Raw genomic sequence first — 144179 nt, 5'->3', positions numbered from 1 at the left:
TCAAGGTAGTGTTGCTGGGTGCAACAAGGTTACTTAATGTGCGGTTTCTGTGGAATATCGTTCTAGGTCAGGGAGGAATATGCTTAGACAAAACTGGGTCCCCTTCCAGGATGAACCAGTACTTGGTGAGGAGCTCCTTAATCAACCCATAGGATTGATTGAAAGTTGTAACGAAAGTTTTGGCTCTCAGAAATGCATCTTGGACCAATTTTCTAGAGTACCCTTTCTCCTGAAACCGCTGTTTCAAAACTTTTGCCTCCTCAATAAAATCAGTATCCTCTGTGCAATTTTTTCGTATTCGCCAACATTGCCCGTATGGGATGTTCAGCAGTGGTTATCTACTGAAGTGGATTCAGAACAGCCCATACGGGCAATAAATGGGGCCCGGTGGGCAGAGGGGGCCTGCATCGGGCTCCATCTCATCTGCTCACCATGCCCCTACCAACAGGCTAAACCGGGCCCTTAGCAGCGCTGCGGCAGTTTAATGCTATTGACTAGGGGGCTGCTCGTCAATAGTTAACAGCTGCCAGCCAGAGGGTGGCAGCTGACGTCAGCCGCAGCGCGCACGTCGCCGGTGTCTGACGTCATTGTCAGTCGCCTGCAAGTGTGCGCTTCAGCTGCATGCAGGGAGCTTCGCTGCAGGAGCGTGGCCAGGTAAGAAGAATATTTATTTATTTTTTTTTTTGAGAGTGGCGATCCGGGGGGCCAGGGGCAGACAGACACGGGGGCAGAATGCGAGACGCGGGGCAGGATGAAAGACATGTGGGCATGACTGGAGACAGATGGGGCAGTGTCATGGGGCAGGATGGATATGATGGAGCAGGATGGGGAGATCATGTGGGGCAGAATGGATACTCATGAGGGCAGGATGGGAGAACATATGGCTGAAGCCAGGAATGAGACACACGGGGGCCAGGATGGGGAATATTATTACCATAGGAGCTAATTAAGGGATATTATTACTACAGTGATGTATTTGGTTTTTTGAGTATACGGTTTTAAATGGGGGGGGGTTTCATGTGGTGTAATGTAGAAGTTGGGAAAAATTAAGTAATGTGTTCTGCAAGCGGAGCTCGAGAACTTGTTTCCTGCAGAGACAAGCCCTGGCTGGTAGAGGTGATGGCGGTCTGTGCTGGATGAAAGATGAAAAACAAAGATGAAGGACTTCACCTAGAGACGTCACTGGTGAGTCAGTGTGTTACCTATACACTGACACTATACACTGAATACAGAGCTCCTGTGTATAATGTCACCAGTGATCACTGCATTACCTATACATTATATACAGAGCTCCTGTGAAGAATATCACCAGTGATCACTGTATTACCTGTACACAGACACTGCATACTAAGTACAGACCTCCTATGTATAATGGCACTTATGGTGATATTAGTATTGTGTTTTTTTTTTTTTGTTTTTTTTTTTATTACTGATCAGTATTGTAGTATTCAGTCACTATGTGGTGGTAATATGTGGTCTGGACATGGTGTTGTGGTATTTGTCCCTTGTATGTGCTATTTGGTCACTTTGTGGTGGTAATATGTGGTCTGGTCATGGTGCGGTGGTATTTGTTCCTTTTATGTGTTATTATTCGATCACTGTGGTGGTAATATGTGGTCTTTACATGGTGTTGCGGTATTTGTTCCTTGTATGTGATATTATTGGTCATTTTAAAAATTGAAAAATAAATAAAATTATACCTAAATTGTATTGCATATTTTAACAAATATTTAATAGGTTACAGTAGAGTAGGGCCCGGTCAAAAGTGTCTATAGTGGCGGCTTAAAAAAAAAAATCTTTTGGCCAAAACAAAAGCTGCCGGCTCTATGTGTGATCTGGTGATGGGAATTGTTAATGTGTGATAGGCAAGAAGTGGAGTTTCACTCAGCAAATATTTTTCTGGAATAATCTGGTTCAGGTATATAATGACACCGTCGCATGACCGGGGGGCCCACAGAGTGAACAGCCCAGGGCCCTGGCTACCCTTAATCCACCCCTGGATGCATGCTAGATTGAACAAGCAGCAACAGAATATCCGAAATTGCTTTGTCCTGCACAGCCTTTCTAAACATTTTTAACTGTGCATCAAAAAAATCCCAAAACTTTGAAACCAACGATTATTGACTAAATACCTGATACCGTGGCTGATCGCCTCAGTCTTATCAATAGAGAAAGCTTTTGGATATTCAAGCTTAGTACGCTTACCCGTGAAGGTCTGAATTTAACGATTGATAAAGTGACCTGATTTTTTTTTTTTTTTTTTTTAAATCTATTAGTTTCATCTATGTGCTCTTGGTCTTTTTAATTTTGTCTAACATTTTGTATCTGTTTATTTTATTGCTTTTAGCATATTTTATATATTTAAAACATGGTTACTTTATGTTTTTTTATCTTACGTTTTTTTTTTTTCCTCTCTCCTTTTTGATTATAATATATGATGTAATCTTCACATGTGACTATGATTATATCACGTGACTTGACTGTTGTGAATGGCTGCTTCCCGTTTAAATACCCCATCCCTTTTTGTCATTAATAAACATCCACCTGATGAAGACGGATCCTCCGTAAAAACGCGTCGTGGTTTAACCCCATCTCTCGTCTGTGTCTCTTCCCTGCACTCCTCAGACCGTTTATCATTCTGTCAAGGTTTGAGCAATGGCTGTCTCCACTCAACCTGGAGCCAGGGAAGGCCATGTGCAATAACGGTGCAAACCTGGTGGCGGACTTACGCCGGGGCAACCTCAAACACATGCCTTGCTTCCTCAACCTGATGGTGCAGCAATTCTTCTGCCACTGTCCTAGCCTGGATGTGGTGATGCAGAAACCACTGTTGCTGTGTATGCAGCACCCCAGGGTCCTGGTCGTTGCAGTAATGTCATTTTCCTCTAGGGGAGAGTGATATTACGTTTGGAGGCAAAGAAGGACAACTGAATCCATGTAACACAAACATGCAACACTTTTCACACTCCAGGCCACCATGGGGAGCTCTGCTCTTATTTATTAGGTCACTCCTGACATTGGTAAAACTGGTTGCCTGGAGAGAAAGTTAGTTAGTTGCTGGCTGAGCTTCGCTCAGGTAGTTGGTCCCTGGCAGGGGTGGGATCCTGTCAGAGATCAAGACTGAAGGACACGGAGCTGTGCATGCCCTGAGAGCTGCAGCTTCTAGAAAGAGACACTGAAGGAGAACTGTATTGCAGAGGGTGAGAGAAGTCATAGCAAAGGAGTGGATACCAGGAGGGGTTCAGCCCTACACAGGCTGCCTCCTTCTGAGGCGCAGGTTCCCAGTAGCCGGAACACCGAGGGAGCAACGATCCTTTATGCCTTGCTCCAGAGACCGACAGGACAGCTAATTTCACATTACCTGTTCGCCCCTACACCCAGGAGGCAAGGTGGCACCCCTTAGAGGCTGGGGCATGATAGAGTCCCTTTAAAACGCCTCAAGGCACTGATCATACGGGTTTGTCCTATCCATCTGGGGGACAGAGAGAGACACACACCACATCTACAACATCTGTGAGGACCTTATGAGAAGCTTAGCAGTAAGGGAAACAACACCACGGCACTAGAGGAAGGCTACTGATTTCTACCTGGACAAGGGGACTCTGGAATTGCTTCCAAACTGGCCGGACTCTGTCTGCCCTGTGATCTGGTGCTCTGGACTGTGGATGCTGAAGTCTTCAGTAAAGGTAAAGAGACTGCAACCTTGTGTCCTCGTTCTTCCCTGCACCTCTCACCATCCACACACTGGGATGCCCTGGGGACATACTTCACCTGTGGGAAGGTATACCATCTAGCTGCCATAAAATCACACCAGCGGACCCCTTAGCAGCGTCGGTCACCCTGACCGAATACCACAGGTGGCGTCACGAACATTTCCTCTTTAAAGACCTTTCCCTTTTACACGGACGTCCCAGGGCCACAGACCGGGTCAGCCACCGTGACATCCCCCCTGTAAACCAAAGGACCCGGTACCGAGTACCCCGTTGCCCTTGGGGGTGCTCCATGTGCTCACTTCCAGTTTTCCGCTTGAGTTGATATAGGGCTCTTTCGGCCTACTGTTTGATATGAGATGTGACTACACCGTGGAATTTGACTCTGCACATATTGCCGCAGTGCCAAGACCTGGTGGAGTATGACATTTTGCATAGCCTGACACAATGCAGTATGTACGTGGCGCAATTCACACTTGCGGAGTGGACACAGATTAAGAACTTCTGCACGTTTTCAAAATGGCTACCAAGATGGTTAGCGCTGACTATGCTGTCATCAGCATCACTATTACTGTCATCTACATGCTGGAGCACACTTTGAATAGTCTGCGAGAGGAGGTGGAAGGGTTAACAATATCTAAAAGTTCCGTTATGTCATCCCGGAGGAAGGAGATTCCCTCTGTTGTCTGTAGTTGCCAGGAGGGGATGGAGGAAGAAAGCTTGAGTGTTATCCCACCACCACCACCACACTATGGTCTTTGACCTCATGAAAGAGACTGATCCATAACTGCCTTCTTGCAGTACTATCTGCAACATGATTGTTGCCCGTATTGTTAATATTCGAAGTAGTGCTGACTACTGGGCTGCCTGTCTGTTTGATCCACCATACAAAAGTAAGTTTTGCCAGTTGCTCCACCCCTCCAGAAAGGGACATGCCCATGCTGCAGTATCAAAACATGCTTGAAGACAATCTTGACAGTGGTTTTCCCCAAGACAGCAGTGAGGCACACAGTGGGTATCCCGTGTTCCCAGGGTTGGAAGCCTAAGGCCGGCGTCACACTAGAGAGTTTTACGGACGTATGCGAGGCACAAAAACAATGCAGCTCCTATTTTGCATATATTACGCATCCGTATTTTACTGGCATAGAAAATAGAATTATTCTTACCGTTAATTCGGTTTCTAGGAGCCTTCCACGACAGCCCAGGAGGTTGTCTCCATACCCTAATGGGGGACAGGAAGCACAAGAGGTTAAAAACCCCTCCCACCTCCCATTAACCAGTGACTTACAACTGAACCCATAGCACCGGTTACCTATTAGGTTCTCAGAAAAATATCCAAGAATGTCGGGAGGGAATTAACGCTGTCGTGGAAGGCTCCTAGAAACCAAACGGTAAGAATAATTCTATTTTCTCTAGTTGCCTGCCACGACAGCCCAGGAGGAATGCCAACCAATTCTGTATTTAGGGAGGGACCACAGCCTGGAGAACTTTCCAGCCAAAGACTAGATCACGGTTGGACCAGAAGTCCAATCTATAATGTTTAGTGAATGTGTGTAGAGAAGACCATGTTGCAGCCCTGCAAATCTGCTCCGTGGATGCACCAGCCCTTTCAGCCCAGGAGACGGAAGTAGATCTGGTGGAATGAGCCTTTAGGCCTGTAGGTACCGCGACATTCTGAGCTAGATGCGCTTCAATTATGGCCTGTTTTATCCAGTTGGCAATGGTACTCTTCACTACCTTCTTGCCTTCGTTTCGCCCAGATAAATGAACGAAGAGATTTTGGTCAATTCTGAAACATTTAGTTTGTTCTAAATAGTGTAAAACTATACGACGTACATCCAAAGTATGGAATCTATGGTTTTCCGGATTTGTAGGATTGTGACAGAACGATGGAAGGACTATATCCTTTGATCGGTGAAACTCTGACACCACCTTTGGAAGAAAACATGGATCAGGTCGGAACACAATGGAATCGTCCCTTATGCTGAGATAAGTTTCCCTGATTGAAAGAGCTTGTATTTCCCCTACTCGTCTTGCAGTAGATATGGCAACCAAGAAGGCAGCTTTGCAAGATAGCAGCTGTGAGGAGCAGGAGGATAGCGGCTCAAATGGAGGAGCTGTAAGGCCCTTTAGGACTATGTTTAAGTCCCATGATGGCACAAAAATTTGTTGTTTTGGATGATGTCTTGATGCTGAGACCATAAACCTTTTTATCCAACGATGACCCGCCAGGTCTTGGTTAAAGACAGTAGTGAAGTATATCGTGGCACAGCTGTGTCGGTGCTCAAGATAGGTTGCCCACACCAGTAACATATATACAGTAAATAACTTGGCACTCAACTTGTGTATAGTGGTGATTTTAAAGAAATTGATATTTATTACTTGAATAGCAGTCCAGCATAAACGTTTCGGTCAAAACAATAAGAACTCAAGGCCGATACTTGAAATTTTAATGTACTCGGTTTTAACCCCAATTCCAGCCCTTTTTGTAAAAAGTCTAATATTTGTGAGATATTAGGGTGGAAGGGGTCAGGATTATAAGGGTGACACCACGAGGAGAACCTTTTCCAAATTTTGCTATATATAGCGTTAGTGACAGGTTTTCTGGACTTTTGTAAAGTGGAGATCACCGATTCTGAAAGACCTTTAGCTCTTAGTACCTGGGCTTCAATAGCCAGGCTGCCAGTTTGAATTTTTGGGGGTTCGGATGATAAAAGGGACCCTGAAAGAAATCCTCTGACGTTTGTAGAAAGACTGGACCATCCACTTGTAATTCCCTGATGAGGTGGTGCCAGCTCCTCTTCGACCATGCCGGAGCTACCAGGATAGTCATGACTTGATCGTCTCAGATCTTCCAAAGGGTCTTTGCAAGCAATGGTATTAGAGGAAATACGTACGCTAGCCGGAACTTCCATGTATGGGCAAAAGCGTCTACTCCCTGAGATTTGTCTCTGGGGTTTAGAGAAAAATAGGTCTCGACCTGTGCATTCTGACTTGAAGCTAACAGATCTATGTTGGGAAGGCCCCACCTGTTCGTCAACATCCTGAAAACGTCCGTCTTCAGGCTCCATTCTCCTGGTTGTAAGTCGTGACGACTTAGGAGATCTGATTGAACATTTACTGACCCTTTGAGGTGTATTGCTGATAATGAGAGATGTTTCTCTGCCCAGCAAAAAATTCTGCTTGATACAACTCTCAGGTAGTTGAATTTTGGACTCCCTTGGTGTTTGAGATGCGCTACAGTCGTTATATTGTCCGAGTACACTCTGACATGTTGACCTACGATTAGACTGTTGGCGGCTAGAAGGGCCTTTTCCACTGCCATCAATTCTCTGAGGTTGGAAGAACTGGAGCTTTCTTTCTGATTCCAGTGACCCTGAAATGGGACTTGCGACACAACAGCACCCCAGCCTTTTCGACTGGCATCTGTTGTTACTGTCACCAGTGGATTTTGTATCCAGTCCACACCTTTGAGAAGGTTTGTTTGGATCACCCACCAGGTTAAGGAGGGTTTTACCTTCCCTGGATTGTATACTCTTCTGTTTAGGAAGTTTGGATTTCCATTCCAGTTTTCCAGAATGTGTGCCTGCAGAACTCTGGAATGGCCTGAGCCCACTGGACTGACTGTATGCAGGCCGTCATCGACCCCAGAAGAGATATCGCTGTCCGCAGAGTAGGGGACCTTTGTTTTTTGAAGTCTAGGACTTTGGATGTCAAGTTCTTCCGGTGATCTTCTGGTAGGAAAGATTTTTGATTTTCCAAGTCCAACAGGACCCCCAAATATTTTATCACTTTTGATGGCAAAAGATGAGACTTCTTTAGATTGGGTATCCAACCCAAGAGTTGTAGGATGTTCAGAGTTCTGGCAACCCTCTGATTGAGAATTTCGGCGGAAGGACCAATGATTAGAAGGTCGTCCAGGTAAGGTACTATGGCGACGTCTTGGTTTCTGATATGAGATACAGCTTCCGCCATGTCTCTGGAGAAAAACCTTTGGGGCTGAGGAGATCCCGAAGGGAAGAACATTGTATTGGAAATGTAGAATCTTGTGATTCAACTGAACCGCAAATCTCAGATACTTCCTGTGACAAGGATGTATCGGGATATGAAAATAGGCATCCTTGAGATCTATTGTTGCCATACATGAATGAGGAGCTATAAGAGGGATGGCTGATTTTATTGACTCCATTTTGAATTTGCAGTAAGTGATGTATTGATTGAGAGCTTTTAAATTTATTATTATCAGAGCTTGTCCGGAAGGCTTTTTTTTTTTTTACCATGAATATACGGGAATAATGCCCCTTTCCCTGTTCGTTTACTGGGACCATAGAAATTGCTCTTGAGGTCATCAGATCTTGTAATCCTGACATCATCTCAATTTTTGAGTCTCCTGAGATGATGGGGAGGTGACTCTTAGGATCCTGGGAGGAGGCGCCTCGAACTCTATAAGAAGACCCTGCTGGATAACATTTACGACCCAAGGGCTGTTGGAGATATTCCGCCAACTGTGAACAAAGTTCAAAAGCCTCCCCCCCACCGGATCAGAGTCCTTGTTTTTCTTGCTGTGGTTGCTGGGGAATAAGGATATTTTGGGGCTTCCCCTTGGCATAGCTCCATCTACCAGATTTCCCTTTACCCTTAACCTGGGAGGGCTGAGACTGGGAGGCCCGAAAAAAACACTTCCTGGGAGGTCTCTGTTCAGGAAGAGTCTTTTTCCTGTCTGTGGCTTTTTCCAGGATGTCATCTAATGAAGGCCCGAACACATAGTCACCTTTAAAGGGAATGGAACACAAGTTTATTTTTGAAGTGACATCTCCACTCCACATCTTTAGCCAGAGAGCTCTTCTGGCCGAATTTGTCTGGACTAAAGATCTGGCGGCTACACGGAAGGATTCCATGGAGGCATCTGCAAGAAATCCAGTTGCTCTATGTAAAATAGGCAAGGAGTCCAACACCTCATCACTTGGAGTACCCTGAGAGATGTGGTTCTCTAATTCTTCCATCCAGTGGGAGAGAGACCTGGCTACACAGGTGGATGCAATATTGAACCTGAGAGCCGAGGTGGAAGTTTCCCAGGATTTTTTGAGTAGGCTTTCAATCTTCCTATCTAAGGGGTCCTTTAATTGGGAGGAGTCCTCGAAAGGCAGGGTGGTCTTTTTTGCCACCTTAGCCACCTGAACATCTATTTTTGGGATGTTCCATTTAATTGAATCCTCATCCAGAGGAAATCTGTGTTTAAAGTCTGACGGGGTGGTAAGCCGTTTCTCTGGAAGTTCCCACTCATTATTGATCATATCAATGATACTCCTATGTACGGGGAAGCCAAGTTGTTTATCAGTATGTATGCCAAATAACTCATCCTGTATTGTCTGAGGAACGGGTTCCTCTTTAAGACCCATAGTATTCCGCACCGCGGACACCAATTCTTCAATATGTTCAGATGAAAAAAGGTATTTCCTGATTTCGGAAGTTTTAGGAGGTAGAACATCCTTCCATTTTACTGAGGATGATGCATAAGAGCCATCAGAATATGAGTCAGAATATTCCTGGATCTTCCTTTTCTTGGAAAGCGAAGGACCAGGTGAGGGTGGTGGTGGAGGCGGGGGAGGGGCAAACGTGGCTAAAGACGTTTGAACCTCGTGCCTGACTAAGGAACGTATCTCTTCTATTAGTGAAGGATGTTTGGTCCGGATTATTTTGTCCGTACAGGGTTGGCACAATTTTTTTCTCCCATTTTAAGGGCAGTTTTTCATTACATACAGCACATTTGCGCTTAGTGGTGGATTTATGGACAGGCTTATCTCCCTGAAACGAGAGAGGGAGCAGTATGAGAAGGTATACTTTAAAAACCACCCCTAAATGGGACCCATCCCTGCCACACTTACCGGGGCTTGGGGAGCGCTGGGCACTGCAGCTGCACGGCAAGACGTATCCATGCTGAGCAGGCTTACCTGAGACGTCTTCTGCAGCTTATATAGAAAATAAATGCTGCTCCAGCACCTGACAATTAGCCGTCCCCTCCACCTCCGCAGTCCCAGGCAGGCGTGCAAGGATGCAGCGTGCCTCACATGCCGTTCAGAGGTCCGGAATCCTGGAAGTAACAGCACTCCTGTACAGGAGTGCCCGACCTGGAAGTGAAGCGCCACGTGACTTCCGGGTCACCAAACAGCGCGCACAGGAGGGGGAGACGCCGGATAGCTCAGGTAGGCCTCCAGCAGGGGATCACTGGTCCGCTTTACCCCCGCAAGGGGATGCAGTAGGACCAGGATAGCGGTCCCAGAATCCAGAGGAGACGGGAGCCTAAAAAGGAGGAGGAAGCCCAGGGGCCCGACCACCAGTGCCCGGCACAAGAATAAGGTAGCACTGCCAGAGCCGGTCATGCAGCGTACCAGGAACCTCTCCATGCCCCATGGGGAACAGGAAAGACACTGGTTAATGGGAGGTGGGAGGGGTTTTTAACCTCTTGTGCTCCCTGTCCCCCATTAGGGTATGGAGACAACCTCCTGGGCTGTCATGGAAGGCAACTAGAGAAAAATCGCAGCATGCTGCGTTTGTCAGTGTATTGCGCAAAAAATCCCGGAAGTCTGCCGCACGCCTCCACGGAGTCCCCTGCATCATGGCCAATATTATTTATGTCAATATCCTGCTGGTCCTGGTGCAAGAGAGGCCCGAAATGTGGGATCAGAGAGATGCCCATTACTCCAACCGGGCCTGAAAAGAGGCGGCATGGAGGAGCATATGTGGGATCCTTTTCCCATAATATGAGCAGCGGCCACGTGAGGTCCAGAGGCAGATAAGTAAGTACACTCATGTTCCTCTATGAATAATATTGCAAACTGCATTACCTACATAAATTCCTAGGAATTTAGGACCTGAGAATTACGTCACGGCTTGTGATTGGTCGCGTGGCGATCACATGAGCGGCACGTGACCAATCAGAAGCCGTGACATCATGGAAGGTGCTGAACGTGCTCATTTTAAACAAAGAAGGCTGCCGGTTACCAGCGGTGATGTCCAGGGGCCTCCGGACAGGTGAGTATATCAATATTTTTTATTTTAATTCTTTATTTTGCACATTCATATGGATCCCAGGGCCTGAAGGAGAGTTTCCTCTCCTTCAGACCCTGGGAACCATACACTGGTAACTTCCGATTCCGATTCCCGATACCACAAAAGTATCGGATCTCGGTATCGGAATTCCGATACAGCAAATATCGGCCGATACTCGATACTTGTGGTATCGGAATGCTCAACACTAGTTATGTCATGTTTTCTGAAAAAAAAAATAAAATAAAATATGATATTAATATGGTGATAAAAACCAAAAAGGGCTTTTGCTATAATAAAAAAAATATATATAGCCAAAAAAGGGAATTAGACCTACCGGTAATTCGGTTTCCAGGTAGTCCCTCAGGACAGCACCATGGAGGACGTCCTTCCTTGACCTATAGCGGGACAGGATCACAGAGAGGTTAAAAGGACCCTCCCACCTCCACCCTCCAGAGTTTTTTCGAAGTACCACAGAAGGATGGAAATAAATAGTCTAAACATGCCCTTACAAACATGTCTGTAATAACCATTTAACGGCTTCATCTTAATTTCGAGCCATGGTGACCCAAAGGACGAACGATCTGCCGGTAGATTAATCCCGTACAAGCCTAAAAAGAGAAACATAAGGGAGGGAACTAAGGGTGCTGTCCTGAGGGACTACCTGGAAACCGAATTACCGGTAGGTCTAATTCCCTTTTCAGTACGAATGTGGTAAATGAAATAAGCATCAGAAAAAGAGAGGGAAATTCACCCATTGTACTCCAATACCGATAATGAACCAAGCAAGTTATTTATTGTGATAGATACTTATAGACATCGCAGCCCCAGAATAGGGTTAGAAAACCTTATTGCCCAGCAAAATATGGTGAAAGTCACAGCCACCACACAATGAGGACTGTACCGACTAGAGTTGAGCGACTTTCATTTTTTTAAGATCGAGTCGGGTTTTGTGAAACCCGATTTTGTCCAGAGTCGAGTCGAGTGCAGTCGGCCGATTATCGCTAAAAGTCGGGGATCGACCGAAACACGAAACCCAATGCAAGTCAATGGGGAAGCATAGTCGGCAGTGAGTGGAGGCCAGGAAAACACCTACAGTGCCCATTTTAATGCCAAAAACATCCATTCTTGTTTCTGAAGCTTGTCAATCTTAATTAACTTTATAATAATAGTTGGGCATAGGGAATTGGGGGTCATTTGGCAAAAGTTGTGGGGGGAGTAGGGCCGGCTCAAGTTTTTCGTGGGCCCAGGAAATGCGGACTACGTCACGGCGGTGTTGCAGGGAAAGGTAAGTATTTCAACGTTGCAAGTGCTGTGATCCTGAGCAAGCAGGGGGGGCCCACTCGTTCGCATTGGCACTGGCACAGGGCCCCTCAAAGTACAGCGATGTGTGTTTGCATGGCGGGGGCGCCTCCCACCAGCAGCGACACTTTTGCGTACTCTGAGGGGCCCTGTGCCAGTGACGTCGCCAACGAGTATGCCCCCCCACCTGATGAAGGAACCTGCACTTTCATCTGCACCTTCCTCTCTGTCCCTGTGTAAGGTGGTATAACATGCGGGAAGGGGAACCTTACTTTCAGCAGGGTCAGATTCTGGCTGTGTAGAGTATAAGGGGAATGTAGTGGTCTAGGTCAATGTACCAGCAGACTCATCTAGCAGTGGCTGGGCAATGGGCAGGATGAGGAGGAAACAGATATAGGGCCAAAGAATAAAGTAGGCTAAATGCAGTTCAAAATTGGTAACAGGACTAAACAGGCGGCATTGCTTTGTTCAGTGGAGTAGCAAACCCAAGAGCAGCAGACACTGTTTCAAGGGCCTAACCACACTAGTAGGCCAAATGCAGTTTAATATCTGATAGTATAGGGCGAAAGCCAGAATGTGGAAGCTCAGCTTTGTTCAGTTGAGGACAACACCAGGCAGGGGCAGACAGACACCTTTAGCAGGCCGGAACAGCCAATTTTAAAAAAAAACAGCAGTTAGTAAGAGGCAGAAGGTAGAAGCTCAGCTTTATTCAGTTGAGGACAACACCAGGCAGGGGCAGACAGACACCTTTAGTAGGCCGGAACAGCCAATTGCATTTTTAAAAATGGTAATTTGGAACTGAAGGTAGAAGCTCAGCTTTATTCAGTTGAGGACAACACCAGGCAGGGGCAGACAGACACCTTTAGTAGGCCGGAACAGCCAATGGCATTTTTAAAAATGGTAATTTGGAACAGAAGGTAGAAGCTCAGCTTTATTCAGTTGAGGACAACACCAGGCAGGGGCAGACATTCACCTTTAGTAGGCCGGAACAGCCAATTTTTAAAAAAAACAGCAGTTAGTAAGAGGCAGAAGGTAGAAGCTCAGCTTTATTCAGTTGAGGACAACACCAGGCAGGGGCAGACAGACACCTTTAGTAGGCCGGAACAGCCAATTGCATTTTTAAAAATGGTAATTTGGAACTGAAGGTTGAAGCTCAGCTTTATTCAGTTGAGGACAATACCAGGCAGGGGCAGACAGACACCTTTAGTAGGCCGGAACAGCCAATGGCATTTTTAAAAATGGTAATTTGGAACTGAAGGTTGAAGCTCAGCTTTATTCAGTTGAGGACAACACCTGGCAGGGGCAGACAGACACCTTTAGTAGGCCGGAACAGCCAATTTTTTAAAAAAACAGCAGTTAGTAAGAGGCAGAAGGTAGAAGCTCAGCTTTATTCAGTTGAGGACAACACCAGGCAGGGGCAGACAGACACCTTTAGTAGGCCGGAACAGCCAATGGCATTTTTAAAAATGGTAATTTGGAACTGAAGGTTGAAGCTCAGCTTTATTCAGTTGAGGACAACACCAGGCAGGGGCAGACAGACACCTTTAGTAGGCCGGAACAGCCAATTTTTTTTAAAAAACAGCAGTTAGTAAGAGGCAGAAGGTAGAAGCTCAGCTTTATTCAGTTGAGGACAACACCAGGCAGGGGCAGACAGACACCTTTAGTAGGCCGGAACAGCCAATTGCATTTTTAAAAATGGTAATTTGGAACTGAAGGTAGAAGCTCAGCTTTATTCAGTTGAGGACAACACCAGGCAGGGGCAGACATTCACCTTTAGTAGGCCGGAACAGCCAATTTTTTAAAAAAACAGCAGTTAGTAAGAGGCAGAAGGTAGAAGCTCAGCTTTATTCAGTTGAGGACAACACCAGGCAGGGGCAGACAGACACCTTTAGTAGGCCGGAACAGCCAATTGCATTTTTAAAAATGGTAATTTGGAACTGAAGGTTGAAGCTCAGCTTTATTCAGTTGAGGACAACACCAGGCAGGGGCAGACAGACACCTTTAGTAGGCCGGAACAGCCAATGGCATTTTTAAAAATGGTAATTTGGAACTGAAGGTTGAAGCTCAGCTTTATTCAGTTGAGGACAACACCAGGCAGGGGCAGACAGACACCTTTAGTAGGCCGGAACAGCCAATTGCATTTTTAAAAATGGTAATTTGGAACTGAAGGTTGAAGCTCAGCTTTATTCAGTTGAGGACAACACCAGGCAGGGGCAGACAGACACCTTTAGTAGGCCGGAACAGCCAATTGCATTTTTAAAAATGGTAATTTGGAACTGAAGGTTGAAGCTCAGCTTTATTCAGTTGAGGACAACACCAGGCAGGGGCAGACAGACACCTTTAGTAGGCCGGAACAGCCAATTTTTTTAAAAAAACAGCAGTTAGTAAGAGGCAGAAGGTAGAAGCTCAGCTTTATTCAGTTGAGGACAACACCAGGCAGGGGCAGACAGACACCTTTAGTAGGCCGGAACAGCCAATTGCATTTTTAAAAATGGTAATTTGGAACTGAAGGTTGAAGCTCAGCTTTATTCAGTTGAGGACAACACCAGGCAGGGGCAGACAGACACCTTTAGTAGGCCGGAACAGCCAATGGCATTTTTAAAAATGGTAATTTGGAACTGAAGGTTGAAGCTCAGCTTTATTCAGTTGAGGACAACACCTGGCAGGGGCAGACAGACACCTTTAGTAGGCCGGAACAGCCAATTTTTTAAAAAAACAGCAGTTAGTAAGAGGCAGAAGGTAGAAGCTCAGCTTTATTCAGTTGAGGACAACACCAGGCAGGGGCAGACAGACACCTTTAGTAGGCCGGAACAGCCAATTGCATTTTTAAAAATGGTAATTTGGAACTGAAGGTTGAAGCTCAGCTTTATTCAGTTGAGGACAACACCAGGCAGGGGCAGACAGACACCTTTAGTAGGCCGGAACAGCCAATTTTATAAAAAAAAAGCAGTTAATAAGAGGCAGAAGGTAGAAGCTCAGCTTTATTCAGTTGCAGCTTCTTGGCAATAATATAAAGAAGACGCGACAGGACAACACTCGGTGGATGCCATATCTGTGTTTTCAATGGAAAAAAACCTTTCAGTTAACTACTTGCAGGAGCAAGTTTTTGTAGCTGGTGGCCAATTTTTGTACTGTACCAGTTTTTTGTTGTATGTGTTTTTGTTTTTAATGTTAAAATGTCTGCATTTGATATCTCTCCAGTATTTTCTTTTTTATAAGCAAAATACTGCAGTTTTACATCGGTTACATGGATACACAGGCAGCTTGGTGGTGAGTGGAGGAGTATTTAAAGTAGGGACCGCAGACAGGCTATCAAAGGCCTAAAATAACAAACAATAGGCTCATGGCAGCTTTACAGCGGTTACATGGATACACAGGCAGCTTGGTGGTGAGTGGAGGAGTATTTAAAGTAGGGACCGCAGACAGGCTATCAAAGGCCTAAAATAAACAATAGGCTCATGGCAGCTTTACAGCGGTTACATGGATACACAGGCAGCTTGGTGGTGAGTGGAGGAGTATTTAAAGTAGGGACCGCAGACAGGCTATCAAAGGCCTAAAATAACAAACAATAGGCTCATGGCAGTTTTACAGCGGTTACATGGATACACAGGCAGCTTGGTGGTGAGTGGAGGAGTATTTAAAGTAGGGACCGCAGACAGGCTATCAAAGGCCTAAAATAACAAACAATAGGCTCATGGCAGCTTTACAGCGGTTACATGGATACACAGGCAGCTTGGTGGTGAGTGGAGGAGTATTTAAAGTAGGGACCGCAGACAGGCTATCAAAGGCCTAAAATAACAAACAATAGGCTCATGGCAGCTTTACAGCGGTTACATGGATACACAGGCAGCTTGGTGGTGAGTGGAGGAGTATTTAAAGTAGGGACCGCAGACAGGCTATCAAAGGCCTAAAATAACAAACAATAGGCTCATGGCAGCTTTACAGCGGTTACATGGATACACAGGCAGCTTGGTGGTGAGTGGAGGAGTATTTAAAGTAGGGACCGCAGACAGGCTATCAAAGGCCTAAAATAACAAACAATAGGCTCATGGCAGCTTTACAGCGGTTACATGGATACACAGGCAGCTTGGTGGTGAGTGGAGGAGTATTTAAAGTAGGGACCGCAGACAGGCTATCAAAGGCCTAAAATAACAAACAATAGGCTCATGGCAGTTTTACAGCGGTTACATGGATACACAGGCAGCTTGGTGGTGAGTGGAGGAGTATTTAAAGTAGGGACCGCAGACAGGCTATCAAAGGCCTAAAATAACAAACAATAGGCTCATGGCAGCTTTACAGCGGTTACATGGATACACAGGCAGCTTGGTGGTGAGTGGAGGAGTATTTAAAGTAGGGACCGCAGACAGGCTATCAAAGGCCTAAAATAACAAACAATAGGCTCATGGCAGTTTTACAGCGGTTACATGGATACACAGGCAGCTTGGTGGTGAGTGGAGGAGTATTTAAAGTAGGGACCGCAGACAGGCTATCAAAGGCCTAAAATAACAAACAATAGGCTCATGGCAGTTTTACAGCGGTTACATGGATACACGGGCAGGCAGCTGGTGATGAGTGGAGGAGTATTTAAAGTAGGGACCGCAGACAGGCTATCAAAGGCCTAAAATAACAAACAATAGGCTCATGGCAGCTTTACAGCGGTTACATGGATACACAGGCAGCTTGGTGGTGAGTGGAGGAGTAGTGCAAGGAGTGTCTGTCCCAGTACTCCCAAAATATAAATAGATGTTAATGTCTCGCAAAACAACCAAAACAAAAAAAAAGGTGGCATACTTAGGTACAGGGGTGGGCTCATCTACTGAGTTTCTGACATAGTAATTTGGCAGTAATTATTTAATGGTGCCAATATAGGACACAGACACAGACTACTTTAAGTTGCATCATAGATGTCTACAAATTTGTATTGTCAGTGCCAGACATTGAATGATGTCAGCGAATAGACTAAAGATTGGTGGAGCTGTGCGACATAATTTTGCACGTGGTAGAGCACATTTTGAGCTGGGGTAGGGGGGAACTCTCTTGAGGCTGGCGGGACCGCCCCAGGGCCCCTCATGTTACAACGGTGTGTCTGACGTTGGGTGCGCACCACCACCGCCAGAGACACTACATTGTACTATGAGGGACCCAGTAGCAATGCCGTCAACCAAAAGCGAGCACACCCACCTCTTCAGACAAACAGCAGTCTCACGGGTGCTTGCGCCAAGTCGCGATACCACGGCCCCGTGTGGGGAGTTTTGCCATTTAGGGAGGTGTAAACATGTCGTATGCTGTACAATCAGCTGCAGCAAATTAGACATTAGAAAAGTAATTCACAGGCAAGAGCTTTTCATAGGAAAGCTAGGTGTCGGCCGGGCAAGGTGGGGCAAAAGATTTCGAAATCCAGTTGTGGTTCATTTTAATGAATGTTAGATCGTCAACATTTTGGGTAGCCAGACGAGTCCTTTTTTCAGTTAATATTGAACCTGCAGCACTGAATACTCTTTCTGATAGGACACTTGCTGCCGGGCAAGCAAGCTCCTGCAATGCATATTCTGCCAATTCTGGCCAGGTGTCTAATTTGGAGGCCCAGTAATCAAATGGGAATGACGGTTGAGGGAGAACATCGATAAGGGATGAAAAATAGTTAGTAACCATACTGGACAAATGTTGTCTCCTGTCACTTTCAATTGATGCAGCAGTACCTGTCCTGTCTGCGGTCATAGCAAAATCACTCCACAACCTGGTCAGAAAACCCCTCTGTCCAACGCCACTTCTGATGTGTGCACCCCTAACACTCCTAGTCTGCTGCCCCCTGGAGCTCGTGTGAGAACGATCACGTGCGCTGTGTGCTGGGAATGCCTGAAGCAAACGGTCAACAAGAGTTGATTGTTTGGTTGCTAATATTAGTTCCAAGTTCTCATGTGGCATAATATTTTGCAATTTGCCTTTATAGCGTGGATCAAGGAGGCAGGCCAACCAGTAATCGTCATCGTTCATCATTTTCGTAATGCGTGTGTCCCTTTTTAGGATACGTAAGGCATAATCCGCCATGTGGGCCAAAGTTCCAGTTGTCAAATCTCCGGTTGTGATTGGTTGAGGGGCAGTTGCAGGCAAATCTACGTCACTTGTGTCCCTCAAAAAACCAGAACCCGGCCGTGACACGCAACCAATTTCCTGTGCCCCCGGGAAAGGTTCGGCATTAAAAATATATTCATCCCCATCATCCTCCTCGTCCTCCACCTCCTCTTCGCCCGCTACCTCGTCCTGTACACTGCCCTGACCAGACAATGGCTGACTGTCATCAAGGCTTTCCTCTTCCTCTGGTGCAGACGCCTGCTCCTTTATGTGCGTCAAACTTTGCATCAGCAGACGCATTAGGGGGATGCTCATGCTTATTACGGCGTTGTCTGCACTAACCAGCCGTGTGCATTCCTCAAAACACTGAAGGACTTGACACATGTCTTGTATCTTAGACCACTGCACACCTGACAACTCCATGTCTGCCATCCTACTGCCTGCCCGTGTATCCTCCCACAAATAAATAACAGCACGCCTCTGTTCGCACAGTCTCTGAAGCATGTGCAGTGTTGAGTTCCACCTTGTTGCAACGTCTATGATTAGGCGATGCTGGGGAAGGTTCAAAGACCGCTGATAGGTCTGCATACGGCTGGCGGGTACAGGCGAACGTCGGATATGTGAGCAAAGTGCACGCACTTTGAGGAGCAGGTCGGAGAACCCAGGATAAGTTTTCAATAAGCACTGCACCACCAGGTTTAAGGTGTGAGCCAGGCAAGGAATGTGTTTCAGTTGGGAAAGGGAGATGGCAGCCATGAAATTCCTTCCGTTATCACTCACTACCTTGCCTGCCTCAAGATCTACTGTGCCCAGCCACGACTGCGTTTCTTGTTGCAAGAACTCGGATAGAACTTCCGCGGTGTGTCTGTTGTCGCCCAAACACTTCATAGCCAATACAGCCTGCTGACGCTTGGCAGTAGCTGGCCCATAATGGGACAACTGGTGTGCAACAGTGTCATCTGCCGATGGAGTGGTTGGCAGACTGCGTTCTGTGGAAGAGCTGTAGCTTCTGCAGGAGGACGAGGAGGAGGAGGAGGAGGAGGGGGTGCGAACGCCTACAGCCAACTGTTTCCTAGACCGTGGGCTAGGCACAACTGTCCCTAAATTGATGTCGCCTGTGGACCCTGCATCCACCACATTCACCCAGTGTGCCGTGATGGACACATAACGTCCCTGGCCATGCCTACTGGTCCATGCATCTGTAGTCAGGTGCACCTTTGTACTCACAGATTGCCTGAGTGCATGGACGATGCGCTGTTTAACATGCTGGTGCAGGGCTGGGATGGCTTTTCTGGAAAAAAAGTGTCGACTGGGTAGCTCGTATCGTGGTTCAGCGTACTCCATCAGGGCTTTGAAAGCTTCGCTTTCAACTAACCGGTAGGGCATCATCTCTAACGAGATTAGTCTAGCTATGTGGGCGTTAAAACCCTGTGTACGCGGATGCGAGGATAAGTACTTCCTTTTTCTAACCAGAGTCTCATGTAGGGTGAGCTGGACTGGAGAGCTGGAGATCGTGGAACTTTCGGGTGTGCCGGTGTACATGGCAGACTGAGAGACGGTTGGAGACGGTATTGTTTCCGCCGGTGCCCTAGATGCAATATTTCCTCCTACAAAACTGGTGGTTCCCTGACCCTGACTGCTTTTGGCTGGCAAAGAAACCTGCACAGATACTGCCGGTGGTGCGGAAAATGGTGGCCTTACAGTGACGGAAGGGATGTTGCGTTGCTGACTAGCTTCATTGGCCGAGGGTGCTACAACCTTAAGGGACGTTTGGTAGTTAGTCCAGGCTTGAAAATGCATGGTGGTTAAGTGTCTATGCATGCAACTAGTATTTAGACTTTTCAGATTCTGACCTCTGCTTAAGCTAGTTGAACATTTTTGACAGATGACTTTGCGCTGATCAGTTGGATGTTGTTTAAAAAAATGCCAGACTGCACTCTTCCTAGACTCGGATCCCTTTTCAGGGATTGCAGACTGAGCTTTAACCGGATGGCCACGCTGTCCTCCAACAGGTTTTGGCTTTGACACGCGTTTTGGGCCAGATACGGGCCCGGCAGATGGAACCTGTTGCGATGTTGATGCCTGCTGCGGCCCCTCCTCCACCTCCGCTTCTGAACTACTGCCGCCTGCACCCTGTTCCCCCAATGGCTGCCAATCGGGGTCAATAACTGGGTCATCTATTACCTCCTCTTCGAGCTCGTGTGCAACTTCGTCTGTGTCACTGTGTCGGTCGGTGGTATAGCGTTCGTGGCGGGGCAACATAGTCTCATCAGGGTCTGATTGTGGATCTGTACCCTGAGAGGGCAATGTGGTGGTCTGAGTCAAAGGAGCAGCATAGTACTCTGGCTGTGGCTGTGCATCAGTGCACTCCATGTCAGAATCTACTTGTAATGGGCATGGCCTGTTAAATATTTCACTTTCTAAGCCAGGGACGGTATGTGTAAAGAGCTCCATGGAGTGACCTGTTGTGTCGCCTGCTGCATCCTTCTCTCTTGTTGTAGTTTTTGCTGAGGAGGACAAGGAAGCGACTTGTCCCTGACCGTGAACATCCACAAGCGATGCGCTGCTTTTACATTTACCAGTTTCGGAAGAGGAGGCAAAAGAGCTAGAGGCTGAGTCTGCAATGTAAGCCAAAACTTGCTGTTGCTGCTCCGCCTTTAAAAGCGGTTTTCCTACTCCCAGAAAAGAGAGCGTTCGAGGCCTTGTGTAGCCTGACGACGAAACTGGCTCCACAGCTCCAGACTTAGGTGGAATATTTTTATCCCCACGACCACCTGATGCTCCACTACCACTACCATCATTACCAGCTGACAATGAACGCCCACGACGACCTCTTGCACCAGACTTCCTCATTGTTTTAAAATCTTAACCAAAGTAACTTTATTTGTTGCTGTCAAACAACTTACACGGTGAGCTATAACTTCAGTATGATTTCAATATCCCTTAACAGGTTGGTGAGACCACAAGGAAAATCAGGCACAATGTTACACACTCTGTTTTCTGTGGCACAAAATCACAGAGATGACACACACGCAGGACTGTCACTCAAGCACTAATGTCAATATTAATCTCCCACCTAATTTATTTATTTTTTTTTCTCAGGGAGACTTTAGAAACCAAATAATATTAAAAAAAAAAAAAAAAAAAAAAGGCTTTCTATGGCCCACAATTAGAGAGAGAGGTGGCACACCCAGGAGTCAAGACTGGCGCACAAGCTGAAAGGGCAATATTACTCTCCCACTGTTTTTTTAAGTTTTTTTTCTTTTATTTTCAGGGAGACTTTAGAAACCAAATAATATTAAAAAAACCAAAAAAATAAATAGGCTTTCTATGGCCCACTGAATGAGAGGGAGAGAGGTGGCACACCCAGGAGTCAAGACTGGCACACAAGCTGAAAGGGCAATATTACTCTCCCACTGTTTTTTTATGTTTTTTTTTTTTTCAGGGAGACTTTAGAAACCAAATAATATTAAAAAAACAAAAAAAATAAATAGGCTTTCTATGGCCCACTGAATGAGAGATGGCACACACAGGGATGGCACTGTAGCAGAAATGCCAATCTTAATCTCCCACAAAAAAAAAAAAAAAAAAAAAAACAGGGACTGTCCTACAATTACTATCTCCCTGCAGTAATCTAAGCCAGGTATGGCAGGCAGCAATAGGAGTGGACTGATGCACAAATTAAATAAAAAGTGTGGACAAACAAAAAAGATAGCTGTGCAGAAAGGAACAAGAGGATATGTGCTTTGAAAAAAGCAGTTGGTTTCCACAGTGGCGTACACACAGCAATACAGCTATCACGGAGCCTTCTAGGGCAGCCCAATGAGCTACAGCGCTGAGGAAAAAAAAAAAAAAAAAATAGCTTCCACTGTTCCTGCACACCGAAGGTGGTGTTGGACAGTGGAAATCGCTACAGCACAAGCGGTTTGGTGGTTAGTGGACCCTGCCTAACGCTATCCCTGCTTCTGACGAAGCGGCAGCAACCTCTCCCTAAGCTCAGATCAGCAGCAGTAAGATGGCGGTCGGCGGGAACGCCCCTTTATAGCCCCTGTGACGCCGCAGACAGCAAGCCAATCACTGCAATGCCCTTCTCTAAGATGGTGGGGACCAGGATCTATGTCATCACGCTGCCCACACTCTGCGTTCACCTTCATTGGCTGAGAAATGGCGCTTTTCGCGTCATTGAAACGCGACTTTGGCGCGAAAGTCGCGTACCGCATGGCCGACAAGCACAGGGGTCGGATCGGGTTTCATGAGACGCCGACTTAGCCAAAAGTCGGCGACTTTTGAAAATGATCGACCCGTTTCGCTCAACCCTAGTACCGACCAATAATAAGCTGCATGTGCTTATAACAGGACTGTTCCTTCATCGGACATTCTGGGCTCAGGTTAAGCCTTGGTTACAGACCAGTTTACCGTACTACAAGGAGACCTGCAGGACAGAGGTCCTGGACTGCGGAAAGATCAAACCAATAATAGTTAGTACATGGATAATGGCAGAGCATTGGGATGTACGCACATTACTCATTCAGGAGATCACGTCTATTCCAAATCCTTAGATGTCTAACCCCAAGTAAGGGTTGGATATTATTGAAACTAAGGAATACGCCATCCGGCAGGTAATATCTCCTGCCATTACCAATGTCGGGCTTCTCATTAGAAGCGCTGAAAGAGAAACGTGGATTATCACTCCTGTTTTACTGATGTTAGACACATGGAGTCTGGACTCCGAATCGATGAAGGTGGTGTTGCTAGTAAAAATCTTCCGACACTTGAAATTATTCTAAACTGCATTTATACATTAGTCATTAGTCCAGACATAAGTATGTCAACTTATTTGTCCATATATTCATATTACGCACATACATATCCCAAGAGGCAATCTTCTCAGGGATCTTTATACACTCAGACTGCCATTGTGGGAGTAACCATATTCCATGGCTAGAGAAAAGTCGTAGTTACTCACCGATAACGGTGTTTCTCAGAGCCCATGACAGCACTACCAGAGAGAGGGAATCCGTCCTTCAGGGACAGGAAAACCTACAGGATAAAAGGGCGGTACCTCTCTCCTGCCTCAGTTTAGTTTACAGAGCATCAGAGGTCCTCCAGGTTAGTGACAACAAGAAATACACATTTTTAGCAAAATACTTATGAAGATTACACCGTGTCTAAATCAAACACACACTTCGTATAATAAAGTGCTCACCGCACACGTGATAAGGGGGGGGGAATAAGCAGGTGCTGTCATGGGCTCTGAGAAACACCGTTATCGGTGAGTAACTACGACTTTCTCAGTCACCCATGACAGCACTACCAGAGAGAATTGCAGAGATTATTGCTTTAGGGAGGGACCACAGCCTGCAAGACCCTTCTTCCGAAGGTTAAGTCCGACGAAGAGGCTAAGTCTAAGCGATAGTGCCTAAAGAAGGTTGAAGGTGTTGACCAGGTGGCCGCTTTACAGATTTTATCTATTGGTACCTCCGACCTTTCGGCCCAGGAGGTCGCCATAGCCCTTGTAGAGTGTGCCTTGAGTCCTTCAGGAACTGCGTTTCCCGTGGACGAGTATGCCAAGGCTATCGCATCAGTAACCCAACGAGCTATAGTGGCTTTGGAGGCTTTGAGTCCTTTCCTAGGTCCCTGAAAGCAGACAAAAAGACAGCCTTCCTTCCTACACTGACGGGAGGATTCTAGGTAGTGTATTAGACACCTTCTCACGTCTAAGGTGTGGAATTTTTCCTCTTTTTGATTTTTCGGGTTTGGACAGAAGGAAGGAAGGATTATTTCCTGGGATCTGTGGAAATTGGAAGGAACTTTGGGTAGATAAGCAGGGTCTGTTCTCAATACTACCCTATCCTCCATGATTTGTGTGAAGGGAGGGTTCGCAGATAGAGCCTGAAGGTCACTAATCCTACGGGCAGATGTTAGTGCTGTAAGAAGGGCCGTTTTGAGGGATAAGATTTTAAGTGGTATCGAATCTATGGGTTCAAACGGGGGTTCTGTCAGAGCTGATAGTACTAAGTTTAAGTCCCAAGATGGAGGGTTTCTGATTTTTATTGGCCTAGACCGTACAGCGGCTTTAATTAATCTTGCTATCCATGGGTTAGTGGCAATACTATCATTGTGTAACGCCCCTAAGGCTGCTACTTGCACCTTTAAGGTGCTCACCGATAGGCTTGGATATGGGCCTTTCTGTAGGAACTCTAATATTTTGACCACTGGAACCCCATCTTGTAGTTTTACCCCGGAGGTGGACAGAAACTTTTTCCAAGTTTTACCATAGATTTTAGTTGTTATTGTCTTCCTACTTTTTAATAGCGTGGAGACTAAATTATCTGAGAATCCCCTTGCCCTTAGCAGTGACCTTTCAAGTTCCACGCTGTCAAGTGTAGATTTGCCGACTGAGGGTGGAACACCGGCCCCTGTGATAAGAGGTCCGGAAGATCCGGAAGGACCCAGGGATCTGTGACCGATAGGATTCTCAGCCAGGAAAACCAGGTCCTTTTGGGCCAGAAGGGGGGTATTAGAATAATTCTCGCCCCGTCCTGTCTTATCTTCCGTAGGACTGCTGGTATAAGTATATAAGGGGGAAAGGCATATGTCAGACCGTGAGTCCAGGGAATCGAGAATGCATCCAGTGCTCGGGGGTTCCCTCTGTGGTTTAGAGAACAAAACTGTTTTACTTTTCTGTTCTCTATACTGGCGAAGAGGTCTATTACTGGTACCCCCCAGATTTTTGTGATCTGATCGAAGACCCTTTGGTTCAGAGCCCATTCCCCCTGTTTCAGCTGGGTACGGCTTAGGAGGTCTGCCTTTTTGTTCACTACGCCTCTTATGTGTAGCGCCGAGAGGGATAGGAAGTGATGTTCGGCTAAGGTGAAGATCTGGGAAGTAGTTTCCATCAGGGCTTGGGATCTGGTCCCCCCCTGGTGGTTCAGGTAGGCCACTACTACTTGATTGTCCGAGAAAACCCGGACATGTTGTCCCCGTAGTTTGGGAAGAAAAACTGACAGAGCATGGCTCACTGCGCAAAGTTCTTTTTGATTTGAGGATACCTGGTATTCTCAATCTGTCCAGACCCCCTGAGTAACACTGTTTCCCAGGTGAGCTCCCCACCCCATGGGACTGGCATCCGTGGTAACTACTCGATGTACATCTATCACCCACGGAACCCCCTTTGATAGATTGTTGGAATCTAGCCACCAGTCTAGGGAACGAATAGTGTCCGAACTTAGAGTCATGCGACCTTCCAGGCGTCCGCTCAGTGTAACCTGATTTTTCAGGACATCCCACTGGAGGTCTCTCGTGTGGATCTGAGCCCACTGTACTGCCGGGAGACAAGCAGAAAGGGACCCCAGCAGTGGCATCGCTCCTCTTAAGGTCATATGAGGGTTTGAGCGAGCTCCGGACACAATGCTTAAGATTTTTTGTTTTTTCTGGTCTGGAAGGCGACATTCCTGTAAAACTGAGTCCAGAGTTAGGCCCAGAAACTCTTGCACCATGGTCGGTTCTAGTTTTGACTTCTGGAGATTTAGGAGCCAACCTAATTCTGTTAGAGTTTTTATCACTCTGCTGCACTGTTGGCGACAATGTTGGGCTGAGTTGCTGACAATCAGGAAGTCGTCTAGGTATGGTATTATAATAACATTTTCCTCCCTTATGTGGGCCATCATTTCTGCTACCACCTTGGTAAAAACACGGGGCGCTACCGAAATGCCAAACGGGAGGGCCTTGTACTGGTATTCTTTCACTACTCCCTCCATGACTACTGCTAGTCTGAGGTATTTCTGTGAGTTTTTGTGGATGGGGACGTGATAGTACGCGTCGCTGAGATCCAACACTACCATGAAACAATTTGGAAACAGGTTTTTTATTGTAGATCTTATCGATTCCATTTTGAATGTTTGATTCTTTACGTAACCGTTTAATCTCCGTAGATTTATTATTGTGCGGAAGGAACCGTCCGGCTTTGGAATCAGAAACAGTGGGGAAAAGAATCCTTTCCCTCTTTCCAGTAATGGAACTTCTCGGATCACATCTTTGGTTATGAGTTTTGAGATTTCTAGTTCCAAGGCCTGTTGTTGTCGCCATGAAGGTTTCAATGGAGTGACCACATAGTGTTGGGGAGGAAGGGTGGTAAAGTTTATTTGAAGTCCCATTTTTATTAGGTTTAAAATCCAAGTTCTGGAAGAGATTTTTTCCCAGGCCGGAAGGTATTGAGACAGTCTCCCTCCCACCCTGGGGGAGGTGTCACTTAGGGGTTTTTTTATTTCTGGGGGAGTTGCCAAAGAGGAAGCCCCTATCTCTATTTCTCCCCTCGTCCCACCTGTTCTGTTCTCTAGGGGGGCGTCTGCGGAAAAATTTCCTGTTCCGAAAGGGCCGCCTAACGTATGGTGCGGTCAGGTTAGGGAATCCCTTCTTATCCCCTGCTTTTTGTAAAATGTCATCTAGGGTTTCCCCAAACAGAAATTTTCCCTCACATGGGATTGAACAAAGTTTTTGTTTTGTCTGTAGATCGCCTGGCCAGTTTTTCAGCCACAGCGTTCTACGAGCTGCATTGGACAGGGCTGCCGATTTTGAAGTCAGTTTGATAGAGTCCGCCGAAGAGTCAGCCAAGAAGGCTGCCGCCTCCCTAATCATGGGAATTGATTCGATGACTTTTTGTCGGGATACTCCATCCCTTAACTGTTTCTCCAGATTGTCTATCCAAATCATTAGAGATCTGGAAGTACATGCGGCCACTATGGCGGGTCTTAAACATCCCCCTGCTGACTCCCAGGCCCCTTTTAGGAAGGTGTCGGCTCTTTTATCAAGGGGGTCTTTTAGCGTACCCATGTCCTCAAAGGGCAGCGCAAATTTCTTTGACGCTTTAGCTACTGCCACGTCAAGTTTAGGGGCTTTGTCCCATGCTGTAGAATCATCTTCCGCAAAAGGATATTTCCTTTTAAGGGAGGGTACAGATGAGTTTTTTCTTTCTGGCTTCTCCCACTCCTTTTTAATCAGGGCCTGCACGTTTTCGTTAAGTGGGAAAACTCTGCGTTTTTTCTGGCCCAGGCCGCCAAACATAATGTCCTGTACCGTTTTGTCAGGACGTGGGTCTAAGACCCCCATTGTAGATCTTACAGTCTTTACAAGGGCATCTACTTCATCTAAGGGGAAGCAGTGGCGGCCTCCACTCTCCGAGTCTGAGGAGGAGAAGGAACCTTCCTTGTCTGACACATCCTCATCAGAGCTAGAAGGATCGGAGTGAGAAAGGGGGACAGGTGTTCTCTCCTTAACCCCCTCCCCTTTAAGGGATTTAAACGCTGTTTCTACCTCTGATCTTATTACTGAAAGTAATTCAGAGGCAAAACTAGGGGTTTTCTCACAAAGGACTTGTCCTATACAGGAACCGCATAATTTTTTTATCCCAGTTCTGTAACAGGGGTTCTCCACATAAGGGACAGTCTCTATGTTTAGTTTTCTCCGTTTTTTTTCTTGCCTAAAAAATAAACGGAAAAGGGGACCCTAATTACTTGGTGAACTTTCACGAAGATCACTCACCCATCTTGCGCAGCTACAAGTACCAGTTCTGGAGGAGGCACGGGATCTTGTATGAGACCCGAAGTAGAAGGTGTCGGCTGGCTGGACATATTGGAGGCTTTACTCTGCGGCGTGGAATGGCTCCTGGAGCGGGTACTTCGGGTGCCTGCAGAGGTCCTTCTCTTTGTCTCGCCCGCCTTGCGCTGGTGGTGACGCTGCTGTTGCTGCGGCGGTGGCTGTAAGGGCTGCGCCGGCTGGAGCTGCTGATCGCTGTCCGCCATACTGGGACTGCATGCAGCAAAGGGCGCTCTCACAGCGGTGTTTTAAATAGCCCGCCGATCACCCCTCCTCCAGGCTGCGTTGCAGGGAAGCGCTGGTCCCCAGTGCGCATGCGCGCTCCCCGGGACCCGGAAGTAGACAGCATTTATATCCGGTGCGGCGGCCATCTTGGTGCTCTCACACACCAGGCCGTCGCTCCGGACCAGGCCTCTCTGCAGAGGCACGCCGGGTCCCTGAAGCCCCTACCCCAATCCGGGGAGGCAGCCGCGCTCCCCCCGCACGCTCTGCAGCCCCATCGGACCCAGAAGTGGCGGCATCGGACACCGAGCCAGCGGTGACAGGGGCCTCCCCGCCGTCATACCTCCACTGGTCGGCTACCGATCCTGAGGGTTCCCCTGTCAGGGACAGGAAACAAAACTGAGGCAGGAGAGAGCTACCGCCCTTTTATCCTGTAGGTTTTCCTGTCCCTGAAGGGCGGATTCCCTCTCTCTGGTAGTGCTGTCATGGGCGACTGAGAAAGGTAGGTTTCTTCCTCTTCAGAGAGGGAGATTATCTACTGTGAGGCAGTGAAACTATGGGGTCTTAACAGTTAGAGCCCTGGATACAGTTTAATTTATCTTAGGAGCTGCGACTGCTGTAAGAGCCGCGAGTATGGGATCCTCTGCCACACAACACAGTACTGCTGCTTCACCACAAGGTACAGAAGGCAGTGCTGATGTCCCTGGTAAACATAACGCAACAGACTTATGGGACAAGAATCTGTCTGATTGCCGAATGTGGAGTTTGGGAAGGATTAATAATAACAACAATAAACTTTATTTATATAGCGTCAACATAATCCACAGCGCTTTACAGTTTGACAGTTTCAAACACAACAGTCATAAGTAACAACCATATAATAATTAAAGCAAAATAAAAAGACCCTGCTTGTGAGAGCTCACAATCTACAATGAGGTGGGGAAGATACAATGTACAAGTGTGTATTAACAATGTTGTATTTACAATGATGGCCCAGCTATCTTCAGGGGGTGGGGGATAGATGGAGATAGTGAATGGGCTACACACACACACACACACAAACATAAAATGACTGATTAGGGAACGTGATAGGCCACTCTGAACAAATATTTGAGGGAGCGCCTAAAACTATGCAAATTGTAGATGGTCAAAGGGCAAAGCATTCCAAGGAGTAAGGAATCCTTCCTTTCAACTAGTGGGATTTTTCCACTCCCAGGGCAGTAGTATGTCCTTTTATAGGATTATAGGATGTACCAAAATGACGTACGTCATCTTTTAAAGCTAATTATGTAATAGACTTGCCTTTAGCACTCAAGGTAGAACCTACCTGAGAGATCTATTCCAAACAGAAGAAATGCAAATTTTACTAAGCCAATCCAAGCATATCTGTTTGCTTGACTAAGCCCTGTTGTAAAGAATGAAGTAACAAAAGCTGGATCTGGGTCCAAAACACAAGGACTCTATATCCAGAGTTGAGGCCCAAGACAAAAATGTGAAGTGGTAGGCCGATGATACAATGTGCGGCCATACAAGGCACCAGACAGAAGGTCTAACCCAGTGGTTCACCGCCAGAGGCGAAAAAAACACCACGCCCGACACACTAATGATACCCCCTGAGGCACAGGGCACTGAAACCCTATGATGCAATATGATGCATATAGGAACTATGAAGCAATATAATGCAATATGATGTCCAAAGGCACTATTAAGTAATCTGATTCAATACGATGCAATATGATGCAAAATCACTATGAAGCATATAGCAACTATGAAGAAATATGATGCACAAAGGCAATCTGAAGCACTATGATGCATACAGGAACAATGAAGCAATATGATGCATATAGGAATAATGAAGCAGTATGATGCATGAAGTAACTATGAAGCGCTATGGTGCATATAGGAACAATGAAGCACTGATGCATATAGGGACTATGAAGCAATATGATGCAATATGATGCATGAAGTAACTATGAAGCACTCTGGTGCATATAGGAACAATGAAGCACTATGATGCATATAGGAACTATGAAACAATATGCTGTAATATAATGCACAAAGGCAATATGAAGCGCTATGATGCGTATAGGAACCATGAAGCAATATGCTGTAATATAATGCACAGAGGCAATATGAAGCGCTATGATGCTTATAGGAACCATGAAGCAATATGTTGTAATATAATGCACAAAGGCAATATTAAGCGTTATGATGCATATCGGAACCATAAAGCAATATGCTGTAATATAATGCACAAAGGTAATATGAAGCGCTATGATGCATATGGGAACCATGAAGCAATATGCTGTAATATAATGCACAAAGGCAATATGAAGCGCTATGATGCGTATAGGAACCATGAAGCAATATGCTGTAATATAATGCACAGAGGCAATTTGAAGAGCTATGATGCGTATAGGAACCATGAAGCAATATGCAGTAATATAATGCACAGAGTCAATATGAAGCGCTATGATGCGTATAAGAACCATGAAGCAATATGATACACAAAGGCAATATGAGCACTATGATGCATATAGGAACCGCGATGCAATATGATGCAGAAAGGCAATATGAAGCACTGATGCATAAAGGAACCATGAAGCAATATGATGCCGTATGAAGCCACAGAGGCACTCAATATGTTGCATAGATGTACTATGATGCAGTATCATGCACAGAGACACTCCATATGATGCATAAAAGCAGTATGATGCCAAGAGATGCACAGAGAGACTAGGCCATGCTTGAAGGTGCCAAACAAGAGACCAGACTTAAGGTACCTTCACACTGAACAACTTAACAACGATATCGCTAGCGATCCGTGACGTTGCAGTGTCCTGGATAGCGATATCGTTGTGTTTGACACGCAGCAGCGATCAGGATCCTGCGGTGACATCGTTGGTCGGAGCTAGAAGGCCAGCACCTTATTTCATCGCTGGATCTCCCGCAGACACCGCTGAGTTGGCGTGTGTGACGCGGATTCAGTGATGTCTTCACTGGTAACCAGGGTAAACATCGGGTTACTAAGCGCAGGGCCGCGCTTAGTAACCCGATATTTACCCTGGTTACCAGTGTAAATGTAAAAAAAAAAAGCCAAACACTACATACTTACATTCCAGTGTCTGTCGCGTCCCCCGGCGTTCTGCTTCCCTGCACTGTGTCAGCGCCGGCCGGCCGTAAAGCACAGCGGTGACATCACCGCTCTGCTTTAGGGCCGGCGCTTACAGTGCAGGGAAGCAGAACGCCGGGGGACGCGACAGACACTGGAATGTAAGTATGTAGTGTTTTTTTTTTTTTTTTTTTACACTTACACTGGTAACCAGGGTAAACATCGGGTTACTAAGCGCGGCCCTGCGCTTAGTAACCTGATGTTTACCCTGGTTACCCAGGGACTTCGGCATCATTGGTCGCTGGAGAGCTGTCTGTGTGACAGCTCTCCAGCGACCACACAGCGACGCTGCAGCGATCGGCATCGTTGTCTAGATCGCTGCAGCGTTGCTAAATGTGACGGTACCTTAACACTTTTAAGCAAAAGAGCAATCTATCAGAGTTCCAGATAAATCTCCACTCTGAACAGTACATCTCATTTGTCAGACAGACTCCACCCGAAGGAGCTAATTAATGAGCCGCAGCTGGAGGGCAGTCTTCATGGAGATAATGTGCTGAATAGTGTTGAGCGATACCGTCCGATACTTGAAAGTATCGGTATCGGAAAGTATCGGCCGATACCGGCAAAGTATCGGATCTAATCCGATACCGATACCCGATACCAATACAAGTCAATGGGACTCATGTATCGGACGGTATTCCTGATGGTTCCCAGGGTCTGAAGGAGAGGAAACTCTCCTTCAGGCCCTGGGAACCATATTAATGTGTAAAATAAAGAATTAAAATAAAAAATATTGCTATACTCACCTCTCCGACGCAGCCTGCACCTTACCGAGGGAACCGGCAGCGTTGTTTGCTTAAAATTCGCGCTTTAACTTCCTTACGCGAAGTCCCGGCTTGTGATTGGTCGCGCGCCGCCCATGTGGCCGGGACGCAACCAATCACAGCAAGCCGTGACGTAATTTCAGGTCCTTCAGGATTTTAAAATTACGTTCCGGCGTTGTGATTGGTTGCGTCGTGGTCACATGGGCGACGCGACCAATCACAAGCCGTGACGTCACGGGAGGCTGGACACGCGCGCATTTTAAAATGCGCAAATGGGTTCCAGGTACAGCTTTGGCACAAAGGCATGAGACTAGAGTCAGCCCAGAGGCCCAGGCCATCAATGCAACATTTAAACCATGCACTCACCTGTGCTGGCTCCATACCTGCTAGAAGTCGGGGAGCTGGTAATGCCGAGAGCCTACCGTGGAAGGAAGCGGCGTCCCTTCAGGAATGCCGCATTACAGTCAATGATCTCTTCACCTGTGCCCCCTTCTGTGTTCCATCGTGGAACGCACGCCAATCCTATGTGCCGGCGCTCCTCTCTGACGTCACCGGAAGCGCAACGGCCTTCTCCACCACACGACTTTCGGACGTAGTGGTGTTTTGCCGGTCGGCGTCCGAGCCGAGAGCCCCCCACCGGGAGGAAGCGGCTCTACCCAGGAGCCCATCCGCTCGACTGGTCTCTGGGGCTGAGGGACTCTCCACCGGGGAGTTTCCACCCTGGGCTACTTGACAGGGGGAAGGATTGGACCTGCCGCACGATCCCCCTAAGCCCATTGCACAGGCTGACTGTTGGCTGAGGAACCTCTCAAAGAGGAGTCGGCCACGGTCCAACTGACCAGGAAAATGGAAGGTTGAGACTCCCAATCTCCGAGTCCATCTGGTACAGCACTGATAGCTGAGGGACCTCTACCCAGTGAGGTGTCGGCCACGGACCACTTGACAGGGGGAAGAGAATACAAGGCTATCTTCGCTCTAGGAGCAACCTCTCATACAACCGTCCCCTGTAGGGACAGGAAAAACACTGAAGGGTGGAGGTGGGAGGGTCCTATTAACCTCTCTGTGATCCTGTCCCGCTATAGGTCAAGGAAGGACGTCCTCTATTGTGCTTTCCTGAGGGACGTAATGGAAAGTCAATTTGAGTTTGTTGGACAAATCATTACAACATCATACTCAATTACTCGGTTGATAAACATCTGTTACATAAGTCAATGAAACACACAGTTAAGTAATTAAAGTAATTTATGCATTTTTTCAAAAATTATATAGATATGTATGAAAAAATAGAATTCTTCTTACAGTTAATTCGGTTTCTAGGAACCTTCCACGACGGCATATGGAGGTTGTCTCTTTGCCCTAATGGGGAACAGGAAACACAGAGGTTAAAAGGACCTCCCACCTCCCACTCGCCAGTGACTTACAACTGAGACCATAGCACCGGTTTATCTTCTGAATCCCAGAAATAATCGAGGAATATATAGAGGGTGGGAATTAGCGCCGTCGTGGAAGGTTCCTAGAAACCGAATTAACGGTAAGAATAATTCTATTTTCTCTAGTCCCCTTCCACGACGGCATATGGAGGAATACCAACTAATTTGGCACTAGGGAGGGACAACGGCCTGAAGAACCTTGCGGCCGAAGACTAAATCCTTATTGGATAATACATCCAATCTATAATGTTTGGAGAAGGTACGGAGTGAGGACCACGTAGCTGCCCTGCAGATCTGCTCCGGAGATGCGCCTGCTCTTTCTGCCCAGGAAACCGACGTAGATCTGGTTGAGTGGGCCTTGATCCCTACCGGAGGTAGTTTATTTTGAGCAAGGTAGGATTCTGTTATGGCTTTTTTAATCCATGTAGCAATGGTATTTTTGGCTACCTTCTTCCCCTTATTTTGCCCCGACGTATGGACAAAAAGGTTATGATCAATTCTGAAATCTAGGGTTTGATCCAAGTAATGAAGCAGGATACGTCGAACATCCAGAGTGTTAAATTTCCTTTCCTCTGAGTTTGCAGGATTATTGCAAAAGGTAGGTAGAACGATTTCTTGAGAACGATGAAATTCAGAGACCACTTTTGGAAGGAAAGAAGGATCCAGACGGAGTACTATCGAGTCTTCTCTAACCAGTAAATAAGGTTCTCTTATTGATAAGGCCTGTAATTCACCCACTCTTCTGGCTGAAGTTATAGCTACCAAAAAAACAGTTTTGTAAGCAAGATTTTGTGGGGAGCAGGAAGACAGAGGTTCAAAGGGTGGACCTGTAAGACCTTGAAGTACAATGTTAAGATCCCATGGAGGAACTATGATTTGTTGCCTAGGGTTTATTCTGATTGCTGAGGTCATGAACCTTTTGATCCAGCGATGGCCTGCTAGATCTTGATCGAAAATAGAACTGAGCGCAGAAACCTGGACCTTCAGAGTACTGGGTTTCAGACCAATCTCCAAGCCTTTCTGCAAGAAATCTAATATCCTAGGTATATCCAGCCTGAGAGGGTCTAGAAGGTTAGGTAGACAAAAAGATGAAAACTTTTTCCAGATTTTATTGTAAATGGCGTTTGTTACTGGCTTCCTGGATTTTTGTAAGGTGGCTATGACAGGGATTGATAACCCTTTCGCTTTCAATACCTGGGCTTCAGAAACCACGCCGCTAAATTCCATTTCTGAGGGTCTGAGTGGAGAACTGGCCCCTGAGAGAGGAGATTGTCTTTTATCGGTAACATTACCGGCCCGTCCACTTGTAGTTGGATGATCAAGTTGAACCAACTTCTTTTGGGCCAAAATGGAGCAACCAGAATAGTTGGGGTCCCTTCTATCCGTATTTTCCGTAGCACCTTTGCAAGGATCGGGATTGGTGGAAATGCGTAGGCCAGATGAAAATGCCAATCTTGCACTAGAGCATCCACTGCTCTGGGATTGTCTGTTGGATTCAGGGAGAAATATGTTTCGACTTTTGCATTTTGGTGAGAGGCAAAGAGGTCGACTTCCGGGAGACCCCACCTGTTTACTAGAAGATTGAATGTTTGATGATCCAGACTCCATTCGCCCGGGTGGATATCTCGCCGGTTCAGATAATCTGCCTGAATATTGGCCGTACCTTTCAGGTGAGTTGCCGTCAGGGACAGTAAGTGATTTTCAGCCCAAGCAAAAATTCGAGCAGAGACCTTCTTTAGGCTAGCGAATTTTGTATTGCCCTGGTGTTTGATATGAGCCACCGTGGTCATGTTGTCTGAGTGTATCAGAACATGTTGCCCAAAAATCTGACGATTTGCCGCTAAGAGAGCTTCTTCCACCGCTTTGAGTTCCCGGAAATTCGACGATCTCCCTCTGATTGCCTGGTCCCAAAGACCCTGATAAGGAACATGATTTATCATGGCTCCCCAGCCTCTCTTGCTGGCATCCGTTTTGATTGTAGTTATTGGGAGCTGAACCCAACTCACACCCCTGAGAAGATTTTTGGATCTCATCCACCATGTTAAGGATGCTTTCACCCGACCTGGAGTGCGAACCCTTTTGGTCAGTGAGCTGGGACGACCATCCCAATTGTCTAAGACATGGGTTTGAAGAATTCTTGAGTGGGCTTGAGCCCAAGCCACCGACTGAATGCAGGCTGCCATAGAGCCTAATGGCGAAATTCCCTCTCGGAGTGTAGAAGATCTTATCTCCTTGTATTTCCTGATCTTTACTGCTAACGGTAGTCTGTGATCGTCTGGAAGAAAGGACATTTGTTTCGCCGAGTCCAGAACCACTCCTAAAAACTTCCTGGTTTTTGAGGGTTGAAGCTGAGATTTCTTCATATTCGGAATCCAACCTAGAGACTTCAATATCTCTAATGTAGCTGACACATGGGATATCAGGGTTGTCTCGGTGGGAGCTACTATCAGCAGATCGTCCAGATAGGGCACTATACAGACCCCTTGTCTCCAGATAAATGACACCGCCTCTGCCATTACTTTGGAGAACACCCTCGGGGCTGATGAAATGCCGAAGGGAAGGACTCCAAACTGATAGTGCTCCACTTGGTGACTTCCCTGTATCGCAAACCTGAGATATTTTCTGTGTCTCGGGTGGATAGGGATGTGAAAATATGTATCCTTTAGATCTATAGTTGCCATAAAGGAGTGTTGATTTATTAAAGGGATGGCTGATTTTACAGACTCCATCTTGAATCTTCGATATTTCACATACTGATTCAGACCCTTTAAATTTATAATACGGACTTCCCCTGATGGTTTGGGTACCAGGAATAATGTCCCAGACCCTGTTCTGACTGTGGAACTGGGGAGATCACGTTTGACCTTAGGAGATCTCTGAGACCCAATGTTAACAAATTGTGATGTCTTGTTGGAAGGGTAGTAATTTTTAGACCCTGAGGGGGGGGGGGGGGAATTAACTCGATCAAAAGGCCCTGTTTGATAACATTGAGGACCCAGTGGGAACTGGTGATGTTTCCCCACTGATCCACATATTTTGAGAGTCTTCCCCCCACCGGGTCGGAGTCATTGTTTATTGGGATGACTGCTGCTGCTGTTGTTGAGGGACAAAAATATTTTTCCCAAGAATATAGTCTAAGGCTGGACCAAACACAGTCTCCTTTAAAGGGAATGGCGCACAATTTAGCCTTAGAGGTGATATCGCCACTCCATAGTTTGAGCCAGAGGGCCCTTCTGGCAGAGTTGGAGAGTACTAGAGATCTGGCAGCAATCCTAACGGATTCCAGGGAAGCGTCCGCCAGAAACCCAGTAGCTCTATGCAGTATAGGGAGGGAATCCAACATTTCACCTCTAGGGGTACCCTGGGATATGTGAGATTCTAATTTTTCTAGCCAGCAGGAGAGGGCCCTCACTACACAGGTAGAGGCGATATTAGCCTTCAGGACAGACGTAGAAGTTTCCCAAGACTTCTTTAGGAGACTCTCAATCTTCCTGTCCATAGGATCTTTCAATTGCGAAGAGTCCTCAAAGGGGAGAGCCGTTCTTTTGGCAACTCTGGCCACCTGCACATCAACTTTGGGAATGTCAAGTTTGACAAAATCACCTTCTAGAGGAAATCTAGGTTTCATCTCTGAAGACATGCTAAGGCGTTTTTCAGGGAGTTCCCATTCCTGCTCAATCATGTTAACAACATTAGCGTGAACGGGAAACCCTGATTTTTTCTCCGATCTGAGCCCACCAAACATATGATCCTGTATGGACTGTGGTACAGGTTCCTCTTCAAGTCCCATTGTGTTACGTACAGCAGAGACTAGGTCCTCAATATACTCTGAGGAAAAGAGGTATTTCCTGACCTCAGCCTTAGGGGATGCTGGATCTTCCCAGCCAACAGATGAAGTTTGAGAGTGGTCTGAATCAGAATCAGATTCAACGACCTGGAACTTCCTTTTCTTAGCTGGGGAATGTGGTGGCGGAGGTGGGGGTGGAGGTGTGAAAGCTGCCAAGGAAGATTGTACCTCCTGTTTAACAAGAGAGCGAATTTCATCTAGCAGGGATGGTTGCTCAGCTTTTATTATCCTGTCAGTGCATGGCTGACAGAGTTTTTTATCCCAGTTAGGAGGGAATTTAACAGCACAGACCGGGCACTTCTTCCTATAGGTAGCTTTAGGGGCAGACTTTTCTCCCTGAAATAGAAGGGAGAGAAGAGTGAGGAGCTAAACCCCCTAAGGGAACTACCTCCCGGATCCAGTCCCTGCGTACTCACAGTAGCAGGGGCAGCGCTCGGCTCTGCAGACGCAGGGCATAAGGAACCGTCCATACTGAAGATTTTAGTCTTACCTCAGTGGTGGTTCAGCAGGCTTTTATGGAGCAGCGCTCCCAGCACCTGCCTCCAGCGGCCGAATCTCCCCCTCCCCCTCCAGGATCCACGTGTGGGACGCCATAGCTCCGACAACGCCGGCCGGCAAAACCCGGAAGTACCGGCTTCAGGGAGCATACAAAAACCGGAAGTGACGTGCGCGCGACCGCTGACGGCACTTCCGGAACGCCGAGCCGCATGGAGGGGAAGAAGCCGGGAAGCTCAGAGAGGATCCCGGCTGGGGATCCAGGCCTGCTTTACCCTCGTGGGGGCGCAGGATGGCCTGGAGGGGGTCCCGAGGTACGTGGAATACAGGACGACGGGAGCAGCATAAGGAGAGGCACGGAGCAACACCAGCTGCCCGGCTAAGCAGGTAAAACCTGCATAAAAACACTGCAGTTCACCGGCCACTACAGCATATGGAAAAAACCTCTCCTTGTCCCAAGGGGAACAGGAAAGACACTGGCGAGTGGGAGGTGGGAGGTCCTTTTAACCTCTCTGTGTTTCCTGTTCCCCATTAGGGCAAAGAGACAACCTCCATATGCCGTCGTGGAAGGTGACTAGAGAAAATTACAACAAAGAAACAGCATTACCGTATTTTTCGGCATATAAGACGACCCCCCAACTTTTCCAGTTAAAATATAAAATCTTCTTATATGCCGTGTGCCATCTTATAGGGCCGGTGAATAATGTGCCTTTTGGGGTGGGGTGGGGGGGGGTGGGGGGGAGTGTTCCCGATGACGAAGAGAGGGGGTGTCTCACAGGAAAGTGTGAGTGGAGTAACCCCCTATTACCTCATTGTAGCAGCGTGGGGTCTCTGTGCTGGGGAGCGGCGGCGGCTGCTCTTTGTGCCATGTGGGTGCTGTGCTGTGGGGTGGCTCCTCCGTGCAGCGTCGGACCTCTGTGCTGTGGGGCGCCGCCACTGCATCTTAGTGCAGAGTCGGGGCTCCTCCGGCATCTCCTCAAAGCCCGGAGGCACCGGAAGCTCTATTGCTGCAATGCGGTGGCCTCCGGGAAAATGGCCGCTGGGGGCGGCGCATGCTCAGATTCAGATCTCATCCTGAGATCTCAGGAGACGAGATCTGAATCTGACTATAAGCCGTCCCCAGCGGCCATTTTTCCGGAGGCCACCGCATTGCAGCAATGGAGCTGCCGGTGCCTCCGGGCTTTGAGGAGATGCCGGAGGAGCCCCGACTCTGCACTAAGATGCGCTGCCGCCGCCCCACAGCACAGAGGCTTGACGCTGCACAAAGATACGCCGCCCCATAGCACAGCACCCACGCGGCACAAAGAGGAGCAGCCGCCGCCGGTCCCCAGCACAGAGACCCCACGCTGCTACAATGAGGTAATAGGGGGATACTCCACTCACACTTTCCTGTGAGATGCCCCCTCTCTTCGTCATCGGGACCACTCCCCCCACCCACCATATACACATAGGTCTGCACCCGGCGTACAAGACGACACCCGGCGTATAAGACAACCCCCGACTTTTAAGAAGATTTTCAGGGGTTAAAAAGTCATCTTATACGCCAGAAAATACGGTATCTTGCCAGGGAGTAGCTCCCTGAGGAGAAACAAAATAATTTGAAAAAATATCTAACTTTTATGCCAGAAAGGGGACACCGCAGGGGAAGGACTTTTGGACTTTTGTTGTAGGCCTAGCCACATTAGCCAATATGCCTTCAACACTGTCAGCTGAGGAGCACTTATGAATTCTTGTGAAGTTGTAGAACACCACAAGCTTTTATGACTTCATTTGCATTTGCCTCACTCATCTGAATGGCAGACTAGAGAACACGCCATTTGGATGCCATAATGCCAAAGGCGCACTCGACCAGTCGCCTTGCCAGTGAAAGTCTGACATTAAAGACACGCCGCCAAGATTGTGCTGGGGATAAGGCCTCGTGACATGCCTGGTCAATTGGAAGGCCTCATCTGCCAAAAGTACATATGGGACTGCTTCAGCATTGAAGACTGGGAGTTGTCGTGGTGGTGGGAGGTCTTACAGGTTTTCACGTAGCCACCGACCCATAATGGACGCATTGAAGAGTCTAGAGTCTCCAGTTCGCCCATAGGCCCCAATATCTACAATTATAAACCTGTAGTTAGTCAACTACAGCTAACAGAACTACAGAGAAAAACGGCTTCTAATTATAGAATTGGGTGCCCGAGTTCGGCAGCTTAAGCACCCTGATATGTTTCCCATCCAGTGCTCCAATACAGTGCGGAAATTGACAGTCAGAAAATCCATGGGCTATTTTCAGCCAATCCTCCATTTTGGGCTCCGGCACCACAAGTTCATGTAGTTTGTCCCATATTTGAACACATGTATTACGCACAATGCCTGAAATAGTGGACTGCCCTATGAGAAATTCAAGATGTAGTCCCGCATGAGATATCCAGTTGACAGGAACCTGAAAGCAAAATAAAGATTTAAAAATTAGCTATGTTACAATGCTTTACAAAAACGCTAGTAAACCAAAGTAATATGAGGATCAAAAAAGGCAGGAGACCAGTGTACCTTCCTAAATTTACACTGGATACTAACATTTACCATTTAATACATATTTATATATGATCTATACAAAATGTATTAATATAATTTAAATAGGATGCTATGAAAATCAAAATAGTACAACAAACATCATCAACATACAGTATGTGAGAATGAGGAATACATACCGTAAGGTAAGGAGAAGACGCTCCTCTGCAGATATGCATTTCCGCATCCTGGTATCCGGATACGCAATTCCTGGAATTATTGTCTCCAACAAGATATCAAAGGTGGGTATTGTCATGCGACAGTACTGGAAGAATTTGTCCGGATGTGTCCGCAGAGATGAAGAGAGCCAGTGAAAATGCACTTTAATGAGGCCTTGCCGCAAAAGTGGATGCACCTACATTCATCTTCTCCTCCTTCGCGGATCAACTATCACAGGGTATGGCTGGCCAAAGCGGCGTGACAAGACCCAATTAATTAACACCCGCTGAGTTGGTGTGAATTGCAGGAGGTCACACATGTTGCCCAAGTACCACCAAAACACCTACACAAGCACAGCAACAAAATGACCATATGGGAGGGTTCCACCTGTTGTAGAGGACTTAAATAGGGTTTATGCTGATGATTTAAATTATTTTCATGCCTCAAAACCATTAAATGTCCATTTTGTAAGGTTGCGTGAAAAAAAACGCAGTACGGATGCCATACGGATTACATACGGAGGTTAACATGCGTAACATACACAGACACACCCTGCCTACGGAACACTGTTTTGGGATCATTTCTGCATATTACACCTGTAAAATACGGACCGTATTTGCCTACGCTGAATGTGACGCCGGCCTAAGTCGTCAACGCAAAAAACTTTAGCAGCCTTGCAGTGCTGGAGTCCTGGGTTCCAACCTCACCAAGGACAACATTTGCAAAGCGTTTGTATGTTCTCCCTGTGTTTGCGAGGGTTTCTTTCCAGTACTCATTTTTATTCCCATACTCCAAAGACATACTGATAGGAAATTTAGATTGCCAGTCCCAATGTGAACAGTGCCACTTATGTCTGTAAAGCAATGTGGAATTATTGGTGCTATACAAGTGATTAAAAAAGTAAATAGAAATGCCACTTTTTTGTGGTATCTGCCAAAAATTTGAGGAAATATTTGCTCTCCAAGTTGGGTCTCCTTCATTTGTGTTGCCTGAATATGGCACAGATCTCAGAGCATCAGGCCTACACCTGTCACTCATCCACTAGTTACTGATCAGACTTTAACCCCTTCCCGACCTGTGACGCCACGTAGGCGTCATGAAAGTCGGTGCCAATCCGACCTGTGACACCTACAGTGGGGCAAAAAAGTATTTAGTTATTCAGCAATAGTGCAAGTTCCACCACTTAAAAAGATGAGAGGAGTCTGTAATTTACATCATAGGTAGACCTCAACTATGGGAGACAAACTGAGACAAAAAAATCCAGAAAATAACATTGTCGTTTTTTTATCATTTTATTTGCATATTATGGTGGAAAATAAGTATTTGGTCAGAAACAACCAATCAAGATTTCTGGCTCTCACAGACCTGTAACTTCTTCTTTAAGAGTCTCCTCTTTCCTCCACTCATTACCTGTAGTAATGGCACCTGTTTAAACTTGTTATCAGTATAAAAAGACACCTGTGCACACCCTCAAACAGTCTGACTCCAAACTCCACTATGGTGAATACCAAAGAGCTGTCAAAGGACACCAGAAACAAAATTGTAGCCCTTCACCAGGCTGGGAAGACTGAATCTGCAATAGCCAACCAGCTTGGAGTGAAGAAATCAACAGTGGGAGCAATAATTAGAAAATGGAAGACATTCAAGACCACTGATAATCTCCCTCGATCTGGGGCTCCACGCAAAATCCCACCCCGTGGAGTCAGAATGATCACAAGAACGGTGAGCAAAAATCCCAGAACCACGCGGGGGGACCTAGTGAATGAACTGCAGAGAGCTGGGACCAATGTAACAAGGCCTACCATAAGTAACACACTACGCCACCATGGACTCAGATCCTGCAGTGCCAGACGTGTCCCACTGCTTAAGCCAGTACATGTCCGGGCCCGTCTGAAGTTTGCTAGAGAGCATTTGGATGATCCAGAGGAGTTTTGGGAGAATGTCCTATGGTCTGATGAAACCAAACTGGAACTGTTTGGTAGAAACACAACTTGTCGTGTTTGGAGGAAAAAGAATACTGAGTTGCATCCATCAAACACCATACCTACTGTAAAGCATGGTGGTGGAAACATCATGCTTTGGGGCTGTTTCTCTGCAAAGGGGCCAGGACAACTGATCCGGGTACATGAAAGAATGAATGGGGCCATGTATCGTGAGATTTTGAGTGCAAACCTCCTTCCATCAGCAAGGGCATTGAAGATGAAACGTGGCTGGGTCTTTCAACATGACAATGATCCAAAGCACACCGCCAGGGCAACGAAGGAGTGGCTTCGTAAGAAGCATTTCAAGGTCCTGGAGTGGCCTAGCCAGTCTCCAGATCTCAACCCTATAGAAAACCTTTGGAGGGAGTTGAAAGTCCGTGTTGCCAAGCGAAAAGCCAAAAACATCACTGCTCTAGAGGAGATCTGCATGGAGGAATGGGCCAACATACCAACAACAGTGTGTGGCAACCTTGTGAAGACTTACAGAAAACGTTTGACCTCTGTCATTGCCAACAAAGGATATATTACAAAGTATTGAGATGAAATTTTGTTTCTGACCAAATACTTATTTTCCACCATAATATGCAAATAAAATGATAAAAAAACAGACTGTGATTTTCTGGATTTTTTTGTCTCAGTTTGTCTCCCATAGTTGAGGTCTACCTATGATGTAAATTACAGACGCCTCTCATCTTTTTAAGTGGTGGAACTTGCACTATTGCTGACTGACTAAATACTTTTTTGCCCCACTGTATGTGGCGTCATGGAGGGATCGCATCCCTGCAGATCGGGTGAAAGGGTTAACTCCAATTTCACCTGATCTGCAGGGACAGGGGGAATGGTACTTCAGCCCAGGGGGGGTGGCTTCACCCCCTCGTGGCTACGATTGCTCCGATTGGCTGTTGAAAGTAAAACAGCCAATCAGAGCGATTTGTAGTATTTCACCTATGAAAATGGTCAAATATTACAATCCAGCCATGGCCGATGCTGCAATATCATCGGCCATGGCTGGAAACCCTGATCTGCCCCCCCCACCGATCGCCTTCCCAGTCCTCCGTCCTGTGCTTCGCACCCCTCCGTCCGCCTGTCTGCTCCCCCCGTGCTGCGATCCCACCCCCGTGTCCGATCCCCCCTCATACTTACCGAGCCTCGCGGTGTCCGTCCATCTGCTCCATGGGCGCTGCCATCTTCCAAAATGGTGGGTGCATGCGCAGTGCGCCCGCCGAATCTGCTGGACGGCAGATTCGTTCTAGGTAAATTTTGATCACTGTGATAGGTTTTATGACAGTGATCAAAATAAAAAAAAATAGTAAATGAACCCCCCCCCCTTTATCACCCCCATAGGTAGGCACAATAATAAAAATAAAGAAAATATATTTACTTTTATTTTTACACTAGGGTTATGTGCACATGGTGCGAATTTGGCTGCAGATCCGCGGCGGATTGGCCGCTGTGGATTCGTAGCAGTTTTCAATCAGGTTTACAGTACCATATAAACCTATGGAAAACCAAATCCGCTGTGCCCATGATGCAGAAAATACCATGCGGAAACGCTGCATTGTATTTTCCGCAGCATTTCAATTCTTTGTGCGGATTCCGCAGCATTTTACACCTGTTCCTCAACAGGAATCCGCAGGTGAAATCCGCACAAAAAAACGCTGGAAATCCACGGTAAATCCACAGGTAAAACGCAGTGCATTTTGCCTGCGGATTTTTCAAAAATGGTACGGAAAAATCTCACACGAATCCGAAAAGTGAGCACATAGCCTTAGGGTTAGGGTTGGAATTAGGGCTAGGGTTGGAAATAGGGTTAAGATTAGGCTTGTGGTTAGGGGTGTGTTGGGGTTAGGGTTGTGGTTAAGGTTGGGATTAGGGTTAGGATTAGGGTTAGGATTAGGGTTAGGATTAGGGTTAGGATTAGGGGTGTGTCAGGGTTAGGGTTGTGGTTAGTGTTGGAGTGAGAATTGAGGATTGACATGGGTTTCCATTGTTTAGGCACATCATGGGTCTCCAAACACAACATGGCGCCATTGATTCCAGCCAATCTTGTGTTCAAAAAGTCAAATGGTGCTCCCTCCCTTCCAAGCCCTGACGTGCGCCCAAACAGTGGTTTACCCCCACATATTGGGTACCAGCATACTCAGGACAAACTGGGCAACAACTATTGGGGTCCAATTTCTCCTGTTACCCTTGCAAAAATAAAAAATTGCTTGCTAAATCATAATTTTTCAGGTAAGAAAAATTATTTTTTATTTTCACGGCTCTGCGTTATAAACTTCTGTGAAGCACTTGGGGGGTTCAAAGTGCTCACCACACATCTGGATAAGTTCCTTGGGGGCTCTAGTTTCCAAAGTGGGGTCACTTGTGGGGGGTTTCTACTGTTTAGGCGGATCAGGGGCTCTGCAAACGCAACGTGACGCCTGCAGACCATTCCATCAAAGTCCGCATTTCAAAAGTCACTACTTCCCTTCCGAGCCCCGACGTGTGCCCAAGCAGTGGTTTAGCCCCACATATGGGGTATCAGCGTACTCAGGACAAAAAGGGAAACAAATATTGGCGTCCACTTCTCCTGTTACCCTTGTGAAAATAAAAAATTACTTACTAAAACAATTTTTGAGGAAAGAAAAATGATGTTTTATTTTCACGGCTCTGCATTGTAAACTTCTGTGAAGCACTTGGGGGTTCAAAGTGCTCACCACACATCTGGATAAACGCAACGTGACGCCTGCAGACCATTCCATCAAAGTCTGCATTCCAAAACATCACTACTTCCCTTCTGAGCCCCGACGTGTGCCCAAACAGTGGTTCCCCCCAACAAATATGGGGTACCAGCATACTCAGGACAAACTGGACAACATTTGGGGTCCAATTTCTTCTGTTACTCTTGTGAAAATAAAAATTCAGGGCTAAAAAATAATTTTTGAGGAAAGAAAAATTATTTTTTATTTTCACGGCTCTGAGTTATAAACTTCTGTGAAGCACTTGAGGGTTTAAAGTGGTCACCGCACATCTAGATTAGTTCCATGGGAGGTCTAGTATCCAAAATGGGGTCATATGTGGGGGAGCTCCAATGTTTAGGCACACAGGGGCTCTCCAAACACGACATGGTGTCCGCTAACGATTGGAGCTAAATTTTCATTCAAAAAGTCAAATGGCGCTCCTTCCCTTCCAAGCCCTGCCGTGTACCCAAACAGTGGTTTACCCCCACATGTGAGGTATCAGTGTACTCAGGAGTAATTGCCCAATAAACTTTAGGATCCATTTTATCATGTTGCCCATGTGGAAATGAACAAATTGAGGCTAAAAGCATTTTTTTGTGAAAAAAAAAGTACTTTTTCATTTTTACGGATCAATTTGTGAAGCACCTGGGGGTTCAAAGTGCTCACTATCCATCTAGATAAGTTCCTTGGGGGGGTATAGTTTCCAAAAGGGGGTCACTTGTGGGGGAGCTCCAATGTTTAGGCACACAGGAGCTCTCCAAACGCGACATGGTGTCCGCTAAAGATTGGAGCCAATTTTTCGTTTTGAACACCTTGAGGGGTGCAGTTTTTAGAATGGTGTCACTTTTGGGTATTTTCAGCCATATACACTATGTTCCAAATTATTATGCAAATTACATTTTTCTCGGATTTTCCTAAAAGGTCAGGGCAAATGACAGTCAGTCCAATAAAAGTCATCACCCGTTAAGAGTATACATCGAATTTTATTGAAGAAACCTCACAATGATAACAGTATAATCTCCAAAATGAATAAAAACTCAAAATGCACTGTTCCAAATTATTACGCACAGTAGAATTTCTAAACATTTGATATGTTTTAAAGAACTGAAAATGCTCATTTGTGGAATTTGTGGCATTAGGAGGTCACATTCACTGAACAAAAAAGCTATTTAACGCCAAATCATCCTAACAGGCCAAGTTACATGTTAACATAGGACCCTTCTTTGATGTCACCTTCACAATTCTTGTATCCATTGAACTTGTGAGTTTTTGGAGAGTTTCTGCTTCTATTTCTTTGCATGAAGTCAGAATAGCCTCCCAGAGCTGCTGTTTGGATGTGAACTGCCTCCCACCCTCATAGATCTTTTGCTTATGATACTCTAAAGGTTCTCTATAGGGTTGAGGTCAGGGGAAGATGGTGGCCACACCATGAGTTTATCTCCTTTTATGCCCATAGCAGCCAATTACTCAGAGGTATTCATTGTCAGCATGAAGATGATTTTGCTCCTGAAGGCACGTTTCTGCTTTTTATACCATGGAGGAAAGTTGTCAGTCAGAAACTCTATATACTTTGCAGAGGTCATTTTCACACCTTCAGGAACCTTAAAGGGCCCTACCAGCTGTTTCTCCATGATTCCGGCCCAAAACATGACTCCTCCACTCTGCTGACATCGCAGCCTTGTTGGGATATGGTGGCCATCCACCAACCATCCACTACTCCATCCATCTGGACCGTCCAGAGTTGCTCGACACTCATCAGTAAACAAGACTGTTTGAAAATTAGTCTTCATGTATGTCTGGGCCCACTGCAACTGTTTCTGCTTGTGAACACTGTTTAAGGGTGGCCGAACAGTAGGTTTATACACCACAGCAAGCCTTTATAGAATCCTACACCTTGAAGTTCGAGGGACTCCAGAGGCACCAGCAGCTTCAAATATCTGTTTGCTGCTTTGTAATGGCTTTTAATAGCTGCTCTCTTAATCCGATGAACTTGCCTGGCAGAAACCTTCCTCATTCTGCCTTTATCAGAACGAACACGTCTGTGCTCAGATTCAGCCACAAATCTCTTCACAGTACGATGATCACGCTTAAGTTTTCGGGAAATATCTATTGTTTTCATCCCTTGACCAAGGCATTCCACTATTTGATGCTTTTCAGCAACAGAGAGACCCTTTTTATTTCCCATATTGCTTGAAACCTGTGACCTGCTTAATAATGTGGAACATCATTTTTAAGTAGTTTTCCTTTAATTAGAATCACTTGGAAAACTAATTATCACGTGTTTCAGATTGATTTCAGTGATCCATTGAGCCCTGAGACACAATACCATCCACGAGTTTATTTGAAAAACAAAACAATTAAATCTTTGACACTTAAATCCAATTTGCATAATAATTTGGAACACAGTGTAGACCCTTCAAACTGACTTCAAATGTGAGGTTGTCCCTAAAAAAATGGTTTTGTAAATTTCGTTGTAAAAATGAGAAATCGCTGGTCAAATTTTAACCCTTATAACTTCCTAGCCAAAATAATTTTGTTTCCAAATTTGTGCTGATGTAAAGTAGACATGTGGGTAATGTTATTTATTAACTATTTTGTGTCACATAACTCTCTCATTTAACAGAAAAAAATCAAAATCTGAAAATTGCAAAATTTTCAAATTTTTTGCCAAATTTCCATTTTTTTTCACAAATAAATGCAAAAGTTATCGACCTAAATTTACCATTAACATGAAGCCCAATATGTCACGAAAAAAAAATCTCAGAACTGCTAGGATCCGTTAAAGCGTTCCTGAGTTATTACCTCATAAAGGGACACTGGTCAGAATTGCAAAAAACGGCCAGGTCATTAAGGTCAAAATAGGCTGGGTCATGAAGGGGTTAAGCAATAAATATTACTCCAAGCCCTGTCCAATGCTTAAATGTTGCATGGTTTAATGACCATACTATTAGCACTAAGAATTTATATTGTGGAATGTGGACTCCTGGCTGGAGCACAATATCACAATATGGCAGCATGGTGGGGTCAGTGATTAGCACTGCAGCCAGGTTCGTACTGGCCCACCGGATAACCAGAGGATTCTCCGGTGGGCCCAGGCACTGACACCTGCTGGCATACTGGCCAGCAGCTGCCCAAGGCCCTCACTGCTCTAGGAGCCCCAGCCAGTGGCTATGGGGCCCCTGAGTCAAGGGGCCCTGCCCTGTGCCAATGGAGCAGCAGTGGGTGACAGGAAGCCATGCCTGTCCCTGCTGCTAAAGAGAAATGAATATTCACACTTCTCCATACCCCCACAGGCGTGGAGAGGAGTGAATACAATTTCACTGTAATAGTGAGCAGCATTAGCTGCAGCTAACACTGCCCACATGTAAAGCCCCAGCACACAAGCACTCCCCTCTCCCAGCGTCCTGCTTGGTGCTTCCTGTCTGAGACAGCACAGCTGGATGACATCATTCAGCATGCAGCTGTTTCAGACAGAAAGCTGCTGGGATGTGCTGCGAAAGGGGGTGTGTGCGCACAATGATGGGGAAGGCGGCAATGATGGTTGTGGTGGAAAGGAAAATGATGGTAGTGGTGGAAAAGTCAATGGTGGTGGAAAGGGCAATGATAGAGGTGGAGAGGGTCTGCACAATACCCTATGGAGGGAGGCTACCCCAACCCCTGCTACATAATTAACACCTTCACGACATGCCCCGTACTAGTACTGTACATGTCGTGTCACCCCCTTTGATGTGGGCTCCGGCACTGAGCCCACATCAAAGTCACGACATGCCAGCTGTTTTGTACAGCTGACATGTGCGCGCAATAGCAGCAGGTGGAATCGCGATCCACCCCGCCGCTATCAACTAGTTAAATGCCGCTGTCAAACGCTAACAACGGCATTTAACTACCGCTTCTGGCTGGAAATGCACGCATCGCCGACCTTCGTCATGTGATCGGGGGTCAGCGATGCGTCAGCATAACAACCAGAGGTCTCCTTGAGACCTCTATGGTTGATGATGCTGGATTGCTGTGAGCGCCACCCTGTGGTCAGCACTCATAGCAATGCAGGGATTCAGCTACATAGGAGCAATCTGAGCATCGCCTCTATGTAGCAGAGCCGATCAGGCTATGCCAGACTCTAGCATCCCATAGAGGCTATTGAAGCATGGCAAAAGTAATAAAATAATATATAATATAATATAATATATTTTAAATCACCCCCTTTCGCCCCATTCAAAATATAACAATTTAAAAAAAAACCCACACATTTGGTATCGCCGCATTCAGAATCACCCGATCAATAAAAGAAAAAAAAAAAGTAACCTAATTGCTAAATGGCGTAGCGAGAAAAAAAAAAAAAATCAAAACGCCACCGCAACATTGAATTAAAATGCAATACCAGGCGATCAGAAGAACGTATCTGAACAAAAGTGGTATCATTAAAAATGTCAGCTAGGCACGCAAAAAATAAGCCCTCACCTGACCCAAGATCACAAAAAATGGAAACGCTACGGGTATCAGAAAACTGCGCAAAATTTTTAGATAAAAAAAAAAGGCCTAGACATGTTAGGTGTCTATGAACTCGTAATGACCTGGAGAATCATAATAGCAGGTCAGTTTTAGCATTTAGTGAACCTAGCAAAAAAGTCAAACAAAAAACAAGTGTGTGAGTGCACTTTTTTTTGCAATTTCACTACACTTAGAATTTTTTTCCTGTTTTCTAGTACACGACATGGTAAAACCAATGGTGTTGTTCAAAAGTACAACTCGGCCCGCAAAAAACAAGCCCTTACATAGCCATATTGATGGAAAAATAAAAAGTTATGGCTCTGGGAAGGAGGGGAGCAAAAAAAGAAAACGCAAAAAGAAAAGGGCTCCGTCTTGAAGGGGTTAAGAGACATGTACTATAAGTTATATTATACCCTGATATTAGTGTGTTTTACCACACAATTGGTGGTATTGTATTTATTTCTATGTAGCTCCATAGTGGGCCCCAAGAATGATTTTCTCTGGTGGGCTCAAGGTGCTCCAGTCCAACGCTGACAGCAGCCTTGCAGCACTGGGGTCCTGGGTTAAAATCTCACCAAGGACAACATCTGCAAGGAGTTTGTATGTTCTCCCCATATTTGCGTGGTTTTCCTCCCACACTCCAAAAACACTGATAGGGAATTTAGATTGTGAACCCATTGGGGACAGTCATGATAATATCTGTAAAGCTCTGCGGAATAAGATGGTGCAAAGCATAATAAATACCAGCCCAAAATAATGAAAAGAAAATATGGCCTGCTCTATGTAGCACGGTAGTAACAGAAAAAAAAAAAAAAATATATAGATGTTTTACTGTAGATGAGCCTTGGATACAGCAGAATGACAGCCTCAGATGTGGCCACATTTTTGGAGCATGGTAGTAACAGAACAAGTTTATATTGTAATAAGTGTACCCCTGTATGGAGAATAATATCAGCACCCAAACTGACATCTAGCCTGCTGTGTAACGTTACTATGAGAAGAAAAGTATTGTTTAACTGTGGATGAGGCCTGTATACAATCAAGTATATGCTCAACACAATTTCAAACTCAGATCTATAGCCTGCTGTATCACATATGTAACAGAAAAAAAAAAGTTTTTTTTTTTTTTTTTTAAATCTGCATGAGCTCTGCAGAGATTAATTTCACCACCACTAAATAACAAGGTGATATATGACAATGTGAGTCACAATAGCAACTGCTTAAAAAAATATATATTTAATTTAGATGGTGGCCCAATTCTTTTAAATCATGTATTTTTTATTAAAGCATATGACACGCCATTAACACAGTCCGATATAATTTCCAGACAAATACCGTACATTAGATACATGACCTGATAATATATTTTCATTTTACTAAACAACACCCTTACCCCCTAACCAACCCCCCCTCCCCCTCCCCCCAATCTCTTGCCCATTATCCAATACAACCATCTGACAGCATCACCTCTTGAGAAAAGATAACAAGCTTTACAAAAACACGCCTGTACATGTAGGAGTCCCCCCAGAATCAACTACACGACACCCATTCTACTTTGCAGTAACTCAGCAGACGCCACACCTGGGTAATCCATCCATCCACCCCACACATATTCAAATTTTGTATTCTGACCTCTCTTACTGTATATAAGGACAATAAAATTTATCTTGTTGATAAATTCCTTTTTCCCTGGCGGTTTTTCATCCAACCAGTGCATTGCGATAAGCTTTCTCGCAGCATACAACAATCTTGCGATAGTCAGCCTTCCACATTCATCCATAGCAATATCATCCATACAGCCCAAAAGGCAAGTCAGCGGGTTACGCACCACATCTACTCCTGTCACCTCCTGGATCAAGTTAAGCACCTTCACCCAGAAGGGTTGTAGGCGAGCGCACGACCACATCATATGTAGCAGATCAGCGCCTTCCTCACCACACCTGGGACATTCTGAGTCACCTCTCAGTCCTGCCTTTCTCATCCATGCCGGGGTCCTGTACACCCTATACACCAGGTATAACTGTGACACCCTCTTAGCCTCACTCAGGGAAGCCCTGGGGATATATTGAAGTATGGACTCCGACAAGGGGCCCACATCAACCACCCATTTCTCCTTAATCCTTAACAGATGCTTCAATAAAAAGGTATCCATCAGACCCCTGTACATCAAGGTAATGAACCCCCTTGTACTCCTCCGAGGCCCAATAAGATTCAACAAGCTATCTGACAGCAGATTCACGTGCGACACCTCATTTTGACAGTTGGTGGCCCAATTCTAACTCATCGGGTATTCTAGAATATGTATGTAATTTATTTATGAAGATTTCAGAATAATGCAATGAATACACAGGATTCGGCCGGCCGCGACCAATCAGCTGCAGGTTTTTGAGGGCCCCAGGCGAAAGTCTCACAGCCCACGCAGCATATAACACAGCCCACGCAGCATATAACAATGTGGGCACCATATCCCTGTTAAAAAAGAATTAAAACAAAAAATAGTTATATACTCACCTTCCGGCGGCCCCTGGATCCAGCCCAGGCCTTTAGCGACGCTCCTCGCGAGGCTCCGTTCCTAGTAATGCCTTGCGGCAATAACCTTGTGAGACCGCTACTTCATCACGGGTCGTTGCCGCAATGCATTCTTAGGACTGGAGCATTGCGAGGAGCGGGAAAGGCTGCACCGGACGCCGGAAGGTGAGAATACAATTATTTTTAAACATTATATGTTTTTACTATTGATGCTGCATAGGCAGCATCAATAGTAAAAAGTTGGTCACACAGGGTTAATGGCAGCGTTAATGGACCGCTAAAACGCTATGTGGGTGCTGACTTGAGGGGAGTATGGAGGGGAGTAGGGAGCGGCCAATTCATGTCCGGATTGTGCTTGTCGCTGATTAGTCGCGCCCGGCCGCGACCAATTATATATGTTTTTTTTTTCCTGGCAAACAGCTCAAATCACAGAACAAGGTTACCACACCACTAAATGACAAGGTTGATATGGCATGCTGTATCACACTAATGCTACGTTCACATTAGCGTTGTGCAGCGCAGCGTCGGGCGCAGCTGCTGCGACGCATGCGTCATGCGCCCCTATATTTAACATGTGGGCGCATGGACATGCGTTGTCTTGCGTTTTTTGACGCTTGCGTCTTTTTTGGCGCAAGCGTCAGGGCGCAGAGGACGCAGCAAGTTGCATTTTTTTGGCGTCCAAAAACACAACGCATGCGTCGCAAAACGCAGTGTTATGCATGCATTGTGTGTTGCGCCGCCGACGCTGCACAACGCAAATGTGAACGTAGCATTAGCAAGTGAAGAAAAAAAAAAAAAGGGGATTTAGAACTCTATACTCGTGTATGGAGCATAATAAAAGCAGCGCACAACACACTTGTATGACATGTGCGCTGCTGTCTTTGTCTGTGGACGTCAGTAATGGTAAAAAAAAAAAAAAATACTGCTGGAAGGTCAATTTCACAGCCACACAGGACATTAGCTAGCTACACTATCTGACTTAAACAACCGCCTAGCTAAGTAGCTAAAATCAAGCAGAAAACAGTGCCAGCATCAGGAGCAGCCTCTCCGCGCTGTTACAGTGTCAAAATGGCGCTAAACAAGATGTCCACTCTTTATATAGAGGGGAACATATGATTTCATCAGCCAATGACCCAAGCCATTGTGTTAGGACATTGTGGATATTTCATGCCCCCTGATTTGCGGCTAGCCACAATGTGCACACAAAGTTAGAAAGAAAAAAGTTTACAAGCACGCCACACCTTTGAGCCCTCCCCACCCCTTCCCCTCAAACACGTGCTCCACACTCATCATACATCACCTCTATTGTAGCCAAAGTGCTCAAAAAACTTCAGTGGCAACACATTTTCACACACTTTTTCTTTCTGACTCTTAAAAATTTTGCTCGCGTTTCCAATCATGAATCCGAATGTGCCATATCCATGCAGATTTTGTAATTTGGAGATGGTTTTTAAACAAATTTGCTTATCACTAGTCACAACCAACGTCCAGGCCATGAGTCAGAGAAGTCAAAAGTTCCAGGGTCAAAACCAAAAGAGCACATAGTAAACCAAAGGAAAATGCAAAGTCTTAAGTCAGGTCATATGCCAGGGTCAGAATACCAGAGAAATAGCAGATGAGCAAAGGGGCAATAACAAGCAGGTAGTCTGAACACGGTCCAAAGGTCAGCAGCAGAATGTCAGCACTTACAGAGCAGGGATCAGGTGAGCACACAGTTTTTGCCTGGCAGCGCTCTGGGCCAGACAGCTCACCTGAACAGCAGGGCAATTACCAAGAACAGGGAGCACCTGTGGAAATCTTCACCTAGTCAGATAGGTCAACCGAGCTGTCAATCAAAGCACTGACAGCTCAGCACACCCCAGCACAGAATAGGAGGACAGAGCTGTCCATCACAGAGTCCCAGACACTCTGAGCAGAGGAATTGTGACAAAGCCTTTAGGCTATGTGCACACGTTGCGAATTTGGCTGCGGATTTTTCTGCACTAAATCCGCAGCTCTTGGCAGAAAACGCAGGTGCGTTTTTGATGCGTTTTTTGCGTGTTTTTGGTGCGGTTTTTGATGCGGTTTTGATGCGTTTTTGAAAGCTAAATAAAGATGTATTCTTGAGCAAAAAAAAAAAAATTGTGATATAATTTCTTGTCCAACCTCCTCTTTTACATTTGTCCAACCCACACTCCATTACACACAGATAGATAGAAAGATAGATAGATAGATACATAGATAGATAGGTAATAGATAGATATAAATATAGATAGATAGATCTATAGATAGATGAGTTAGATAGACAGATAGCTAGATAGACAGATAGATAATAGATAGCTATAAATATAGATAGAAAATAGATAGAAGGAATGAGATAGACAAATAGATAGATGACAGATAGATCTATAGATAGATAGACCTATACATAGATCTATAGATATTATCTATCTATAGATCTATCTATCTAGCTCATTCCATCTATCTATTCTATTATCTATCTATCTATCTATCTATCTATCTATCTATCTATCTCTCATTCCTTCTATCTATCTATTATATCTATCATCTATCTATCTCATTCCTTCGGCAGATAGATAGATAGATAGTCAGATAGATAGGAATTAGATAGATAGATGACAGACAGATAGATCTATACATAGATCGATAGATATCATCTATCTATAGATCTGTCATCTATCTAGCTCATTCCTTCTATCTATCTATCTATCTATCTATCTATCTATCTATCTATCTCATTCCTTCTATCTATCTATCTATTATATTTATCATCTATCTATCTATCTATCTATCTATCTATCTATCTATCTATCTCATTCCTTCTATCTAATCGATAGATAGATAGATAGATAGATAGATAGATAGATAGATAGATATAAGGAATGAGATAGATATATGAATAGATACAGTGCCTACAAGTAGTATTCAACCCCCTGCAGATTTAGCAGGTTTACACATTTGGAATTAACTTGGCATTGTGACATTTGGACTGTAGATCAGCCTGGAAGTGTGAAATGCACTGCAGCAAAAAAGAATGTTATTTCTTTGTTTATTTTTTTTTTAAATTGGGAAAAGTTTTTTCAGAGGGTCATTTATTATTCAACCCCTCAACCCACCAGAATTCTGTTTGGTTCCCCTAAAGTATTACAAAGTAGTTCAGGCACAAAGAACAATGAGCTTCACATGTTTGGATTAATTATCTCTTTTTCCAGCCTTTTCTGACTATTTAAGACCCTCCCCAAACTTGTGAACAGCACTCATACATGGTCAACATGGGGAAGACAAAGGAGCATTCCAAGGCCATCAGAGACAAGATCGTGGAGGGTCACAAGGCTGGCAAGGGGTACAAAACCCTTTCCAAGGAGTTGGGCCTACCTGTCTCCACTGTTGGGAGCATCATCCGGAAGTGGAAGGCTTATGGAACTACTGTTAGCCTTCCATGGCCTGGACAGCCTTTGAAAGTTTCCTCCCGTGCCGAGGCCAGGCTTGTCCGAAGAGTCAAGGCTAACCCAAGGACAACAAGGAAGGAGCTCCGGGAAGATCTCATGGCAGTGGGGACATTGGTTTCAGTCAATACCATAAGTAACGTACTCCACCGCAATGGTCTCCGTTCCAGACGAGCCCATAAGGTACCTTTACTTTCAAAGCGTCATGTCAAGGCTCGTCTACAGTTTGCTCATGATCACTTGGAGGACTCTGAGACTGACTGGTTCAAGGTTCTCTGGTCTGATGAGACCAAGATCGAGATCTTTGGTGCCAACCACACACGTGACGTTTGGAGACTGGATGGCACTGCATACGACCCCAAGAATACCATCCCTACAGTCAAGCATGGTGGTGGCAGCATCATGCTGTGGGGCTGTTTCTCAGCCAAGGGGCCTGGCCATCTGGTCCGCATCCATGGGAAGATGGATAGCACGGCCTACCTGGAGATTTTGGCCAAGAACCTCCACTCCTCCATCAAGGATCTTAAGATGGGTCGTCATTTCATCTTCCAACAAGACAACGACCCAAAGCACACAGCCAAGAAAACCAAGGCCTGGTTCAAGAGGCAAAAAATCAAGGTGTTGCAGTGGCCTAGTCAGTCTCCTGACCTTAACCCAATTGAAAACTTGTGGAAGGAGCTCAAGATTAAAGTCCACATGAGACACCCAAAGAACCTAGATAACTTGGAGAAGATCTGCATGGAGGAGTGGGCCAAGATAACTCCAGAGACCTGTGCCGGCCTGATCAGGTCTTATAAAAGACGATTATTAGCTGTAATTGCAAACAAAGGTTATTCCACAAAATATTAAACCTAGGGGTTGAATAATAATTGACCCACACTTTTATGTTTAAAATTTAGAAAAATTTAACTGAGCAACAAAACTTTTTGGTTTGTAAGATTTATGCATCTGTTAATAAATCCTGCTCTTGTTTGAAGTTTGAAGGCTCTAACTTATTTGCATCTTATTAAACCTGCTAAATCTGCAGGGGGTTGAATACTACTTGTAGGCACTGTATATCTATCTATCTATAGATATATCTATAGATAGATGTAGCTAGATATATGGATCTATATCTATCCATATATCTGTCTAACTATCCATATATCTATCTACATCTATCCATAGCTATATCTTTAGACAGATACAGTACAGACCAAAAGTTTGGACACACCTTCTCATTTAAAGATTTTTCTGTATTTTCATGACTATGAAAATTGTACATTCACACTGAAGGCATCAAAACTATGAATTAACAGATGTGGAATTATATACTTATCAAAAAAGTGTGAAACAACTGAAATTATGTCTTATATTCTAGGTTCTTCAAAGTAGCCACCTTTTGCTATGATGACTGCTTTGCACACTCTTGGCATTCGCTTGATGAGATTCAAGAGGTAGTCACCGGGAATGGTTTTCACTTCACAGGTGTGCCCTGTCAGGTTTAATAAGTGGGATTTCTTGCCTTATAAATGTGGTTGGGACCATCAGTTGTGTTGTGCAGAAGTCTGGTGGATACACAGCTGATAGTCCTACTGAATAGACTGTTAGAATTTGTATTATGGCAAGAAAAAAGCAGCTAAGTAAAGAAAAACAAGTAGCCATCAGAAATGAAGGTCAGTTAGTCCGAATAATTGGGAAAACTTTGAAAGTGTCCCCAAGTGCAGTGGCAAAAACCATCAAACGCTACAAAGAAACTGGCTCACATGAGGACCGCCCCAGGAAAGGAAGACCAAGAGTCACCTCTGCTTCTGAGGATAAGTTTATCTGAGTCACCAGCCTCAGAAATCGCAGGTTAACAGCAGCTCAGATTAGAGACGAGGTCAATGCCACACAGTTCTAGTGAGTCGCCCGCCAGGGCCGTGGGGTATTCGGTACCGGGTCCGGTGTTTCACAGTGGGATGTCATGGTGGCGACCCGGTCCGTGGCCCTGGGCACCCATGTAAGAGGGGAAGGTCTTTAAAGGGATTTAGTGAATAGAGTTTATGTTCGTGACGCCACCTGTGGAATTCAGTCAGTGGGGACCAACGCTGCTTTAAGGGGTCCTCTGGGGTGATGTTATAGCAGCTAGATGGTATAACTTCCCACAGGTGAGGTATGTCCCCAGGGCTCCCGGAGTGTAGATGGAAGATGGTGAATGGCGCAGTGAAGAACAAGGAAACAGGTTTGCAGTCTCTTTACCTTGTTTACTGAAGACTTCAGGCAGCCACAGTCCAGGGCACCAGATCACAGGGCAGGCAGGGTCCGGCCGCCTTGGAAGTGAATCCAGAGTCCCCTTTACCAGGTGGAGTTAAAAGCCTTCCTCTAGCGCGGTGGTGTTGTAGTCCCTTACTGCCTAGGGCTTCAGATAAGGTCCTCACAGTTCGTCTCTGTCCCAAACATAGGATAGGACAATACCTGCCTGACAGGTAACTCGAGCCTGTTTATAGGGACTCTAGCACGCCCCGGGCTCTATGTGTTACTGTGTCTCAGGTGTGTGTGGTGGACAGGTAACTTGCAATTCAGCTGTCCTGCCGGTCTCTGATGTAAGTCGTGGAGTCCCTTACATTCCTTGGTGTTCCGGCTACCGGTGTCTGCGCCTCAGAAGGAGGCAGCCTACTCGTGGCTGGTCTCCCACTGGTGTTCCTCTCATGTGCTTCGCTCTCCTGCACACTCACTGAACAATGTTCGGCTTTCTGTATGTCTCTTTCCAGGAGCTGTAGTGCTTCAGACTACACGGCCCCTTCAGACCTTCGGACACTCTACGTCGGTCTGCTCTCTTCTGTGTCGCTCACTTTCTGAACTGAAACTGAAACTGAACTCTTTCCCTCCAGATCAGAATGTATTTATAGGGGAGTTCACCTTAAACAGGTTTAGAGCTCCCCCTTCTGGTCTGGAGTGTGAACATGTTGTATGCATTGTGGTTACCTGATAAAAGATCTTCCTTCATCGCTTCCAAACATAACATCACTCTCCCCGTGAGGAAAGCAATGCTACTGTGACGACCAGGACCCTGGGGCACCACACTAGCAGCAGACACATCTCTACAACAGCTGTTAAGAGGAGACTTTGTGCAGCAGGCCTTCATGGTAAAATAGCTGCTAGGAAACCACTGCTAAGGACAGGCAACAAGCAGAAGAGACTTGTTTGGGCTAAAGAACACAAGGAATGGACATTAGACCAGTGGAAATCTGTGCTTTGGTCTGATGAGTCCAAATTTGAGATCTTTGGTTCCAACCACCGTGTCTTTGTGCGATGCAGAAAAGATGAAAGGATAGACTCTACATGCCTGGTTCCCACCATGAAGCATGGGGGAGGAGGTGTGATGGTGTGGGGGCGCTTTGCTGGTGACACTGTTGGGGATTTATTAAAAATTGAAGTAATCCGTTTTTTTCTCTTCGCCACAACAGCACCCACTGAGAGATTTACAGAGACAATCACCTGGGTGGGACCATTGTGTCAAGAACTGATACTCCAAAGGTTAAATCAGATGAAGATGACAGGTCTAGCCTATAGTGCCTATAAAAGGTAGAAGGCAAAGACTAGGTTGCGGCCTTACATATAAGATCTATTGGAACGTCTGCCTTTTCTGCCAAGGAAGCCGTTATGGCTCTTGTAGAATGCGCTCCCACATTTTCTGGTGGATCTCTTCCTTTGGTCTTATATGCCAGCATTATGGCATCTCTAATCCAGCGAGACAGCATTATTTTCGGGACCCTGGAGCCCTTCTTATTACCCTGAAAAGAGACAAAAGAGAGCCCTGCTCTGCCTCCAGGCCTTGGTTCTATCCAAGTAGGCCAAAACAGTCCTTTTTACATCCAGGGTATGTAGCTTCTCCTCTAGTGTCGAGTAGTCCTCATGAAAAGTAGGAAGGAAGATTTCTTGTGTCCTATGAAATTTAGTAGCTTCTTTGGGAAGATTGGATGAGTCTGTTTTTTAAGACTATTCTATCAGGTCATATTGATAAAAAAGGTGGATCAATTGATAAGGCTTGGAGGTCAATCACTCTCCTAGCAGACACCAAAGCTACTAACAATATAGTTTTTAACGAGACATTTTATTGAGGCTACCTGGAGAGGTTCGAATGGGCTTTCTGTTAATGCATCCAGAACCAAATTTAAATCCCATGATGGGATCTGAGGTATATGGACAGGGTTTGAACGTTGGCACGCAGATATGAAACGAGAAACCCATCTATTACCGGCAATGTTCTGATTATAAAGGGCCCCTAGAGCTGAAATTTGAACTTTTAAAGTATTTACTGACAGACCTAATTCACGTCCCTTTTGTAGAAACTCTAATGTGGGAAATATAGGCATCTCCATAGCTACATCGGTTGTATAAAACTCTAAGAATTTTCTCCAGACTTTAGTGTATATTTTAGTAGTGGATGGTTTTCTACTTTTTAAAAGGGTATTTACTAAATCCTCCGAAAATCCTCTAAGTTTTAATAGTTGCCTCTCAAATTCCATACCATCAAGTTCACTTCCTTGACCTGAGGGTGGAAGTAGTGACCTTGTGAGAGTAGGTCTCTGGTCTCCGGAAGAATCCACGGATCGGAAATCGACATCGCTTTTAGCCATGAAAACCATGGCCTTTTGAGCCAAAAAAGGAGCTAGGAAACCACTGCTAAGGACAGGCAACAAGCAGAAGAGACTTGTTTGGGCTAAAGAAGACAAGGAATGGACATTAGACCAGTGGAAATCTGTGCTTTGGTCTGATGAGTCCAAATTTGAGATCTTTGGTTCCAACCACTGTGTCTTTGTGCGACGCAGAAAAGATGAACGGATAGACTCTACATGCCTGGTTCCCACCGTGAAGCATGAAGGAGGAGGTGTGATGGTGTGGGGGCGCTTTGCTGGTGACACTGTTGGGGATTTATTAAAAATTGAAGGCATACTGAACCAGCATGGCTTCCACAGCATCTTGCAGGAGAATGACCCCAAACACACCTCCAGGCTGTGTAAGGGCTATTTGACCAAGAAGGAGAGTGATGGGGTGCTACGCCAGATGACCTGGCCTCCACAGTCACCAGACCTGAACCCAATCGAGATGGTTTGGGGTGAGCTGGACCGCAGAGTGAAGGCAAACAGGCCAACAAGTGCTAAGCATCTCTGGGAACTCCTTCAAGATTGTTGGAAGACCATTCCCCGTGACTACCTCTTGTAGTTCATCAAGAGAATGCCAAGAATGTGCAAAGCAGTCATCAAAGCAAAAGGTGGCTACTTTGAAGAACCACTTGTTAATTCATAGTTTTGATGCCTTCAGTGTGAATGTACAATTTTCATAGTCATGAAAATACAGAAAAATCTTTAAATGAGAAGGTGTGTCTAAACTTTTGATCTGTACTGTATATCTATTCACATACTGTATCTATGTCATTCCTTCTATCTATCTATCTATCTATCTATCTATCTATCTATCTATCTATCTATCTATCTATCTATCCCATTCCTTCTATCTATCTATGTGAAGGAGAAAATGGCTAATGAAAGTGCAGCGCCCCAGAGTCCTGGTCGTTGCAGTAACGTCGCTCTGCCACTAAGGGGAGTGATGTTACGTCTGATTGCACTAAAGGAGTTCACCTGACCTGGTATCACAGTCACACATTACACTTCACACTCTGGCCACCAGGGGGAGCAAAGGGTTCTATGTATTAGGCCACTCCTCACACTCTGGTAAAACTGGGGGTTGGATAGGAAGTTAGAGAGAAGCTGACTGGGTTTTGCCCAGGTAACATCTAGTGAGAGGAGAGCGTTGCTTGGGAAGACTCAGGGGGGTCCCTGTCAGGGGTGGGATCCTGACAGTGGCCTAGCAAGAGACAGATCGTTACGGAGCCGCGCCTGCACTTCATTGCGGCGGCATCCTAAGAAAGGACAAGAAGCGAAGGATATTGTGGAGAAGTGAGAAATGAGATCACAGCACTAAGGAGATAATACCGGGAGGAGTCGTGCCCTAAGTTCGAGGCAACATCCTTCTGAGGCACGTAGCCGGTGGCCGGAACACTGAGGGAGTAGTGGCTCTACGCACTACTCCGAATCACGGCAGGGCAGTTGACTTTAGGTTGGCTGTCTCACCTTTTCACCTAAGCAGACAACGGAGGCAATTGTGGGAGAGGGGCGTCTCTAGGGTCCCTATAAAATAACTCCAGGCCTACCCCGTCATACGGGTGTGTCCTAGCCATACCAACTGGGGGACGGAGAGAGAACATCAGAAACAGATAGACAAGAGTTGTGAGGACTATCCCGTGGTGCTCAGCAGAGAGGTACAACAACACCCAGGTGCAAGTAGGAAGGCTACTGATTTCCACCTGTAAAGGGAACTCTGGATGTGCCTTCGGACCGGCCGGTCTCAGCTTGCCCTGTTAGCAGTGCTCTGGATTGTGGATGCTGAAGTCTACAGTAAAAGGTAAAGAGACTGCAACCCTGTGTCTTCGTTATTCATCGCGCCTTGCACCACTCACCATCACCTTTAATTGGACGCCCCTTAGCAGGGCCACGGACTGGGTCTAGCCACCGTGACATCCCCAGGACCGAGACAGAGAGACCCGGTACCGGGTACCCCATTGCCCTGCGTTTTGGGGGCGCTCCAAACTTGGCGTCACGAACAGGATCTACTTAAGCCTGAGAATCAGGTCATGTGTGCCTTGGAACTGTGTCTAAATTGTGCTTGAACTGTGGCTTATTGCAAAGACTGTGTATTGCTATTGCCGCCAAAAGTTCCCACCAAAACCGCCGCCATTACAGCGCCACGAGGAGCGCAGGAGAAGAAGGGGGGCGTGGATTTGTGGGCGTGAACAAACTGAAGAGCGCGAAGCACAATGGCCGCCCAGTCTAAATATTTCTGTATCCTGAGGACGTGTCTGTCAGCAGCCGAGGTCCGCCTCCTAATTCTCTATGGCGGGCGGAGTCCGAAGAAACGAAACTATGACTCAGAGGGAATGGAGTCGGCGACCAGAGGGGACCTCCAAAAAAGAATGGCCCCGCACAGGCCCCCGTCACTGGAGGACTACTCCGATATGCCACCGCTGGAGAGCCTGGACCCCTGGGAGCTGCCGACGGAGGGTCCGCTGCCTGTGCCGACACCAGCCCTGACGCCTTCCTCAGAGGAGCGGAGTGGCGCGGAAGGGGCCGCCTTAAGCGCAGGTACCCGGTGTCGCGGCTACCCGGAGGACCATCCCCCCTCCGCACCTGATCCGTTTATCACCGCGACTGCTGGAGCCCCAGCTTCCCCGTCGCCTGACTCCAGACCACCGGGGGGCCTGACCTTGGACCCTTCCCTTGGGGAGAGTACCGGAATCACCTGATCGTGGAGTTCCAGCGGGAAGTGGAGCGGGAAGCGCGAGGCAAACTGCGGGACGGCTCCCTGCCGAAGTGGGGTGTTGTGATCATCTACCAACCCCTAGAAGGAAAAGGCTTTGTTCAGGAGATTGGGGCGACAATAAGGGTTCGCATTACCCGAGAAGAGGTAGAGCCCTGCCTGTGCGGAGGCGGTGCCGGATCCATCCTGAAGCCTGGAGACATGGTGACTTATCGCCGATACCTCAAGGGGAGTCGCTGGTGGGCCCGAGATATGCAGAGATGTACAGCCGTCTTGGCGGTATCTAGAACCGAAGGAGAAGAGCTTGCCGCTGAAGCGGCTGCAGCAGCTTCTGCCGCCGCCGGCGTTATCCACCGGCCCACTCAGACACTCATTGCAGCGCACGACCTGATCGTGCAGAATGGACAAACTCATGGAGTGCACCTGGCGCTGGGAGTGGACTTGGAGTCAAGCTTTCCTAAACCACAGAGGGCCACCTGTCAGGTAAAGCCCTGGTGGAGGCCACCTCCTGATTTATAAGAATAGACCTCAGAACCGGAACAACTGTAAATAGTTATTTGTTTGTTTTTCCTGTCTTGCTGCTTTAAACCCGACCGGGGTTACTTCTTAAAGGGATCCCTTTGTTGACCCGGGATCCCTATTGTTTCAAGTTTTTCTACTTTTGTTATCGGGAGACTGCCGAATCATGGACGGTGAATGATTCACAAACTGCTGCTTGTACATAGTTTGCACCTTCTTAAAGGTGCCCCCTACTGGTTTTACAAAACAAAGGGCTTTTTGAAGAGACTGTTCCTGGATACAGCGCAGAAGTTCTTGTTTGCACTACCTCAAAGAGACTTGAGATGTCCCTCTTAAAGGGAATGTTTATTGTTGCACTTAGCCAAAGTATAAAGTTGAAAACTGAGTTTCAATAAAGTGAACCCGTAGGGGTTAGTGAGTCCTCCGGGAAGCCATAAGAAGATGGTTGGTGAATCTGTACTTAGGAAGATAAAGAAAAGTTTATTTGCACTATAGCGTTTTATAGTATGCCTTTAGTGGGTACCTGCCTTTACGCCCTTAAGGAAAAGTTAAATTATTGTTCAGAGATTGCACTTAGTAGATAGTATGCCCGGCTGGGTCATAATGGGTATTTACAGTAGTTAATCGTAAGCTCCACTGTCACTCACATCTTCTTGGCGCCGGGCGCCGCCTCCTCCTCACCGCTGTTTTCAAAAGTAGCTGGCGCCTGGGCTCTTTTCCCCTGCCTGGTGCAGGCGCAGTGAGCGCTGGCCGTCTTTCCTCATATGCAGCCCAGCTGACTGCGCCTGCGCGGCTGCCCTGCCTGTGATTCCCAGCCCCGCAATGTGAATAAATCATAAGTCACTGAGGGGCTGGGATTCACAGGCAAACTGATCCTTTGCCTCGGGTGCAGGAAAGGCTAGATACACCTCTGTCTCCATCTATACCCCACTCCCTCAAGATGGCTGGACCATCATTGTAAATACATAATTGTAAATAAGCTCCTGTACTTTGTATCTCCACCACCTCATTGTAGATTGTAAGCTCTCACGAGCAGGGTCGTTTTATTCTGCTTTAATTATTGTATTGTTAACGTTTTTACTTATGACTTGCGTTTGAAACGGTTAAACTGTAAAGCGCTGCGGATTATGTTGGCGCTATATAAATAAATATTATTATTATTATTACTTGCTTTTCAGGCATACATTCCACTTTTTTTGTCTGTCTGCTACCCTAAGTCTATACAGTATTTTGGGGTTAAAACATTTTTAAAAACTCCAGGTCACATATTGAAACAGTCTGCTTTCTCAGTCAGATGCCCTGTCTATCTGTGGTCTCCAAATACTTGCTTTTCAGGCCTACATTCAACTTTTTTGTCGTTGTGTTAGTCTACTTCGTGACATTAATTTTCTTTTCCAAAAAAAAAAAGCCCACATATTGAACATTGTGGTTTCTCTGTCAGATGCCTCCTCTATCTGTGGGTTAAAAAATGTTTGCATTTGAGTGCTCCTTTGAACTGGTTTTGGTGTGTCTTACCATAGTTATTAGTAAAAAATTTTAAAAACAAACAAAGTAAAAAAAATTCCAACATTCCGTTGAATTAAGTGTTTTGTAGGCACACTGATCACATGCGTTTTTTCAAATTTAATCAATTTGTATTCAACTGTTAAAATATTTCAGTAGTCCATTTAAAATGGGCAAGGCAAGGGACGGGGAAGTGGATGTGATGGTGCATGCAGAGGATGAGGCCGTGACCAAGCTAAAAGTGGGCCACAACAAAGACCCACATCTTCTCGCTCAACCTTCCTGTCCCAGTTTCTAGGGGACTGCAACACACCACTATTGAAGCCAGAGCAGTGTGAAACGGTTGTTGGTTGGATACTGGATAATGCTTCCAGTCACTTTGCCACCACCACGTCTTCCACACGGTCAAATAATAAAATATATAATCACTACACTTGTACAGGATAAGGTTTGCTTCAAGTGAATAATTTATTGGTGAAAAGTGAGGTGACAGAAAAAATTAACGTTTCTGCCAATCAGTTGACTTGATCACAATGTCGCTGAAAAAAATGTAAAATACAATAAATATTTCAAAGTAAATATATACAAAATCAAACACATGTCAGGATGGTCCAAGAAATACACCTAGATACATGGGTGTAAGTATGAGGCATATGGTGAAGGAACATAAAGTATGCAGGACTAGGGTTATCTAGGAAAGGAAAAAATAGTTCCATGGGATGGAATGTAATAGATGCATAATTGAAACAACAAATCAAATAGACATACCCCTTCGTAGGTTGTTTTCTAGAATTTGAACATGTAGTGTCGTTGAGGTAGATAAATATGAGGGTGTATACATACAATCCTGTTGGGGATGATAGAAGATGGTAAGAGAAGATTTGCATATCTGGCACATGAAATGAGAAAGCTCATGCTACCGGAGAATAAGTTAAAACATATATTGGGTAAGATGCTGCCAGGATGATATAAAAAGGCATATAGTAGTGTTTACCAGATACAAGCTTGTATTTTATATATAGAGTAGGTATTTACCACACTGAGGGAAAAAAAAATTTGCACTGGGGTCAAAAGACGCCAAGGTAGGAATGCATACAGTGTGCACCGCCAAGCAATAAGCTGTAACATAAGATGCAATGAATCAGGGCAAGTGTGTACATATAGGATTATGAATATAGCAATATAACTAAGTTCACGTACATTGGTATTTGTTTTTGAAAAAAACACGTCTGTGTTTGAATGGAGTTACTGTGCTGGCCGGCATTAGTGACACAGTGGAAATTCTAAGATATTTACAGTTATATGAAAAAGTTTGGGCACCCCTATTAATCTTAAGCTTAAAGGGAACCTGTCACCCCCAAAATGGCTGGTGAGGTAAGCTCACCGGCATCAGGGGCTTATCTACAGCATTCTGTAATGCTGTAGATAAGCCGCCGATGTTACCTGAAAGAGGAGAAAAAGACGTTAGATTATACTCACCCAGGGGCGGTCCCGCTCTGGTCCGCGTCCGACGGGTGTCTCCGGTCCGCTCCGGCGCCTCCCATCTTCGTTCCATGACGTCCTCTTCGGGTCTTCGCGCCGCGGCTCCGGCGCAGGCGTACTTTGTCTGCCCTATTGAGGGCAGAGCAAAGTACTGCATTGCGCAGGCGCCGGGCTTCTCTGACCTTTCCGGCGCCTGCGCACTGCAGTACTTTGCTCTGCCCTCAATAGGGCAGACAAAGTACGCCTGCGCCGGAGCCGCGGCGCGAAGACCCGAAGAGGACGTCATTAATCTGGCTTAATGTCACCTTACAATAGCAAGGTGACATTAACCCTTCATTACCCCATATCCCACCGCTACACGGGAATGGGAAGAGAGTGGCCAAGTGCCAGAACAGGCGCATCTTCCAGATGTGCCTTTTCTGGGGTGGCTGGGGGCAGATGTTTGTAGCCAGGGGGGCCAATAACCATGGACCCTCTCCTGGCTATTAATATCTGCCCTCAGTCACTGGCTTTACCACTCTGGCGGAGAAAATTGCGCGGGAGCCCACGCCAATTTTTTCCGCCATTTAACCCATTATTTTAGCAGCTACAGCGCCCAAATTTTGCACATACACACTACTAACATTAGTAGTGTGGAATATGCAAAAAAAAGGGGATATGAGATGGTTTACTGTATGTAAACCATGTCTCATATCCTGTCGGGTTTGTGAAGGAGAAATGAAAAGCCGGCAATTGAATTACCGGCTTTTCACAAATAACGCGCTTAATTAAATCTAAATACAGAATACAGTATATATATATGTGTCTCAATGACATATATATATATATATATATATATATATATATATATATACTGTATATATGTTTTACCGAACATTTGAGCACATAAATCCATTATATGTCGGTTTTGCAAGCCTGCGAGAAAATAACGCCGTACGGATGCCATACGGATTACATACGGAGGATGCTATGCGCAAAATACGCTGACACACCCTGCCTACGGATCACTATTTTGGGAACATTTCTCCGTATTATGGCCGTAAAAAACGGACCGTATTGTCTTAAGCCGGCGTCACACTAGCGAGTTTTACGGACGTAAGAGCGCAGAAAATACATCCGTAAAACTCGCCAAACAAACGGCACAATTATTCTCAATGGGGCTGCTCCTATCAGCCGTATATTACGGTTCAGTATTATACGGCTTTCTACGGCCGTACAAAATCGCAGCATGCAGCGTTTGTCAGCGTATTGCGCAAATAATACGCCAATGAAAGTCTATGGGGGATCGTAAAATACGGAATGCATACGGACCATGCGTGTGACTTGCAAGAAATACGCTACTCACTGGCAGATGTCCGGAAATGTCCAAAGGCCTCAATCAGGCAGGTGAGACATGCTAATTAGCTGGAAAAGCCAGACAGTGAACCCGGAAGTCTGCTGCACGCCTCCACGGAGTGAGATCTTCAAGATGGCACACATCATAAATGTTGATCTCCTCATCATATTGGTGCAAGAAAGGCCTGTTATCTGGGATCAGAGGGATCCCAACTATGCCAACAGGGCCCAAAAAGATGCAGCATGGAGGAGTGTGTGTGGGTCCCTCTTCCCACATTATGATCAGCAGTCACGTGAGGCACAGCGACAAATAAGTAAGTACACTCATGTTTGAAATTTAATGTTCTTGTTAACCAGCAGGACCTTACTACTTTGAATGTGTAAACATGAATTGATTAATGAATACTGAAATTAATTGAAAGCACACCAGTACGTACATGGTGTTGGACATGATAAACGGATTTCACTAATGTTTGGAACAGATGTCCCTTAATAACATTGTTTTCCAGTAATTGTTCTTTCTGGGCTAGAGGGTAGCGGACTCTGTCCTTGTGGCCTTACTTTAGAATTGGCTTATGTTTCCAAATTAACTAATAAATGTATTCTACAAAAGGACAGGCCGGAACGAGCCGCCCCCCTCCCCCCGCGGCCTAAGTGAAGGCCATCATGACATGGATTAGGAGAGGAGGAGGTGGGCGTTTTGTAGGGAAATTAATGGGGGGTGGCCTGACTCAAGGGGGGTAGTGTAGAGGGCAGGGGGTGGGGGCTGGCAGTTTCCCGCTCACCTCTCCTTGAAGCGACATGGCCAGCGTGGACGCCGTGTTAGAGAGCCTGAGGGTGGCTGCAGCTTCGCGCCCTGCTGGGTGGCTGGAAGCGCAGGTGGCTCACCTTGTCGACGGCGGCGGTGGAGGATCTTTATCTGCGGTCCCTCCTTTGGATCGACGAGCTCGGCGGTCGCGGCCCCCCGAGCGGCTGTCGCCAGAATCCGGGCCTTGTGCCCCCCGCAGGCGAAGGAGCCCCTCACGGGACCCTCCAGGCCGGGCGCCGGTAAGTGCAGCGGTTGTTCGGCCCCGGCCTGGGAGGAATCCTAACGCTAGATGGGGCACAGCGGCGGTAGCAAGGCCCTCACCTCGTGGCGTGGTGGGGGCGGAGCCAAGACGCGCCGGGCAGCGTCTGGGGCCTGCAGCATCGGGAGGCCGCGGCGGTGATGTGCCTGCCGCGCGGCCTGCCTCGGCTAGATCAACCAGGTCCGGAGGTTTGTTGGCGGTGATGAGCGCGGGCGGCCTGAGGCAGGACGACGCCGGGCTGGCCTCTTCAGCGGCGGCGGGGGGTTCCCCTGTTCCTGGGCCACGATCACGCCGGCTTGCGGCTGCTGCGCCGAGCACGGCAGACATCGGGCGGCGCGTGTCAAGTTCCTCCACGCAGACAGCGGGATCTCCAGGCGCAGGGAGTCCAATCCATAGGCACCCTGCACCAGCTGCGTTCCAGAGTGCATCAGATGGACAGCGCCGAGGACACACGGTGGACGGGCCGGTGGTGGATTGGTCAGCTCAGGGACGTCTGGAGGCCAGCACTCCGGCTGGAGGGACCACAAATTCCTCGCAGCCCGGTGAGTATGCGTCTGTGTCTGTGTCTCGTTCTTGTCCTTCAGATGCGTGGTCACCTGCAGTGAGTGGGGGTCAGGGGGTGCCTGGCGTTGCTGTGGGGTCCGGTTTGGCAGGTGGCGGAGAAGCGGCAGAGGTTAGGGAGCTTTTGGCTAATGTCCAGAGCCTGCTAGCGAGGTTGGATCGGGGTGGGTGGGTCCGCAGAGTCATTTGGGAGCCTGGTCAGGGGGGCTACCGGGAAAGGGTAGTGCGGTGGCGGCGCAGGCCTTGGTTGCGGAGCCGGTGTCCGTTTCGGTGCAGACGGAAAAGGAGAAGGAGTGTAGGATCCATTTGGACGATCGGGCCCATGGGGAGGTATACGTGTGTTTTGAGGGCCCGTTGGGTGCCCATCTTAAGAAAGAGGTAAGGGAAAAGATAAGTAAAGACGAATACGTGGAAATTTTTTCTTTGCTTCCTCTTGAAAAATTTAATCTTGATAAGGCAAAGAAAGAGGATACCAAAAAAGAGGAGGAAGAAAAACGGCGGTGGCGTTTGATTCCTCAGATGTTTACTAATTGGCTTCAGGCTTTCGCCATCCTGGCCAGTGTGATAGGCGAGAAGGCTCCCGAGAATTGCTCGGGGTTATTTTGTTACATGGATTCTATCAGCGAAGCACATAGGGTGTATGGCGGTCAAGCATGGCTCAGGTACGATGAGCAGTTTAGACAGCGAAAAGCGGTTCGGCCGGCTATTAGGTGGGACCAAAAAGACATCGGTCTCTGGTTAAGGGTTATGGCGCAATGCAGGTTTGGCCATCCCTTTCCCGGGGGGGCCGGAGGTTCCGGCCATGGTTCCCAGTCAGGTGCTGGAGGGTCCTCAGGCAACGCCAGTCAGACAGGCGGACAGAAGCTGGGAGTGTGCTGGCAATTCAACGAAGGACAGTGCAAATTTGGAGTCAATTGTAAGTTTAAACATTTGTGCTCGCACTGTAGCGGCTCCTCTCATGGTGCCGCAAAGTGTTTCAAAAAGAGTAAAGGAAAGGCCGGTTCCGGTAATTCCCATGGGGGAGACGCCAGTGATAGTGGAAAGGATGGCCCCTTATCTAAATAGATATCCGGATAGGGAAAAGGCGTCCTTGTTGTTGTCAGGTTTTACGGAAGGTTTTGTTATTCCGGCTCCGTCTTTTGCGATTCTGTGTGTTAAGAAAAATTTGCGGTCAGCTTTGTTGCATGCTGACGTAGTGTCGGAAAAATTGAGTAAGGAGGTGGCATTGGGGCGTATGGCGGGTCCGTTTGAACTGGCTCCGTTTGAGGATTTAGTGGTTTCTCCGTTGGGAGTAGTTCCTAAGAAGGAGGTTGGAAAATTTCGCCTCATCCAACACTTGTCGTATCCCAAGGGTCGATCGGTGAATGATGGCATCGATCCGGATTTGTGTTCAGTGGTGTACGCATCTTTCGATGAGGCGGTGGTGTGGGTGCAAAAATGCGGAAGAGGCGCCCTTCTTGCCAAGACAGATATAGAATCTGCCTTTCGTTTGCTGCCTGTCCACCCATCTAGCGTTAGACTTCTAGGTTGTTTTTGGGATGGCCGATTTTTTGTTGACAGATGTTTGCCCATGGGCTGTTCTTTATCTTGTGCCTTGTTTGAGGCTTTTAGTTCATTTTTGGAATGGGTGGTACGTGACGTTTCTGGGTGTGATTCGGTTTTGCATTATTTAGACGATTTTTTGTGTGTCGGCCCGGCTGGGTCTGATTGTTGTTCCAGGATTTTGAGGGCGATTGAATGGGTGGCTTTTCGCTTTGGCGTTCCGCTGGCCCCTGGTAAGACTGAAGGTCCGAGCACGTGCTTATGTTTTTTAGGTATCGTCATTGATACTGTTTTGGGGGAGTTTCGGTTGCTGGAAGACAAGCTGGCTGGTCTTAGGAACGGTGTGCGGCGGGCTGGTCGCCTGCGCAAGTTGCCGTTGCGAGATTTGCAGTCATTGCTTGGTAAACTGAATTTCGCTTGTCGGGTCATGCCGATGGGCAGAGTTTTTTCTAGGAGGCTGGCGAGCGCTACTGCGGGAGTTACGGCTCCTCATCATTTTGTACGCCTATCTGCTGAGCATAAAGAGGATTTGGTGGTGTGGAGTGAATTCCTGGAGACTTATAATGGCAGGTCATTGTTTATTGAGAAGGTAATTGACAACGAGTCTTTGGAGTTGTTTACCGATGCCGCAGGTGGGTCGGGCTTTGGAGCGTATTTTCAAGGACAATGGTGCGCGGCTGAGTGTCCGGCGACTTGGATTTCTGCGGGCCTAGTTCGTAACGTCGCACTTTTGGAAATTTTTCCCATTTTGGTTGCAGTGCATTTGTGGCAAGGGGTTTTTCGAAACAGGAGAGTTCGTTTTCACTGCGATAACATGGGGGTGGTTTGCTCGATCAACAGTTTGTCTGCATCATCACCTCCGGTGGTGTGTGTGTTACGGCAGTTGGTGCTGTTGTGTTTGAATTTGAATGCGCACGTAACAGCGTCGCATGTACCGGGGGTCCATAATGGCATTGCTGACTCTCTTTCTCGTTTACAGTTCGATCGTTTTCGCTTATTGGCTCCGGAGGCACAGACGGTTGGTTTGGAGTGCCCTGCGGAACTTTGGCAGGTGGTATCCGGGACGCAGAGGCGTTGATTAAGGCATCGTTGGCTCCTAGAACCTGGGAGGCTTATCAGTCTATTTGGCAGGAGTGGGAGGTTTTGTTTCCAGCGGGTTTTTGCGGGGTTAGCCAGCAGTATCAGGTGGGTATCTTGCTGTCGTGGTTGAGCCGTGGGGCGGCGGGTGGATGGTCTTCTTCCAAAGTGTCAAGGGTCTTGGCGGCTTTGGCATTTGGTTGCAAATTGTGGGGTATGGTTGATGTTACCAAGTCCTTTTTGGTGCAGCGGGCGGTAAAAGGCTTTCGACGGCGGCCGGAGAAATTGGATTCTAGGCGGCCGGTTTCCTTTTCACTGTTAGAAAGGTTGGGGGAGGCATTGTCATCTGTATGTTTTTCAGTTTTTGAGCTTTGTTTGTTTCGGCTAGCTTTCTCGCTTGCCTTTTTTGGGGCCTTCCGCGTGGGTGAGTTGGTGTCACCCAATAAACTGGTGTCGGGGGGTCTGTTGGCTAGGGATGTATTCTTGGCTGATGGGAGTGTTGAGCTTTGGCTGCGACGATCTAAATCAGATCAGGAGGGTCGTGGTAGCAGAATTGTTTTGGGCTCAGTCGCAGGTTCAGCTATGTGTCCTGTGGCATGTCTGCGCGAGTTTTGGGGTCTTCCACCTAGGCGCGATCGGTCTTTGCTTTGTCATCAGGACGGCTCTTGCCTGTCTCGTCATCAATTCTCGGCGGTTTTTAAAAAGGCTATTGCGTTTTTGGGTTTGGATGGGGCGGGTTTTGCTTCCCATTCCTTTCGCATTGGGGCCGCGACTGAAGCGGCAATCGGGGGATTGGGGGCCTCTGCCATTCGACGGATCGGCAGATGGCGCTCGAGCAGATTTCGTAGTTATGTGCGGCCACAGGGTGTGGTCGAAGGGTTGTGTTAAGAGTTATGATGGTGGCATCTGTTTGGGTGTAAGGTACAATTTTAATTGTGTTTTGTTTTTTCAGGTTCCCGGGCATTATTGGTGTGGATTTTCGGACACTCATATGTGCATTGGGGAGCTCTGCGCGCGGACATGCGGACGGCGGGCAGACAGCTCGGTTTCGATCGCAGCGTAGCATTACTACGGTGGTTGGGTTTTCGGGGGATGCTTTGGAACCGAGTGTTGCGGGAGATCCACAATAGTGTGAGTTTGGATAAAGCCCCGGATGTATTAGTTTTGCACGTAGGGGGTAATGATCTGGGGGTTCGGCCTTTTCGGGAACTGATAACCGATATTAAGCAAGACTGTTTGCGGTTATGGGTGTTGTATCCGGGTTTGACCATCGTATGGTCTGACATTGTGCCGCGTAAACGTTGGAAACATATGCGGTCTTTGGAGAAACTTGATAAGGCTCGGATAAAGGTGAACAGGTCGGTGTCTGCCTTTGTGTCTCGAAATGGGGGCGTGGCAGTGAGACATTTCGAACTGGAAACTGGTAAAGGTGGTTATTGGTTGGCTGACGGTGTTCATCTGAATGCCGTGGGAATGGATTTTTGGTCTCTTGCTTTGCAAGAAGGGATTGAACGGGCCATGGCTTTGCAGTCTGGTGGGGTCTCAGGCCTTTGAGGTTTCAAAGGCCTTTCGTTGTGGCGGCTGGGGGGAGTCCTTGGAGTTGGTTAAAATTGGTTTTGGGGGGGTCCATTGGCATAGGGCTCCCCTGTTTTTGGTGTTTAATATTTTTCGGATCTGGTGAATGGTGGTGGGGAGTTCCGGCAGGGGGGCTCGGATCTCCAGATTATTAACGTGAACAGTGAACCCACTTGTGGGTTTTTTGGTGCTCCCGAGCCAGGTTTACAACGGCTGGGAGTAAAAAATCATTGGTTTTAGTTATGTTCACGTTATGGGTTTTAAATCACTAGATTCGTGTGGGGCTCCAAGGACTTCTCCTAGTTTTAAATAAAAGGAATGTAATGCTTTTACATTTATTGTTAACTAGACTGTGGCCCGATTCTAACGCATCGGGTATTCTAGAATATGCATCATGTCCCCGTAGTATATGGACAATGATGATTCCAGAATTTGCGGCAGACTGTGCCCGTCGCTGATTGGTCGAGGCAACCTTTATGACATCATCGTCGCCATGGCAACCATTATGACATCTATGTCGATACTGTGCCCGTCGCTGATTGGTCGAGGCCTGGCGGCCTCGACCAATCAGAGACGTGGGATTTCCATTATGACATCATCGTCGCCATGCTGTGCCCGTCGCTGATTGGTCGAGGCCTGGCGGCCTCGACCAATCAGAGACGCGGGATTTCCAGGACAGACAGACAGACAGACAGACAGACAGAAAGACAGACAGACAGACAGACGGAAAAACCCTTAGACAATTATATATATAGATTGTTGTTATGTTAATAAAAGAGGCTGCTGTGGCCTATATTATTCCAACTAAAATTTGGTCTCTGTCGTTAATCGGGGTACGGGGTGGGGTGGGGGGGAATAATGGTCGGTTGTCATTTGCTAGTTCACGGATCATCTTCGACTATACCAGTGTCAAGGACAGGCCGGAACGAGCCGCCCCCCTCCCCCTGCGGCCTAAGTGAAGGCCATCATGACATGGATTAGGAGAGGAGGAGGTGGGCGTTTTGTAGGGAAATTAATGGGGGGTGGCCTGACTCAAGGGGGGTAGTGTAGAGGGCAGGGGGTGGGGGCTGGCAGTTTCCCGCTCACCTCTCCTTGAAGCGTCCCTCCCTCCCGCCCTTAATATTTTGGTTATTTGGGGTGACATGATGAGTGGGGAATGGTTAGTTTTATTTAGTTTTGGTAATGTTGGGTCATTGCGGCCTAGGCGGCTGGGGGGAGTCCTTGGAGTTGGTTAAAATTGGTTTGGGGGGGTCCATTGGCATAGGGCTCCCCTGTTTTTGGTGTTTAATATTTTTCGGATCTGGTGAATGGTGGTGGGGAGTTCTGGCAGGGGGGCTCGGATCTCCAGATTATTAACGTGAACAGTGAACCCACTTGTGGGTTTTTTGGTGCTCCCGAGCCAGGTTTACAACGGCTGGGAGTAAAAAATTATTGGTTTTAGTTATGTTCACGTTATGGGTTTTAAATCACCAGATTCGTGTGGGGCTCCAAGGACTTCTCCTAGTTTTAAATAAAAGGAATGTAATGCTTTTACATTTATTGTTAATTGTTGTTATGTTAATAAAAGAGGCTGCTGTGGCCTATATTATTCCAACTAAAATTTGGTCTCTGTCGTTAATCGGGGTACGGGGTGGGGTGGGGGGGAATAATGGTCGGTTGTCATTTGCTAGTTCACGGATCGTCTTCGACTATACCAGTGTCATGCATATTCCTATGCTACACTAAAATATGTGTAGGCAATTACACCTTGTGTGACCACTCTGCATAATGGTCTAATCAATGTGTATAATATTTGTTGTTTCAGTGGGTGATGTTACAACCAGATGGCGGAGCATCCGCGACCAATATAGGAGGGAGAGGCAGCAGCGGGAGAGAAGTGGGGCAGGCGCACCTCCCAAGAAAAAAAATATATATTTATTTTGACCGGCTCACTTTTTTGAACCCCAGCATGGACCTCAGGCCATAAGTACAAAGATCACAACCCCTTTTTTTGGGGGGATAAAAAATGGTTAAACTTAAACATTTTAACTCCAAAAAATGTTTCTTTACAGAACACAGTCCAACCTCACTGACAGGGAGACAGGGTCTGACTCCGAATTGGTCATAGACCCAGTTGGTGAAGGAGAAGAGGTGGCTGGTCCATCTTCTGCTCCCTCAGGCTCCATCCCTCCAGGATCCTCCTCATCTGGCCAGCCAGCTCCAGCAGAGCCAGAACAACATCCCAAGGACCCACAGTTGGCATCTGCAGCAGCAGCACCACCACCCCCTAGCCAGGATGACCCTGGAAACAGCAGCAGCCCTACTGTTGCCCTGACTGCCTTATGATAGCGGTTCCTTTTGGGCCACAGTACCTACACGGCGGTTCTTCGTATTAAGTGGGTTCCTTTATCCGGCTCTTCATTAGTTGCAAAGGGACATTGAATCTCTTGAAAAAGGCTTTACAGCCAAAACGTTGAGATAAAAAGGATTTATTATTATGTCCATACGGAATGTGAAAAAAACAGTTTTTTTGAAATCCCACTGATATTCTGAAATGTGAACAAATATTATTTTTGAATATTCACCGTTATTTTTGAAAATTCACCGCTGTTTTTGAAATAAAAATAATTAATGAAAGAAAGACTTTTCCATTGTCAATAGTGTGCCGGAGTTTTTCATATTACTACTGTTGCCCTGAAGCGCTCACCACAGGCTGCAGTCTTGTCACAGCGTTCTCACCGCAGGAGAGAGCTCCTCCAAAGCAGGAGAAACATTGATGCTGGGGTGATGAACTATCTGGCAAGGGTTCGTGAGGATGATGGGGAGGAGGGCTTTACAAGGAGCCTTGCCCGGTATTTAAGGCCCATAGAACGTGAGTTGCGGCTTCGTGTGAGAGGGTGCTTTCAGATCCTTATTGATGCATGCACCCCCCCAAATAACCCATACCAACTTATGGAGCTTATTGAACGGTGGCAGATGTCACCTCAAAATATTCTGCGGCCTCAGAGATTACAAGGCGTGCATGCTCAACAGGGATCTGAAGCACCCCCTCCACGTCAGCCGACACCTCAACCCCAACCCACAACCAACCCACCATGGCAACCTCAGTACCATATGGCCGGATATCCTCAACCATCCCAATATGCCCACTTGTCCACACCCAGTGCTGGAGGCTGGTCCCAACCTGGGTTTGGACAATATGGCCATTTTGGTTTTGGTTATGATTCCAGGCCATATGGGCAGCAACATCAGGGGTTACCTCCAAATCCTTACCAAAATATGCCAACAGGCCAGCATCATACCATGCATAATGTTCCTACAGCCACTACCTCATCCTCACAGAGTACAGGTCAATTGGGCCTACAAAGGCTACCTGATGAGGACCCTGAGCAATCAACATCTCCACCACCTACCTACCAAGACTTGTGATTTTTTATTTTTATTCTTTTTTTTTGTTCTTTAAAACATTATGTTTATTTTTTCTTTTTACGTTAGCCAATCTTGAGGTTGTTTGTGCTGACATAGCACTTTGTTATGCTGATGATGTTGGATGTTTATATTGGCGAAAAATAATGTGTTCAGCCAAAATCTTTTGCAAAAAAGGTTATGACAAAACAATAACCACCCTAAAAAATGGCAGTTAAGTAAAAATTAATTTTCAAAAAAACACCATCTGGTTGTGGACAATTCCTTATTACATCACACACACATGATAGTCTCATAACCATATGTAAATTAATGAAATACAACAGACAGTTTTTTTTTACGGGTAATCCAAATCTTGAAAAATATTCCAAATTAAACAGACAACATTGCATATTCTTGCCAGGGAGTAGCACCTTGAGGACTCAAAAAATAATTGGTAAATACATCCCGAACTTTGAGGCCAGAAAGGGGACGCCGCGGAGGAGGGACATATGGGGTGGGCTTAATCACATTGTTCATGAGGTCATCATCAATATTAGGTGAGGAACAATCATTTATGCGTGTAAAATTATGTAAAATAACACAGGCTTTGATAACTTCATTGATTGTAGCCTCACTGAGCTGAATGGCAGACTGAAGAACACGCCATTTGGCAACAAGAATCCCAAAGGCGCACTCCACCAGTCTCCGTGCCCTGGAAAGTCTCAGATTAAAGACCCTCCGCCGGTGGTCCAGGTTGCGCATGGGATAAGGCCTCATGACGTGCCTCGTCAGTTGGAAAGCCTCATCTCCAACCAAAACAAAAGGCACTGCTTCCACATTGGATCCTGGGAGTTGCTGTGGTGGTGGGAGGTTTAACTGGTTGTCACGTAGCCGCCGACCCATTATGGACGAATTGAAGACCCTACAGTCTCCAGTTCGCCCATAGGCCCCAATGTCTACAATTATAAACCTGTAGTTACTGTCAGCAACAGCTAACAGAACTACAGAGAAAAACTGCTTATAATTGAAGAATTGGGAACCAGAGTTCGGCGGCTTACGCACCCTAATATGTTTCCCATCCACAGCTCCAATGCAGTTAGGGAAGTCACAAGTGTTCTTGAAACCACTGGTGATTTTTAGCCAATCCTCCTGTTTGGGCTCAGGCATAACAACTTCATTAAGTTTCTCCCAGATTTGGAAACAGGTTGTACGAATAATGCCTGAAATGGTTGAACGCCCAATAAGGAACTCCAAGTGTAGTCCCGCATAGGACAAGCCTGTGGCCAGGAAGCTGAAAGACAAAACCACAAAAAAAAGGTATTAAACATGAGTCCAAAGAAAACATGAAGAAACACAAGTGTATAGTATATTTCCAAACACATTATGTACAATAGAAAAATGTACAGTTCCCATGGTTACTTTAAAACAACATTAACCACAGTTTTGGTCATGTGCTTGTGCCATATTGTCAACCTAAAATTACATAAACCTACTAGAAGCCAACACATAAAAAAATATATAATCAACACACAGTATGTGAGAATGTGGAAGACATACCGTAAGGTTAGGAGCAGACGCTCCTCAGCAGAGATGGCTTTTCTTATCCTGGTGTCCTGATAGGTGATCCAAGGACGTAAGATCTCCAACAAGATATCAAAAGTCCTGATGGTCATGCGACTATACAGGTAAAACTTGTCAGGATGTGACCTCAAAGCTGAATATAGCCTCTGAAAATGTCCTTTACTCTGGCATTGGGTCAATAGAGGATGCACCCACAATCTTCGTCTCCTCCTTCGCGGATCCACATTGACCGGATATGGCTGTCCAAAGCGACGTGACAACACCCAGTGAAGTAACACCCGCTGAGTTGTGCTTAAATACACATGGTCAGACATGTTTGTAAGGTGAAAGCAACACAGCCAAAAGAAGCTCCAGAACAAATAGGGCAGATGGGAGGGTTCCACCTGTTGTAGACGGCTTTAAATAGTGTTGTTAATGATGATTTAAATGATTAGCAGGCCTGAAAACCGTTAAATGTCCATTTTGTGATGCTGCGTGAAAAATACGCCATACGGATCACATAAGGATTACACACGCAACAGCACATGCGCAAAATACGCGACCACACCTAGGCAACGCATTAACTACGGAACTAGATTTCTGGGACATTTTGGCGTATTACATGCGTAGTACAGACATATAATACGTTCCGTATTGTCTTACGCTGAGTGTGACTCCAGCCAAAATGTGCAATCTGCATTCAAACAAAATTTGACAGGTGCATAAGTATGGGCACCCTTATCATTTTCTTGTTTTAAATACTCCTACCTACTTTTTACTGACTTACTAAAGCACTTTTTTTGGTTTTGTAACCTCATTGAGCTTTGAACTTCATAGCCAGGTGTATGCAATCATGAGAAAAGCTACTTAAAGTGGCCACTTGCAAGTTGTTCTCCTGTTTGAATCTCCTCTGAAGAGTGGCATCATGGGCTCCTCAAAACAACTGTCAAATGATCTGAAAACAAAGATTATTCAACATAGTTGTTCAGGGGAAGGATACAAAAAGCTGTCTAAGAGATTTAACCTGTCAATTTCCACTGTGAGGAACATAGTAAGGAAATGGAAGAACACAGGTACAGTTCTTGTTAAGGCCAGAAGTGGCAGGCCAAGAAAAACATCAGAAAGGCAGAGAAGAAGAATGGTGAGATCAGTCAAGGACAATCCTCAGACCACCTGTAGAGAGCTGCAGCATCAACTTGCTGCAGATGGTGTCACTGTGCATCGGTCAACTATACAACGCACTTTGCACAAGGAGAAGCTGTATGGGAGAGTGATGCGAAAGAAGCCGTTTTTGCAAGCACGCCACAAACAGAGTCGGCTGAGGTATGCAAAAGCACATTTGGAGAAGCCAATTTCTTTTTGGAAGAAGGTCCTGTGGACTGATGAAACCAAGATTGAGTTGTTTGGTCATACAAAAAGGCGTTATGCATGGCGGCAAAAAACACAGCATTCCAAGAAAAACACTTGCTACCCACAGTAAAATTTGGTGGAGGTTCCATCATGCTTTGGGGCTGTGTGGCCAATGCCGGCACCGGGAATCTTGTTAAAGTTGAGGGACGCATGGATTCCTCTCAGTATCAGCAGATTCTTGACAATAATGTTCATGAATCAGTGACAAAGTTGAAGTTACGCAGGGGATGGATCTTTCAGCAAGACAATGATCCAAAACACCACTCCAAATCTACTCAGGCATTCATGCAGAGGAACAATTATACTGTTCTGGAATGGCCATCCCAGTCCCCAGACTTGAATATCATTGAACATCTGTGGGATCTGTTGTGAAATTGGATTTTGGGCTCCCCCGGTGGCCACTGGTGGAATTGAACTGGTGTGCATCATCCTCTCTGTTCACCTGTTTCCATCAGGATGTGGGAGTCGCTATTTAGCCTTGCTCCTCTGTCACTTCCATGCCGGTCAACATTGTAATCAGAAGCCTTTCTGTGCATGTTCCTGCTGCTAGACAACTCCCAGCTAAGTTGGACTTAGTCCTTGTTTGTTTTTGCATTTTGTTCCAGTTCACAGCTGTAGTTTCGTTTCTGTGTCTGGAAAGCTCTTGTGATCTGAAATTGCCACTCTGATGTTATGAGTTAATACTAGAGTCTTAAAGTAATTTCAGGATGGTATTTTGATAGGGTTTTCAGCTGACCATGAAAGTGCCCTTTCTGTCTTCCTGCTATCTAGTAAGCGGACCTCAATTTTGCTAAACCTATTTTCATACTACGTTTGTCATTTCATCTAAAATCACCGCCAATATTTGTGGGGGCCTCTGTCTGCCTTTCGGGGAAATTTCTCTAGAGGTGAGCCAGGACTATATTTTCCTCTGCCAGGATTAGTTAGTCCTCCGGCCGGCGCTGGGCGTCTAGGGATAAAACGCAGGCTACGCTACCCGGCTACTGTTAGTTGTGCGGCAGGTTTAGTTCATGGTCAGTTTAGTTTCCATCCTTCCAAGAGCTAGTTCGTATGTTTGCTGGGCTATGTTCTCTTGCCATTGAGAACCATAACAGGGATCATTTGAAGAGGGCTGTCCATGCTCGGCGACCATCAAACTTAACTGAACTGGAATTGTTTTGTAAAAAGGAATGGTGAAAAATACCTTCATCCAGGATCCAGGAACTCATTAAAAGCTACAGGAAGCGACTAGAGGCTGTTATTTTTGCAAAAGGAGGATCTACTAAATATTAATGTCACTTTTCTGGTGAGGTGCCCATACTTATGCACCTGTCAAATTTAGTTTGAATGCAGATTGCACATTTTCTGTAAGTACAATAAACCTCATTTCAAGGCAGAAACATTACTGTGTCCAACAGTTATTAGATATATGAAACTGAAATAGCTGTTGCAAAAAAAAACAATTTTTATAAAACATTAAGCTTAAGATTAATAGGGGTGCCCAAACTTTTTCATATAACTGTATATCCAGGCAAGGAGGATATTCTGGCCAAAAGAGGGTCTGGAAACTGCTGATAAAAAAAAGTGTTGTAAGAGCCTGTGCGAATATAGGGCAACTTATTTTAGAAGTAGAGATGGGCTCACATCCGTTGGTGGCACAGCTGTGCCTGCAGATCAGGCAGTTTCCCTGGAGTTGCTGCAGGAGCCAGCGTTTGTCGCTAAATGGGAGATGCTGACACAGGTGTGTCTGAGCAGTAGGAGCAGCGGTTATAGCACGGGTGGTGCTGCTTATATAAGACCCTGGCCGGTCATGTGACCGGAAATTATATAAGAAGCCGGGGCATGTGTGGAGGCTGTAAGTCCCAGGAGGCAGTGCAGTTGTGAGTCAGTGTCTAAACGTTGCCATGGGAATAAAAAAACGCATGCTCAGTAGAAGCAGAGCCTCTCAAGTAGTGTGAGCTTGAATATGTAGACATAGGGATATACAGTGATCTAATCGTATTGGAACCAGTGCAATGCAATCTGTATGGCACAGAATTATAGTGAGAAAAAGAATAGGAACAATATTAAATATACAAATGATATGCAGTTGAAGGGAACAATATTAAATACATACAGTACAGACCAAAAGTTTGGACACACCTCATTTAAAGATTTTTCTGTATTTTCATGACTATGAAAATTGCACATTCACACTGAAGGCATCAAAACTATGAATTAACACATGTGGAACTATATACTTAACAAAAAAGTGTGAAACATCTGAAATTATGTCTTATTTTCTAGGTTCTTCAAAGTAGCCACCTTTTGCTTTGATGACTGCTTTGCACACTCTTGGCATTCTCTTGATGAGCTTCAAGAGGTAGTCATCGGGAATGGTTTTCAATTTTTTCAATGGTGTGCCCTGTCAGGTTTAATAAGTGGCATTTCTTGCCTTATAAATGGGGTTGGGTCCATCAGTTGTGTTGTGCAGAAGTATGGTGGACACACAGCTGATAGTCCTACTGAATAGACTGTTAGAATTTGTATTATGGCAAGAAAAATGCAGCTAAGTAAAGAAAAATGAGTGGCCATCATTACTTTAAGAAATGAAGGTCAGTCAGTCTGAAAAATTGGGAAAACTTTGAAAGTGTCCCCAAGTGCATTTGCAAAAACCATCAAGCGCTACAAGGAAACTGGCTCACATGAGGACCGCCCCAGGAAAGGAAGACCAAGAGTCACCTCTGCTTCTGAGGATAAGTTTATCTGAGTCACCAGCCTCAGAAATCGCAGGTTAACAGCAGCTCAGATTAGAGACCAGGTCAATGCCACACAGAGTTCTAGCAGCAGACACATCTCTACAACAACTGTTAAGAGGAGACTTTGTGTAGCAGGCCTTCATGGAAAAATATCTGCTAGGAAACCACTGCTAAGGACAGGTAACAAGCAGAAGAGACTTGTTTTGGGCTAAAGAACACAAGGAAAAGGTGAACAGATGGACTCTACATGCCTGGTTCCCACCGTGAAGAATGGAGGAGGAGGTGTGATGGTGTGGGGGTGCTTTGCTGGTGACACCGTTGGGGATTTATTCAAAATTGAAGGCATACTGAACCAGCATGGCTACCACAGCATCTTGCAGCGGCATGCTATTCCATCTGGTTTGCGTTTAGTTGGACCATCATTTATTTTTCAACAGGAAAATGACCCCAAACACACCTCCAGGCTGTGTAAGGGCTATTTGACCAAGAAGGAGAGTTATGGGATGCTACTCCAGATGACCTGGCCTCCACAGTCACCAGACCTGAACCCAATCGAGATGGCTTGGGGTGAGCTAAACTGCAGAGTGAAGGCAAAAGGGCCAACAAGTGCTAAGCATCTCTGGGAACCCCTTCAAGATTGTTGGAAGACCATTCCCAGTGACTACCTCTTGAAGCTCATCAAGAGTGCAAAGCAGTTATTAAAGCAAAAGGTGGCTACTTTGAAGAACCTAGAATATAAGACATAATTTTAGTTTTCACACTTTTTTGTTAGTATATAATTCCACATGTGTTAATTCATAGTTTTGATGCCTTCAGTGTGAATGTACAATTTTCATAGTCATGAAAATACAGATAAATCTTTAAATGAGAAGGTGTGTCCAAACTTTTAGTCTGTACTGTATATTCTAATAAAACACAGCAAAAGATATTGCAACCAGTAAGTGAATGAATACAACCATAAATTAATATATAGAGTAGGAGTCCAAACTGTAAAATGAAATGAAAAGAAAAAAATAAAGATGTAAAAATTAGAAAAAAATATAAAATTAGAAGATAATCGAAATGAAAAATGAGTAGGGAAGGGCGACTTCTAGAGAACCTAGTGGGGAGAGGGGGTTAATTAATCTTACCATCTCGGGTATGCAAAATGCGCAGACTAAGTGTGCAATTGTCAATTTATCTAGGATAAAAAAAAAATTGGTTATGTAAGCCAATCAATTTCTCAGTTTAAACCTCTTGGGTGGAGGGTGTTGAGGGTGTAGATCCAGAATGTTTCAACAGTTGGACATGATTACCACCCCTTCTGGGTCTGTGGACCTTTTATATACTTTGAAACTTAAGTTGGGCTACGTTGTGTCTTGCTTCTTTAACCCCTTAATCCCGTATGACATACTATCCCGTCAAGGTGACCTGGGACTTAATTCCTGGTGACGGGATAGTACGTCATAGGCGATCGGCCGCGCTCACGGGGGGAGCGCGGCCGATCGCGGCCGGGTGTCAGCTGCATATCGCAGCTGACATCCGGCACTATGTGCCAGGAGCGGTCACGGACCGCCCCCGGCACATTAACCCCCGGCACACCGCGATCAAACATGATCGCGATGTGCCGGCGGTGCAGGGAAGCATCGCGCAGGGAGGGGGCTCCCTGCGGGCTTCCCTGAGCCCCCCGCAGCAACGCGATGTGATCGCGTTGCTGCGAGGGTCTTACCTCCCTCCCTGCCTGCTCCAGACCCGGATCCAAGATGGCCGCGGATCCGGGTCCTGCAGGGAGGGAGGTGGCTTCACAGACGCCTGCTCAGAGCAGGCACTGTGAAGCAGCCTGCACTTCTCTCAGATCGGTGATCTGTCAGAGTGCTATGCAAACTGACAGATCACCGATCTGTATTGTCCCCCCCTGGGGCAAAGTAAAAAAGTTAAAAAAAAAATTTCCAAATGTGTAAAAAAAAATAAAAAAAAATATTCCAAAATAATGAAAAAAAAAAAATAAATATTATTCCCATAAATACATTTCTTTATCTAAATATATAAAAAAAAACAATAAAAGTACACATATTTAGTATCGCCGCGTCCGTAACGACCCGACCTATAAAACTGGCCCACTAGTTAACCCCTTCAGTAAACACCGTAAGAAAAAAAAAAAAAAAACGAGGCAAAAAACAACGGTTTATTATCATACCGCCGAACAAAAAGTGGAATAACACGCGATCAAAAAGACTGATATAAATGACCATGGTACCGCTGAAAGCGTCATCTTGTCCCGCAAATAACGAGCCGCCATACAGCATGATCAGCAAAAAAATAAAAAAGTTATAGTCCTGAGAATTAAGCGATGCAAAAATAATTATTTTTTCAATAAAATAGTTTTTATCGTATAAAAGCGCCAAAACATAAAAAAATGAGATAAATGCGGTATCGCTGTAATCGTACTGACCCGAAGAATAAAACTGCTTTATCAATTTTACCAAACGCGGAACGGTATAAACGCCTCCCCCAAAAGAAATTCATGAATAGCTGGTTTTTGGTCATTCTGCCTCACAAAAATCGGAATAAAAAGCGATCAAAAAATGTGACGTGCCCAAAAATGTTACCAATAAAAACGTCAACTCGTCCCGCAAAAAACAAGATCTCACATGACTCTGTGGACTCAAATATGGAAAAATTATAGCTCTCAAAATATGGTAACGCAAAAAATATTTTTTGCAATAAAAAGCGTCTTTCAGTGTGTGACGGCTGCCAATCATAAAAATCCGCTAAAAAACTCGCTATAAAAGTAAATCAAACCCCCCTTCATCACCCCCTTAGTTAGGGAAAAATAAAAAAAAAGTATTTATTTCCATTTTCCCATTAGGGCTAGGGTTGGGGCTAGGGTTAAGGCTACAGTTAGGGTTGGGGCTAAAGTTAGGGTTAGGGTTTGGATTACATTTACGGTTGGGAATAGGGTTGGGATTAGGGTTAGGGGTGTGTCAGGGTTAGAGGTGTGGTTAGGGTTACTGTTGGGATTAGGGTTAGGGGTGTGTTTGGATTAGGGTTTCAGTTATAATTGGGGGGTTTCCACTGTTTCGGCACATCAGGGGCTCTCCAAACGCAACATGGCGTCCGATCTCAATTCCAGCCAATTCTGCGTTGAAAAAGTAAAACAGTGCTCCTTCCCTTCCGAGCTCTCCCGTGTGCCCAAACAGGGGTTTACCCCAACATATGGGGTATCAGCGTACTCAGGACAAATAGGACAACAACCTTTGGGGTCCAATTTCTCCTGTTACCCCTGGGAAAATACAAAACTGGGGGCTAAAAAATAATTTTTGTGGGAAAAACAAAGATTTTTTATTTTCACGGCTCTGCGTTATAAACTGTAGTGAAACACTTGGGGGTTCAAAGTTCTTACAACACATCTAGATAAGTTCCTTGGGGGGTCTAGTTTCCAAAATGGGGTCACTTGTGTGGGGCTTCTACTGTTTAGGTACATTAGGGGCTCTGCAAACGCAATGTGACGCCTGCAGACCATTCCATCTAAGTCTGCATTCCAAATGGCGCTCCTTCCCTTCCGAGCCCTCCCATGCATCCAAACGGTGGTTCCCCCCACATATGTGGTATCAGCGCACTCAGGACAAATTGGACAACAACTTTTGGGGTCCAATTTCTCCTGTTACCCTCGGGAAAATACAAAACCGGGGGCTGAAAAATATTTTATGTGGGAAAAATTTTTATTTTTATTTTTACGGCTCTGCATTATAAACTTCTGTGAAGCCCTTGGTGGGTCAAAGCGCTCACCAAACATCTAGATAAGTTCCTTAGGCGGTCTACTTTCCAACATGGTGTCACTTGTGGGGGGTTTCTACTGTTTAGATACATTAGGGGCTCTGCAAACGCAATGTGACGCCTGCAGACCATTCCATCTAAGTCTGCATTCCAAATGGCGCTCCTTCACTTCCGAGCCCTTCCATGCGTCCAAACGGTGGTTCCCCCCCACATATGGGGTATCAGCGCACTCAGGACAAATTGGACAACAACATTTGGGGTCCAATTTCTCCTGTTACCCTCGGGAAAATACAAAACTGGGGGCTAAAAAATAATTTTTGTGGGAAAAAATTTTTGTTTTATTTTTACGGCTCTGCATTATTAACTTCTGTGAAGCCCTTGGTGGGTCAAAGCGCTCAAAACACATCTAGATAAGTTCCTTAGGGGGTCTACTTTCCAAAATGGTGTCACTTGTGGGGGGTTTCAATGTTTAGGCACATCAGTGGCTCTCCAAACGCAACATGGCGTCCCATCTCAATTCCTGTCAATTTTGCATTGAAAAGTCAAACGGTGCTACTTCCTTTCCGAGCTCTCCCATGCGCCCAAACAGTGGTTTACCCCCACATATGGGGTATCAGCGTACTCAGGACAAATTGTACAACAACTTTTGGGGTCCAATTTCTCCTGCTACCCTTGGAAAAATACAAAACTGGAGGCCAAAAAATAAGTTTTGTGGGAAAAAAAAGATTTTTTATTTTCACGGCTCTGCGTTGTAAACTGTAGTGAAACACTTGGGGGTTCAAAGTTCTCACAACACATCTAGATAAGTTCCTTGGAGGGTCTAGTTTCCGATATGGGGTCACTTGTGGGGGGTTTGTACTATTTGGGTACATCAGGGGCTCTGCAAATGCAACGTGACGCCTGCAGACCAATCCATTTAAGTCTGCATTCCAAATGGCGTTCCTTCCCTTCCGAGCTCTGTCATGCGCCCAAACAGTGGTTCCCCCCCACATATGGGGTATCAGCATACTCAGGACAAATTGGACAACAACTTTTGGGGTCCAATTTATCCTGATACCCTTGTAAAAATACAAAACTGGGGGCTAAAAAATCATTTTTGTGAAAAAAAAAAAGAATTTTTATTTTCACGGCTCTGCGTTATAAACTGTAGTGAAACACTTGGGGGTTCAAAGTTCTCACAACACATCTAGATAAGTTCCTTGGGGGGTCTAGTTTCCAATATGGGGTCACTTGTGGGGGGTTTGTACTGTTTGGGTACATCAGGGGCTCTGCAAATGCAATGTGACGCCTGCAGACCAATCCATTTAAGTCTGCATTCCAAATGGCGCTCCTTCCCTTCTGAGCTCTGTCATGCGCCCAAACAGTGGTTCCCCCCCACATATGGGGTATCAGCATACTCAGGACAAATTGGACAACAACTTTTGAGGTCCAATTTATCCTGATACCCTTGTGAAAATACAAAACTGGGGGCTAAAAATCATTTTTGTGAAAAAAAAAAAGAATTTTTATTTTTACGGCTCTGCATTATAAACTTCTGTGAAGCACTTGTTGGGTCAAAGTGCTCACCACACATCTAGATAAGTTCCTTAGGGGGTCTACTTTCCAAAATGGTGTCACTTGTGGGGGGTTTCAATGTTTAGGCACAACAGGGGCTCTGCAAACGCAACATGGCATCCCATCTTAATTCCAGTCAATTTTGCATTGAAAAGTAAAATAGCGCTCCTTCCCTTCCGAGCTCTTCTATGCGCCCAAACAGTGGTTTACCCCCACATATGGGGTATCGTCGTACTCAGGACAAATTGCACAACAACTTTTGTGGTCTAATTTCTTCTCTTACCCTTGGGGAAATAAAAACATAGGGGCGAAAAGATCATTTTTGTGAAAAAATATGATTTTTTTATTTTTACGGCTCTGCATTATAAACTTCTGTGAAGCACTTGTTGGGTCAAAGTGCTCACCACACATCTAGATAAGTTCCTTAGGGGGTCTACTTTCCAAAATGGTGTCACTTGTGGGGGGTTTCAATGTTTAAGCACATCAGGGGCTCTCCAAATGCAACATGGCGTCCCATCTCAATTCCAGTCAATTTTGCATTGAAAAGTCAAATGGCGCTCCTTCCCTTCCGAGCTCTGCCCTGCGCCCAAACAATGGTTTACACCCACATATGGGGTATCAGCGTACTCAGGACAAATTGCACAACAATTTTTGAGGTCCAATTTCTTCTCTTACTCTTGGGAAAATAAAAAATTGGGGGCGAAAAGATCATTTTTGTGAAAAAATATGATTTTTTATTTTTACCGCTCTGCATTATAAACTTCTGTGAAGCACTTGTTGGGTCAAAGTGCTCACCACACATCTAGATAAGTTCCTTAGGGGGTCTACTTTCCAAAATGGTGTCACTTGTAGGGGGTTTCAATGTTTAGGCACATCAGGGGCTCTCCAAATGCAACTTGGCGTCCCATCTCAATTCCAGTCAATTTTGCATTGAAAAGTCAAATGGCGCTCCTTTCCTTCCGAGCTCTGCCATGCGCCCAAACAGTGGATTACCCCCACATATGGGGTATCAGCGTACTCAGGACAAATTGTACAACAAATTGGGGGGTCTATTTTCTCCTGTTACCCTTGGTAAAATAAAACAAATTGGATCTGAAATAAATTTTGTGTGAAAAAAAGTTAAATGTTCATTTTTATTTAAACATTCCAAAAATTCCTGTGAAACACCTGAAGGGTTAATAAACTTCTTGAAATTGGTTTTGAGTACCTTGAGGGGTGCAGTTTTTAGAATGGTGTCACACTTGGGTATTTTCTATCATATAGACCCGTCAAAATGACTTCAAATGAGATGTGGTCCCTAAAAAAAAATGGTGTTGTAAAAATGAGAAATTGCTGGTCAACTTTTAACCCTTATAACTCCGTCACAAAAAAAAATTTTGGTTCCAAAATTGTGCTGATGTAAAGTAGACATGTGGGAAATGTTACTTATTAAGTATTTTGCATGACATATGTCTGTGATTTAAGGGCATAAAAATTAAAAGTTGGAAAATTGCGAAATTTTCAAAATTTTTGCCAAATATTCATTTTTTTCACAAATAAACTCAAGTTATATCGAAGAAATTTTACCACTATCATGAAGTACAATATGTCATGAGAAAACAATGTCAGAATCGCCAAGATCCGTTGAAGCGTTCCAGAGTTATAACCTCATAAAGGGACAGTGGTCAGAATTGTAAAAATTGGCCCGGTCATTAACGTGCAAACCACCCTCGGGGCTTAAGGGGTTAAAGTGTGCCGTAGGGGTAGCCATAATTTTTCGCATCTGATAGTGGATTTATGGCTAGAGATGCGGTCTCCAATAACCTGGGTTGTTTCACCCTCTTATATTAATCCACACGGGCATTTAATAATGTAGACTACAAAATTGGATTCGCAGGTATAGTAGTCCTTAATGGGGTATGTTTTACCGGTACAATGTACCACCTCGTTACCCTTGATTATGTTTGATTGGCCGAAACGTTAATTTTTTGTTGCATCAATTTTCACCAATAAATTATTTACTTGAAGCAAAACTTATCCTGTACTGATTATATATTTTATTACACAGGTCTGCAAAAATAAATTTTTCAAGAGCTGTTTTGGTTATTCCACGTAATATTTGTTTTTAAGTGCGCTGAATCCGAAAATGACCTCCGTTTTGTCATAGGACATCACGTTTTCTGACAATTTAAGTAACTGTGTTAAATAAGACAATGCCTCAAAATAAATGAAAATAGACTCATAAAATTATTTTTTTATTACAAATGTACAGTTAGGTCCATATATATTTGGACAGAGACAACATTATTCTAATTTTGGTTCTAGACATTACCACAATAAATTTTAAACAAAACGATTCAGATGCAGTTGAAGTTCAGACTTTCAGCTTTCATTTGAGGGTATCCACATTAAAATTGGATGAAGGGTTTAGGAGTTTCAGCTCCTTAACATGTGCCACCCTGTTTTTAAAGGGACCAAAAGTAATTGGACAGATTCAATAATTTTAAATAAAATGTTCATTTCTAGTACTTGGTTGAAAACCCTTTGTTGGCAATGACTGCCTGAAGTCTTGAACTCATGGACATCACCAGACGCTGTGTTTCCTCCTTTTTGATGCTCTGCCAGGCCTTCACTGCAGTGGTTTTCAGTTGCTGTTTGTTTGTGGGCCTTTCTGTCTGAAGTTTAGTCTATAACAAGTGAAATGCATGCTCAATTGGGTTCAGATCAGGTGACTGACTTGGCCATTCAAGAATATTCCACTTCTTTGCTTTAATAAACTCCTGAGTTGCTTTGGCTTTATGTTTTGGGTCATTGTCCATCTGTAGTATGAAACGACAACCAACCAGTTTGGCTGCATTTGGCTGGATCTGAGCACACAGTATGGCTCTGAATACCTCAGAATTCATTCGGCTGCTTCTGTCCTGTGTCACATCATCAATAAACACTAGTGACCCAGTGCCACTGGCAGCCATGCATGCCCAAGCCATCACATTGCCTCTGCAGTGTTTTACAGATGATGTGGTATGCTTTGGATCATGAGCTGTACCACGCCTTCGCCATACTTTTCTCTTTCCATCATTCTGGTAGAGGTTGATCTTGGTTTCATCTGTCCAAAGAATGTTCTTCCAGAACTGTGCTGGCTTTTTTAGATGTTTTTTAGCAAAGTCCAGTATAGCCTTTTTATTCTTGATGCTTATGAGTGGCTTGCACCGTGCAGTGAACCCTCTGTATCTACTTTCATGCAGTCTTCTCTTTATGGTAGATTTGGATATTGATACGCCGACCTCCTGGAGAGTGCTGTTCACTTGGTTGGCTGTTGTGAAGAGGTTTCTCTTCACCATGGAGATTATTTTGCGATCATCCACCGCTGTTGTCTTCCGTGGGCACCCAGGTCTTTTTGCATTGATGAGTTCACCAGTGCTTTCTTTCTTTCTCAGGATGTACCAAACTGTAGATTTTGCCACTCCTAATATTGTAGCAATTTTTCAGATGGGTTTTTTTCTGTTTTCGCAGCTTAAGGATGGCTTGTTTCACCTGCATGGAGAGCTCCTTTGACCGCATGTTTACTTCACAGCAAAACCTTCCAAATGCAAGCACCACACCTCAAATCAACTCCAGGCCTTTTATCTGCTTAATTCAGAATGACATAATGAAGGGATTGCCCACAACTGTCCATGAAATAGCCTTGGAGTCAATTGTCCAATTACTTTTGGTCCCTTTAAAAACAGGGTGGCACATGTTAAGGAGCGGAAGCTCCTAAACCCTTCATCCAATTTTAATGTGGATACCCTCAAATGAAAGCTGAAAGTCTGAACTTCAACTGTCCTGAATTGTTTTGTTTAAAATTCATTGTGGTAATGTCTATAACCAAAATTAGAAAAAGGTTGTCTCTGTCCAAATATATATGGACCTAACTGTATCTTGAAAATCGTTTTTTTTAACTGCAATGAGCTCACTAACACACACTAAAATCGATTTTTCTTCCCTGTGAGGCTTCTCTTGGTACATTCATGCTTGTGAGTAGCATCTGGAATGTCTCTCTGAAGCGTCCAACAGTAGTCTGCCATCATTGTAATGCTCCATCTTCCCTGGTATCTTCTTTCCATCTCTTTAATGTCCTGGTGGAATCGTTCACCTTGCTCTTCACTCACAGCTCCAAAATTTTCAGGAAAGTTGTCAAGGTGGGAATGGAGGAAGTGCACTTTCAAACTCATCAGGCAACCAAAAGCTTGACATTTTTTGTAGTCAGGGTCTTTGTTATTGCCTAAAAATTTCTCTATGACCTCTTTACCACCCTTCTTTTTGAGGATGCGTCATGGTATTGATAAACTCTTGATCAGCTATAAGCCTTCTAATGTCTGGTCCGACGAACACACTTTCCTTCAATTTTGCCTCCGAGAGGCCTGGAAACTTGGTGACCAAGTATTTGAAGCATTCTCCATCTTTTGGAAGTGATTTTACGAATTGCTTCATCAATCCCAATTTTATGTGGAGAGGTGGTAGAAGAACTTTATGGGGAGGAACCAAGGTTTCTCGGAGGACATTTTTTTCACCAACTGTGAGCACCCTCGGCTGCCAATTCTTCTTGGTCCAGTGATTTTGTCGGTCTCAACTGTCCCATAGACACAGAAAACAAGGGTATTTGGTATACCCAGCTTGTTGCCTGAGCAGCATGCACAAGACTTTCAAATCCCTGCACACTTGCCAACCGTGGTCTTCATATTTAAGTTTACGAAGAACCAATTCCAAGTTCTCATAGGTTTCCTTGAGGTGTACAGAATGACCTACAGGGATGGAAGCATAAAAACCGCTGTTGTGGAGTAAAACTGCTTTGAGACTTCTTTTTGAAGAATCTATAAAAAGACGCCATTGCGCTGAATCATATTGGATTTTGAATTGACCCATCAAACCTTCGACATCGATGCAATAAACCAACTTATCTTCCTGGGCAAAGTAAGGAACGAACTCGTTTTCACGATGTCTGTACCATGAAAAAGACACTCCTGACAACAATAAATTCTTGCTTTTGAGCCTTGATCCCAGTAACTCAGCGGCATCTTTGGGAAGATTCAAGTCTCTTACCAAATCATTCATCTCCCCCTGGGAAAACAATTGGTCTTGTATCATCTTCAAAGTCAGAACTTGATTCATCATCTGGTTCAGGTATGACTCCACCTTCATCGGAGCTAGTTATCTCTATGGTATATCTGTGCCATGGGGGTTGGGACGAATTGCTGAGTGAATATTGGGGTATGAAATGGAATGTTTCCATTTTGAATTATACCCTTTCACATCGCATGAACAAAAGTAACAATCGTCACTATGGTTCTTTTACTCTCGCCATACCATAGGAATCCCATAACTGAAAGCTTTTTTCTTACCCTTGAACCAATTTTGGAGGTCCTTAACACACCCTTTGCACACTTTGAGGCGCCCAAGCTTTATCTTGATCTCCAAGCTTTAGTCCGAAATAGCGAAGTATACTTTTTTCACAAAGTTTGTAATATTCAGCTGTTGCTTTACCACTGTATATTCACCACAAATGTAACAGAAACTGTCAGGCGAATTAATACACTTCCGCTAAGCCATAATGCTAATTTTGGGAAACACGGTTGAATATGATGAGCTAACACGAACTGAGATGAAAAAGTGTGAACAGGCGATAACCAAGATAAAACAATTGAATCAAGCCCGGGCATGTCAGAGCCTTCTCGTTCAGCTTGCAACATGTTGATGCTGGTTTCATTAGCTCACTCTGAAAGTTCTTTTCTTTGAAAGTTATATTTTTTTGGCATTGTATATCTTCAATGCATTGATGTGAATTAATTAATAGTAATTTTGACTTTCAAAACCCTAAGATAAAAAAAAATACCGAAAAATTTAGAAAAATATACTAAATTTGAAGAGTATTTTGCATTTTGTGGCAAATCCTGACTTCCAGGATTTTTTTCAATATTTTTTCGTTTTCTGCACACCAAAATATATGGAAATTAGATGAAAATAATCAAACAGCTTTTTAGTCGCAGACCTGTGTTATCGATGGTACTACTGGCTCCGTTCACTAGCACCATCACCTCCACAGAAGTCGAGTGCTAGCCTTCTTCCACACGGTCAAGTCTGGGTAGCTGTGAGTCTGGACCGCATATTACCCACCCTGATCCCCCTTCCTCCCACCATACTGAGTGCCCTGAGAAAACTGATCCCACACTTGGACACTCCGAAGAGCTGTTCACTTTTCCCTTTAAAGTCTCCGAACTCTCGGCCGGTCAGCTTGAAGTGGGGCAAGATGAGATCGCATGTAGCGATGCCCAAAAATTTGAGCAGCCACGGTCACATGAAGTCGATGGTGTGAAAGTCACAAGAGGCCATTTGCAGCACCTGCCATGCCCGCATCAGCAGGGGTAGCAAAACTACCAGCCTGACCACCACCAGCATGATCAGGCACATGGCAGCAAAGCACCCGACTTTGTGGGCCGAACCCCAGGCTCCAGGAACACTGTCTGCAGGTGACACCAATGCTACTTCCACTGTTTTGCATTCAAGCCAATCCCCAGTCCACGGTGCATGTGAAGATACCTCGTGCCCTGCACCTGTTGTTGCCCACAGTTAACTAGCACCATCATCAAGCCCGTCCTTGTCCCAGCACAACCTTCAGTTGTCTATACCCGAGTCATTGGAATGCAAGCGGAAATACGCAGCCAACGCCCCACATGCCACAGTACTAAATTCTCACATTTCTCATCTGCTTGCGCTTGAAATGTTGAGAAGGAAGCTTTCTGCAACCTGATGACGGTGGTCTTCCCAAGGTACTCGATCCCCAGTCGCCACTATTTTTCTTAGTGTGCAGTACCGGCATTACAACAGCATGTGTCCCACAACATAATCCGTGCCCTAAACAATACTGTTACTGGGAAAGTCCACCTAACGACACACGTGGACAAGTGGTTGTGGGCAGGGACAGTACATCTCACTGACGGCACACTGGGTTAACATAGTGGAAGCCGGGACCCAGTCAGACCTTGAAATGGAACACTTCCTCCCGACGCCGAGGATTGCGGGCCCTACGTCAATCAGGGTTGCCCCCACAGTCTACAGCTCCTGCACCTCCTTCTCCTCTTGAGGAAAGAATTTGTGAGCAAAAGAGGGCAGTTGTTGACTACCAGCATCAACAAGGCTGTCGTTATTCAGTTCAGATTCCATACAAAAGACCTCAAGAGTGGACATGGATGTTAGACATATGTACCGTCCTCCAAAACCTTGAGGACTGCACCAAGACGGTGAGCAGAGATGACGCCAATTAACGTCACTATCCTGCTTCTCTGCATTCTGAAAACCTCTCTGCTCACAATTAAGATGCATTGCAGGCGGAGCACGAGGACATGGAGCAAGGAACCATACAGGGTGATTACACACAGCCCAGCTTCATGTCGTCTCAACGTACATTGGTAGACAATGAGGAGGATGAAGAACAGGAGCTACTTTCATGCGATATAGATGGTACTACAAGCACAGCTGTCATACAGTCTGTTCAGCGTGGAAGGCCTGAGGACAGGAAGGAGGACAGCATGATCAGTTGCCCTGTTGGTGAGGACACGGAAGTCTTGCCTGTTAGCAGTCTGGCACACATGGCTGACTATGTTGCGCTGCGTTTTACGTGACTCATGCTTCCTCTTCCTTCACTGTCTGCATCCTCAGTCTCCCTCCCTTTCACTCAGACTAACTAACCCCGGCTCCAGACCAGAACTTATAGGGTAGCTCCCCTAAAACTGGGTTTAGAGCTCCCCCTTCTGGTCTGGAGTCAGGAAACTGTTGAATGCCAGTGTTACCTGCTAAGGGGATTCCTTCTTCCTTCCTGGCATGGCATCACCCCCTGTGAGGGAGGCAATGCCATTGTGGCAACCGGACTCCTGGGCTGCCACATATACCCATGTGTGGGTGTGAAGAGGTGAATGGAAATAGACCTCCCAAAAAATGACACTGGATTTGAGGTTTTGTTTCGCTGTTATAATTTGGTGGTGTAGAGAAGTCTGGTCCAATCCAGCCCTTGTTCATTTTTCTAAGAGTCAGTGGAGTGCCCACTAGGAGCATGGGGTACTTGGTACCAGGTCGGCACAGCTCTTAAAGGGGATGTGGCACGGCAGCAGTGACCCGGTCCGTGGCCCTGGGCATCCAATGAATTAAAGGGGAATAAAGTTTATGGGATAAATGATCGTGACGCCACCTGTGGTACTCAGCAAATGTTAGATGTTAGCCTACGCTGCTTGGAGAGACTGCTGGGGCTGATGGTGATGCAGCAGAGTTGGTACAGCTCTCCACAGGCAGAGCTTTATTCCCAGGGCACTTAGGTTGTATTATGGTGGTGATGGCTGTTGTGCTAGTTGTAGTGTAGTTGTGGCGCAGTAAATAAGTGTGAGGACACAGCAAGGTGCAGTTTCCAAAGCTTTACTCACAGTTCTTAGTTGCCCCAGCCAGGGTGCTGTGTCGTCCAGGTTTGTGGTCCAGCCAGCTCTCAAGCAATTTGGGTGCACTTTCCAGAACCCTCTTTCATATGTCCTTTCCTGGCTGTCTCTGCGCTGGCTTTGCCTCTCCTGCCCTGCGCCTGCCACAGTGTCCCAAGCCAGCAGCCGCGGATCTTGTCGGGCGGTGTGCACTGAATCCCCCTGGATCCTATATGGCTGCCTTTTCAGCGAATGTGTGCAGTTGTGGCTGTGGCACATACAGATACCACAGCCTCCGGTTATCTAGCGGAGTCCTTAGTTTCTCCACTAGAATTTAGCTGGTCCCTTGACTGCGACCTGGTCCCTCCAACGACCACGCTGGTGGATACGGGCCCTCTCACTATCTGTGCCCCCCTTCCTTCTCTTCACTTTCCTTCAGTTCCCTCTCTTTGCATACCTCCCAACTTTTAAAGAAAGCAAAGAGGAATAAAGTTTGCATCGTGCGCAGTGCGCCGTGGCACATTTTACGCCACGCCTCTGATCACAACCATTTCACAACTTGTCACACCCATATCCACACCCCAACCACACCCATTTAGCACTGCTGATCACACTGCTTCATAAACAATAGTTATAAAAAAAATATGGCCACACAGTGCTCCTGATTGTATAATGGCCACACATAGTGCTCCATACTGTATAATGGCCCCACATGATGCTCCATACTGTATAATGGCCACACAGTGCTCCATACTGTATAATAGCCACACATGATGCTCCATACTGTATAATGGCCACACATGATGCTCCATACTGTATAATGGCCACACATGATGCTCCATACTGTATAATAGCCCCACATAATGCTCCACACTGTATAATGGCCACACATGATACGCAATACTGTATAATGGCCACACAGTGCTCCATACTGTATAATGGCCCAACATGATGCTGCGTACAGTATAATGGCCACACATGATGCTCCATACTGTATAATGGCCACACAGTGCTCCATACTGTATAATGGCCCCACATGATGCTGCGTACAGTATAATGGCCACACATGATGCTCCATACTGTATAATGGCCACACAGTGCTCCATACTGTATAATGGCCCCACATGATGCTGCGTACAGTATAATGGCCACACATGATGCTCCATACTGTAGAATGGCCCCACATGATGCTCCATACTGTAAAATGGCCACATATGATGCTCCATACTGTATAATAACCACACATGATGCTCCATACTGTATAATGGCCACACAGTGCTCCATACTTTATAATGGCCACACATGATGCTCAATACTGTATAATGGCCACACAGTGTTCCATACTGTATAATGGCCCCACATGATGCTGTGTACAGTATAATGGCCGCATCCCCATCCTTCCCCTCACACCCCCATCATTGCCTTCTCCCCAACCCCCACCATTGCCTTCTCCATCACCACACACACACACCTACACACACACCTCTCACCGCGCTCCCTCGCAGCAACCGGCAGCTTCCTCTCCCACAGCGCTGAATGATGTCATCGCGCCACTGACTGCTCACATCGTTGCAGCTCCGGTACGCCGCTGATAAAGACGCCTCTCCATGTCTGCTGTGCCAGTCAGTGTTGGAGCAAGGAGCAATATGTGCTCCAATCTGACACAGCTAGCGATCGCTCTAGCAGTTTAAAATGGTGGTACATTTGGTCTGAGGTCATGCGGGAAAAGGAGGATCCCAGCCAGGACAGCGGGACAGATGTCTCAAAATTGGGACTGTCCCACTGGATCTGGGACGGTTGGGAGTTATGCACACGTGACTTTGCTCCATACACTCACGGCTCCGCTCCGTACACCTCGTACACACGAGGGTCCGCTCCGTACACCTCGTACACACGTGACTCCGCTCCGAACACCTCGTACACACAGGACCTCCAAGGAATAGAGAGCCAGTTCATGTCACGAATCCAGCTCGATACCCAATTATTAAAAGACATGAGGAATCACGGAGGACATTGGTACATTCAGCAAGGTACTCCCTCAGCATCTTCCAAAACATTGCACTCTTTGTGAGAGTACCTCAGGGCCAGTGCGATGGGAGGGTCTGAGAAAACTCTCCTAGAACTTTGCCAGTGTTCCCCTGCCTCTGCTGGATTTGAGTTGTGTCTTTCTCACCTGTACTCCTTGGTTGTCCAACAAACTGTGACCTCTGTTGCAAGTGTTTTCAGATGGGAATTTTTTTAATAATTCAGCAACAATGGCCTTCTTACTGCACCATTTTAATGCACCTGTCTGCCTCTGGAAGAAGAGTTTGAAAGTTCTCCTTGTAGCGTGCGTCTAGAAGTGTCACCAACTAATAATGACTGTCACCCAAAATTTGGAGAATATGAGGGTCACGGGAAAGGCAGCGCAATATAAAGTCAGCCATGTGGTACAGCCTGCTAGCAGGCAAGACTTCTGTTTCCTCACCAAGAGCATGACGGACCATGCTCTCCTCCTCCCTGTCCTCAGGCTATCCATGCTGAACAGTCGGTATGACAGTTGTGCTTGTAGTACAGTCTATAGCGCATGAAAGTAGCTCCTGTTCTTCCTCTTCCTCATTGTCAACCAATCCACGTTGGGATGACATGAGGCTAGGCTGTGTGTAAGCACCCTGTATGGATCCTTGCTCCATTTTATCATGCTCCGCCTGCAATGCATCCTTTTTCATTGTGAGCAGAGAGCTTTTCAGAATGCAGAGAATTATGGTGTCATCGCCGCTCACCGTCTTTGTGGACTCCTCAAAGTTGTTGCAAATGCTGCATATGTCTGACATCCATGTCCACTCCTGAGGTCTTATGTGTGGAGTCTGAACTGAATACCAACAGCCTTGTTGATGCTGGTAGTCAAAAATTGCCCTCTTCTGCTCACAAATCCTTTCCAACATATGCAGTGTAGAGTTCCAATGCGTGAGGTCATCAAACACCAGTCGGTGAGTCGGCAGCTGCAAACGCTACTGAAGCACAGCTACGGCTGCGGAAGCTGTAGCTGACTTTCTAAAATGGGCACACTTTCACATGCAGAACTGGCAGCTCTGGGTAGCTTTTGACAAACCGTTGAACGAGTTTAAGCACATGGGCCAGGCATGGTATGTGTGTGAACTAGCCTCACCTCAGAGCCACCACCAGGTTCCAATCATTGTCTCACACGACCATGCCTGGCTGTAGGCTCAGCGGTGTCAGCCACAGATCTGCCTGCTCTTTCAGAGCTCTCCACAACTCTTCAGCATTGTGCGGTTTGTCACCTAAGCATATTAGCTTCAGCACAGCCTGTTGTTGCTTGGCTGAGGCAGTCCTGTAATGGTTCCAGCTTGTGACTGATGTGCTCATTTCAGGGATGGAGGCTGAAGAGGAGAAGGAGGTGCAGGAGCTGTAGACTGTAGGGGCAACCCTGATTGACGTAGGGCCCGCAATCCTTGGCGTCGGAAGGATGTGTTCCATTCCCAGGTCTAACTGCGTCCCGGCTTCTACTATATTAACCCAATGTGCCATCAGCGAGATGCACTGTCCCTGCCCACAAGCACTTGTCTACTTTTTCGTGGTTAGGTGGACTTTCCCAGTAACAGTATTGTTGAGGGCACGGCTAATGTAGTTGGACACATGCATGGGTAATGCCGAAACAGCACACGGGGAGAAATAGTGGCGGCTGAGGACCGAGTACCCTGGGATGGACAGGGTCCATCTCCATGAGCCTAAAAGGCAACATTTTGAGTACAAGCAGGCGAGAAATGTGTGAATTCAGTATTGTTGCCTGTGGGGTGTTGGCTGCATATTTATGCTTGCGTTCCAAGGACTGGGGTATGTTCAACTGAATGCTGTGCTGGGACAAGGACATGCACGTGCTTGATGATGGTGCTAGTTGAGTGTGTAACAGGTGCAGGGCAGGAGGCATATTCGCAGGCACCTTGGACAGGGGATTGGCTTCCACACACAACAGCGGAAAAAGCAGTGTTGTCACTCGCAGACAGTGTTACTGAACCCTGGCGTTCGGCCCACAAAGTTGGGTGCTTTGCTGCCATGTGCCTGATCATGCTGGTGGTGGTCAGACCCCTGTTTGGGGTTATTGGCAGAGTCTTTAAAAAACAACCAGACTCGGGAAAACCTAACAATTGGAGTAACACTTTGGTGTTATGGGGAAAACTTGCCCGCCTTCTGTCTGCGACCAACACACTGCTTCTTCCTGCCTGTTGGTGTGCTACCCCTCCCCACTGTGTGTTGCTGTCATCGCTCTGCATGTCCTGCTGCCAGGTTGGGTCAGTTACTATATCATCCACCACCTCATCTTCCACTTCCACACCCAGTCCTCCTGACTTTCTGGCAATTGTGTGGCCTGTAATTTTTTTTTTTTTACAGCAAAATAGTGTCACTAACTAGGGTAGCAAACAGCAAAAACAGTTCAATGTAGGTCTGAAATGCCACAATTTTTAGCCCACGGATAGCTGAGTCCTGTGACGGTGATACCAGATTCTAAAATGTGCCCTGTATTTTTATTTTCTTACATGAAAATAGTGTACTGAACTAGGGTAACACAGCAAAAACAGTTCAATGTAGGCCTGAAATGCCACAATTTTTAGCCCACAGATAGCTGAGTCCTGTGACAGAAATACCAGACTGTAAAATGTGTCCTGTATTTTTATTTTCTTACAGGAAAATAGTGTCAAGAACTAGGGTAACACACAGCAAAAACAGTTCAATGTAGGCCTAAAATGCCACAATTTTTAGTCCACAGAGAGATGAAGCGTCTAACGGAGATAGCCCAATTTCAAATATCTGGCTTGTCTTTTTATTTTTTTTTTGGCCAGCAAAATTGTGTCAATAAGTAGGCTAAGACACAACAAAAAACAATTCTATGGAGGCTTGAAATGGCACAATTTTGACAGCAATGATATGCGATCTGTGTGGCGGACAAAACCCAGTGTAAAATATCTGCCCTGTAGCTATCTGCACTGTACAGTGATGCTCGGATGAGTACTGAGCATTACCGAGCATGCTCACTCAATACTAGTGTTGTATAAAACATCAATACTCCAATATTGCCGAAGTTCTGGCTTCTTCAGTATCCCCATGTGAAGGACCAGGCCCCAAAACTGCATCATTTCAACTGAGTCTACAGGAAATCAGTTAGAAAATGATGAATCAGGGTTTTGTAGCAAAAATTGATGAGTGTACAAATTAGTTTGGCCCACCATGAGGTTAACAAAATCCTCAGAGAAAAAGACTTTGAAAAAGTCTAGTACTGTGAGGCTGGTGGTGTCAAACTTGATTCCTGATTGTGCTACAAAATCAGGAATTCCATATGGGGAACAGTAACGGGGGGGCACTGGTTTATCTTATGGAATGGGGGTGCTGCTTCAACTTCTGTCATGGGATATCTGCGTGGCGATTCTGCAGCATCTGAGGAAGAAGATGAGGAAGAGGACGAGGAGGACAAATCTGAAAAATAAAGAAATGTGGGATCCTTTCCCTCGCTATCGGTGTCAGAGGCAAGGAAAGTGTGGCACCCCAGGAGTTCGGGTACCACAGTGGTGCTGCCATCCTCTCGGGGAGGGTAATGCCATGCCTAATTCCTGAGGTACAGCAACAATTAGAGCCCGGAGTCACCGTGTACAGAGACACCAAGAGACACGGCTCAAGTTGCCTACCATGCAGTTACTGTCTCAGGACAGAGAGTAACCGAGGACCTTGTCAGGACACTACAGGCAGCAAGTGACTAAAAGCCGGCGCAAAGTGGAAGGCTCCCAAACTAGTCCGGCAGAGGGATTTCTTGTCTTCAGGCTGCCTGGACTCCATCGACACCTGTTGCCGATACCCTGGACTGAGGCTGACTACAACATCAGTAAACCAGGTAAAGACTGCAACCCTGTGTCCTCCATTTTTTTGCCAGCATTAACCATCCCTGCCAAACACATCGGGAGCCCTGGGGACCCCGCTTCACCTGTGGGAAGCGACACCATCTCTACTGCAGCACCATCGCCCCCAGAGGACCCCTTAAAGCAGTGTTGGTCACCTCTGACCGAGAACCACAGGTGGCGTCACAAACTTTTATTGCTTTACAACTCCCTTTAAAATCTATCCCTTTTACTTGGGCACCCAGGGCCACGAACCGGTACTCTGCCACCGTGACCACCCCTTTAATTGCGACCGGACCCCGTACCGAGTATCCCAACTGCCCTGGCGGGTGTCTCAAAAGCATATGCCTCCTCCACTGAATAGCGTTTTTGGGACAAGCGGGGCAACTTTTTTTTATGGATGTCTGATTGTGTCAGTACTTTATTTAGTTGTGTGTGTTAGAGAGTGTTTGGTGTAAACTTTTTTTATTTCGAAAGAAAAAGCTAAAAGAAATAAAGCAGCAACCGGGGAGAAAAAAAAAGTCAGTTAAAAGAAAAGTGTAAAACAGCAGGCAGGAGCTCTGATGAGTGAACTGTATCACTAATCAAAACTCAGCGGCTCCTGGCTGTGCACACGGAGATGGTGCAAAGGGGGTTGAAAAAGAAAAGTGAAAAACAGAGCATGAGTGCTGATAGGTGAACAGCGTCACTAATCAACCCTCAGGGGCTGTTGGATATGTGCACGGAGGTGGCGCAGAGGGAGCATGGAGGGGGATAAAAAGAGATAAAAGGGGGAAGAGGGGGATTGTGGTTGAGGAGAGATCGGGCAGGGATCAGGGATCAAAACACTTACAGTTGTCTTCTCTGTTCTTTTTTCTTCAGCAGTGAAGGATTGTGGTGTCACAGGCTTCTGTGGCACTACAAGACCCATCACAGCACAGATCTGGTAGTGTGACCATTCTGCTCAAATTCTCAGCTACTGTGAGGACGTACGGTGCAGTCACAGACAGGCACAGAGAGGTCACATTGCTGCTGTGCTCTGTCATTGGTGCGATCGATTATGACATCGATCGCACCAATCAGAGCTGGCCCTGGTGATGCTGGCATTGCCAGGCTTTAGCCAAGATTCAGCGCTCTTACAGCTCCGATCCCAGACAGGTCACAGCCAGGTTACAGTGCGGTCACACCACGGTTGTGCCCTGTGATTGGCACGAACAATGTAATCATTGATCGCGCCAATCAGTCTATTCAGGCCATGCCTGGAGTAGCCAAGCACCAGCCTAGGATCTGTCATGGTTTGTGTCACGATAATGCCAAAAATGTCATATTGTGAGTTTAGTTTCAGAAGGTTACCTGGCTTTCTACACACACTGCAGCTTCGACCCCCCCTTTCTCCCCCTTGCATTAGCTCATACCACAAACAAAGCCCTATGGCAGAGACACTGTGCAACTTGAAACTAATGTGTGAACAGGGTGTGGCTTTTAAACTGCAGGCGACCAATCATGTAAAGACACTTGTTCCCCCTCCCCTTGGCCAAAGAATGCCTTTGTCTGGGGGCTTCCAAACACGTAAATAACTTAGAAAAGAGTGTATATCATTACTCAGCCCACTCAGTGATGTCACGACAAAGGGCATATCTTCACCCCTGCTGAGTTGGGAGTTAGCTTACTTCCTGGGCCAAGACTTAAAAACTATCAACAGCTCGGCACAGCTGTTCTAATGCACCTGGATGTATATCCTGAGCACACGGCCACCATGGTGATATGAAATGATCTGACCGACCTGTAAGTGTTTTCTTTCAATGTTCATCTTTGTCTTCTTTGTAATATCTTTTCTACTTTGTAAACACTGCCTAACTTTTTATGGTGTAAAATATATAATTTTCTATTGTTGGGATCCGTGACCTACTGTTGGCTGCACTGTGTGAATCGTGACAGTTTGTCTGTTGGTTCTTCTAGGGTTAATTCCTGTAGTCCAAAAAGAGAAAAAAATCCAGCTTCCAAAAACTTACAAATTTATTAAGGATAAAAGGCAAAGTCCAGTCCAATCTAATAAATTACATAGTGAAGAGTAGCAAGCAACGCGTTTCGAACAATGGTATGTTCTTTCTCAAAGCTACTGCATACATGTGGCAGCAAGGTTAAACACCAGCTGCCACCAATGTGAATTACTCTGTTGATCACATGATAAACAGAGCAAATCATCAACTTATATTTACAAAAAAACAAAGAATAACTTTAAGCAACTTACAAAAAAATGAACAAAGAAAAACGCAAGAAAAACATAATACATATAATAGTTGCAATTCAGTAGTGGAACATGATCTCTCTCCGCGCATTCAGACCTGCAGGATGGCAGGTATTCAGGCAAAACATCCGGTATGCTTCACGGGTCATTAAACGTCTCTTGAAATCTCCCCCTCTCGCTGATAGTTTAAGTTTCTCAATGCCGACGACTCGCAGAGATGCCGTGCTCCTCTGATCACAGGTAATAAAGTGTTTAGATGCAAATGACATAGATCGATTATCATTAACAGAAGTAATAATATCTGTAATATGTTCAGAAATGCGAGTTTTGAGCATTCTTGTGGTGCATCCTATATAACAAATTACATTCTATACATTTGACCATATAGATTATATTTTTACTACTACAATTAATGAACTGTTGTATTTTGTATTGCTGTTTATCTTCACTGTCATAGAAAAAATGTGCAGTGTTAGAATGGGCACAAGTTCTGCATCTGGAAGCATCACAGCGATAGAAACCATTGTAATGTAACCAGGTGCGCAATGGGTTAACTGAGTTGAAAAAACTTGGAGAGAGAGTATCTGAGAGAGTGGTGGCTTTTTTTGCAACTACTTGACACCCTGACGATAAAATGGTAGAAAGTGTCTCATCTTCATACAGAATGGGAATATTTTTAAGAATCAATGATTTGATATTGTTGTATTGAGGGCTATATTGAATAGAGCAAATCACTTTTTGATTCTCAGTATTGCTACTATTTTTTTCTTTTGGTATTATCATATCACATCGTTTTTTCTTTTGAACAATTGTCCTAGCCCTATTTAGCGACCAATTAGGATATCCCCTCTCTTTTAACTTTTCACAACATGTATCTATCTCCTGTCTTAAAGCCACAGCATCACTACAATTTCTGGTGATTCTATTTAATTCACCTACTGGTATTGACTTAATGGTGTGACTTGGGTGGCTATTAGAAGCATATAAAATGCTGTTACCAGATAGAGGTTTGTAATACGTAGAAGTGGTGATGGTCTCATCAACAGTACCACATAGTGGAAGATCCAAGAATGCAATCGTATGGGGATCAGTACTGCATGTAAAACGAAGATTGAGCACATTTGAGTTAAAATAACTCAGAAGCTCTGGTATACATTACCACTAGTGTTGAGCGATACCGTCCGATACTTGAAAGTATCGGTATCGGAAAGTATCGGCCGATACCGGCAAAGTATCGGATCTAATCCGATACCGATACCCGATACCAATACAAGTCAATGGGACTCAAGTATCGGACGGTATCCCTGATGGTTCCCAGGGTCTGAAGGAGAGGAAACTCTCCTTCAGGCCCTGGGATCCATATTAATGTGTAAAATAAAGAATTAAAATAAAAAATATTGCTATACTCACCTCTCCGACGCAGCCTGGACCTTACCGAGGGAACCGGCAGCGTTCTTTGCTTAAAATGCACGCGTTTACTTCCTTCCGTGACGTCACGGCTTGTGATTGGTCGCGTGCCGCCCATGTGGCCGCGACGCGACCAATCACAGCAAGCCGTGACGTAATTTTCAGGTCCTCAATGCCTAATTCTAGGCATTCAGGATTTTAAAATTACGTTCCGGCTTGTGATTGGTCGTGTCGCGGTCACATGGGCGACGCGACCAATCACAAGCCGTGACGTCACGGGTGGCAGGAAACGCGCGCATTTTAAAATTCCTGAATGCAGAATTAGGCATTGAGGACCTGAAAATTACGTCACGGCTTGCTGTGATTGGTCGCGTCGCGGCCACATGGGCGGCACGCGACCAATCACAAGCCGTGACGTCACGGAAGGAAGTAAACGCGCCCATTTTAAGCAAAGAACGCTGCCGGTTCCCTCGGTGAGGTCCAGGCTGCGTCGGAGAGGTGAGTATAGCAATATTTTTTATTTTAATTCTTTATTTTACACATGAATGTTGTTTCGATACCGATACCCGATACCACAAAAGTATCGGATCTCGGTATCGGAATGCTCAACACTAATTACCACTCCAAATAAGGAGCGTATCATCTATGTATCTGCCATACCAGAACACATCAGACAGAAAAGGGTTATCATCAGAATACAAAAACAGTTCCTCCCAGTAGGACATAACCAAATTGGCTATCGAAGGTGAGTGCTTACCGCCCATAGAAACTCCCTTACATTGAAGATAAAACTGTCGATCAAAAGAAAAATAATTATGATTCATCAGAAAAAATACAGCTTGCATTATAAAATTACATAGATCTTTAGTGTAATTACTGTATTTATCTAGATGGAATTCTAACGCTTGAATAATGACATTCTGTGGTATAGACGTGTAAAGAGAAATGACATCACACCCAATCCAATGGAAATTCTCCTTCCATGTAATATTGGAGAGTTGATATAAAACATTTTTAGAATCTCTCAAAAAACCTGGAACTCTCATAACTAAAGGCTGCAACAAAGAATCCACCCATTGACTAAGGTGCTCAGTCAGAGATCCTACACTAGAAATAATAGGACGCATTGGAGGGGGTACAATTTCCTTTTGGACTTTGGGTAGACCATATATAGTGGGGATGACAGGATGGTTAACTTTTAAATATTCCATCTGTGTTTTAGTCAGCACACCCAGTGCTCCACCATCATCCACCAGACAAAACAGCTCTTTTTTAAAAGAGACTGTGGGATCTGTGGATAATTTTTTATATGTGGTTTTATCATTTAATAAATCACTCATCTGATTTCTATATGTAACAGTATCCATCACCACAATTAGGCCACCCTTGCCTGCTTTTTTTACAACTATTTCTTTCATATTTGTGATCTCTTGAATAGCTTTGTGCTGCTTATAATTAAGATTGCCAGTATGCACCTTTCGTTTAACACACATGTCTAGAGATCTCAGTTCCCATTCAATTACAGTTTGAAATCTGTCCATGCACTCTACTTTTGATTGAACAGGATAAAACCTGGGATTTTTTGAGCATAGTTGATCAGCTTGACATACATCTTTATGATTGGATAAATTGATCATATTTTTGATCATATTTAGCTCATTTAAAATTTTTAAAGCACATTGTTCATTAAACATGAAACCACAATATTCATTCTGAATGTTGGATTCCATAGTTGTAGCTCCAGATTCACTATCAAAAAAATGTCTCTTAACAGTTAAATTGCGGATGAATCTATTAATATCCAACAGTGTGTGAAACAGATCAAATCGTCGATCAGGTGCAAATTTCAATCCTAGAGAGAGAACTTGCAATTGTTCCACTGTGAGATTGCAACTCGAAATTATTATTAGAAAAATCACCTTGAGAAGATGGTATTATTTCCTGTTGCGGGTAGCCATTCTTGTGTTTAATGCCATGCTTGTGGCCCCCACGTCTCTTGCGTTTTTTGAATGCTGTCTTCTTGGTCTACGGTAATATGTATTGTTCTCAGTATTGTAACTTGTATTCACATCTTCATTAGCGCTGTTATCTGCAGAATCCATATCTGAGGAACTAGAGAGCTGCAAGTTCCAAACCGGAACTGGGAAGTGGGATATAGATAAATCCCATTAAGATGGAACCAGGAGCAACCAAAACAACCCCTGTTCGTGACAAATTGGTGTGAGTAGTGGGGACGACAAAGGTATCCTCCCCGGGATCCCTGACATATTGTTGGGATCCATGACCTACTGTTGGCAGCACTGTGTGAATCGTGACAGTTTGTCTGTTGCTTCTTCTAGGGTTAATTCCCATAGCCTCACTCTGATCCTGGGTGGACTTTTTATAGCCTCCATATGGGAATTTCCCTTGTCAGTGATACTTTCGCCCTTGACTGAGTGTGTTGACCGCTGAGTGCGTTTTGTGCCGCGTGCTGGTTTGCCTGATTCCTTGGTTTTTGACTCGATCTGTTTTCTGGATACTGTTTGTTGGATTCTGTCTCTGTACTTTCTCTGTCCATTTGGTATTGACCTCTGCTTGGCCATTACTACCCGTTCTGTCTAGTCCCTTTGTACCGTTGTGCTATCCCATGCTCTGACCCCGGCCTAATCTGGTTTACATCCCTGTCTTTGCCCCTTGGTAGCTCTGTCCTATAGTTACCTTTCTAGCAGTTTTCCTTCAGCTCCTAGCTCCCTGGAGCTTAGGCTACGCCCCCCAGCAGTCAGATGCTTCAGGTCCTGTCAGGCCTGAAGCAATCTCTCTTCAGTCTCGCATGCCCTGTGTTCCTGGGAGCTTGAGGCTCTCTCCGGGACCCATCTTCCTGGGAGATTGCATCGGTGAGTGTCTCTTATAACTCCTCCCGTGATAGGATCGGTGCTCTTTCAGCTCCAATCCTAGGCAGGTCACTGAGCGGTCACAGCGTGGCTGTGCCCTCTGATTGGTGCGATCAATGTAATCGTCGATCGCACCAATCAGTGAGTCCAGGCCATGCCTGGCAATGCCATGCAGCAGCCTATGAGCGATGTTCTTGGAGCACCAATCATAGGCTGGGATGTCAGTGTTTAAGGCTATTTTATTGCCTGAAATACTTAGAAATGCTGCGATTGGCTGCTCAGAATTGAACAGCTAATCACAGTGAACGTGGTTGCGGGAGGGCGGCAGCACCCACCAGGATGAAGACACCATCTACCCAGAGGTAAGATGGCACTGGAATTTTAATGAGATCACCTCGACTTCGGTCGCAGTGTTGCATTAAATAAAATGACAAAATATTCCGTTGCTGGTCAAATAGGCCCAGGTCACATGGACGGATTATTACGTGCAATGTCAGAAAAGTGTTAAATCAAGATTATGTACTTAATAACAACATACGGTATGTAGTGAGAAAAGCTCCTACTTTAGGGTCCTTATTGTCACCTAGTCTATTTTGTAGTTATTAGTCCAGTTAACGTTCAGGAGGCAAAAAACCTGACTAGACCTAAAGGGCTTTTTTGGATGTGGCACTAAGCGCTGCATAGCCTGTCCTCATGTATTTAAAACTAATACATTTCAATCTCTACATAATTCTACCACTCCTCACATAGATGATATCATAAATTGTAACTGGCACATTCATTATTTATCTCTTAGGATGCACTACCTGTAAACTTCAGTATATATGATGTATATGAACATGAAACACTTTGCACATGTTCATAAAGGTGATGTAAGCGGTCTCAAATTTTGTGGTATAGAAAAGGTGTATAGACCATGCAGAGGTGGAGATCACAGACGCAAACTACTTAACAGAGAAGCATTATGGATATTCACATTGGAAACCAGAATACTGCATGGTCTCAACCACAGACAAAACCTCATTTACAATATTGAGTCCGGTTACATTTTTTCTCTATTTTAGGCTTTTCTATGATTGTTTTTATATGTACATTATTCTCTTTTATCCTTCATACATATGTGTTTTTTGAATGTATATGTTCTTTTGGTTTCTATGCAGCTGTCTCTTTAAGAGCTCCCAGGATATTCTCCTGATTTGACTACCTGGGGCAGTCAGTTTGGAAGACTATATAAATGTCTTCAGTATTGCCATGCACTTACCATGATTAAGACGCAAGGCGAAGCGCGTTGGTCCTAATGCTGCACTGTGTGTACGATGCTATTATGTGCAATGTTATATTTGGTGGAGCACTACTGGTGATATTCTGATTTTATATGGCTCATTAAAAGCTATATTTTATTACAAAGTCACAGTCTCTCGCTGGATTCAACTTACCTTGCTTTGTTCCTGCACCTGCTGCTCAGCCCTCATCCGTGTGAGCTCTGGGCTTTAGGACTCTATACATCTACCAGGTGAGTCTACCGCTTTTCATTTTGTTTCTGCTAACCTATAAAACTGTCCCACTAGTTAATCCTTTTAGTGAACACCATAAAAAAATTAAAAAAAACAAGACAAAAAACAATGCTTTATCATCATACCACTGAACAAAAAGTGGAATAAAACGCGATCAAAAACACATATAAATAAACATGGTACCACTGAAAACGTCATCTACAGCTCTTGCAAAAATTAAGAGACCACCACATCAAAACCAGAGGTAAGTGTTCACACTAGGCAGTCAGGTCAGGGACCCATCCAGTGGCGGGCTGGGCCGGGTGGCAGGAATGCATATGCCCCCCGGGCTGGTGCCTAAGCAGCTGCACAGGGCCGCTGCAGGACTGGCAGTGATTATAATACATAGTGCACCTTTAGTGCGTGGTTGCGTCATCCCGCCAGCCACCCCGACATGCAGGCTGTAGCAGTATGTGATGAGCAGGCTCCTGTGCGGCACTGCCACTCTGAGGGAATACTTCCATGTCCAGTCAGCACCATCATAAAAAGCCAGAGTGCAAGTCTTTCTCTTCTGTTGTGAATTCCGTGCTTGGGCTCCATCCTGTGGTTACGAATGGTATTTTTGGGAGTTCTGCTCTTGGGCTCCCTCTGGTGGTTTCGAGTGGAACTTAGCAGCTGCTTTCACTAATCGGTTCCCTGGCCTTGTTATTTAACTGGGCTGTAGGCTGTAGTTTATGCTAGCTGTCAATGTTTTTTCCTGTGGATTCAGTCCATTCCTGGAAGTTCTCTGTTGGCCAGTCCATTTCAGCTTAAGATAAGTTCTGCTAGTTTTTGGGTGTTTCCCTGCTTATGACCTTTTGTTCAGTTTAAGTTATGTCTCTTTTGTCCAGCTTGTCATTATGAAATATTCTGGCTAGTTGGAAGCTCTGGGGTCGCAGATTTGCTCTTCCACACCGTGAGTCGGTGTGGAGGTTATTTTTGTAAACTCTGCGTGGACATTTAGTTTTTATACTGACCGCACAGTAGCCTTTTCTATCTCTGTCTATTTAGACAGTATTGGCCTCCTTTGCTAAAATCTAGTTTCATTTCTGAGTTTGTCATTTCCCTCTCCACTCACCGTCAATATTTGTGGGGGGCTGTCTTTCCTTTGGGGGTTTCTCTGAGGCGAGATAGTTTTCCGTTTCCATCTTCAGGGGTAGCTAATTCTTAGGCTGTGAAGAGGCGTCTAGGCAGAGATAGGAACGCTCCACGGCTATTTCTAGTGTTGGTATTAGGAGTAGGGATTGCGGTCAGTAAAGCTACCACCTCCTCAGAGCTAGTACTTCATTTGTTTTACCCACCAGGTCATTTCAATGCTGTTCCGTAATCACTAGGTCATAACAGTGATTACTGTCGGTGGAGCTGCCACCTCCTCTGAGCTTGTCCATGATTGGTTTTACCCACCAGGTCATCTCAGTACTGCTCCGTAACCATCAGATCATAACAGTACAGCTGGCCCACAATGTGTTAAATGCATCTCAAAAGAGGGAAGAGAAAGTTCTGAGTCATTGTTTTTTTTTCTTGTTGCCTGTTTTGTCTTTTTTTTCCCCTTGATTTTTGGATGGTGCAGGAGCTTGGTGCTGATATGGAGGTTCAGGGTCTGTCTGCGCGTGTTGATCATCTTGCTGCAAGGGTACAGAGTATCCAAGACTATGTTGTTCAAACTCCTGTTTCGGAGCCTAGAATTCCTATCCCTGATTTGTTTTCTGGGGATAGATCTAAGTTTTTGAACTTTGAAAATAATTGCAGATTGTTTTTTGCTCTGAGACCCCGTTCCTCTGGTGACCCCATTCAGCAGGTGAAGATTGTTAATTCTCTGCTGCGTGGCAACCCGCAGGACTGGGCATTCTCCCTTGAGCCAGGGAATCCTGCATTGCTCAATGTAGATTCATTTTTTCAAGCACTTGGACTGCTTTATGACGAACCCAATTCTGTGGATCAGGCAGAAAAAATTTTGCTGGCTCTGTGTCAGGATCAGGAAGCGGCAGAGGTATATTGTCAGAAATTTAGAAAGTGGTCTGTGCTTACAAAATGGAATGAGGATGCCCTGGCAGCTATTTTCAGAAAGGATCTTTCTGAAGCCCTTAAAGATGTTATGGTGGGGTTTCCCACGCCTGCTGGTTTGAACGAATCAATGTTTCTGGCTATTCAGATTGATCGGCGCCTACGTGAATGTAAGGTGGTGCACCATATGGCGGTGTCCTCTGGGCAGAGTTCTGAGCCTATGCAATGTGATAGGATTTGGACGAGAGCAGAACGGCAGGAGTTCAGACGTCGGAATGGGCTGTGTTTTTACTGTGGTGACGTTACTTATGCTATATCTGACTGCCCGAAGCGAACTAAGAGGGTTGCTAGGTCGGTTACCATCAGTACTGTACAGCCTAAATTTCTCTTGTCTATTACCCTGATTTGCTTATTGTCGTCCTTTTCTGTAATGGCATTTGTGGATTCTGGCGCTGCCCTGAACTTAATGGACCTAGAATTTGCCGAGCGCTGTGGTTTTTCCTTGGAGCCTTTGCAGAGTCCTGTTCCCTTGAGGGGGATTGATGCTACGCCATTGGCCAAGAATAAACCTCAGTACTGGACACAGTTAGCCATGAACATGGCTCCAGCACATCAGGAAAATATTCGCTTTTTGGTGTTGCATAATTTGCATGATGTGGTTGTGCTGGGGTTTCCATGGTTACAGGTACATAATCCAGTGCTGGATTGGAAATCTATGTCTGTAACTAGTTGGGGTTGTCAGGGGATACATAGTGACATTCCTCTGATGTCAATTTCCTCGTCCCCTTCTTCTGAAGTTCCTGAGTTTTTGTCGGATTTCCAGGATATATTTGAGGAACCTAAATCCAGTCCTCTGCCTCCTCATAGGGACTGTGATTGCGCTATTAATTTGATTCCTGGCTGTAAGTTCCCTAAGGGTCGACTTTTCAATCTGTCTGTGCCAGAGAATGCCGCTATGCGGAGTTATGTAAAGGAGTCCTTGGAGAAGGGGCATATTCGCCCGTCTTCATCACCATTGGGAGCGGGGTTCTTTTTTGTTGCCAAGAAGGATGGCTCCTTGAGGCCCTGTATAGATTATCGCCTTCTCAATAAGATCACGGTCAAATTCCAGTACCCTTTGCCTTTGCTCTCTGATTTGTTTGCTCGGATTAAAGGGGCTAGCTGGTTTACCAAGATTGACCTTCGAGGGGCGTATAATCTTGTCCGCATCAAACAGGGTGATGAATGGAAAACAGCATTTAATACGCCCGAAGGCCATTTTGAATATCTTGTGATGCCTTTTGGGCTCTCTAATGCTCCATCTGTGTTTCAGTACTTTATGCATGACATTTTCCGGGAGTATCTGGATAAATTCATGATTGTATATTTGGATGATATTTTGTTTTTTCCGATGATTGGGAGTCTCATGTGAAGCAGGTCAGGATGGTATTTCAGATTCTTCGTGCTAATATACTGTTTGTGAAGGGGTCTAAATGCCTTTTTGGAGTTCAGAAGGTTTCTTTTCTGGGGTTCATTTTTTCTCCCTCGGCTATTGAAATGGACCCTGTTAAGGTCCAGGCTATTTATGATTGGACTCAACCCACATCTGTCAAGAGCCTTCAGAAATTTTTGGGCTTTGCTAATTTTTATCGCCGCTTCATTGCTAATTTTTCTACTGTGGTTAAACCTCTGACCGATTTGACCAAGAAAGGTGCTGATGTGGTGAATTGGTCCTCTGCGGCTGTGGAGGCCTTTCAGGAGCTTAAGCGTCGTTTTACTTCTGCCCCTGTGTTGCGTCAGCCAGATGTTTCTCTCCCTTTTCAGGTTGAGGTTGACGCTTCTGAGATTGGGGCAGGAGCTGTTCTGTCTCAGAGAAGTTCTGATGGCTCAGTGTTGAAACCGTGTGCTTTCTTCTCCAGAAAGTTTTCGCATGCTGAGCGTAATTATGATGTCGGCAATCGGGAGTTGTTGGCTATGAAGTGGGCATTTGAGGAGTGGCGACATTGGCTTGAGGGAGCCAAGCATCGTGTTGTGGTCTTGACCGATCATAAGAATCTGATTTACCTTGAGTCTGCCAAGCGGTTGAATCCTAGACAGGCTCGGTGGTCTTTGTTTTTCTCCCGTTTTGATTTTGTGGTCTCGTATCTTCCGGGATCTAAGAATGTGAAGGCTGATGCCCTGTCTAGGAGTTTTTTGCCTGATTCTCTGGGAGTCCGTGAGCCGGCTGGTATTCTCAAGGAGGGGGTGATTCTTTCTGCTATCTCCCCTGATTTGCGGCGGGTGCTTCAGGAGTTTCAGGCTGATAGACCCGACCGCTGTCCTGTGGGGAAATTGTTTGTTCCTGATAGATGGACTAGTAAGGTGATTTCTGAGATTCATTGTTCGGTGTTGGCCGGTCATCCTGGGATCTTTGGTACCAGAGATTTGGTTGCCAGGTCCTTTTGGTGGCCTTCTTTGTCACGGGATGTGCGTTCCTTCGTGCAGTCCTGTGGGATCTGTGCCCGGGCTAAGCCCTGCTGTTCTTGTGCTAGTGGGTTGCTTTTGCCTTTGCCTATCCCTGAGAGGCCCTGGACGCATATTTCCATGGATTTTATTTCTGATCTTCCTGTTTCTCAGAAGATGTCTCATCTGGGTGGTTTGTGACCGGTTTTCTAAAATGGTCCACTTGGTACCTTTGCCTAAGTTGCCTTCCTCCTCTGATTTGGTTCCTTTGTTTTTCCAGCATGTGGTTCATTTGCATGGTATTCCGGAGAATATTGTGTCTGACAGAGGTACCCAGTTTGTTTCTAGGTTTTGGCGGTCCTTTTGTGTTAGAATGGGCATTAATTTGTCTTTTTCTTCGGCATTTCACCCTCAGACAAATGGACAGATGGAGCGAACCAATCAGACCTTGGAAACCTATTTGAGATGCTTTGTGTCTGCTGATCAGGATGATTGGGTTACCTTCTTGCCGTTGGCCGAGTTTGCCCTTAATAATCGGGCTAGTTCGGATACTTTGGTTTCGCCTTTTTTTTGTAACTTCGGTTTTCATCCTCGTTTTTCTTCAGGGCAGGTTGAGCCTTCGGACTGTCCTGGGGTAGATTCTGTGGTGGACAGGTTGCAGCAGATTTGGACTCATGTGGTGTACAATTTAACATTGTCTTAGGAAAAGGCTCAACGTTTTGCTAAGCGCCGTCGGTGTGTTGGTCCCCGGCTTCGGGTTGGGGATTTGGTCTGGTTGTCTTCTCGTCATGTTCCTATAAAGGTCTCTTCCCCTAAGTTCAAGCCTCGTTTTATTGGTCCTTATAGGATTTCGGAAATTATCAATCCGGTGTCTTTTCGTTTGGCCCTTCCAGCTTCGTTTTCCATTCATAATGTGTTCCATAGATCTTTGTTGTGGAGATATGTGGTGCCCATGGTTCCCTCCGTTGACTCTCCTGCTCCGGTGTTGGTTGAGGGGGAGCTGGAATATGTGGTGGAGAAGATTTTGGATTCTCGTCTTTCAAGGCGGAAACTTCAGTATCTGGTCAAGTGGAAGGGTTATGGCCAGGAGGATAACTCTTGGGTTTTTGCCTCCGATGTCCATGCTGCCGATTTGGTACGTGCTTTTCATTTGGCTCGTCCCGATCGGCCTGGGGACTCTGGTGAGGGTTCGGTGACCCCTCCTCAAGGGGGGGGGTACTGTTGTGAATTCTGTTCTTGGGCTCCATCCTGTGGTTACGAATGGTATTTTTGGGAGTTCTGCTCTTGGGCTCCCTCTGGTGGTTTTGAGTGGAACTTAGCAGCTGCTTTCACTAATCGGTTCCCTGGCCTTGTTATGTAACTGGGCTGTAGGCTGTAGTTTATGCCAGCTGTCAATGTTTTTTTCCTGTGGATTCAGTCCTTTCCTGGAAGTTCTCTGTTGGCCAGTCCATTTCAGCTTAAGATAAGTTCTGCTAGTTTTTGGGTGTTTCCCTGCTTATGACTAGTGTTGAGCGATACCTTCCGATATCGGAAAGTATCGGTATCGGAAAGTATCGGCCGATACCGTCAAAGTATCGGATCTAATCCGATACCGATACCCGATCCCAATGCAAGTCAATGGGACGAAAATATCGGAATTAAAATAAACCCTTTTTTAACTTGTAGGTTCATTCTACATGAAGGAAAACAACTAAGAATAATGTAGGATGTATTGGGGGACGTGGCGGAGACATTAAAGGCACAGAGGTTTAGCCCAATCTAATAGAATAGCAGGATTTTGTTTTGTTTTTTATGACGTTCGGCGTTAGAAAGATTTTGACTATGTTAATTTTTTTTAAATTTTGTCAGATATTGATGTTTCACTACTTCCACGCCCTTCACCTTCTTTTTTACTTCTCCCACACTTTCTTCTTCATTATCCTCATCATCAGCTTCTTTGACATCAACTTCTTCACCTTATTCATCTTCTTCTTCATCTTCTACCTATTATTTTTTTGTTACATTGTTCATATTCTTTTTATTTTACTATTATCTTCTTCATATTCAACTTCTTCATCATATTCTTATTTGTGACAGGCATTCCCATAGTTGTTATCTATAAAAGTTTGAAGATTACACCTTCCGTTCTGCCTGTCACAAAACAGTTACATTTGTCCGCGTTCAGTTTGGCCTGCAGCATCAGGCTTTATCCAGGGGCACCACGAGGAGGAACGGACTCACCCCCATACACTGCTTAGTCTTCTTCTGCTTATAATTTAGATAATATCTTTTGCTCTGATATTTAGTCTTATGCTTAATGTTCTTCTGCTCTTTGTTCTGAAGCCTCTTGTTCTTCTGCTTCTCGGTCTTCCAGGTCGTCGTCATCTCCAGGGTCGTCGTCTCCGGGGTCGTCGTCATCGGGGTGGTCTTCAGGGTCATCGTCTCCAGGGTCGTTGTCATCTCAGTGGTCGTCGTCTCTGGTGTCGTCGTCATCTTAGGGGTGGTCTTCCGGGTCGTCGTCGTTAGGGTCTTGAACTTGGAAATGTAGCAGAAGGTACAAGAAGGCTGAGAAAATGCCGAGAAACAGCTGATGGAACTGGAACTTGGATGGCTACCTGAAGGTCCAAGAGCCAATGGAACTACCGAGAACCAGTTGACGTTACTGGAACCCGGTTACTAAGCAGGAGGTACCCGTGCCTGAAAGCACTACCAAGGACCACCTGACGTTGGTGGAACTCGGATACCCAGAGGGAGGCACCTAAGCCAAAGGCTCTGCCCGGAACCAGCTGACGGTACTGGAACCAGGATGGGGAGCAGAAGGTACAAGAGCAAAAGACACTGCCGAGAACCAGCTGACGGTACTGGAACCCGGATGGGTAGCCGAAGGTCCAAGAGCCAATGGAACTACCGAGGACCAGCTGATGTTACTGGAGCCCGGTTACTAAGCAGGAGGTACCCGTGCCTGAAAGCACTACCAAGGACCACCTGACGTTGGTGGAACTCAGATACCCAGAGGGAGGCACCTAAGCCAAAGGCTCTGCCCGGAACCAGCTGACGGTACTGGAACCAGGATGGGGAGCAGAAGGTACAAGAGAAAAAGACACTGCCGAGAACCAGCTGACGGTACTGGAACCCGGATGGGTAGCCGAAGGTCCAAGAGCCAATGGAACTACCAAGGACCAGCTGACGTTACTGGAACCCGGTTACTAAGCAGGAGGTACCCGTGCCTGAAAGCACTACCAAGGGCCACCTGACGTTGGTGGAACTCGGATACACAGAGGGAGGCACCTAAGCCAAAGGCTCTGCCCGGAACCAGCTGACGGTGCTGGAACCAGGATGGGGACCTATTCAAGCTTGTCTTCCTAGAGCCCCAACTAGCGGTGTTGGAGCAAAGGTTCAGCAGGGGGAGCAGAGTGTAGGCCGAAGCCTGCACTGGAGGCATTTGTAGGTCTGTTGTGTCTGCGTGGCTGTTGCAGGACACGTTGCCGGCTACACAGCAGGGGAACAGCTGGCGGTGCTGAACCCCACTGACACATTGGCTGGTGTTTTTCTCTGTGCAGCTAGCAGTACCGGGCCCCAACTGGCGGTGTTAGAGCCCAGGGTCAGCAGGAGGAGAGGGAGCAGAGTGTAGGCCGAAGCCTAATTGAACCGATTTTAAAGGTAACCTTTAACCCCCCCTCAGGGGTTACAAACTACAAGAGCCACAGCTTGGGCAGCAGTAGTGCTGCACAAGTCAAAGGTTGCTCTTTTAATTTTGTTCCTTGCACAAGCTGAATGAAACACGTACAACATTTTGGCCCTTATACAGTCAATCTGTCTTGGAGGCGGGAGTTCCCTTTGTAATGAGACGCAGCACAGCTGGCAAAAATACCAACTTGGTGCTTGGCGCGGCCTCCTGAGCATCGCATTTTGCTGTACAGGAGTCTGCGTTGACGTTATTGCGTTATCCCTTGGCCATGCGCTGCCCGTCTTCTGACATCATTTCATGTCGGCTGGTGCGGTTCGCGATGCCCCTGAATCCCAGCCCCGCAGTGTCTTTACAGTGTTTCACACTGTTCCACGTGTGCAAGGAGAATAAGTTTATGAGCCACCTTGCACACATGCAGCATTACTGCTGTACAAGGTGGCTGTAAAACATACAAACACCTGGGGGAGGGGGGACAGGTTCCCTTCAATTTCAGTTCTTGTGTCTGCGTGGCTGTTGCAGGACATGTTGCCGGCTACACAGCAGGGGAACAGCTGGCGGTGCTGAACCCCACTGACACATTGGCTGGTGTTTTTCTCTGTGCAGCTAGCAGTACCGGACCCCAACTGGCGGTGTTAGAGCCCAGGGTCAGCAGGAGGAGAGGGAGCAGAGTGTAGGCCGAAACCTGCACTGGCGGCAGCTTTGTGTCTGCGTGGCTGTTGCAGGACACGATGCCGGCTACACAGCAGGGGAACAGCTGGCGGTGCTGAACCCCACTGACAGAGTGGCGTGTGTTTTGCTCTGTGCAGCCAGCACTTCCGGACAGCAACTAGCGGTGTTGGAGCCCGGGCTCTGCAGGTGGAGCAGAGTGTAGGCCGAAGCCTAATTGAACTGATTTTAAAGGTAACCTTTAACCCCCCCTCAGGGGTTACAAACTACAAGAGCCACAGCTTGGGCAGCAGTAGTGCTGCACAAGTCAAAGGTTGCTCTTTTAATTTTGTTCCTTGCACAAGCTGAATGAAACACGTACAACATTTTGGCCCTTATACAGTCAATCTGTCTTGGAGGCGGGAGTTCCCTTTGTAATGAGACGCAGCACAGCTGGCAAAAATACCAACTTGGTGCTTGGCGCGGCTTCCTGAGCATCGCATTTTGCTGTACAGGAGTCTGCGTTGTTGCGTTATCCCTTGGCCATGCGCTGCCCGTCTTCTGACATCATTTCATGTCGGCTGGTGCGGTTCGCGATGCCCATGAATCCCAGCCCCGCAGTGTCTTTACAGTGTTTCACACTGCGGGGCTGGGATTCATGGCCTGGCGCAGTACATATGTTCGCCTCTCGCTCGTGTCCTTACACCTGTTACAGACTGTGCGGCGTCAGCTGATCCCTTATCGCATGCCACAGCCATGAAGCCGCACAGTCTGAAGAAGGCGGAAGGAGCTGAGTGACAGCCTGGCGAAGATATGCACTGCTCATACCCGTCAATCACACCCTCGCAGTCAAAATAAATAAGACACCGAGGGGCGTTGTGTCGGGCAGGGCGGCCGCAGAGGCGCAGCCAGCCAAACAATGATGTCAGAAGAAGGGCTGTGCTACCAAGGGGGTTGTTGCATGTCATTACAAAGTAAAGTCACACCTCAGGGACGTTTTAATGGTCTCAGGGGACACATTGTAGACGTGTTCTGTTCCACGTGTGCAAGGAGAATAAGTTTATGAGCCACCTTGCACACATGCAGCATTACTGCTGTACAAGGTGGCTGTAAAACATACAAACACCTGGGGGAGGGGGGACAGGTTCCCTTCAATTTCAGTTCTTGTGTCTGCGTGGCTGTTGCAGGACACGTTGCCAGCTACACAGCAGGGGAACAGCTGGCGGTGCTGAACCCCACTGACACATTGGCTGGTGTTTTTCTCTGTGCAGCTAGCAGTACCGGGCCCCAACTGGCAGTGTTAGAGCCCAGGGTCAGCAGGAGGAGAGGGAGCAGAGTGTAGGCCGAAACCTGCACTAGCGGCAGCTTTGTGTCTGCGTGGCTGTTGCAGGACACGATGCCGGCTACACAGCAGGGGAACAGCTGGCGGTGCTGAACCCCACTGACAGAGTGGCGTGTGTTTTGCTCTGTGCAGCCAGCACTTCCGGACAGCAACTAGCCGTGTTGGAGCCCGGGCTCTGCAGGTGGAGCAGAGTGTAGGCCGAAGCCTAATTGAACCGATTTTAAAGGTAACCTTTAACCCCCCCTCAGGGGTTACAAACTACAAGAGCCACAGCTTGGGCAGCAGTAATGATGCACAAGTCAAAGGTTGCTCTTTTAATTTTGCTCCTTGCACACGCAGAAAGAAACACGTATAACATTTAGGCCCTTAAGCAGTCAAACTGTTTTGGAGGCATGAGTTCCCTTTGTAATGAGACGCAGCACAGCTGTCAAAAATCCCACCTTGGTGCTGGGCGCGGCATCCTGAGCGTCGTTATTTGCTGCACAGGAGTCTGCGCTGTCGTGTTATCCCTTGGCCTTGCGCTGCTAGCGCTGCCCATCTTTTGACATCATTTAATGTTGGCCGGTGCGGTTCGCGATGACCATGAATCCCAGCCCCGCAGTGTCTTTACATTGTTAAAACACTGCAGGGCTGGGATTCATGGCCTGGCACAGTACATAAGTTCGCCTCTCACACTCGGGTCCTTACACCTGCTTCAGACTGTGCGGCGTCAGCTGATCCCTTGTCGCATGCCATGGACATGAAGCCACACAGTCTGAAGAAGGCCAAAGGAGATGAGGGACAGGCGAACATATGCACTGCTCATGCCCATCAATCACACCCTCGCAGTCAAAATAAATAAGACACCGAGGGGCGTTTTGTGGGCCAGGGCGGCCGCAGAGGTGCAGCCAGCCAAACAATGATGCCAGAAGACGGGCAGCGCTACCAAGGGGGTTGCAGTGTGTCATTACAAAGGAAAGTCACACCTCAGGGACGGTTTAATGGTCACAGAGGACACATTTTAGACGTGTTCAGTTCCACGTGTGCAAGGAGAATAAGTTTCTGAGCCACCTTGCACACATGCAGCATTACTGCTGTACAAGGTGGCTGTGAAACATACAAACGCCTGGGGGAGGGGGGACAAGTTCCCTTCAATTTCAGTTCTTGTGTCTGCGTGGCTGTTGCAGGACACGATGCCGGCTACACAGCAGGGGAACAGCTGGCGGTGCTGAACCCCACTGACACATTGGCGAGGTGTTTGGCTCTGTGCAGCCAGAACTTCTGGGCCCCAACTGGCAGTGTTAGAGCCCAGGGTCAGCAGGAGGAGTAGAGGGAGCGGAGTGTAGGCCGAAGCCTGCACTGGCGGCAGCTTTAGGTCTGTTGTGTCTGCGTGGCTGTTGCAGGACACGTTGCCGGCTACACAGCAGGGGTACAGCTGGCGTTGCTGAACCCCACTGACACATTGGCTGGTGTTTTTCTCTGTGCAGCTAGCACATCTGGGCGCCAACTGGCGGTGTTAGAGCCCAGGGTCAGCAGGAGGAGCATAGTGTAGGCGGAAGCCTGCACTGGAGCAACTTGAAAGGGAACCCTTAAACCCCCCCCCAGGGGTTTGTAGCTGAAAGAGCCATATTGTACAGCACTAATGCTGGAAAAGGTAAACTTAGCTCTTTAAATTATGGTCCTTGCAAACGCTGAACTTGACACTTATGAAATGTCTCCCCTCACACCGTTAAACCGTCCGATCGGAGGGACTTTCCTTTGTCATGTGACGCAGCACAGCTGTCATTCTTACCCCCTTGGCGCCGTGCGCCGCCTCCTCAGCCTTGTTTGAATCTGTCCCGCAGCCTGCGCTGTTATGTTAGCCCTTGTCCATGCACACATTTTGCGCTGCCCATGTTCTGACATCATTTGGTGTCAGGCTGGCTGCGCCTGTGCGGCTGCGCTGGCCAAGATCCCGCCTCGCTGTGTCATCTAATGTAATCAATCTGCGGACCTGTGATCCGTGGCCATGCGCAGTGCATATCCTTGCCTCTCACTCCCCTCCTTCCAGCTTCTTCAGACTGTGCGGCATCATGGCCGTGGCATGCTATTAGGGATCAGCTGACGGCGCACAGTCTGAAGAAGGCTGAGGGAGATGAGAGAGAGGCGGAGGTTAAGATATGCACTGCGCATGTCCATGGATCACAGGCCCACAGTGGGATTTAATCAGAAGACACTACGAGGCGGGATCTCGTCCAGCGCGGCCGCACAGGCGCAGCCAGCCTGACACCAAATGATGTCAGAAGATGGGCAGCGCAAAATGTGTGCATGGACAAGGGCTAACATAAAAGCGCAGGCTCCGGGACAGATTCAAACAACGCTGAGGAGGCGGCGCATGGCGCCAAGGGGGTAAGAATGACAGCTGTGCTGCGTCACATGACAAAGGAAAGTCCCTCCGACTGGAGGGTTTAACGGTGTGAGGGGACACATTTCATAAGTGTCAAGTTCAGCGTGTGCAAGGAGCACCACAAAAAGAGCCACTTTTTCCTTTTGCATCATTATTACTGCTGCACAAGGTGGCTCTTTCAGTAACAAACGCCTTGGGGGGGGGACAGGTTCCCTTAAATTTAAGTTGTTGTGCCTGCGTGGCGGTGTTAAGTTCAGCAAGAGGGCAAGACATATAGTCTGTCACCATCTGATGGAACCGTTGCCTCCTGCCGACTGGAGCCGTCTGTGATGGTGTAGACTTTTGTGGCGGGCACAAAAAACTGTGCCACAGTTGGGCCATACTGGTCTTGCCTTGGGCAGAGGCACTGCTTCTGCTCCCTCTTTGTGCAGAGCCTCCTCCACTGCCTGGACGCACTGAGCTGCTTTGTAATGCACTAGCAGCACTTCTCTCACTTGGAATGGAGAAGATGATGGAATTCACCAGTGTGTCTTGGTACTCCCGCATTTTTCGCTCCCGGTTCAACGGTGTGATGAGGCTTTCTACGTTGTCCCGGTAGCGAGGATCGAGGAGGGTGAACACCCAATAAGCAGACATGTTGAGAATGTGGGCGATGCGGCGGTCGTTTCTCAGGCACTGCAGCATGTAATCCACCATGTGCTGCAGACTGCCAACTGGCCAAGAAACGCTGTCCCCTGCTGGAGGCGTGATCTCTGCCCGCTCGTCATCACCCCACCCTCGCTGTACACACTGAGTACTGGACAATTGTGTAACTCCCTCCTCTGGACGGATGTCTTCCTCCTCCATTGACGCCTCCTCATCCTCCTCACAAAGTGTCCCCTGCCTACGCGTTTGTGAGGAACCACGTGGCGCTGACTGTCCAGAAGATGATGGAAATGGTGAATCCTCATCCTCCACCTCTTCCACAACATCATCCCTTAGCGCTTGCAGTGATTTTTCAAGCAGGCAGATAAGGGGGACAGTCATGCTGACTAGTGCATCATCTGCACTCGCCATCCGCATGGAATAATCAAAGGGACGCAAAACCTGGCAGACGTCCTTCATAGTGGCCCACTCTGTGGTTGTGAAGTCTGAACGGCGCAGAGTGCGACTTCTTTGCGCCTGATGCAGCTGGTACTCCATTACAGCTTGCTGCTGCTCACACAACCGCTCCAACATATGTAACGTGGAATTCCACCTGGTAGGTAGGTCACATACGATGCGATGTTCCGGCAGGCGGTGTCGGCGCTGCAGAGCCGCAATGCGCGATTTTGCCATGCTGGAACGCCGCAAGTGAGCACACTCTAGGCGGACCTTGTGCAGCAGTGCATCAAGATCCGGATAGTCCCTCAAAAAACTCTGCACGACCAAATTGAGTACATGTACCAGACATGGGATGTGAGTGAAGTTGCCGAGGCCCAGAGCTGCCACCAGATTTCGGCCATTATCACACACTACCATGCCTGGCTGGAGATTCGCTGGCACAAACCACACATCGCTCTCCTGCTTGATGGCATTCCAGAGCTCCTGCGCTGTGTGGCTTCGATTCCCCAAAGAAATTAATTTCAAGACGGCCTGTTGACGTTTGGCCACGGCTGTGCTCATGTCGGTCGTAACAGGTAAACGTTCATCACGGGTCCATGTGGAGGTGGACTGTGATGGCTCCTGCAGCGATGATTCTGAGGAACTGGTGTAAGAGGAGGAGTCAATGCGTACAGAATGGATTCCTGCAATCCTTGGAGTGGGCAAGACACGTCCTGCACCACTCACACGATCTGTACCCGGCTCAACGACATTAACCCAATGGGCAGTGAGGGAAAGGTATCGCCCCTGTCCATGTTGACTGGTCCACGCATCGGTGGTGAGGTGGACCTTGCTACTGACGGCGTTCAGTAGCGCGTGTTTTATGTGTCCTTCCACATGCTTGTGCAGGGCAGGGACAGCTTGCCTGCTGAAGTAAAAGCGGCTGGGCACATTGTACTGTGGGACTGCCAATGACATCAAGTCACGGAAGCTGTCAGTCTCCACCAGCCTTAATGACAGCATTTCCAGTGACAGAAGTTTGGCAATGCCTGCAGTCAGAGCCTGTGCTCGTGGGTGGTTTGACGAGAAACGCCACCTTTTCTCCCATGCCTGTACTACCGATGGCTGTAGACTGGGCTGGGAGTGTGTGGATGACTGGGAAAGTGGTGCTGCGGGTGGAATTACAGTGGGTCTCTGGACAACAGGGCCAGAGGTTCTTCCACGGCGATCCTGGGAGGAAGCCGAACCAGCTGCGTGTGAGCTGGAGGAAGAGGCAACACGAGCTGAAGGGGTGGTAGCTGCCACTGTTGGTTGGCCAAGCTCTTCAGTGTGTTTTTCTAACTCCGCTGCGTGCCTGTTGCGCACATGTTTCCACATGTTGGAGGTATTGAGGTTGCTGACATTTCGACCTCTTTTGACTTTGTGATGACACACCTTGCATTTGACATAGAAAATGTCATCTGCAACTGTGTCAAAAAAGGGCCAGACACTGCAAGTCTTGGGAGCGCCCTTTTTGGCTTTTGGAACAGACATGCTCCTAACGGGTGCCAAAGTGGAGGCTACAGGCTGCGCAGTCTTCCCCCTCCCTCTACCTCTTTGGCCCGTTCTAGGAATCTCTTCCTCAGAGCTGCTCCCACCACCTTCCTGTCCCTCACGCCACGATGGGTCAAGGACCTCATCATCTACACTACCCTCTGCCACCAACTGCTCCTCCTGGGTAGTCTCAGCAGCAGAGCACGCACCAGAAAGTGGCACCTGAGTGTCATCATCAGCGGATGCGGCCTGCGATGTGGTGACCGGAGGCACTGGCCCACCCGCCTCTTCAGACTCAGAGAGAAAAAGCTGTTGGGCATCACTGCACCCTGCCTCTTCTTCCATTTCTCCAATGCTGCTTGGCTGGCCCCCTGTTTCCAAGCCAAGAGATTCAGAGAACAGAAGTAGAGACGGCTCCTGTCCTGGGCTCTCTGTCTGCCTGGCCAATTTGGCAGGTGGTGAAGAGACAGATGGCTGCTCTCCAGTGCTCTGTGTCTGAGAGGATGTGGCACTAATTGAAGTCGATGCGTTAGCTGCCATCCATCTGACAACGGCTTCAATTTGGTCTTCACGCAGCAGCGGTGTACGGCGCTCTGCGACAAAGCTGCGCATGAAGGACTGTTCCCTGGTGAAACTGGGTGCTGAGGAGTCACCGGTGCCCGCAGCAGGCACAGAATCCCCACATCCTCTCCCTGCTCCGCGCCCACACCCATGTGCCTTACTCCCTGCCTTCTTCATCTTGGTTGACTGATAAAGATAAGCAGAAAAGTACTAACGGCTTTGTGTGCTTATTCCTGAACAGCTCCGAGTCCTAACAGGTACAGGAAACACTAATTTTCTAAAGTGTGGACTAGACTTTAATATGAGCTAATGTGGCCTACACAAATGTAAAGTGGTGTGTTTGGTGAACTTTATTATTATTTTTTTTTTTTTGGGCTGAACTGACAACAGAGAGAGCTGCAGTCACACGGAGACCGTGCAGACAGCCGTAAACGGCGCTGCAAGGCCCAAAAAACCTCCTCTACTTTATCCTATGTAGTGTTTTTCCACAAGTTAGCTGGATACGGGTGGAAAGACACTAATAGGAATTTTTTGAAAAAATGTGCAGCAGCCTGCACTACTTAAAACAAAAGGAAAATTGATTTTACGGTATGACGCAGTGAAGAACCCTGAGCTGGATACAACCAGGCTATAGCTGCTCACAGACTACAGGGCGAGCTGCAGTCACACGGAGACCGTGCAGACAGCCGTAAACGGCGCTGCAAGGCCCAAAAAACCTCCTCTACTTTATCCTATGTAGTGTTTTTCCACAAGTTAGCTGGATACGGGTGGAAAGACACTAATAGGAATTTTTTGAAAAAATGTGCAGCAGCCTGCACTACTTAAAACAAAATGAAAATTGATTTTATGGTATGACGCAGTGAAGAACCCAGAGCTGGATACAACCAGGCTATGGCTGCTCACAGACTACAGGGCGAGCTGCAGTCACACGGAGACCGTGCAGACAGCCGTAAACGGCGCTGCAAGGCCCAAAAAAACTCCTCTACTTTATCCTATGTAGTGTTTTTCCACAAGTTAGCTGGATACGGGTGGAAAGTCACTAATAGGAATTATTACAAAAAATGAGCAGCAGACTAGACTACTTGAAAAAAAAAAAAAAAAGAACAGTATGAGGCAATGAACCACCCTCCCTGAACTGAATACATCCAGCTATGGATGGCCTATGGCTGCACACAGACCAGAGAGTGGGCTGCACTCACACACACACACACACAGACCTTGCAGATCGCTGTGAAAACAGCGCTGCAAGGCAAATGCAAGGTGATTAGTAGGTGAACACAGCGGTTGCTAAATTAGCCTTGGAAAAGCACAAAGAAGCAAATCGCTATCTCTAAACTGGCCCTCAGTCAGCAAACAGCGTCCTGTCACTAACTGAATTCACAGCAGAGTGAGCGAAAAATGGCGCCAGCGACTTTTAAACTGCATCATGACATCATTTCAGCAGCCAATCACAGCCTTGCCAGTAGTTTCATGCCCTCCATGCTGAACAGGATGTGCCCACACTTGGAATCATTCTCATTGGCTGATTTCGTGCAAATTTGTGCAGTTTGAATCCTGGGAACTTCCGATTCCGGTATCGGATACGCGGCAAGTATCGGATCTCGGTATCGGAATTCCGATACCGCTAAGTATCGGCCGATACCCGATACTTGCGGTATCGGAATGCTCAACACTACTTATGACCTTTTGTTCAGTTTAAGTTATGTCTCTTTTGTCCAGCTTGTCATTATGAAATATTCTGGCTAGTTGGAAGCTCTGGGGTCGCAGATTTGCTCCTCCACACCGTGAGTCGGTGTGGAGGTTATTTTTGTAAACTCTGCGTGGACATTTAGTTTTTATACTGACCTGTTGTGAATTTGGTTTTTGGGCTCCCCCGGTGGTCACTGGTGGTACTGGACTTGTGTGCTTCACTTTCTCTGTTCACCTGTTTCCATCAGGATATGGGAGTATCCTATTTAGCCTTGCTGCTCAGTTATTCTAGTGCCGGCCATCAATGTAACCAGAGCCTTTCTGTTGCATGTTCCTGCTTCTAGACTACTATCAGCTAAGTTGGACTCTTAGTCCTAAGTTTGTTTGCATTTTTGTTCCAGTTCACAGTTATGTTATTTTTCTGTAGCTGGAAGCTCTTGTGGGCCGAAATTACCACTCCGGTGTCATGAGTTGACACATGAGTCTTAAAGTAATTTCTGGATGGTATTTTAATAGGGTTTTCAGCTGACCGTGAAGTTCCCTATTGTATCTTCTTACTATCTAGTAAGCGGACCTCGCTTTGCTGAACCTACCTTCATACTGCGTATGTCTTTTCCTCTGAACTCACCGTCAATATATGTGGGGGGCTTCTGTCTCCTTTTTGGGGGAATTTCCCTAGAGGTAAGCCAGGTCTGTTTTTTCCTCTATTAGGGCTAGTTAGTTCTCCGGCTGGCGCTGGGCGTCTAGGGATAAAACGTAGGTACGTCACCCGGCCACTGTTAGTTGTGTGGTAGGTTTAGCTCACGGTCAGCTCGAGATTCCATCACCCAAGAGCTAGTCTGTTATTTTAGTTCTCTGACGTTCCCTTGCCATTGGGAACCATGACACTGACCGCACAGTAGGGTTTTTTTATCTCTGTCTATTTAGATAGTATTGGCCTCCTTTGCTAAAATCTAGTTTCATTTCTGAGTTTGTCATTTCCCTCTCCACTCACCGTCAATATTTGTGGGGGGCTGTCTTTCCTTTGGGGGTTTCTCTGAGGCGAGATAGTTTTCCGTTTCTATCTTCAGGGGTAGCTAGTTCTTAGGCTGTGAAGAGGCGTCTAGGCAGAGATAGGAACGCTCCACGGCTATTTCTAGTGTTGGTGTTAGGAGTAGGGATTGCGGTCAGTAAAGCTACCACCTCCTCAGAGCTAGTACTTCATTTGTTTTACCCACCAGGTCATTTCAATGCTGTTCCGTAATCACTAGGTCATAACAGTGATTACTGTCGGTGGAGCTGCCACCTCCTCTGAGCTTGTCCATGATTGGTTTTACCCACCAGGTCATCTCAGTACTGCTCCGTAACCATCAGATCATAACACTCTTCTCTATGATACTCAAGTTGACATTTGCACCAGCTCCCTCAATGTTGACTAACACCTTTGCATTTGATGAGATGACAGCATCCAGGATCCTATCAAGAGTAACTACATCAGGAGACTTCCTCAGAACTCCTGTTCAGGAAATCTGTACCAGAGACTATGAGAGAGAACGGAAGCGTCTAACCTCATATGACTTACACGCAACCACCTTGGCTGAGTACCATAAACTTAACAGAATCCCACAGGGCCTGAGGTGCCATCTGAGACCCACCTTATTCTCGGAGTTTTGTGAGAAATTCAAACAAATACTCAAAGAGTGCTCCCTGGACATCATTTTATTAAGCGTTGAATCTCTCCAAACAGCTATCACCGAAACAGCACAGAAAATTACCTCAATCGAGGAACAACTGACTTCAACTCTCTCCAGCACAGAGTGGCAGAATCTGAAAACTAAAACAGACAAAACCATTGAGGAATATCGCAAGGTTCTACAAGATGAGAAAAGAGTGAAATTTCAGAGAGATTCCAATGACTACATCCAAGATCGGGTATACAAATGGAAGGATTCAACCAATACGGACTCCTGGCGAGGAAACTACAACTCCAGATATACAGGCTCATACAGTACGGACAGCGACAGCTCTACTGGTGCTTCCTCTCAGAACCGTTTTTTACAGAAACGTCAACCAACCAGAGCACACGGCTGGTATAGAGGAGGAGACCAACAAGGAGGGCCGCCCGTAAACGCCACAGACCAGATGATGACAAGATCACAGGTAAACCCACCAACTCGATTCTCAACATATCTTTATACACTCTCAGCCCAGCAGAACTAGCCATCCTCCAATGGGGGCTGTCCTTCTGTCTTACCCCCTCATGGGACAAATTTAAATTGTCCCAAGACCTTCAACACTTTTACAGAAACATTCGTCTGAAGACATACTTTGGACTTAAACATGAAACAACAAGGAACAGAGTCCCTCCATCAGGGGGAGCCCTGCTCCCGAAATGTCTATATCCAATCTGGGCTTACGTAATCCTAGCAATTTCTACCCTCCACGCTCCTTTAATGCTACTGAGGCCTTCATTGATCTCGTACATAGGGACATTAGCCAAATTCTAGACCAACACCACAAAGGTTTATTACCTACACATCGCAACATTACCTCCATTGAAAAACAGGTGATTGAGTCCCTTAAAAATAACAAACAAATTGTAATAAAACCCGCCGACAAAGGTGGGGCAATTGTTGTTCAAAATTACACAGATTACACTAATGAAATTCTTCGCCAACTCTCTGATACTGCAACATACCAACCGATTCCCCATGATCCAGCTCCAGTGATTAGGTCTAAAATACAACAAGTTTTGACGAAACATCTAGCCCTGAACACCATTGACTCCAAAACAGCTACATTTCTAGTGAACCAAAACCCTGTCACCCCAGTCTTCTATACCTTACCTAAGGTTCACAAATCCCTTATGAATCCCCCTGGCCGCCCAATAGTGGCTTCTACGGATTCCATTTTAGCCCCAATTTCTATCTTTCTTGAAAGGATTCTCACACCATTAACCAAAAAACCCCAATCATTCATTCTGGACACTAGCCACTTCCTTAATTCTATTAGTCAATTTACGAACATACCCTCTGATTGTATTTTGTGTCATGATCTCAATGGCAAGAGATCATAGCATCAGCATATATAGGAACTAGCTCTTGGAAGATGGAAACTGAGCTGACCATGAACTAAACCTAACGCACAACTAGCAGTGGCCGGGTAGCATGCCTACGTTGATTCTAGATGCCCAGCACCAGCCGGAGGACTAAATAAAGCTAGCAGAGGAAAATATTAGTCCTAGCTCACCTCTAGAGAAATACCCCGAAAGGAGACAGAGGCCCCCCACATGTATTGGCGGTGAATCAAGATGAAATAACAAACGTAGTATGAAAATAGGTTTAGCAAATTTGAGGTCCACTTACTACATAGCAGAAGACAGAAAGGACACTTTCATGGTCAGCTAAAAAACTCTATCAAAACACCATCCAGAAATTACTTTAAAACTCTGGCATTAACTCATAACACCAGAGTGGCAATTCCTGTTCACAAGAGCTTTCCAGACACAGTAACGAAACTACAGCTGTGAACTGGAACAAAAATGCAAAAACAAACATGGACAAGAGTCCAACTTATCTAGTAGTTGTCTAGGAGCAGGAACAAGCACAGAGAGGCTTCTGATAACATTGTTGACCGGCAAGCAACTAACAGAGCAGCAAGGTTATATAGCGACTCCCACCTCTTGATGGGAACAGGTGAACAGAGAAGATGAAGACACCAGTTCAATTCCACCAGTAGCCACCGGGGGAGCCCAGAATCCAGATTCACAACAGTACCCCCCCCTCAAGGAGGGGGCACCGAACCCTCACCAGAACCACCAGGGCGATCAGGATGGGCCCTATGAAAGGCACGAACCAGATCAGAGGCATGAACATCAGATGCATTCACCCAAGAATTATCCTCCTGGCCGTATCCCTTCCACTTGACCAGATACTGGAGTCTCCGTCTGGAAACACGAGAGTCTAAGATTTTCTCCACAACGTACTCCAACTCACCCTCAACCAACACCGGAGCAGGAGGCTCAACGGAAGGCACAACCGGTACCTCATACCTGCGCAATAATGACCGATGAAAAACGTTATGAATAGAAAAGGATGCAGGGAGGTCCAAACGGAAGGAAACAGGGTTAAGAATCTCCAATATCTTATACGGGCCGATGAACCGAGGCTTAAACTTAGGAGAAGAGACCCTCATAGGGACAAAACGAGAAGACAACCACACCAAGTCCCCAACACGAAGACGAGGACCAACACGATGACGGCGGTTAGCAAAAAGCTGAGTCTTCTCCTGGGACAACTTCAAATTGTCCACCACCTGCCCCCAGATCTGATGCAATCTCTCCACCACAGCATCCACTCCAGGACAATCCGAAGATTCCACCTGACCAGAGGAAAATCGAGGATGAAACCCCGAATTACAGAAAAACGGGGACACCAAAGTGGCAGAGCTGGCCCGATTATTGAGAGCGAACTCCGCCAATGGCAAAAAAGCAACCCAATCATCCTGGTCAGCAGACACAAAACACCTCAGATATGTCTCCAGGGTCTGATTAATCCGCTCAGTCTGGCCATTCGTCTGAGGATGGAAAGCGGACGAAAAAGATAAATCTATGCCCATCCTAGTACAGAATGCCCGCCAAAATCTAGACACGAATTGGGTCCCTCTGTCAGAAACGATATTCTCAGGAATACCATGCAAACGAACAACATTTTGAAAAAACAGAGGAACCAACTCGGAAGAAGAAGGCAACTTGGGCAGAGGAACCAAATGGACCATCTTAGAGAAACGGTCACACACCACCCAGATGACAGACATTTTCTGAGAAACAGGCAGATCTGAAATAAAATCCATCGAGATGTGCGTCCAAGGCCTCTTAGGAATAGGCAAGGGCAACAACAATCCACTAGCCCGAGAACAACAAGGCTTGGCCCGAGCACAAACGTCACAAGACTGCACAAAGCCTCGCACATCTCGTGACAGGGAAGGCCACCAGAAGGACCTTGCCACCAAATCCCTGGTACCAAAAATGCCAGGATGACCTGCCAACGCAGAAGAATGAACCTCAGAGATGACTCTACTGGTCCAATCATCAGGAACAAACAGTTTATCAGGTGGGCAACGATCAGGTCTATCCGCCTGAAACTCCTGCAAGGCCCGCCGCAGATCTGGAGAAACGGCTGACAATACCACTCCATCCTTAAGGATACCTGTGGGCTCAGAGTTACCAGGCGAGTCAGGCTCAAAACTCCTAGAAAGGGCATCCGCCTTAACATTCCTAGAACCCGGTAGGTATGACACCACAAAATTAAACCGAGAGAAAAATAATGACCAGCGCGCCTGTCTAGGATTCAGGCGCCTGGCGGTCTCAAGATAAACCAAATTTTTGTGGTCAGTCAATACCACCACCTGATGTCTGGCCCCCTCAAGCCAATGGCGCCACTCCTCAAAAGCCCACTTCATGGCCAAAAGCTCCCGATTCCCAACATCATAATTCCGCTCAGCGGGCGAAAATTTACGGGAAAAGAAGGCACAAGGCCTCATCACGGAGCAGTCAGAACTTTTCTGCGACAACACTGCCCCAGCTCCGATCTCAGAAGCGTCGACCTCAACCTGAAAAGGTAGAGCAACATCAGGCTGACGCAACACAGGGGCAGAGGAAAAACGGCGCTTAAGCTCCCGAAAGGCCTCCACAGCATCAGGGGACCAATCAGCAACATCAGCACCCTTCTTAGTCAAATCGGTCAATGGCTTAGCAATATCCGAAAAACCAGCAATAAATCGACGATAAAAGTTAGCAAAGCCCAAAAATTTCTGAAGACTCTTAAGAGAAGAGGGCTGCGTCCAATCACAAATAGCTTGAACCTTGACAGGATCCATTTCAATGGAAGAGGGGGAAAAAATATATCCCAAAAAGGAAATCCTCTGTACCCCAAAAACACACTTAGAACCCTTCACACACAAAGAATTAGACCGCAAAACCTGAAAAACCCTCCTGACTTGCTGGACATGAGAGTCCCAGTCATCCGAAAAAATCAGAATATCATCCAGATACACAATCATAAATTTATCCAAATAATCGCGAAAAATATCATGCATAAAGGACTGGAAAACTGACGGAGCATTTGAAAGACCAAAAGGCATCACTAAATACTCAAAGTGGCCCTCGGGCGTATTAAATGCGGTTTTCCACTCATCCCCCTGCCTGATTCGCACCAAATTATACGCCCCACGAAGGTCAATCTTAGAGAACCACTTGGCCCCCTTTATGCGAGCAAACAAATCAGTCAGCAACGGCAATGGGTATTGATATTTAACAGTGATTTTATTCAAAAGCCGATAATCAATACATGGTCTCAAAGAGCCGTCTTTTTTTGACACAAAGAAAAAACCGGCTCCTAAGGGAGATGACGATGGACAAATATGTCCCTTTTCCAAGGACTCCTTTATATATTCACGCATAGCAGCATGTTCAGGCACAGACAGATTAAATAAACGACCCTTTGGGTATTTACTACCCGGGATTAAATCTATGGCACAATCGCACTCTCGGTGCGGAGGTAACGAACCAAGCTTGGATTCTTCAAAGACGTCACGATAGTCAGACAGGAACTCAGGAATTTCAGAGGGAATAGATGATGAAATGGAAACCACAGGTACATCCCCATGAGCCCCCTTACATCCCCAGCTCAACACAGACATAGCTTTCCAGTCGAGGACTGGGTTGTGAGATTGCAGCCAAGGCAATCCTAGCACCAAATCATCATGTAGATTATACAGCACCAGAAAGCGAATAATCTCCTGGTGATCCGGATTAATACGCATAGTTACTTGTGTCCAGTATTGTGGTTTATTATTAGCCAATGGGGTGGAGTCAATCCCCTTCAGAGGAATAGGAGTCTCCAAAGGCTCTAAATCATACCCACAGCGTTTGGCAAAGGACCAATCCATAAGACTCAAAGCGGCGCCAGAGTCGACATAGGCGTCCGTGGTAATAGATGACAAAGAGCAAATCAGGGTCACAGATAGAATAAACTTAGACGGTAAGGTGCAAATGGAAACAGATTTACCAAGCTTTTTAGTGCGCTTAGAGCATGCTGATATAACATGAGTAGAATCACCACAATAGAAACACAACCCATTTTTCCGTCTAAAATTCTGCCGCTCGCTTCGGGACAGAATTCTATCACACTGCATACTCTCTGGCGATTTCTCAGTGGACACCGCCAGATGGTGCACTGGTTTGCGCTCCCGCAAACGCCTATCGATCTGGATAGCCATTGTCATGGACTCATTCAGACCCGCAGGCACAGGGAACCCCACCATAACATCCTTAATGGCATCAGAGAGACCATCTCTGAAAGTCGCCGCCAGGGCGCACTCATTCCACTGAGTAAGCACAGACCATTTACGGAATCTTTGGCAGTAAATTTCCGCTTCATCTTGCCCCTGAGATAGGGACATCAAAGTTTTTTCTGCCTGAAGCTCCAAATGAGGTTCGTCATAAAGCAACCCCAAGGCCAGAAAAAACGCATCCACATTGAGCAACGCAGGATCCCCTGGTGTCAATGAAAAAGCCCAGTCTTGAGGGTCGCCCCGGAGCAAGGAAATCACAATCCTGACCTGCTGTGCAGGATCTCCGGCAGAGCGAGATTTCAGGGACAAAAATAATTTGCAATTATTTCGAAAATTCTGAAACCCAGATCTATTCCCCGAGAAAAATTCCGGCAAAGGAATTCTCGGCTCAGATACAGGTGCATGACAAACAAAATCTTGCAAATTTTGTACCTTCGTGGCGAGATTATTCAAACCTGCAGTTACACTCTGAAGATCCATTGCAAACAGGTGAACACAGAGCCATTCAAAGGAGAGAAAAAAAAAAAAAAAAAAAAAAAATTTCAGCAGACTACTTATTTCTCTCCTTTCTCAGCCAAGGATTTTAACCCTTTAGTGGGCCGGTCAAACTGTCATGATCTCAATGGCAAGAGATCATAGCATCAGCATATATAGGAACTAGCTCTTGGAAGATGGAAACTGAGCTGACCATGAACTAAACCTAACGCACAACTAGCAGTGGCCGGGTAGCATGCCTACGTTGATTCTAGATGCCCAGCACCAGCCGGAGGACTAAATAAAGCTAGCAGAGGAAAATATTAGTCCTAGCTCACCTCTAGAGAAATACCCCGAAAGGAGACAGAGGCCCCCCACATGTATTGGCGGTGAATCAAGATGAAATAACAAACGTAGTATGAAAATAGGTTTAGCAAATTTGAGGTCCACTTACTACATAGCAGAAGACAGAAAGGACACTTTCATGGTCAGCTAAAAAACTCTATCAAAACACCATCCAGAAATTACTTTAAAACTCTGGCATTAACTCATAACACCAGAGTGGCAATTCCTGTTCACAAGAGCTTTCCAGACACAGTAACGAAACTACAGCTGTGAACTGGAACAAAAATGCAAAAACAAACATGGACAAGAGTCCAACTTATCTAGTAGTTGTCTAGGAGCAGGAACAAGCACAGAGAGGCTTCTGATAACATTGTTGACCGGCAAGCAACTAACAGAGCAGCAAGGTTATATAGCGACTCCCACCTCTTGATGGGAACAGGTGAACAGAGAAGATGAAGACACCAGTTCAATTCCACCAGTAGCCACCGGGGGAGCCCAGAATCCAGATTCACAACAATTTTGGTTACCCTTGACGTAAAAAGTCTGTACACTTCTATTGAACATGACTTGGGTATCACTGCAGTCAGGAAGCTTCTTCTTTCTTCAGATCTTAATGGCAACTTCACCCAACTGTGCCTTGACCTCTTATCCATACTTATCCATAGTACTAAGGGAAAACTATTTTCTGTTTGGAGACCAGTTCTACTTACAGATACGCGGGACTGCCATGGGCGCTAATATGGTGCCTGCATACGATACGTGTATATGGATGATTTTGAGCAATCCCATGTCTACAGTAACACCCTCTTTAGACAATACAGTAAATGTTGGTTTCGATTTATTGATGACATTTTCTGCCTTTGGATGGGCACCCCGGAGGACTTATTGTCTTTCATGGAATACCTCAATTCAATTAGACCAGAACTACAATTCACACTGAATTGGCATATGTCGCAAATCTCCTTCTTGGACACCTTGGTGATCAAGAATGAGAGGGGTACACTACTGACATCTTCACCAAACCAACTGATACCAAGAACCTTCTCCAGTATACAAGTTGCCACCCTTTATCCACTAAAAACAGTCTACCATGCTCCCAATTTACACGCATTACTAGGATAATATCTGACACTGACCTTATCCCTACTCACTTGGGCGAGATGGCTGATAAATTTAAAAATAGACAATATCCCCAACAACTCCTTCTAAGAGAGAGTGCAAGAGCCTTGGAATCCCGGTCTACGCTACCCGCCCTCCCCAGTAAGGAACGAGTCATGTTTGTCCACACACATCACCCCGTAATGCCTAAAATATACAATGTTATCAACAAACATTGGTCCCTCTTAACTAAATCTTACCCCAATATTGAAGCCTTTCATACTCCAGCACTCATGTGCAAGCGACGTCCAAAAAACGTCAGGGATAGTTTAGTTAGAGCCGACATAGGTAGTTTCTCCAGACCACCCAAACAGACTTTCCTTGGCACAGAACGCAAAAGTACATTACCCTGCCTCAGTTGTGCCTGTTGCTCCAATGTGATTAAAGGTACCGTCACACTCAGCAACTTTGCAACGAGAACGACAACAATCCGTGACGTTGCAGCATCCTGGATAGCGATCTCGTTGTGTTTGACACGCAGCAGCGATCTGGATCCCGCTGTGCCATCGCTAGTCAGAGCTAGAAGTCCAGAACTTTATTTCGTCGCTAGGTCGGTGTGTATCGTCATGTTTGACATCAAAAGCAACGACGCCAGCAATGCCAGACATGGAGCTATCAACCAGCAAGAACGATAAGTGAGTCGCCGTTACGTCACTGGATCGCTCCTGCATCGTTCTGGAGTTGCTGTGTTTGATGTCTCTACAGCGACCTAAACAGCGACGCTCCAGCGATCTAGTTTAGGTCGGCTCGTTGTCTATATCGCCGCAGCATCGCTGAGTGTGACAGTACCTTAAGGTGAGCGAAATCACCCACCCACATACGGGTAAACGTTATAACATCAAAGGCTTTTTCACATGTGACACTAACTACTGTATGTTGTGTATCTCATAAAATGCCCTTGCGGCCTACTTTATGTGGGCGAAACTACACAGCACGTACGCGACAGGATCGCCAGTCATAAGTCCACTATACGCTGTAAGAAATCGTGGCTCCAGATTCCTCATCATTTCATTAATGCTAATCACAGTGTCTCGCAATTGAGATTTCAAATCATAGAGCAAGTGGACAGGCCACGAAGGGGTGGAAACCATATTAGACTATTGAAAGAAAGAGAGGCTTACTGGATCTACACCCTTCAAACATTATCCCCAAGAGGCCTCAATAGGGAACTGGACCTCATTATAAAGTGATGGCATTCCCAGACCGCGTTGGGATTATCAGACTTATTTGTTATTAGACGCCAGATGCAGCACACAAATAGGTCTGTATACTCACAGTTATCTACTCCTCTACTCCAGCTTGCCTCTACCCTATACTTATTCCTGTGGCTTTCCTCCCTACAGCCCCTAACGGGACTCCAGTACCTCACCTGGGAACATGCCCTCCTCCTGTTTCTTTACTATGAGGTCAGTACCAACTGCCTTACAACTGCATTCTATATCCACCACCTGGCTTCGTTACGTTCTACTCTCATTATGATCTCTGTGGTTCATCAGTGCGACATCAGTGTATTACTATGATTTTGGGGACGTTTCTCTTTGCAACCTCTGTGAACATAGTTCAGTATGCATAGACACACATAAGTGTGCTAGTTTATAGCATTCTCCTCAATCTCTTTTGTATTGCTTATGCAACGATTTGTATTTCACCACTGCAACTTAGGATATTTGTAATTTGATAGTACCATCATGTATCGCATGGGACCCGGAGTGTTGCTGTCTCATCTGCTAATGTATTTACATGTCTGTCTTCTATTTATTGGGCCGTTGTATTTTCGTATTTGTGTATTTAATTTATCTCCAGTCCTCAAATAAGATTGACACTATGTAAATTCTTTTGTTTTTTTCAGTAAGGTTTGATAAAGACCCAAACGTTACCTTACACCACTGCGGTGAATTGTTTAATTTTGGTGTTTTGAAAATAAAAAAACCACTCACTTGACAAAATTCTGAAGGAACTTTGAGTGCGACTGTTTATGCTTGGAACTCTGAGGGAGACGGCGCAGGCAGCAGCAATCAAGATGAAAGATCAGCATAGCTGTCAGCGGCCTGTGTGTGCGCGCGGGGCTCCCAGGTAGAGAGAAGCCCCAGCTCCTCCTGCTCTTATCTGCTATACTGGCAGAGGAGAGACCGGGGGATGTGCCGGGACAGTGCAGAGCTGTGAGCAGGAGAAACTGAAGAGCTGCACATGGACGTCAGCCAGCCCTGCACCACAGAGGAAAGTATGTGTATGAGGTATCTGGTGTATGATGCTGTGTGTGTGTGAGAGAGCTGTGTGTGTGATGCTGCGTGTGTGTGATGCTTGTGTTTGTGATGCTGTGCGTGTGTGAGAGCTGCGTGTGTGTGAGAGCTGCCTGTGTGTGAGATCTGTGTGTGTGATGTGCGTGTGATGCGTGTGTGTGAGAGCTGCATGTGTGTGATGCTGTGTTATGCTGTGTGTTATGATCCTGGTGGTAAGAACACAAGAACTGACCGGATAGGTAAACCAAAAAATAAGGACAAGCTCTGGGGATGTGGGAACTTTACTGACTGCAATCCTGATCCTATCAAACACACACTATAGGCAGCCGTGGAGCGTACCTGACTCTGCCTAGACGCCTCTTCACAGCCTGAGAATCTAACTATCCCTAAAGAGAAACAAAGCCTCACTTGCCTCAGAGAAATTTTCCCCAAAGTGTAGGCAGCCCCCACAAATAATAACGGTGAGTTAAGGGGAAAACACAAACATAGAAATGAAAACAGGTTTTAGCAAATGAGGCCCGCTAATAAGTAAATAGTCAGAAGACCAGCCGTAACACTCAAAGCCACCAGAGGGAGCCCATGAACAGAACTCACAAAGTACCACTCATGACCACAGGAGGGAGCCCGAGAACGGAATTCACAACAGCTGTGTGTGATGCTGCGTGTGTATGTGAGCTGCGTGTGTGTGAGATCTGTGGGTGATGCTGCGCGTGTGTGGTGATGCGCCTGTGATGCATGTGTGTGATGCTGCGTGTGTGAGAGCTGCATGTGTGATGCTGCGTGTGTATGTGAGCTGTGTGTGTGCTGCATGTGTGTGAGAGCTGCATGTGTGTGATGCGTGTGTGAGAGCTGCGTGTGTGTGATGCTGCATGTGTGTGATGCTGCATGTGTGTGATGCTGCATGTGTGTGATGCTGCATGTGTGTGTGAGCTGTGTGTGAGCTGCATGTGTGTGAGCTTCATGTTTGTGTGAGCTGCGCGTGTTATGCGTGTGTGTGAGCTGCATGTGTGAGCTGTGTGTGTGTGTAATGCTGCACATGTGTAATGCTTGTGAGTGATGCTGCGCGTGTGTGTGATGCTGCGTGTGTGATGCTGCATGTGTAAAGCTGCGTGTGTGATGCTTGTGTATGATACTGCACGTGGGTCATGCTGCCGTGTGTGAGAGCTGCATGTGTGTTAGAGCTGCGTGTGTGTGAGATCTGTGTGTGATGCTGAGTGTGTGATGCTGCGTGTGTGATGCTGTGCTTGTGATGCGTGTGTGTGATGCATGTGTGTGATGCATGTGTGTGATGCATGTGTGTTATGCTGCTCGTGAGAGCTGCGTGTGTATGTGAGCTGTGTGTGTAAGATTTGTGTGTGTGAGATTTGTGTGGGTGAGAGCTGTGTGCATGTGTGAGTTGCATGTGTGTGATGTTGCATGTATGTGATGCTGCGTGTGTGTGATGGTGTATGAGAGCTGCGTGTGTGAGATCTGTGTGTGATGCGTGCGTGTGATGCTCATGTGTGTGATGCATGTGTGTGATGCTGCGTGTGTTATGCTGCACGTGAGAGCTGTGTGTGTGATGCTCCATGTGTATGTGAGCTGTGTGTGATGCGTGTGTGTGATGCTGCATGTGTGAGAGCTGCGTGTGTGATGCTGCGTGTGTGTGATGCTGGATGTGTGTAAGCTGCATGTGTGTGAGCTGCATGTGTGTGAGCTGCGTGTGTGTGATGTGTGTGAACTGTGTGTGTGTGAGCTGCATGTGTGTGTGAGCTGCGTGTGTGATGCATGTGTGTGAGCTGCGTGTGTGATGCTTGTGTGTGATGCTGCGCGTGTGTGTGAGAGCTGCGTGTGTGTGATGTTGCGTGTGTGTGATGTTGCGTGTGTGTGATGCTGCGTGTGTGATGCTGCGAGTATGATGCTGCGTGTGTGTGATGCTTGTGTGTGATGCTTGTGTGTGTGTGATCCTGCACATGTGTGATGCTGCCGTGTGTGAGAGCTGCATGTGTGTGCGATCTGTGTGTGATGTTGCGTGTGTGATGCACTTGTGATGCGTGTCTGTGATGCATGTTTGTGATGCTGCGTGTGTGTTATGCTGCTTGTGAGAGCTGCGCGTGTATGTGAGCTGTGTGTGAGAGCTGCGTGTGTGTGATGCATGTGTGTGATGCGTGTGTGAGAGAGCTGCGTGTGTGTGATGCGTGTGTGTGATGCGTGTGTGTGAGAGCTACGTGTGTGTGATGCTGCATGTGTGAGCTGCATGTGTGTGAGCTGCGTGTGTTTGAGCTGCGTGTGTCATACAGTAGGGCTGTGTGAGTCATTATACAGTGGGGCTGTGTGTCATTATACAGTGGGGCTGTGCGTGTGTGTGTCATTATACATTGGGGCTGTGTGTGTCATTATACAGTGGGGCTGTGCGTGTGTGTGTAATTATACAGTGAGGCTGTGCGGGTGTGTGTCATTATACATTGGGGCTGTGTGTGTCATTATACCGTGGGGCTGTGCATGTGTGTGTGTCATTATACAGTGAGGCTGTGCATGTGTGTGTCATACAGTGAGGCTGTGCGTATATGTGTGTCATTATACAGTGGGGCTGTGTGTGTGTCATACAGTGGGGCTGTGTGTGTGTGTGTCATTATACAGTGGGATTGTGCGTGTGTCATTATACAGTGAGGCTGTGATTATGTGTGTGTGTCATTATAGAGTGGGGCTGTGTGTGTCATTATAGAGTGGGGCTGTGCGTGTGTGTGTCATTATACAGTGGGATTGTGCGTGTGTCATTATACAGTGAGGCTGTGCGTATGTGTGTGTGTCATTATACAGTGGGGTTGTGTGTGTCATTATACAGTGGGGCTGTGTGTGTGTCATTATACAGTGAGGCTGTGCGTATGTGTGTGTGTCATTATACAGTGGGGCTGTGTGTGTCATTATAGAGTGGGGCTGTGCGTGTGTGTGTCATTATACACTGGGATTGTGCGTGGTCATTATACAGTGAGTTGTGCGTGTGTGTGTCATTATACAGTGGGGCTGTGCGTGTGTGTGTCACACAGTGAGGCTGTGCGTATGTGTGTGTCATACAGTGGGGCTGTGCCTGTGTGTGTCATTATACAGTGAGGCTGTGCGTATGTGTGTGTGTGTGTCATTATATAGTGAGGCTGTGCGTGTGTGTGTCAGTATACAGTGAGGCTGTGCGTGAGTGTGTGTCATTATACAGTGGGGCTGTGTGTGTGTCATTATACAGTGGGGCTGTGCATGTGTGTCATACAGTGAGGCTGTGCGTATGTGTGTGTGTCATACAGTGGGGCTGTGCGTGTGTGTGTCATTATACAGTGAGGCTGTGCGTATGTGTGTGTGTGTCATTATATACTGAGGCTGTGCGTGTGTGTGTCAGTATACAGTGAGGCTGTGCGTGTGTGTCATTATACAGTGAGGCTGTGCATATGTGTGTGTCATTATACAGTGGGGCTGTGTGTGTCACTATACAGTGGGGCCGTGTGTGTCATTATACAGTAGGATTGTGCGTGTGTCATACAGTGAGGCTGTGCGTATGTGTGTGTGTCATACAGTGGGGCTGTGTGTGTGTCATTATGCAATGAGGCTGTGCGTGTGTGTGTGTGTCATTATACAATGGGGCTGTGTGTGTCATTATAAAATGGGGCTGTGCCTGTGTGTCATTATACAGTGAGGCTGTGCGTGTGTATGTGTCATTATACAGTGGGGCTGTGTGTGTGTGTGTCACACAGTGAGGCTGTGCGTATGTGTGTGTGTCATTATACAGTGGGTATACAGTGGGGCTGTGTGTCATTATACAGTGGGGCTGTGCGTGTCATACAGTGGGGCTGTGCGTGTGTGTATCATTATACAGTGGGGTTGTGCGTGTGTCTGACACAGAGTGAATGCACCAATGACTTTCTATGTGACTGCAGACTTGTGCTTCTCACATTGCTCGCAGTGCTGTGGTTATTCGGCGGGTGTGTGGCTGCAAGTTTGTGATTTGCATACATGCGATCACATGCTGACTAGACTTGCATGGCCTAATGCAACTGTATTGAACAAGGCCAAAAACAGTCTAGTCGGAATGTGGCTGGGAATATATATATTGCATGCTTGCGGTCACAAGACCACCTGTTCCCAGCACTGGCACCAGAGAAACTTCACAGCGCTCAGTGCGCACGAGATGAGAATTCACACATAGTGACTGTAGACATGTAGCTTAAGATCGGACAACCCCTTTAAGAATGGGCCGCTACTCATGGGCCACTGCTGTGTGCTTGCTCCCCAGGCCAAAATTTGCCAGCCAGCCCCTGGACCATTCCGATCCATGAGATTACCTTGACGTTGGTGGATGGGCTCACATTTTTTGGCCAAATTTTGTGCTAAGCATCTCATGTGTTTTTTCATAGATTTCACAAGCCATTATGCTATTCACATTTCATGTATCGCAAATTTCCTTTCTTTAGTACAGTTGAGTGCAGCCATTCATCTATTTGCCACATCAAAACCCTGTCATGGGCAGCCGAATCTCCAGACCTGAACCTCATTGAAAACATCTGGAATGTAATAAAGAGGATGATGGATAGTCACAAGCCATCAAACAAAGCAGAACTGCTTGAACTTTTGCCCCAGAAGCAATGTGAAAGACTGGTGGAAAGCATGCCAAGACACATGAAAGCTATGATTACAAATCCACAAAATATTGATTTCTGAACTCTTCCTGAGTTAAAACATTAGTATTGTTGTTTCTAAATGATAATGAACTTGTTTTCTTTGCATTATTTGAGGTCTGAAAGCACTGGGGTTTTTTTTTTTAATTTTGATCATTTTTCTTTGTCAGAAAAAAAATAAAAAATGTATTGCTTGGAAATTCGGAGACATGTCAGAAGTTTATAGAATAAAATAACAATTTATATTTTACTCAAAAATATGCCTATAAAGAGAAAAATCAGACAAACTGAACATTTTGCAGTGTTCTCTTTTTGCCAGAGCTGTAGTTCCACAATAAAGAAGCCGCCATACAGCTCCATCAGCAGAAAAATAAAAAAAGTTATAGCTCTCATAATAAAGCGACGCAAAAATTATTTTTTTCTATAAAATAGTTTTAATTGTGTA

Source organism: Ranitomeya variabilis, chromosome 1, assembly GCF_051348905.1.
Source record: "Ranitomeya variabilis isolate aRanVar5 chromosome 1, aRanVar5.hap1, whole genome shotgun sequence".
Taxonomy (NCBI): Eukaryota; Metazoa; Chordata; class Amphibia; order Anura; family Dendrobatidae; genus Ranitomeya; species Ranitomeya variabilis.
This window is presented reverse-complemented; position numbering follows the sequence as displayed.